Here is a 144179-nt window from a genome sequence, read left to right on the forward strand (position 1 = left end):
TGTGGCATGTTTGAGATGATGTTAATACATGTGTGCCATGTTTTAATCTGCATATTGATTGGACAAACCAAACTAGCAAGGATAGCATTGAAGATGATTTTGTGGTGTGCATCAGGGATTGTTTTTTAGAGCAGTACGTTGTGGAACGTACTCGGGAACTGGCTATTTTAGATTTAGTTTTGTGTAATGAAGAAGGATTAATAAGGGATCTTGTGGTTAAGGATTCCCAAGAAGGTACTGACCACAATATGATAGAATTCCAGATACATTTGAGGGTGAACGCAATAGGCCCATAACCAGTTTCTTCAACGTAAATAAGGGTAATTAGAATGCTTTGAGGGAGGAGTCGTCTAAGATGAACTGGGTAAACAAGCTAAGATACAGGTCAGTGGATGAGCAGTGACAGATATTCAAACAGCTGGTCCAAAATGCTCAGCTGGAGTTCATCCCAATCAAAAAGAGAGATTCCACGAGAAAGAGGCAAAATCCATGGTTAACACAGGAGGTCAAGGATAATGTTAAATTGAAAAGCAGGATATACAGAGTGGCAAGGGATAGTGGGAGACCAGGGGACTGGGAAAATTTTAGGATCCAGCAGCAATAGATTAAAAAGCTCACGAAAAGGGAGAAAATAAATTTTGAGAGAAAACCTGCATGCAGCATACAAACAAACACTAGAGTTTAGAAACATAGAAACATAGAAAACTACAGCACAAAACAGGCCCTTCGGCCCCACAAGTTGTGCCGAACATATCCCTACCTTCTAGACTTATCTAAAACCCTCCATCCTATTAAACTCCATGTACTCATCCAGGAGTCTCTTAAAAGACCCTATTGAGTTTGCCTCCACCACCACTGACGGCAGCCAATTCCACTCGCCCATCACCCTCTGTGTGAAAAACGTACCCCTAACATCTCCCCTGTACCTACTCCCCAGCACCTTAAACCTGTGTCCTCTCGTAGGTCTCCTCTCATCCTACGTCTCTCCAAGGAGAAAAGACCGAGCTCCCTCAGCCTATCCTCATAAGGCATGCTACTCAATCCAGGCAACATCCTTGTAAATCGCCTCTGCACCCTTTCAATCTTTTCCACATCCTTTCTGTAATGAGGCGACCAGAACTGAGCACAGTACTCCAAGTTGGGTCTGACGAGGGTCTTATATACAAAGAACAAAGAACAAAGTACAGCACAGGAAACAGGCCCTTCGGCCCTCCAAGCCTGTGCCGCTCCTTGGTCCAACTAGACCAATCGTTTGTATCCCTCCATTCCCAGGCTGCTCATGTGACTATCCAGGTAAATCTTAAACGATGTCAGCGTGCCTGCCTCCACCACCCTACTTGGCAGCGCATTCCAGGCCCCCACCACCCTCTGTGTAAAAAATGTCCCTCTGATGTCTGAGTTATACTTCGCCCCTCTCAGCTTGAGCCCGTGACCCCTCGTGATCGTCACCTCCGACCTGGGAAAAAGCTTCCCACTGTTCACCCTATCTATACCCTTCATAATCTTGTATACCTCTATTAGATCTCCCCTCATTCTCCGTCTTTCCAAGGAGAACAACCCCAGTCTACCCAATCTCTCCTCATAGCTAAGACCCTCCATACCAGGCAACATCCTGGTAAACCTTCTCTGCACTCTCTCCAATGCCTCCACGTCCTTCTGGTAGTGCGGCGACCAGAACTGGACGCAGTACTCCAAATGTGGCCTAACCAGCGTTCTATACAGCTGCATCATCAGACTCCAGCTTTTATACTCTATACCCCGTCCTATAAAGGCAAGCATACCATATGCCTTCTTCACCACCTTCTCCACCTGTGTTGCCACCTTCAAGGATTTGTGGACTTGCACACCTAGGTCCCTCTGTGTTTCTATACTCCTGATGACTCTGCCATTTATTGTATAACTCCTCTCTACATTATTTCTTCCAAAATGCATCACTTCGCATTTATCCGGATTAAACTCCATCTGCCACCTCTCCGCCCAATTTTCCAGCCTATCTATATCCTGCTGTATTGCCCGACAATGCTCTTCGCTATCCGCAATTCCAGCCATCTTCGTGTCATCCGCAAACTTGCTGATTACACCAGTTACACCTTCTTCCAAATCATTTATATATATCACAAATAGCAGAGGTCCCAGTACAGAGCCCTGCGGAACACCACTGGTCACAGACCTCCAGCCGGAAAAAGACCCTTCGACCACTACCCTCTGTCTCCTATGGCCAAGCCAGTTCTCCACCCATCTAGCCACTTCTCCTTGTATCCCATGAGCCTTAACCTTCTTAACCAACCTGCCATGTGGGACTTTGTCAAATGCCTTACTGAAATCCATATAGCTGCATCCTAAACTCAATCCCTCGATTGATAAAGGCCAGCACACCATACGCCTTCTTAACCACCTCCTCTACCTGCGGGGCCAATTTTAGAGTCCTATGGATCCGGACCCCAAGGTCCTTCTGATCCTCTACTGTACTAAGAGTCTTTCCCTTTATATTGTACTCCTTCATCTATGGATATATAAATAGGAAGCAGCCTAGGTAAATGTGGGACCTCTACTGAATGAGGCGGGTGAATTGATAACAGCAAACAAAGAATTGTTGGATATGCTCAATAAACTTTTGCGTTACTCTTCACTGTGGAAGACATTGCAATCATCCCGAAGATATCAGATGGGCTGATTTCAAAAAACATGTTAGAACTTACATAAATCCCAATCACAAGGATAGAGTATTAGAGAAACTCAAGAGAAACTCAAGGGGCTAAAGGTGGACAAGTCACCAGGAACCAATGAACTGCACACTAGGGCTTTAATGGAAGTGGCTGCAGAGATAGTGGACCCATTGGTTGAAATTTTTCATAATTCGCTAAATTCCAGGAGTGTATCAGAAAATTGGGAAACATCCAATGTGACATCCTTGTTCAGAAAGGGAGAAAGGCTGAAGGTAGAGAAATATAGGTCAGTAGGTTTAACATCTATCATTGGCAAGTCGCTGATCATTTAGGAAAGCTGAATATAATTAAACCTCGTCAATATGGTTTTATGAAAGGTAAATCATGTTTGACAAATTTGTTCGAATTCTTTGAGGATGTAACAGAGAGAGTAGGTAGCAAGGAATGAACTAAAAAAGGGCTTAGGAGAGCAAGGAGGGGGCATGAGAAGTCCTTGGCGTGTCGGATCAAGGAAAACCCCAAGGCTTTTTACTCTTATGTGAGAAATAAAAGAATGACCAGGGTGAGGTTAGGTCCGGTCAAGGATAGTAGTGGGAACTTGTGCATGGAGTCAGAAGAGATAAGAGAGGCGATGAATGAATACTTTTCTTCAGTGTTCACCAAGGAGAGGGACCATGTTTTTGAGGATGAGAATGGGATACAGGCTGATAGGAAGGTGTATCAGCAATTTTGAAAAACCTGAGGGTCGATAAGTCCCCTGGGCCAGATGGGATATATCCTAGGATTCTTTGGGAGGCAAGGGATGAGATTGCAGAGCCTTTGGCTTTGATCTTTGGGTCTTCACTGTCCACGCGGATAGTGCCAGAGGACTGGAGAGTGGCGAATGTTGTTCCTCTGTTCAAGAAAGGAAATAGAAATGACCCTGGTAATTATAGACCAGTTAGTCTTACTTCGGTGGTCGGTAAGTTAATGGAAAAGGTCGTGAGGGTTAGGATTTATGACCATTTGGAAAGATGCAGCTTAAACCGTGATAGTCAGCGCGGATTTGTGAAGGGTAAGTCTTGCCTCACAAATTTGATTGAATTCTTTAAGGAGGTAACTAAGTGTGTAAATGAAGGTAGAACAGTTGATGCCATATACATGGATTTTAATAAGGCGTTTGATAAGGTTCCCCATGGTAGGCTCATGAAGAAAGTAAGGAGGTATGGGATGGAGGGAAATTTGGCCGATTGGATAAGTAATTGGCTATCTCATAGAAGACAGAGGATGGTGGTGGATGGAAAATTTTCTGGAGACTAGTTACCAGCAGTGTACCACAGGGATCAGTGCTGGGTCCTCTGCTATTTGTGATTTTTATCAATGATTTGGAGGAGGGGGCTGAAGGGTGGGTCAGTAAATTTGCTGATGACACCAAGATTGGTGAAGTAGTGGATGAGGTGGAGGGCTGTTGTAGGCTGCAAAGAGACATTGATAGGATGCAGAGCTGGGCCGAAAAATGGCAGATGGAGTTTAACACTGATAAGTGCGAGGTGATTCATTTTGGTAGGACAAATTTAAATGTGGATTACAGGGTCAACGGCAGGGTTCTGAGGAATGTGGAGGAACAGAGAGATCTTGGGGTTCATATCCACAGATCTCTGAAGGTTGCCACTCAAGTGGATAGAGCCGTGAAGAAGGTCTATAGTGTGTTAGCGTTTATTAACAGGGGTTTGAGTTTAAGAGCCGTGGGGTTATGCTGCAACTGTACAGTACCTTGGTGAGACCACATTTGGAATATTGTGTGCAGTTCTGATCACCTCACTATAAGAAGGATGTGGAAGCATTGGAGAGAGTGCAGAGGAGATTTACCAGGATGCTGCCTGATTTGGAGGGTAGGTCTTATGAGGAAAGGTTGAGGGAGCTAGGGCTTTTCTCTTTAGAGCGGAGGAGGATGAGAGGCGACTTAATAGAGGTTTATAAGATGATAAAGGGGATAGATAGAGTGGACGTTCAGAGACTATTTCCTTGGGTGAATGTAGCTGTTACTAGGGGGCATAAAGGTGACACGAAGGTGAGTGGGAAAGCGAATTGCGTGGAGGACGCGGAAAGTCTGCAGAGAGATTTGGATAGGCTGAGCGAGTGGGCGAGGATCTGGCAGATGGAATATAACTTTAGCAAATGTGAAGTTATCCACTTTGGAAGAAATAATAGTAAATTGGAATATTATTTAAATGGAGAAAAATTACATCGTGCGACTGTGCAGAGGGACCTGGGGGTCCTAGTGCACGAATGGCAAAAACTCAGTCTGCAGGTGCAGCAGGTGATCAAGAAGGCGAATGGAATGTTGGCCTTTATCGCAAGGGGGATAGAATATAAAAGCAGGGAGGTCTTGCTGCAACTGTACAAGGCACTGGTGAGGCCGCAACTGGAGTACTGTGTGCAGTTTTGGTCCCCTTATTTGCGAAAGGATATATTGGCCTTGGAGGGAGTGCAGAGAAGGTTCACCAGGTTGATACCGGAGATGAGGGGTGTAGCTTATGAGGAGAGATTAAACAGATTGGGTCTGTACTCGTTGGAGTTTAGAAGGATGAGGGGTGGATCTTATAGAGACATATAAGATAATGAAGGGGCTGGATAGGGTAGAGGTGGAGAGATTCTTTCCACTTAGAAGGGAAACCAGAACTAGAGGGCACAGCCTCAAAATAAGGGGGGGCCGGTTCAGAACAGAGTTGAGGGGGAACTTCTTCTCTCAGAGGGTAGTGAATCTCTGGAATTCTCTGCCCATTGAAGTGGTGGAGGCTTCCTCATAGAAATCATAGAAAATCATAGAAACCCTACAGTGCAGAAGGAGGCCGTTCGGCCCATCGAGTCTGCACCGACCACAATCCCACCCAGGCCCTACCCCCACATATTTTACCCGCTAATCCCTCTAACCTACGCATCCCAGGACTCTAAGGGGCAATTTTTTTAACCTGGCCAATCAACCTAACCCGCACATCTTTGGACTGTGGGAGGAAACCAGAGCACCCGGAGGAAACCCACGCAGACACGAGGAGAATGTGCAAACTCCACACAGACAGTGACCCGAGCATCGAACCCGGGACCCTGGAGCTGTGAAGCAGCAGTGCTAACCACTGTGCTACCGTGCCGCCCTCGTTGAATATGTTTAAATCACGGGTAGATAGTTTTCTGATCGATAAGGGAATTAAGGGATATGGGGAGCAGGCGGGTAAGTGGAACTGATTCGCTTCAGATCAGCCATGATCTTGTTGAATGGCGGGGCAGGCTCGAAGGGCCAGATGGCCTACTCTTGCTCCTATTTCTTATGTTCTTATGTTCTTATAACTATAAGGTTCATGGTGGGAGATATAGGAGGGATGTCCGAGGTAGGTTCTTTACTCTGAGAGTGTTTGGAGTGTGGAATGGACTGCCTGCTGTGATAGTGAAGTCAGACACTTTAGGAAATTTCAAGCGGTTATTGGATAGGCACATGGAGCAGACCAGATTGATAGGGAGTGGGATAGCTTGATCTTGGTTTCGGACAAAGTTCGGCACAACATTGAGGGCCGAAGGGCCTGTACTGTGCTGTACTGTTCTATGTTCTATGTTTTAGAGAATAGATAGAGGGAACCCTGTGGATGTCATGTATTTAGATTTCCAAAGGGCATTTGACAAGGTGTCGCATAAAAGGCTGGTGCACAAAGTGAAAGCCCATGGAATTGGAGGAAGTGTGTTAGCATGGATTGAAAACTGGCTGTCACATAGAGAGAGTTGGAATAAATGGGTCCTTTTCAGAGTGGAAAGATGTGACGAGTGGAGTACCGCAAGGATCAGTTCTTGGCCCGCATTTGTTCACTATTTACATTAATGACCTGGAGGAAGGAACAGAATGTAAGGTTTCCAAATTTGCCAATGATACAAAGGTAGGTGGAAGGGCATGTAGTGATATTGGGAAATAGATTTGGGTGACTGGGCGAAAATCTAGTACATGGAGTTTAATGTGAGGAAGTGTGAGGTCATGCAGTTTGAGTCATAGAGATATAGCATGGAAACAGGCCCTTCAGCCCAACTCGTCCATGCTGACTGTGTTTCCCAAACCAAACTAGTCCCATTTGCCTGTGTTTGGCCCCATATCCCTCTAAACCTTTCCTATCCAAGTACCTGTCCAAATGTCTTTTAAATGTTGTAATTGTACCTGCCTCTACCACCTCTTCAGGCAGATCATTCCATATACGCAGTCCCTCAGGTCCCTTTTAAATCTTTCCCCTCTCCTTAAACCTATGCCCTCTAGTTTTGGACTCCCCTACCCTGGGGAAAAGACCTTGGCTATTCACCTTCTCTATACCCCTCATAGAAATCATAGAAATCATAGAAACCCTACAGTACAGAAAGAGGCCATTCGGCCCATCGAGTCTGCACCGACCACAATCCCACCCAGGCCCTACCCCCATATCTACCCACTAATCCCTCCAACCTACGCATCTCAGGACACTAAGGGCAATTTTTTTTAGCATGGCCAATCAACCTAACCCGCACATCTTTGGACAGTGGGAGGAAACCGGAGCACCCGGAGGAAACCCACACAGACACGAGGAGAATGTGCAAACTCCACACAGACAGTGACCCAAGCCGGGAATCGAACCCAGGTCCCTGGAGCTGTGAAGCAGCAGCGCTAATCACTGTGCTACCGTGCCGCCCGAAAGAGCAAACCACAGAAGCCATGATTTCATGATTTTATAAACCTCAAAAGGTCATTTCTTTGGTATTTACTGGAATGTCAGCCTGGGTTATTATGCTCAAGCCTCTGGAGTGAGACTTAAAGCCATAACTTTCCTTCACAGCGGCACAAAGCAGCCTGCCTTTGTTTTGGAGTTGACTCTGAGTGTATGAAGAACACAAACTCAACATTGGAGAAAATCGCTGGTGCAAATCTGTGCCCAACCCTTTGTGGTGGACAATTCACTGAAACGTGAAGACTTGTGCAATAAGCATTAAAAAACTGCAACTCTGCAGGTGAAGAGTCAGTTTGGTAGGAAGAATCAGATTATTATCTAAATGGAGAGACTGCAGGTGAGTGAAGTACAGAGGGATCTAGGTGTTCTAGTGCATGAATCACAAAAAGCTAGCAAACATGTCCAACAAGTAGTTAAGAAGTCAAATGGCATTTTGGCCTTTATTGCAAAGGGGTTGGAATTTAAAAATAAGGAGGTTTTGTTGTAATTGTACAGGGTGTTGGTGAGGCCTCACATGGATTACTGCGTACAGCTTTGGCCCCCTTACCTTACAAAGGATATAGTAATATTGGAGGCAGTCCAGAGGAGATACACCAGGCTAATTCGTGGGATGGAGAGGGTTGTCCTATCAACCTTTAGTTAATTCAGACTTTGGGGGATAAGGGATGAAGCGAAGAATTCAGTGACTAACCCTGAACAGGGCAGGCCCAATAGCTCAGGGAGTGACTCGTGTGAAAGGATCCTTAGCTAGGCCTTATGCTCCTTCATTTACGAATCATTTACAAATTCAAGCAATCCAACGCTTAATTTAATCACCTGAAAAAGCAGGACCCCATAAATTTGAATCAGGCTGTCCCATTGCAAATCTCTTACACAGCAGTTTACACCCATTTCATAGTCAATAAAGAGGCCCAATTTCTCCCCCACCTCCCTCAAGTTTCCCCATCCCCTGAAGACTCCCAGCCCTCCTCACTGAATCCTAGCAGGCACTGACCAGCTTTGCCCCAACGCCCTATTGTCAATAATAAACTTTGTCTTGTCACGAGAATATGGTCCCTTACTTTTGAAAACATGGGCCAGGATTCTCCCAAAAAAACCAAGTGCCCAAAGGATGGGAAAACTGAAGCATTTATCACCCAATTTTGGGCACACTTAGCTGAGCTAAACACCAGCACTCTGTGTCTGGAGTGCCTCGGAGAGATTCACGCTGAAAACTGGTGGGCGGGGCCTCATCCCACTGGAGAGTCTGACAGTATAGCGCTGAGCGGTCCACTGTGCATGCACCTCTCTGTCAATGTGGAGATCGGCGCATGCGCACCGCCTTCACCATCCCCCCCATCAGCCTCCCCATTTCTTTTTGTAGGCCCCCCCACCCCCACCCTCTGATCGTCGGCCTGCCCGACCGTCCCCATGAGCACTGGCCTACCTGACCCCGCCTCCCATTCACTGGCCTACCCGACCTCCTCTCCCACCCCTGGGCCCCAATCGCCAGCCCCCCATGGCCAGCCCTGATCGTCTCCTCACTCCCTCCCCCACCAACCCCATTGAAAAGTGGCAGTGGGTCCCCCTGACCACTACCGATCACCCCCCTGTAGGCCCCACCCCACAATAGGCCCGCCTCCTTTGGCCCCACTCCTTGGCAGTGCCCAGTATGCACTGCCAGGCTGGCACTGCCCAAGGAGCAGGAGCAGGCCATTTGGTCCTTTGAGCCTGCTCCGCCACTCATTACAATCATGGCCGATCATCCAATTCAATAGTCTAATCCTGCTTTTTCCCCATAACCTTTGATCCCATTTGTCCCAAGTTCTATATCCAGCCGCCTCTTGAATACATTCAATGTTTGGCATCATCTACTTCCTGTGCTAATGAATTCCACAGGCTCACCACTCTTTGGATGAAGAAATGTCTCCTCACCTCCGTCCTAAATGGTCTACCCTGAATCCTCAGTGGTTCTGGACTCCCCCACCATTGGGAATATGTTCCCTGCACCTACCTTGTCTAGTCCTGTGAGAATTTTATAAGTCTCTATGAGATCCCCCCTCATTCACCTGAACTCCAGCGAAAACAATCCTAACCTAGTCAATCTCTCCTCATACATCAGTCCCGCCATCCCCGGAATCAGCCTGGTAAACCTTCGCTGCACTCCCTCGAGAGCAAGAACATCCCAGCGGGCTATGTTTTTTAACTTTCAATTGACTAGAAATTTTGCAATTTGAACTGAGACAGGACAAATTACTTAAAAATACAAGGTCATATTCCAAGATGAAGATTTTTTTAATTCATTCGTGCAACATGTGCATCGTTGGCTGGCCAGCATTTATTGCCCATCCCTAATTGCCCTTAGAAGCCAGTTGAGAGTCAACAACAATGTTCTGGCTCTGGAGTCACATGTAGGCCAGACCAGGTAAGGACAACAAGTTTCCTATCCTAAAGGGCATTAGTGAACCAGATAGGTTTTTTCAACAATTGACAATGGTTTATGGTCATCATTTTTTTATTGAATTCAAGTTCCACCACCTGCTGTGTCAGGGTTCGAAACGGGTGCCCGAAGTATTAGTTGAGTTTCTGGATTAATAGTCTAGCGATAATACCACTAGGCCATCACTGCCCCCATTCCCCCGAAGATGAGAAGCAAACAAGTTACCTTCAGGGGAGTGTGAAGGGAGAGACATTTCCTATTATCCAGACAACCATCGAAGCTCATAACTGTCTAAGGAAGATATATTAAAAATGTAAAGTACTAGATATCGAAACAATGGCTGCCACAGACAGACCCACCCAAAACCATGTTGGAAATACACAATGGGTGAAGATTTTCAAGGCAAGTCTGCTCAACCACTTGAGAAGGAATGTAAATGATACAGGCGGTGTCAAGAAAGTCTTCAGCAGAGGTAACAGGCTAAAAGCTGCTCTCTCCCTCTCTTGGGTATCACCCAATTTGAGTAGCAAACTCCAACAGAAACCAAGCAGCAAACCGAGATGTTGTAATAATTGCAACTTCTTTTACATCTAATCACAACCAGGTAACCTAAATCCACTGCATATTTAAAACCTACGCCTCAGGGGCAATCTAAACACTTAGCTGTATATTATTTAATATTGTTTATTGAACCTGTGTGTGTGTCTGTATCTGTGTGTGGGTGTGCATGTGCGTGTATGTATGTGTGTACATGTGTGTGTGTGTACATGTGTGTGTCTGTGTATCCGGGTACGCATGTGCATATTTGTGCATGTGCCTGTGTGTGCACTTGTGTGTATGTATGTGTGTACATGTGTGTGTGTGAACATGTGTGTGGGTGTGCACGTGTGTGTGTATGTGTTTGCATGTATGTGAGTGTGTATGTGCGTGCATGTGTGTGTGTGAGTATGTGTGAACATGTGTGTGAGTGTATATGTGTACGTGTGTGTGTGCATGTGTTTTGGTTTGTGTGTATGTGCCTTTTTTTAATTCATTAGCAGGATGTGGGCATCACTGGCTGGGCCAGCATTTATTGCCCATCCCTAATTGTCCTTGAAGGTGATGGTGAGCCACCTTCCTGAACTATTGCAGGCCGTGTGGTGTAGGTACACCCATAGTGCTGTTACAAAGGGAATTCCAGGATTTTGACTCAGTGACAGTGAAGGAACAGCGATATATTTCACAGTCAGAATGGTGAAGCACTTGGAGTTACTTCTAGGTGGTGGTGTTCCCATGTGTTTGCCTTTGAGGTGGTAGTGTTTATGGGTTAGGAAGGTGCTGTCTAAGGAGCCTTGATGCAATATGTGTGTGTGTATGTCTGTGTGTTTATTTGAGTGTGTGTGTATGTATGTGTTTGAGTGTGTGTGTGCTTGTATGTGTTACCAAGTGTGTGTGTCTATGAATATGTGTGTGTATGAGTTTGTGTGTGTGTGTGTGTATATGAGTGTGTGTGAATGAGTGAGTGTGAGGTTGTATGGGTGTGTGTGTAAGAGTGTGTGACTGAGTGAGTGAGTGCGTGTGTGTGTGAGTGAGTGTGTGTATGTGAGTGAGTGAGTATGAGATTGTGTATGTGTGAGTGCGTATGTGTGATTGTGTGTGAGTGAATTAGTGAATGAGTGAGTGTGTGAGTGAATGTGTGTGTGTGTGTGTATGTGTTTGTGTTTGAGTGCTTGTGTGTGAGTGAATGTGTATGTATGTGATTGTGTGTGTGTGATTGTGTGAGTGCTTGTGTGTACATGAGTGAGTGAATGTGTGTGTGATTGTGTGTGCGTGATTGTGTGTGTGTGTGTATATGTGTGTTTGTGTGTGTGTGTGTATCTGTGTTTTTTGTGTGTGTGTGTGTGTGTATCTGTGTGTTTTTGTGTGTGTGTATCTGTGTGTGAGCCCAAATGACTGCATGAGGGCCGAATGCTTGACATTGTGTTTATATTTTTTCCTCGGTTAGTGGATAATAAATTTGCTCTTTCTTTGACTCAAAAAATCTTGTTTGACTGGCTCCGTATTACTCACAGCTTAAGCAGTAAAATACATTCTGATTTGGAAAAGGCGTATCTCTGTGAAAAAGAAACTCACTGAGGAGGTTGAATAGAAGGAGCCAGTTAACCACTTCTCACCAGGTCATAACATTTCATGTACAGCAACAAACAGTAGGGCCAGAACTCTCCAGCCGTTCACTCCGACGGGATCTTCTGGTCCTGCCGATGGCGTACCCCTGCCATGAGTTTCACCGCGGCGAGGAGTGCATTCAACCGGGAATGCACCCCTCACATGGGATCAGCACTGACAATGTGAGACCAGAAGATCCCAATGGCGGGCTACCTCCCCTTCTGTGAAACAGTAGTGGGTTGTGTGGAAAGTCTCACCCTCTGGCTCATTCTCATCTCCTGCTGTCCTGTCTGCACTTAACGTTTAACAAATGTTTTCTTTCACCTCTGCAAATCTGTGTTTTATTTCTCAGTCTCTTTGCCAAACCACAGTGCAATCTGTGCCCAAGTTCACAACTAATTGAGCTGGGCTTGGAAAGTACCCTCAGAATTTAGACTGGAATTCTCCATTGCGGCCCTCCAGAACATTCCGCCAAGGTCAAGGCTCTGCGATATTGTCAAAGTGATGGAACTGCAATGGCAGAGAAAGGTCATGTCATCTTTGGCTGAGGGAGATTGCCTGAGTGTAATATAAACCTATCTCTTCCCCTGAGTTAAAAGCTTTCCATATTAATCTAAATAGGAAAAGACAAGCAAGACCGCTTAGTATAAGTTTGTAAAGTGTTATTTTTGATGAGTGTCATGTTTTGATTGTATATATTTCATTCTGGACTGATAGCTATGGGAATAAAACTCTGAAAGTTGATGTTGAATTGCTGGTGACGGGGGAGGGGGGGGTGGAGTCTATTGCCAAGATGATCCGTCATCAGCAGAGACAGAGGCAAAAGTAGGTCATTGGGATTTTGAGATGTTTTTCTTCTGGGATGGAAGCAGAAGAGAATCATAAGGAGCATTGACATGGGACAATGGACCACAAACATGCTATTAATCTGGGCCATCAAACCTGTTCCTGTGGAAACTTATCATAATTGACTTCTGGATCAATTTATTTACATTGCATGTGCTCATAATTAGAATATAGGTCAAAGGAGACTGGTGCTGATGGCCTGGCAGAATGAGGCACAGCCTGGGAAATTCAGTTGCTGCCATGTTGCTATTCTCCACATGTGCAACACCATCCCACTGCTTCTTCCACAGTTCAAGCAAGGAATTTCCCCGCCCTTGTTAATCCTTTAGAAGACAATAGGAAAATGCAAAGTGCTGTCAATAAGATGGAAGAATTTGAGCTGATGAAGGCAGAACCTGCTGCTGCTAATATGGTGCAGCCAGATCGGGTGGTGATGTTACACAAATGCCCACAAACCCATTCATGCCTGTGTGCCTTGGACTTAAGCAGCGGAGACTATATCAGGGGAATGGCTAGGGTGTGAGTGTAATAGTTTTATTGGTCATCACTCCTCGCTACATAAAATCAATCCTCAACCTCACAGTCCTTGCAAAATATTGCCCAATTTCTAACCTCCCTTTCCTCTCCATATTTTCACAGTAACTTCATTAATGTAAGCCTATTTATGACACTAATAAGTAAACTTAAAAATATTGTCACCTCGCCAAATCCATGCCCATCATTCCTCCATCGCGCTCCTTGTCTGACATTTCTATCTGTCCCTGCCTGAGTACCGAAGCGATTCAAATCTCTGACACAAATGACATCCTGTATCACTGTGACAAAGGGAAATTTTTCCTCCTCATCCTTCCCCACCTGCCTCTGGCCTTTGACATGTTTGACCCCACACTATCCTCCTCCAACAACCCCTCTGTTGTCTAGCTGCTGCAGTTGCTCTCACCTGGTTCAATTCTGATCTATTGAATTGTAGCCAGTGAATTACCTGCAATGACTTCTCTTCCTGTTCCCAATTATTACCTCTCATTCCGCCAAGCATCAGTCTCATTTAACAGGGTTTGCAGGTTGCTTTAAAAGCTGATCATATGATTTGATGGTGATGTCATTAGGGTGTTTGCACAGGTTGCTGTTTTACTTTCAGTTTGTACCTGTGTGTCTGTGCAGAGAGCATCTCTTTCAATAAAACCTATTGTGTGTTGCTTTGAATCTACGTGTGCAAACCACGTTCCTTCCTTTTTGTTAAAACTCACAACCCCGAACATAGTTAGGACATTCCATGATCCTTTGCCCCTCCTATTTCCCGTCTACACGCAATTTCCTCATCATCCAAAAACAGTGTCAGTTTCACCATGCTGAGTTTCTCCAGCATTTTCTGCTTTGATTTCAGTTTCAGCATGTTGGCTGATTACAGCCAGCTCTGCCTTGCCATCACTCTCGCCACATCCTCTTAAGTTATGGGATAGCCAGTACTGGATGAGCAGAAATCTCCTCCAATTAAATATTGGGAAGATTTGAGACCATTGTCCCTGGTCTGTTTTTAAACTCCATTCCCTAGTTACCCTTGTTTAAACTCCATTCCCTAGTTACCTATTCCATCCCCCTCCCTGGCAACAGTCTGACATTAAACTTGACCGTTTGCAATCTTTCTGTCATATTTGACCCCAGAATGAGTTCCTCACCATAGATCTATGCCACCTCTGTTAAAACAACGTTATTGTTGAAATTTCTTTTTCTGTTTGAAACGCTATTTCAGAAATGGCAGTATTGGGAAACACCCAAGTGTATTTTACCCTCAATCAGTCAAACGGTCTGGAGCCAAAACAGAGATTAATTACAGAGTGAAGATTTTAACCAATTCAGGACCGATCCCAGCCACCGCTCCTGGCTTCACTGCTTTGATGATGCGGGTGAGCTGGGTTCAATGGCTCAGCTATGAAGGGAGACCCAATGTAAACCTCAGTGTAGCTGGACTAGTCTTTTTGTTTAAAGTGAGACAGATTTGATAGCAGAAACCCAGCCAGATGCCAAAGTCAAATTAAATCTAATGACAAAAGCTTGGAATGCTGATTATCATTGAACACTTTTCCAGGAATGATGACGTGAGCTGGGAAACAAAAACACAGAAATGCTGTACAGCTTCTTTTAAGAAACTTTAATAGTAGCATGATCACAGAATTAAAGAATTTGGAGGGTCAGGAAGAGATCATTCAATCTACCGACCCTTCTAGAAAAATCTGTCCCAGTCCTGTAGCCCAGCATATTCCCCCATCTATTCAGAATCTTCTTTTCAATCCTTTGAGACTCCTTTCTGCATTATAAATGCTAACAACCGATTGGAAAAAGCAAGGAGGAGGACAGAGTTGCGATTATATAGTGCCCAGAGACAAGAGATTGTCTCCCTGTATCCTCTGGGAGATCAGTTACATTTCATTAAAATGTATGAGACTAAATTCAAAGAGTTTAATTTGTTATAAATGGACTAAATATAAAGAGTCCCTTCTCTCAAGCACCCTGTAAATAAATTCCTGATCAGCTCTGAGAATCATGACACTTATTTCAAAATTCCTGATGTTCAAAGTGTGGGATGTGATGTAGGGGAATTTCAGTGAAACCATTTGGGAATCTATCACACAATCACAGAATTGTTATGGTGCAGAAGGAGGCCATTCGGCCCATTGTGTCTGCACCAACTCGGTAAATGAGCATCATGACTTAGTGCCACTCCCCTGCCTTTTTCCCGTAACCCTGTACATTGTTTCTATTCAAATAATCATCTAATGTCCTCTTGAATGCCTCGATTAACCTGCCTCCATCACACTTCCAGGCAGAGCATTCCAGACCCAAACCACTCGCTGTGTGAAAATGTTTTTTCCCACATCACATTTGCTCCTTTTGCAAATCATTTTAAATCTGTGCCCTCTCATTCTTGATCCTTTTACAAGCAGAAGCAGTTTCTCCCGATCTACTCTGTCCAGCCCCCTCATGACTGTGAACATCTCTATCAGATCTTCTCTTAACCTTCTTCTCTCCAAGGAGAACAGTCCCAACCTCTCCAATCTATCCTCATAACTGAAGTTTCTCATCCTGGAAACATTCTTATAAACTTCTTCTGCTCTCTCGTCAATGCGTTCTCATCCTTACTATACTGTGGAGCTCAAAACTGTGCACAATATTCCAGCTGAGGTCTAACTAGTGTCTTGTGTAAGTTCAGCATAACCTCCTTGCTCTTGTATTCTATGCCCCTGTTAACAAAGCCCAGAATCCTATATGTTTTATTCACTGCTCTCTCCACCTGTCCTTCCACCTCCAATGCATTTATACCTGCTCCTGCACCCTCTTAAGAATTTTACCCCTTATTTTATATAGCTCTCCATGTTCTTCCTACCAAAATGCATCACCTCACACTTCTCTGCATTAAACTTCATTTGCCACCTATCTACCCACTCCACCAACTTGTTTATGTCCATTTGAAGTTCTAACACTGTCTTCCTCGACTGCTCAGGGAGACGAGAGATGAAATTGCTGGGCCTCTGACGGAAATCTTTGTCGCTTCTTTGGACACGGGTGAGGTCCCTGAGGATTGGAGGATAGCGAATGTGGTCCCGTTGTTTAAGAAGGGTAGCAGGGATAACCCAGGAAATTATAGGCCGGTGAGCTTGACGTCCGTGGTAGGGAAGTTGTTGGAGAGGATTCTTAGAGACAGGATGTATGTGCATTTAGAATGGAACAATCTCATTAGTGACAGACAGCATGGTTTTGTAAGAGGGAGGTCGTGCCTTACAAATTTGGTGGAGTTTTTTGAGGAAGTGACAAAAACGGTTGATGAAGGGAGGGCCGTGGATGTCGTCTATATGGATTTCAGTAAGGCATTTGACAAAGTCCCACATGGCAGGTTGGTTAAGAAGGTTAAGGCTCATGGGATACAAGGAGAAGTGGCTAGATGGGTGGAGAACTGGCTTGGCCATAGGAGACAGAGGGTAGTGGTCAAAGGGTCTTTTTCCGGCTGGAGGTCTGTGACTAGTGGTGTTCCGCAGGGCTCTGTACTGGGACCTCTGCTATTTGTGATATATATAAATGATTTGGAAGAAGGTGTAACTGGTGTAATCAGCAAGTTTGCGGATAACACGAAGATGGCTGGACTTGCGGATAGCGAAGAGCATTATCGGGCAATACAGCAGGATATAGATAGGCTGGAAAATTGGGTGGAGAGGTGGCAGATGGAGTTTAATCCGGATAAATGCGAAGTGATGCATTTTGGAAGAAATAATGTAGGGAGGAGTTATATAATAAATGGCAGAGTCATCAGGAGTATAGAAACACAGAGGGACCTAGGTGTGCAAGTCCACAAATCCTTGAAGGTGGCAACACAGGTGGAGAAGGTGGTGAAGAAGGCATATGGTATGCTTGCCTTTATAGGACGGGGTATAGAGTATAAAAGCTGGAGTCTGATGATGCAGCTGTATAGAACGCTGGTTAGGCCACATTTGGAGTACTGCGTCCAGTTCTGGTCGCCGCACTACCAGAAGGACGTGGAGGCGTTAGAGAGAGTGCAGAGAAGGTTTACCAGGATGTTGCCTGGTATGGAGGGTCTTAGCTATGAGGAGAGATTGGGTAGACTGGGGTTGTTCTCCTTGGAAAGACGGAGAATGAGGGGAGATCTAATAGAGGTGTACAAGATTATGAAGGGTATAGATAGGGTGAACAGTGGGAAGCTTTTTCCCAGGTCAGAGGTGACGATCACGAGGGGTCATGGGCTCAAGGTGAGAGGGGCAAAGTATTACTCAGATATCAGAGGGACGTTTTTTACACAGAGGGTGGTGGGGGCCTGGAATGCGCTGCCAAGTAGGGTGGTGGAGGCAGGCACGCTGACATCGTTTAAGACTTACCTGGATAGTCACATGAGCAGCCTAGGAACGGAGGGATACAAACGATTGGTCTAGTTGGACCAAGGAGCGGCACAGGCTTGGAGGGCCGAAGGGCCTGTTTCCTGTGCTGTACTGTTCTTTGTTCTCTTTGTTCTTTGTTCCTCAAAGTTTACAATACTTCTAAATTTTCTGTCACAGAGGTTTACAGCATGGAAACAGGTCCTTCGGCCCAATTTGTCCCTGCCGCCCTTTTTTAAACCCTGAAGCTCGTCCCAATTGCTCACATTTGGCCCATTTTACCCATGCAACTGTCTAAACGCTTTTTAAAAGACAAAATTGTACCCGCCTCCACTACTACCTCTGGCAGCTTGTTCCAGACACTCACCACCCTCAGTGTGAAAAAATTGGCCCTCTGGACACTTTTGTATCTCTCCCCTCTCACCTTAAACCTATGCCCTCTAGTTTTAGACTCCCCTATCTTTGGGAAAATATATTGACTATCTAACTGATCTGTGCCCCTCATTATTTTATAGACCTCTATAAGATCACCCCTCAGCCTTCTATGCTGCAGAGAAAAAAGTCCCAGTCTATCCAGCCTCTCCTTATAACTCAATCCATCAAGTCCCAGTAGCATCCTCGTAAATCTTTGCTGCACTCTTTCTACTTGAATAATATCCTTTCTATAATAGGGTGACCAGAACTGTACACAGTATTCCAAGTCTGGCCTTACCAATGTCTTGTACAAGTTTAACAAGACGTCTCAATTCCTGTATTCAATGTTATGACCAATGAAACCAAGCATGCTGAATGCCTTCTTCACCACTCTGTCCAACTGTGACTCCACTTTCAAGGAGCTATGAACATGTACCCCTAGATCTCTTTGTTATGTAATTCTCCCCAACACCCTACCATTAACTGAGTAAGTCCTGCCCTGGTTCAATCTACCAAAATGCGTCACCTTGCATTTATCTAAATTAAACTCCATCTGCCATTCGTCAGCCCACTGGCCCAATTGATCAAGGTTCTTGTTGCAATCCGAGATAATTTTCTTCACTGTCCACTATGCCACCAATCTTGGTGTCATCTGCAAACTTACTGCATAACCATGCCTCCTATATTCTCATCCAAATCATTAATATAAATGACAAATAACAGTGGACCCAGCACCGATCCCTGAGGCACACCGCTGGTCACAGGCTTCCAGTTTGAAAAACAACCCTCTACAACCACCCTCTGTCTTCTGTTATCCAGCCAATTTTGTATCCATTTAGATACCTCACCCTGGATCCCATGAGATTTGACTTATGCAACAACCTACCATGCGGTACCTTGTCAAAGGCCTTGCTAAAGTCCATGGAGACAACATCAACTGCACTGCCCTCATCTACCTTCTTGGTCACCCCTTCAAAAAACTCAATCAAATTTGTGAGACATGATTTTCCACTCACAAAGCCATGCTGACTGTCCCTAATCAGTCCTTGCTTCTTTAAATGCCTGTAGTTCCTGGCTCTCAAAATACCTTCCAACAACTTAACCGCCACAGATGTGAGGCTCACTGGCCTGTAGTTCCCAGGCTTTTCCCTGCAGCCCTTTTTAAACAAAGGCACAACATTTGCCACCCTCCAATCTTCAGGCACCTCACCCGTGACTATCGATGATTCAAATATCTCTGCTAGGGGACCCACAATTTCCTCCCTAGCCTCCCACAATGCCCTGGGATACACTTCATCAGTTCCTGGGGATTTATCTACCTTGATGCACTTTAAGACTTCCAGCACCTCTTTCTCTGTAATATGTACACTCCTCAAGGCATCACTATTTATTTCCCCAAGTTCCCTAACATCCATGCTTTTCTCAACAGTGAATACTGATGAGAAATATTCATTTAGGATCTCACCCATCTCTTGTGGATCCACACATAGATGACCTTGTTGATCCTTAAGAGGCCCTACTGTCTCCCTTGTTACTCTTTTGCCCTTTATGTATTTCTAGAAGCTCTTTGGATTCTCATTTGCCTTATCTGCCAAAACAATCTTGTGTCCCCTTTTTGCCCTTCTGATTTCTCTCTTAACTCTACTCCTACAGCATCTGTGAAAACATCTATACCCTGGAACATTGAGCAGTCATCTGCAAACTTTGGAATTGTCCACTTCACACCAAGATTTAGATCGCTAATATATATCTGGTAAAGCAAAGGTCCCAATACCGACCCCCTGGGAAACATCAATATTACTGTCCTTATGTCACTCGATCCGGTAGCATTATTATTTACCTTGTCTTTTCCACCACTCCTACGTCTGTTGTTATGACATCTGGCTCTTTATCTGACATTCCCAATTAACACTGAATGCAATTCCATTTCAGAAACACATTTCAAATGGAATTTTAACTCAATCTGATCAAAGGACATTTCTATTTTCCGAGGTAACCGTTATACTTTCTACATTTTTATAAGATATGAAATGTATCTTTAACTGAAAAATAATCGGTTAAGAGCTAACTCAAAAAGTTGAAAAAACACCTTCGAAACCAGAGGACTTTCAGCTTCTTTCAAACTGTCATACAAAACAATGTTTGAAAACTATCTTTCCTTAGCAAACAATTGATCAAATTTGGGAAATTGAAGAAAATGGCCAGATTGAAACAATCCGAAGTCCAAACAGAATGGAAATGAGTGAGCTTGTTTCAACTCAAAATGCTAGAAATACTCAGCAAGTCTGGCAACACCTGTGGAGAGAGAAATAGAGCTAAGGTTTCAGGTCGATAACCTTCCTCCTTTCTGATCCTGCAGTGGGACACTTCACACTGAGAGGGGAGAGTGCTACCGACTAACCCCTTCTGCTGCTTCGACCTAGACAGTAGTATTCTCGGCCTTTTGGCTAAGATCAAGTGTATGGACGGCAGCCCATGGTCGGCCGCACTTGGTTGAGGTCATTAGGTTACGCTGAGGCTTCATATGTTTCATATGAAGCAATTTTTTAAAGCGGCATCTCGGCCTTTTGGCTAAGATGCAAATGAGCTCAAGTCTTGGAGGAGGAACCTCCCCCTTCTCCAATCAGCTTGGCTCATGTAGATCAGGCCCAGGACAGGGTGGTTTGGTCGCTCGCCCTGTCTTGTCAGCCTGGATCTGAAAAGTCTCAACTTGTTGAGACTCTGAATTGGGTTGATTTGATTGAATTGGAAAAGTATTTAAAAAAAGAGTGCGTCTTATTAAACTGCCCTTTGACCGCATTCCATTTTCGCACAGGCTCAGTGACTGGGGGAATCAGGAGTTCATCTCCCGGCTGTGTCTGTTCTGGTTTCTGTTTTAACTGATAATAGTTTTCCGCTCTATTCTAAATCATTAAATTTAAAAATAAAGCCTTACCATCTCTCAGCCTTACCATCTCTCTCTAAATGTTTCACATCCAATGAATAACTTCCAAGTATAATTGTTGTTTTAACGTTGATAGTGATTTCTGCAAAACAAGAATGCACTTGCAGCCAGTGAGGTGACCAGCCAGCAGCTTTGTATTGATTGAGGGTGGAATATTGGCCAGGATTAACTCCTGACGCGTTTCATTTCCCACCATGGGAAATCAGATGGTTTTACACATCAGGCTAAGATGTATAATCACTTCGGTCAATAGCCACTCCAGGGGTAGGTAGGATACAGTTATATGAAATAAAAACAGAGCAATGGATAAGCTCAGCTGGTCTGTGGAGAGATAAACAGAGTTAATGTTTTGACTCCAATATGAAACTCTCCACAGATATTGCCAGATCTACTGAGTATTTCCAACATTTTCTGTTCCTGTTTCTGATTTCCAGCACCGACAGTATTTTCTTTTGATTATAATTATATGTAAAAATGGTTAACAATAAAGCAGAAACTAACAAACACATCCTTCATTTGCTCAAGTTATGACTTGTAGAGTATCCTACGTTAGGAATTGCAATTCCCCTTCAAAAAATACACTTCCCTAGAACTGTGAACCATGTGATATTTTTAACAGGATTGTTGTATAATACAGATATTCATCGTGAACAGGCATCTTAATCACAGTCCTCCTGTTTTCAGACGAGGAACCTGCAGTCATACCCTTTTCACATCCCAAATCTTACAGAAAGGTTTGAATCTCCTGCCCCAGATCCTAACTTGCACCAAGTCCTATGCACTCTGGTTCACTATGGTTGCTGTTCCACTGAAACCTCCATTTTCAAACTGTCAAGCTTCTCCATGGCTTCATCCCTTTCTCTCTCTGTAACCTACTCCAGCTCCCATCTTTCACATCTCTGCATTCCTCTACAGCTAGCCCGTGTACAACCCCAATTCAGCTGCCAAAATCCTAAACTATGGTATTCCCCCTCCCCTCCTCCCCCACCTCTCAGGTAGCCCCCCTCACATACACACACACACCTCTTTGCCTGTTCCCCACCCACACACCTCAACACACACACACTTCTTCGCAGCCCCCTCTCCCGCGCATTGCCTCTTGAAGCAACCTCTGGTAACCTGAGCTAAAAGCTGTTGTTTTCGGCTCTGTCTCAATATTGGGTCTGATTACAGGATCTCTCTGAAGCGCTTTGGTTACAAAGTGAATGGCGCTACTTTACCGCGAGTTGTGTAATTTTAGTGGGAGTATTTGTATTGAAGCAGTTCCCAGACAGACAGAGTCGCTGCTGTGGGAGAGTCTCCCTCAGGAACAATTCCAGTTGAATTTCCACCTCTCAACTGGAGCTGTCCTTGCAGCAAAAAACATTCCATCATTTCATCTAACTCCAAGAAAGGTGAAGTTAATTTAACTCCTTGTTGGACCCACGGATCTAAGGAACCAGTCAGAGGCGACTCCAAATACTCAACTTTGTTTTAAAACCTTAAGAAGATCATTCTTCCAATGAATTGCTGGAGTTTTCTCTCCCTCGGCAGCTGAAAGCCACACCGATCCTGATGGGCCGAATGTCTAAGATTCGGTTCTTGTCAAAGAAGTTGTTTGTGTCAAACATTTGTTTAAATACATTTACCAGTTTATTAGGTTCAATCAGAAAAAAGCCGCTGGTTAAAGTTAGATTCCCTCAAAGATAATGATCCAAAATACACTGAATGATTTTACAATGAACGGATATTGGATAGAAATGTGAAGGTCAGGATTGTACACTTCCATTCTGTATCCATTGGAGAATTTCACATAATGAGCAAAGCGATGATGGTGAGAGTTCGGCTGATAAATAAATAGTCACATTTCACTAAGTGGAATTTCAATAGTAGCTGATTCTAACTGAATCAACGCAGGTAACCTCACAATGCGCTTAGGATCTGGAATAATCTAAAAGCGGGTGCAGTTTATGTTAGGATATAATCAAAAATTGGAGGGTGGTATGTAATTTCTGTTAAAATGCAATTGTTGTAAGAGTGATGCATCATTTTACTGAGCACATTCCTATAGTTGTAAAAGTAACTGAAGAGGGTCTAACAGTGAAGCGGGGCAGTGATAAATAAATTCTTTATCTGAGAGTCTGAAGCATTTTCCTTCTGTCTGTACACTCCCGTGTATTTATCGGGATATTCTCCAGTTGCCAGTCACATGTTGTTCCTGCAGTTCAACCGCAGGGATGTTTTGGACAGCTCTGTATTCATGGTGGACAATGGGAAGTGTTCACTGTCTTGCTGCCTGCCCCACTGACAGTGCACCATGATGGCACGCAGCTCTTTCTTGAAGTTATTGTTCAGGAAGCCGTAGATGATGGGGTTGATGCAAGTGGAAGTCATTCCTGTCAGATGGCAGAGGGAAAAGATGAGGTTGTGGTGGCAGTGCATCACTGCTTCCAGATTCCAGTCTGCAATTGCGTTAAATACATGCAGCGGTAACCAACAGACAGCAAACCCCAGCACCAGGAACCCCAGCATCAGGGTTATCCTCCTGCTGTTTGTCAGTTTGCGGTTATCTTCACAGGCTCTGTCCGAGAGCTCCCTCCTCATCCTCAGCCTCCTGTATATCCTGCAGTAACATACTGCTATAAAGGCCAGGGGTGCACAGTACTGGAAAGCCAGGAGCCATGTGGTGTAGACCAGTTTCTCCTGCCTGGATGGCCAGAACTCTGTGCAAATGGCTTCGTTAAACAGCGGCGCAATGGGGACAGGAAAGTCTCGGAAAGGTTCGTCTGTTAAAACATAAAAGATCAGAAAGGGCAAGGAAATGGAACAGGCCAGAGTCCAGATGAGCAGCACTGTCAGATAGGCTTGCGGTACACTCGGTTTCCAACCAGTGGGGTTTATAATGAGCTGATGTCTTTCTAAAGCAATCATCACCAGGGATAAAATAGACACAGTCACTGACATACACTGGATAAAGGGGACCATCTTACACAAGACTTCACCAAAAACCCAATAGTCCATCAGAGTGTAAACTATTGTAAAAGGGAGACAGAATAGACAGATGATTATGTCGGAGAAGGACAGGTTAGCGATGAGGATGTTGGTCACATTCCGCTTCTCCTGCCTGCTTATCACACAAATTAAACTAATGTTTCCCAGTAACCCAACCGCCAGCACGGTACAGTAAGAAGTCACCAGGAAGATAGTGAGGGTCGCTGAGTTGGGACAGGGATTTCCAAAGTCAGGAATGATCCAGCCTGAAGTATTGAAGGGGATGGAGTGGTTTGGAGATTGCAGAATGGGATGATATTCCATGACAGGGAGACTTGTCCACAGATATCTCACTGGCAGCTTGGGAGGCTGGAGAACCTGTCTATCATTCTGAAACTGCCACAAAGTGATGAGAAGCTGGCCTGTAGACAGCAGGGCCGGTAAAACAAATCTGTGGGAGGCAAAATCAACATGGATGCCAGTTAATTTGCAGTTCAGATGTATTCCGTGAGAGACCCTTAACCTCCATCCATACTCTGACACTACTCCCGAATCATTGCATACAGTGCATTCCAAGGCAGTGGTAAACCGAATTGTTTAAAAAAAACCTTTGTTAGAACATGGTTACTTGTTTACCACTTATCTTAATTGCTCCAGGTAATAACAAAACTACGGTGCTAGTCACTAACCTGATAACACAGCAGCATCCGATTGTAGATAAGATCCCACCTTTCGTAAGTGTCTCCTAGCCACACACACAAAATCACAATCACACACATACAGAAAATCACACACGCATACACACACAAAATCACACATACAATCACATACACAGAAAATCACACACAGAATCTCACAAAATCACGCACACAAATACACACATAATCACACACTCTCACATACACACTCAAGCCTTCGTCACCTTACCTGGTCCAGTTTAGGATTGGGAAGTCACAATATTCCACTCCTGTTGACAGAAGCTACTCTGTGTAGAGGACGTGTTGTCTTAGAAAGGACTGTCTCTGCATGAGGCGCTGTTTAAATAGTCTTCAATCAATAGGCTCGCTTTGATGTGTGGGAAGAACCCCAACGCGATCAGTCGCTAAACACCACCGCCCTCTCCTGGGGTAGGAAGTTAGAAAATGATTTCAACCTGATTGGAGAATCGGTCATTCCGCAAACAGAATCCTCCCCACAAGTTACTAGCTCCATTCTGCTGAATTGAATCGTTTGCGGGTTCTTCATTCTTTCCAAATGCCGACAAAAAACTTCTGTAACTGAGTATAAACTGTTTGGTATCTTCACCCAGTCGATTTTCCCCTTTGGGGAATGGAGGTGGAATGTGTTGGAACCGTGTGAGGAAACGCTTCTTCTTTCTGGAGTGGGACTTACACCTGGAGTCTGCTTCACAGGCAGTGATGTTCCAGGCTGAATCAAAGTGCAAGTGTGCATTTTGCAGACTCTGTGGAAACCTATTGAGACGAATTGGTCTATTTGATTTCTTAAATATGAAGGTTTCTTCTGCCTACGACCTGGAATATTGTGTGCAGATTTTCTCCCTACCTAAGAAAGGATGTACTTGCCCTAGAAGGAGTGCAGTGGAAGTTCACTAGGCTGATACCAGGGTTGGTGATGGGTAGTCCTGTCAGTTTACGCCGACGACGTGCTCCTCATGCTCACGGACCCGGCTGACCTGCGGAGGATGCGAGAATGCCAGGCGGTGTACTCCGCCGCGTCCTCTGCCAGGATCAACTGGGCCAAGTGCTCTGGACTTCTTGTCGGTCCTTGGGAGACGGACCCCCTTCCGGAGGAGCTCAGGCCTTTCACCTGGAGCAGGACCAACCTCCTCTACTTAGGGGCCCATCTCTGCCCAGCCGAGGAATCCTGGCCGGCGAACTGGCGGGAGCTGGAGGCCAAAGTCTCCGCCCGCCTGAATCGCTGGACAGGACTGCTCCGAGTGCTGTCCTATGGGGCACAAGTTCTCGTCATAAACCAGCTGGTCGCCTCCATGCTGTGGTACCGGCTGGTCCCTTTGACCCCCTCCCCCTGGCTTTGTCGCCAATATCCAGAGAACCCTCCTGCGGTTCTTTTGGGACAATCAACTGCACTGGGTCCATGCTGCAGTTCTGCATCTCCCGCTTGGGGAGGGCGGACGAGATCTGGTGTGCCTCCGCACTCAGATAGCGACCTTCCACCTCCGGGCCCTGCAGAGGTACCTTAATGTTGAGCCTCCTCCACGATGGTGTGCCATGGCGACGTATTTCTTCCGCCAGTGGCATGGCCTGAATTATGACATGCAGCTCCTGCATATCAATCTGGGGTGCATTTCGACCTCCCTGCAGGAGTTGCCCATCTTTTACCAGGACCTCCTCACTGTCTAGAACGCAGTCACCTCGCGACGCAGCTCTCCCCCGTCAGAAGCATCTCTCGTGCGAGAGCCGCTGCTCAGGAATCTGCTCCTCCAGCCGTATGACGTCAGGTGGCTGGCGGAGAGGGGGACTGTGGATGCCGGGGTGACCAGGATCGGGGACATGCTGGATGGCGGAGGAGCGGGCTGGATGAGTCCCCGCGTGCTGGCTGAGCGTGCGGGGGTGTCCGTCCGGCGCGCGGCCAAAGCCATCCAAGACCTTAGGACAGTCGTGCTCGGCCCCGAAAGTGCACGAGATCTCGAGGCAGCGCATGCGTGCAGTGGGATCCTGCCCGAGCATTCCCCTGCTCGGACGGAATTCCACATTGGCCCAAAGCCTCAACCTCCTCCTCGGGTCAGGTGCCGCACAGCATGAGCTGCCTCGCGGAAATGTCCTCCGTGCCTTTCTCTACCGCGCGGAGGCGTTTCTTGTACGGGCTGCTGCTGCACACCTTCCACTACTGCGTCCTCGCCTGTCGCCCGGATACTCCTTGGGGGGCCTTGTTGCCGTCGGGCGGCGGAGGTCCCCAGTGGAGGTCCCTCTACGGATGGATCTCCCCCAATTACATCGGGGACCTGGGGTGGAGGGTGATGCATGCAGCAGTTCCGCACAATCGTAGGATTCACTGGTTCATGGGCTCCGAAGATTGCCCCTTCTGTGGCCTTGTGGAGTCTGTGGACCATGTCTATGTTTTGTGTCTTAGGTTCACTCCCTTTTTGTTTTCCTCAAAAACCTTTTATTGATGTTCTGTTTGCACTTCAGTCCCACGCTCCTGATCTAGACACCTGGTGCGGAGAGGGACGGGTTGGGATGGCGACCTCCTCGTGAACCTGCTCCTGGGCCTGGCGAAACGTGCCATTTACAGGTCCAGGCAACAGGCGATCGAGGGAGCCGTCCATCCTGACTGTCTGCCCCTCTACCGCGGCTATGTTCGCAGCCAGGTGTCCCTGGAGAGGGAGCATGCAGTGTCCATGGGTACGGTTGATGCCTTCCACGCCCGTTGGGCACCGCAGGGGTTGGGGTGCGTTATCGACCCTAATAATCACATTATGATTTGATGTTTTTAAGTTTCCTTTGTATTTTGATTTCTGTTCGGGCTGTTCCCCCTCCTTTTGGGGAGCTGCCCCTTTTACTTTGTCCTGATTTAATTTGAGTTTGTTTATTTGGTTTGACCTTAAAAGAGGCCAGGGTTGGTGAGACTGTCCTTTGAAGAGAGTTGGTTCGACTGGGCCGGTATTCATTAGAGTTTGGAAGGATGAGAAGGGATCTGATTGAAATGTATAAAGTTCTAACAGACCAGATGCAGGGAAGATGTTTTCCCTGGTTGGAGAATCTAGTAAGAACTCTCACAACACCAGGTTTCAGAGTCTCAGACTCCTTCATCAGGTGAGTGAGCCTGAAACTTCGAAAGCTAGCGCCAAATAAACCTGTTGGACTTTAACCTGGTGTTGTGAGACTTCTTACTGTGCTTCCCCAGTCCAACGCTGGCATCTCCACATCATGGAGAATCTAGAACCAGGGGACACAGGCTCAGGATACAGGGTAGACCATTTGGGACTGAGATGAGGAAATATTTCTTCACTTTTGTGTGATTTTTTGGTGAACCTGTGGAATCCTCTACCACAGAAGGCCGTGGAGGCAAAATCACTGAATATATTCGAAATATATATATATTTGTTTTAGATTTTAATGGCATTAAGGGATGGGGAGAAAATAGGAATATAGCATTCAGATTGAGGATCAGGAGCAGGCTCAAAGGGCCGAATGGCCTACTCCTGGTTTCTATATTGTGAAAAACTGTAAACTTGCTTTTAAAGTTGTTGTTAAAGGCTTTTATCCAACGGTGAATTATTGATGGATGATTAGTCAACTCAGCCTCTAGGTATTTATTAACCAAGAACAGTATATTGTAGATGCAGGAAATCTGCAATAAAAATAGAAAATGTTGGAAATGGTCAGGCAACAAGAAGTGTCGTGGGTTTCCTCTGGGTGCTCCAGTTTCCTCCCACCGTCCAAAGATGTGCAGGTTCGGTGGATTGGCCACCTTAGTGTCAGGATTAGTGGGGTAAATACATAGGGTTGCAGGGTTAGGAATCTTATTTGCCAGTACATAATAATGAAATTGTTCTACATAAGATGTCCCGTTCTCGGGTTCTTCCCCGAATGAGTCAATAGTAATAAACTTTCCCACCAATTTGTTCTGGGTTACTGTGATCTGCACAGTAACTGTTTCCAGGAGCTTCCCTTGATAACAAATGGTCTGGTTTTATTTTTCAGTGAGCCAATGTAACAAGCTCGAGATGCGATGCAAGGAAGGTCTATTTGTCATCATCTCCATGTCTTAAACTATGCACATGGCAAGCTCCGCATCCAGACCTCCTCACATTAACTCAATTTTACTTTCTGGTAGGGGATTTTCTTTCTGTTCCACTACCATACCGGTCTGATGCAAAGTGTGATGTTTTCTTTTCCTTGTTGCCAATTTTCTTTTTATCCTGTTGTATATATATTGCACTTGAGGATAAAATAAAGTGGAGGTACAGCACGTGCTCGTTGCATTCAACAAGGTAGGATTAGAGAAGTTGTACAAAGGCTTAGTCTAGACTAAAAACCCATTAAGCAGCCAATGATGTCATAAACTAAACATATGACCAGACTTAGTGCCAGCACAACAATTTTTTAAAATTCATTCATGGGATGTGGGCATTGCTGTGGATCTGGAATCACACGTAAGCCAAACCAGTTAAGGATGGCAGATTACCTTCCCCAAAGGAAATTATTGAACCACATGGGTTTTTACAACAATCGACAACAGTTTCATGGTCATTAGAGTTTTAATTCCAGATTTTTATTAAATTCAAATTTCACCATCTACCATGGAATATTTGAACCCGGGTCCCCAGAGCATTACCCTAGTTCTCTGTATTACTAGTTCAGCGACAATACCACTACCTCCGCCGGTCATATCTATCTAAATATACAACTGTAGATTAGTAAGTGCAGATGTACAAATGGAGTTAGTTACTGTAAGCTTACAAGTGCAGCAAGAATTAGAAAGGCTAATGAAATGTTAGCCTTTTTTGCAAGAGCATTTGAATATGGGAGTGAAGATGGCTTGGTTAGACTGAACCTGGAATACTGTGTGCAGTTTTTATCACTTTACCTTGGGGAGGATAATATTGCCATAAACAGGTCCTTTGAGTTGAGGATTGGAGGTGATCTCATTGAAACCTACGAACTACTTAAAGGAATAGACAGGGTAGATAGATGCAAGTAAAATGTTTCCTTTACATGGAGAGTCTAGAACCATGGGGCACAATTTCAAAATAAGGATGAAGCAACTTAAAACTAATGAAGAGAATTTTTAAATAAAGGAGGCTGGTAGATCTTTGGAATTCTCTATCTCAGGGCTGTGGAAGCTCAGTCATTGAATGTGTTTAAAGTAGAGATTGACAGATTTCTAAATACCAATGAAATAAAGGCATATTAAGTATGGGTAAAGGCATTGAAGTGGATGATCAGCCATGATTGTATTGAATGGTGGAGCAGGCTCAATGGGCTGAATGATTTGATTTATTGTCACATGTATTAGCATACAGTGAAAAACATTGTTTCTTGCGTGCTATACAGACAAAGCACACCGTACATAGAGAAGGAAACGAGAGAATGCAGAATGTAGTGTTAGGCATAGCTAGGGTGTAGAGAAAGATCAACTTAATGCAAGGTAAGTCCATTCAAAGGTCTGACAGCAGCAGGGAAGAAGCTGTTTTTGAGTCGATTGGTACGTGACCTCAAATTTTTGTATCTTTTTCCCCACAGGAAGTGGAAGAGAGAATGTCCGAGGTGCATGAGGTCCTTAATTATGCTGGCTGCTTTGCCGAGGCAGCGGGAAGTGTAGACAGTCAATGGATGGGAAGCTGGTTTGCGTGATGGATTGGGCTACATTCACCTTTTGTAGATCCTTGCGGTCTTGGGCAGAGCAGGAGCCATACAAAGCTGTGATACAACCAGAAAGAATGCTTTCTATGGTGCATCTGTAAAAGTTGGAGAGAGTCGTAGCTGACAGACCAAATTTCCTTGGTCTTGTGAGAAAGTAGAGTTGGTGAACTTTAACTATAGTGTCAGGTTGTTGGTGATCTGGACACCTAAAAACTTGAAGCTCTCGACCCTTTCTACTTCGTCCCCGTTGATGTAGACAGGGGCATGTTCTCCTTTATGCTTCCTGAAGTCGATGATAATCTCCTTAGTTTTGCTGACATTGAGGGATTGTTGCCGCATCAGTTCACCAGATTCTCCATCTCATTCCTGTACTGTCTCATCATTGTTTGAGATCCGACCCACTATGGTGGTGTTGTCAGCAAACCTGAAAATTGAATTGGAGGGGAATTTGGCTGCAGTCAAACGTGTATAAAGGAGTATAGTTGGGGACTGAGAACACAGACCTGGTGTTGAGCATGATCGTGGAGGACGTGTTGTTGCCTATCCTTACTGAGTTAGGAAGTTCAGGATCCAGTTGCAGAGAGAGGTGCCTACACCTTTATTCCTATAAGGGGATCAAGGATGGATTTCGGGGGAGAATGGGAGAGGAAAGAGGTGGGAGATAGTAAATCAGATAACATGTGTGAAAAGTTTTTTCTCTCTATTAGATCATCAAAGACCAGTTGATCAGATTTAGAAAGATTAAGATACACAAGGGAACTGGGCTAGCAAAAGACTGCTGTCATGTGATTGCTGTCAATAATAAAGGAAAAGATCACTCAGCAGATATTCTATTAAATGCCAATGAGAAGAGTGATACATTACAAGTACGCTAGTCCAAGTATTATGTAAACATAACTGACGTTCAATGAACTCTTTGTAGGTCACCAGGAAGGCATGCCTTCGGACTAAGTTTCTTCAACGCAAACAACTCAACTTTACAGGAGATGGGCATTGTAGGTGCAAAGGTAACTTGTTCCCTCTTTAAAAATATTTATATTTTTGATATACTAAATGTCACAGGATGCCAACCAATAGTGCAAAATAATTTTAGAATACCGATTGCTTCTGAACAGCACCTTAAATTTTGCTAGCACATTCCTAGATCAAATAGTAATACTGAATGGCCTCAGGTTGGTGTTTAGATAAAGCAATGAGACAGTCTACCCTTGAAGGGATAAGCCACCTTCTCAACAAACTAACACGTTATACCTTAATGTATAATAAATATTGTATCATCCAATTTATCCGTAATGCCTCTGGCATTTAGCTCTAAAGCCTCCAACCCAACTACAGGCTGCACATTCCTTGTAGCCCAAGTACAAATCCAATATGCTATGCTCGCTCAAACCCTGGCTGTTTCTCTTACATATGTATAGTTCACTGGTTTGCACATAACCTGGCTCTACCTAACTGCAGTTCTCATCCCCAAGCTGCAAATACTGACTGCTATCCTGGATATTGGGCCAGTTGGGTTCAGGTGCTAGTATTCACATCAAATCTGAAGATAATAGACCAGAGTCCTAATTTAGAACCAACACAGTCCAGATTGACATTTTAGCGCAGTTCTGCATCAACAAGCTGGTCTTTCAACTGTGATGTTAAACTGAGTTTGGACGAAGAACTCATGATTCTAATCCTGAAGCAGCATGACTTTCTCCCAGTGTCCTTTCTAGCTTCGTGAACAATCACTACCAACACAGATTTATTGATCATTCATCTCATTTATTGGGAGGCAGTGGTGTAATGGTTATGTCACCAGAGCCCCAGGCTGTGGAGACAGGCTCAAATCTCACCACTAGCTGAATTTTAAATTCAATCAACACCTCTGGAATTGAAAGCTAGTCTCAGTTATGGTGGCCATAAAATCATCTGTTGATGTAAAAACGCATCTAGTTCACGAATGTCCTTTAGAGAAGGAAATCTGCCATCCTTACCCTGTCTGGCCTACATGCAACTCCAGATCCACAGCAACTTGATTGGCTTTTAACTGCTTTCTGAAATGGGCAAGCAAACCACTCAGTTCAAGAGCAATTAGGGGATAGGGAACAAATGCCGGTCTTTCCAACTACATCCACATCCCATGAAGGAATTTTAAAAATCTATTGTTATTTTGCTGTGTACATATTGAGCATTGCATACCTGTACATAATAGTTGCAGTGGAAAGCTTTGCAATGTCCCCACAAGCACTATATAAATGGAACAATTATAAAGATAAAGCAACAGACTTTGGAACATGTATGACAACCACACAGGACAGAAGGGAGGTAGTTTGAAAGAAGTCTACAGAAGGAAGAGTGCTCAATCGATAAAACAGTTCAATATTTGTGGGGAACAGGAAGAGAGGGATTAAGAATGGAAGCAAAGCAGAAAAACAAATGTGAGAAGTCAGTCACAAGACTTCAATTTCTGCCAAAACATTTAAACATGGAGAAGACCCATGACTGATGCACATTAATGTTCAAGGGTTAACAGAACAGCCTCCAAACTCAGCACAAGGATCACACTAGTGTAATGTATCGGCAATGTGGAAAACAAAACAAGGGCAGCATGGTCAATTTGAAAATTTTATTTCTAATAAAAACAACTTTTATTTTTTACAGTTTATACATCAGCATTCGACACGTCAGGGACAGAGGTGAGGGGAAGGTCCATGTCCCTGGACTTGACGATGCTGAAGCATCCTGGTCCTCCAGCATTTTACAAGCAGGAATCAGTCTCCTATTTGTAGTGCTAGGCATGTGTTGACAGAAAGTCTCAACTAAACAGTAACTAAAGCTGCAGTATTCAGATCCAACAAACTTTATCCTGATATTTGCTTGAAGCCCTGATTTAATCCCTGTGCAATTATCCAAACCCAGATGGCTTTAAAGAAAAAGCAGCATTAATCTTGCTGAAAGAAAGTGAACTCTCAAGGCTTGCATTTCTTAGCTTGCGACAGGTTTAATACATCATAATTATCACTATCCCTTCATTCTACTTATTTCACATGAACTGCTGCCACCAATGGCACTAGAGAAGAAAATCCACTTTGAAACTGTTCCCGGGGACCAGATTTTCATGATCCTAAGAGAAGTTATTGGAAGGAGCTCCAAGTGCCAACCCTCATCCCATGGCCCTAGGTTCAACAGAAGTGGCGACACATTGCAATCGGAAATCAAGGTGCAGAGAGCAGTGCTGAGAGATTTCCACTTCAACTGTACTCCTGCATTCTAACAAAACACAAATAGTGCCTGGGTGAGCAACAGGCTCTATCCTGTGGAAATGAGGAAGTTAATGACAACCCTTAACCTCACATGCTAACGATTGACCCATTTTATTGGGGGGGGAGGCGAGAGTGGGAGAAGCCGTGTCCAGTGTTACCAGTCTGGTGCCAATTTAAAAATGGTGAAGGAAGACCATGAGAATTTAAAACACGCAGTGGGTCACTGCCAGACTTCTCAGATATGCTCCTCCTGCAGGATGTGGGAGCTCAGGGAGAATTCCGTTGTCCCTGATGACCACACTTGTGGGAAGTGCACCCTGCTGCAGTTCCTGGGAGACCAAGTTAGACAGCTGGAACCAGATGCACTCAGAATCATCAGGGATACCATACTGTTGGGGGTATGGGATGACCATTCAGGTGAAAGCAGCACTCACCAGATCTGTGGCACTATGACTGGCTCTGGGGCACAGCAGGAAAGAGTAAAGGTAAACAGGACCCAGTGAAAGGAGACCCGATTGTTAGGGGGACAGACAGAAGATTCTGTGGCCGCAAATGGGAATCCAGAATGGTGTTGCCTCCCGGGTGCCAGGGTCAAGGATATCTCGGAGTGGCTGCAGAACATTCGAGGGGGAGGATGAGCAGCCAGAAGTCAGTGTGCACGTTGGCACAAATGACGTAAATAGAAATAGGGGTGAGGTCCCGACGAGTAATTATGGAGAGCCAGAAAAAAGGTTAAGAAAAAAGGACCTCGAGGGTGCTAGCTCGTGAGGGTAAGGACTAGGAGAGTATGGCAGATGAATGCGTGGCTAAGGAATTGGTGCAGGGATTCAGATTCTTAGATATTTGGGATCTCTTCTGGTGCAGAGGTGACCTGTTTAAGAGGGATGCGTTGCATCTGAACAGGAGGGGGAACCAATATCCAACGATTTGGATGAGAATGTACAAGGCATGATCAGTAGGTTTGAGGATGACACTAAAATAGGTGGTATTGTAGACAGTGAGGAAGGTGATCAAAAATTGTAGCAGGATCTTGATCAGGGAAGCAGATTGAGAAATGCAAATGGAGTTCAATACAGATAAGTGTGAGATGTTGCATTTTGGAAAGTCAAATCAAGATAGGACCTTAGGGAGTATCGTGTTACAGAGGGACCTTGGAGTTCAGGTGCATGGTTCTCTAAAGGTGGAGTCACAAAGAGATAGGGCAGTGAAGGCAGCTTTTGGCATCCTTGCCTTTAGTCAGGGCATTGAGTATACAAGTTGAGAAGTTATGTTGCAGTTGCACAGGACATTGGAGAGGCTGCACCTGGAGTAGTGTGTTCAGTTTTGGTTGCCTTGCTATAGGAAAAATGTTATTAACAGGAGAGAGTACAGAAGATATTTACAAGGATGCTGCCAGGACTCAAGGGACTGAATTACAGGGAGAGATTGGACAGGCTAGGGCTTTTCTTTGGAGTGTAGGAGACTGAAGGTTGTTCTTATAGAGATGTATAAGATCTTGAGAGACATGGATAGGGTGAATGCACTCCAGGGAATCGAGAACTAGAGGAATGAGCTGCTGGAGGAAGTGGTTGAGGCAGGGACATTGACAACATTTAAAAAGGCATACATGGATAGGAAAGGTTTACAGGGATATGGGTCAAATGGGATTAGTTTAGATGGGCATTTTAGTCAGCATGGACCAGTTTGGGCCAAAGGGCCTGTCTCCGTGCCGTAGATTCTATGATTGGCATTAATTAGTAAGGCACATTTGCATCCTGTCAAACTGCACACTGTCAACTTCCTATTTCTCTTGAACAGGGCCTCTGTGCCGAGACCATAAAATGTGCAAATATCAGAGGATAAGAGCGCAACAAACATGTAAACTAGAATTATATGGAACGAAGAAGCCAAACAAAAAAAAAATGCTATCTGTATTTGTCCATTCCACCTGTCCAGTGGTTAAAGATTTGAAATTAAGCTCAATTATTCAGATTCAGGCAGCAATAAGTCTCAAACTGAAAAAAAAATCTACATTTGTCATCTATTGTGCAAAATAAAACTTTTTTTAAAAAGTCCCACTCTTAAAAACCTTTTAACAGCAGGTTGGCTTGTTAGATCAATAACCTTAAGAGTGCAGACTGATCCTAAATCTGCACTCCAGGAGTGACTTTCACTCAAAACTATGACTCTTCCCTACAGGGGAGAGCAGGACAGGGAATGGCAGCTAAGACCCGAACAAAAAGATGTCTCCAGCCATCTCTCAGCCCTCACAGTTGGATTCCTGCATCTGTGTCATCATTATCAAGTATGCTGAAAATTTTGTCTGTCTGGTTTTTCATTCCTGAGGTACTCTTCTTCATTTGTTCTGTAAGAAACAAACCAAATACAGATTACAAACTGGCAATGGTTTCTACAAACTGATGACATGTCTCAAAAACAATTCTGTCTAAACTACCTTTCAGCAGCTCTCCAGTGCATGTGCAAATCAATCCTTGCTGAGAGGAACATGGGAGTGTTCATCTTTTTTTCCCCAGCACAATGGGGAGGGAGTGGTTATCCTAACCACAAGTAGAACCATAGAATTCCTATAGTGCAGGGGCCATTCAGCCCATCGAGTCTGCACCAACTCTGAAAGAACATTTTACCCAAGCACACCTCATCCCTAAAACCCTGTGCATTTAGCATGGCCAATCTACCTAACCTACACATTTTAGGACTATGGGAGGAAACCAGAGCACCCAGAGGAAACCCACGCAGACACGGGGAGAACATGTAAACTCCACACAGACAGACACCGTAGGCAGGAATTGAACCCAGCTCCCTGGTGCTGTGAGGCAGCAGTGTTAGCCACTGTGTCACCATGAGTACTGTCCTTCTCTCCAACTCCAATGCCTTTGAACAGCTCTTCCAGTAAACCTTTTCCACAATCCATTCTGAATCCCCTCAATCAGGTTTATAACTCAGCTCTACCACAATACTGGAACAGCCCTCGAAGTCACAAGTAACAGCTTATGTGGCTCTGACTACAATAAACTATCCCTCCTCAGCCTTTACAACCCTCTTGAAGCACCTGGAGATGTTTTACTGTATTAAAAAAGGTGCCATACAAGTTTTTTATTCGAAGCCTTTCACAGCGGTCTGTTCCAACCTCCTCCATATAAGAGCTAATAACTCCAGCTCACTAGCACCTCCCTTGGGGCTTCCACTGTTTCTAATTTCTCCAACTAAATATTGAGAAAACTGAAACCAATATCTTTGGTCCCACCAAGCTTCAAAGTCCTAACCACTGACTCCACCCTTCTCCATGGAATATGTCCACTTACAACCTTTTGTATTTGACCCCAAGATGAGCTTCTGACTGCATACCCACACCATGACTAAAACTGCCTAACCCCAACCCTGGGCAAGATTCTCTGATCTCTTCCATTCCTGCCCCACTGCCAGTGAGAATGGAAAATTTGACATTCATCCAAAACTCCGGTCAATGCAATGGTACCAGAGAATCCCAGCCATGGATGAGGTCAGAGGGTTTTGGTGGCCGCCTCGGCTGATCTGCTGAAATCTTCAATGCTTTAGTTACCTCTAGACCCCACTATCCCAATGCTCTCCTAGGCAGACTCTCATTTTGCACCTTACATAAAACTTGTGCTTATCCAAAATCTCTACTGCCTGTACCACAATTTGCACCATATCCTGTTCACACTCTCTGACCGAAACTGACTGAGTCTGGCACGTTTCAATTTTACATTTTTAATCTTGATTATCAAATCCCTCTATCATCTCTCTATCATCCCTTTCCTAACCACCTCCCAATCCTACAAATCTTTGAGGTCTCTGCGCTCCTCCGATTCAGGCATCTTTCCTATTCCCGATTTTAGTCAATCCACTTGCAGCAGTGCTTTCAGCTGCCTGGGTCATAATGTTCTGGATGTGAATCTTTGGAATTTTCAACTCCAGAGGCCAACAGCTACTCAGTCACTGAGTTTGTTCAAGGTTAAAACCGAGACAAGGAGGATTGGGTAGCAGTGAGCAGAGGTCTAAAGTCAGCCATCATACCACTGAACGCTGGAGCAAGGGAGAGAGGTCATACAGCTGACTCCTGCTCCTATTCATCTTTATTTAAATCTTTCTGCCTATCATCCTTTAAGATGCTCTTTTACATCTAACACTTGGGCTAAATTTTTGGTCATCTGTACTGATAGCTCCTGTGTCTTGGTACCAAACCTTGAAAGACATTTGTCAAGCACCAGGGGTTTTTCTCCAAAACTGCAATGTTGAATGTTATATTCCAGATCAGTATCTGTAGAAGCAGAAACTAATTTTCAGACTAACGGTGCTCAATAGAAACATGGGCAAGTGTTTTGAACTTACTGCTGAGGTCACTGCGATCCAATAGGGTCTGAAGGTCAGTATCACTTATCACTTTCTCAGTGGAGCCCTTCACCACTCTGTTGGAAAGATTAACAGAACATTTCAAACAAATGATGTTTGACAATTAGCTGATCGCCTGCACTCAGTCAACAAATTAATTAGGATCAATGAGTCAATTAATCACTACAATAATTAACACAGATTCCATCAGATGAGTCTGGGGCAACCATTTCTTCTTCCAGTTAGTAAGATCTTTACCCTCTGTCTTGTACAAAATCAGTGTGTTCAAACTGCAAATATTGATGAATTATACAAGGGAATAAATATCCAGTCCAAACTCATCCAGTATAGACAACACTAGAACCCAGCTAAAAGCTGAGAAATGTTTAGTGTCAATAGAGAAGGAAGCACCACTCCATACCCTGGCACAGTGCCTCACTCCAACACAAGACTGGAGTAGGCACCTGCTCATGCATTGGGCCTCAATAAGCAATTTGGTTAGTGTGAATCCGATGAGAAAAACCCTTGGGCTTCCACAACCTTTAAGGTCCTGTCCAAGATTAAGTTAGGGCAGAAAGTAGACTGTAACGATTCTGGAATTAATACAAAAGCCAAATACTGTGGATGCTGAAAATCTGAATTAGAAACAGAAAATGACAGACACACTCAGCAGCTCAGGCAATATCCATGGAGACAGAAACAGAATTAATGTTTCATGTCTGTGATTACAGACTGTCAGTCCTGTTTTTCTCTCCAGTTGCTGCCAGACCTGCTTAACATTACCAGGCTTCTGGAATCAAGATAGTATGAATATAGGGAAGCAGATGAGTGCATGGGCTAATATAATACAGCATCAGAAGAGGAAAGTTCAGAGGAACAATTCTAAACACAGCATAGAACTTTGAGACAATATAGAAAGCTAGACTCCAAATTGTAAAGAAATGCACAAAAAGGTGAAACAGTTTCTATTTCTCATCTACTTTACCTTTCATGATCCCGGGACTTCAGCAACTCCATCAGCTCTGTAGAATCTAGACAGCTCTTAGACTGATTCAAGCCTGACTTGCCCCCTTTGAACTTATCTGAACAGGAATTGAGAAAGAGACACTTGACCATTCTGAATGAGGCACATTAAGAGTACATGGTTTTAAGGGTTTAACAGTGCAGTAATTCTGCTCCAACTGGTACTCTGAACCCAGAGTAAAGTTTTTTTCCTATTTCTCATGATGGTGCTGCAGGGGAAATCTGAAATCTTAGCATTTCACATACCTGGCAGACATACTGATGCTGGGTGTAAAATTCAGCCAGATTTAACATGCTTCAGCCCCAATTCCACCGCAGCATCCCAGCCCTGACGGAGATAATCCATTGATACCAAATCAGGGACAGTTATAGAGTAAGCCAATTTACACTAGAATGTGGATTCAGAGTACCAAACCTCAATGAGTGCCTTACACACAGGGGACAATTTCATTTCATCAGCCTGGCTTGGGTCTCAGCCAAGTTAACAGAAGCTTAGGTCAGCATCCAACCCATTGTGCCACCAAGTTTCTGTGAAGCTCACCTTGTCAACAACGCGGGCAATGGGTACCTAAAACAGATAGCTTGACCCAAAATAAAACCAGCTGCTGCACAGCTAAATGAAAATCACATTCACTGAGAACAGAGTAAAGGCGAGTTGTCAAAGTTCACTTTACCATTCCAACCAGGAAAATGTTGTATTCAAACACTAACTTTTATGTATAACCATCTTTTCGAGTCGCCGTTTTGCTGTCGCTTTCTCCACAATCTTCTCATCGATAGTATTAGCAGTTACTAGGCGATATACCACAACCGGCTTGGTCTGCCCAATCCGATGACAACGATCCTGAGCCTGAAGATCTGCCTGAGGATTCTGAGGGGATATAAAGTTTCAGTATTCATTCACTCTCCGTCATCGAATGAACAGACTTAAAATGATACTGGCCTCCTATTAACACTGACACTCAATGTTAATGTCTCTGCTAACTTTGCTACAGTACACCCAAGTGGGTTGCCTAAAAGATGCAGAAATTATAGAAACTAGAAGCAGCAGTAGGCCAATCAGCCCGACGAGCCTGCTCCGCCATTCATTTTGATCATGGCTGATCAAATTCAATATCCTGATCCCATTTCCCCCCATATCCCTGATCCCTTTAGTCCCAAGAGTTATATCTAATTTCTCCTTGAAATCACACCACATTTTGGCCTCAACTACATTCTGTGGTAGTGAATTCCACATATTCATCACCTTCTGGGTGAAGACATTTCTCCTCACTTCAGTTCAAAAAGGTTTACCCCTTAACCTCAAACTATGACCCCTTGTTCTGGACTCCCCCATCATCGGAAACATTCTTTCTGAATCTACCCTGTCTAACCCTGTTAGAATTTTTAAAGTTTCTATGAGATCCCCTCTCACTCTAAAATTCAATGAATATAATCTTAACTAACTTAGCCTCTCCTTGTATGACAGACCTGCCACCCCAGGAATCAACCTGGCATTCCTTCGCTGTACTCCCTCTATAGCAAAGACATCCTTCCTCAGATAAGAAGGATATTCCAGGTGTAGCCTCACCAACGCCCAATACAATTGCAGCAAAACATCCCTATCCTCAAATCCTCTCGCTATGAAGGCCAACATACCATTTGCCGACTTTACCTGCACGCTTACTTTCAGTGACTGATGCACGAGGACGCCAAAGTCCCGTTGAGTATCCGCCTCTCTCTCAATTTACACCAATTCAAGTAATAATTTGGTCTTCCTATTATTGCTACCAAAGTGGATAACCTCAGTTACCCACATTATACATCAACATTTAATGTGAAAGGCAGCTGGTGGTCCTCAGATGGTCACTTTAAACCACCTAGACAATGATTTTACTCACCTTCATTATGTGATATTTGGACAAATTAAAGAAAACAGCAACCCCCCACCACACACACATGGCTGCAACTGAAGAGGTGGTGATGCTTAGAGAACTGTCGTTTAATATTTACATAAAAAAATTAAATTTTATGTCAGGAGAAGGTATGTCACTCAGCTCCCATTCCAAACAAATTGCAATAACAATGCAGCATGCAAATGGATTTTATGCAGCATGTTACAGATCACTAAAACTGTTCTCAGCACCAAGAGACCTGTGTCACTCCAAACAACTCAATGCGCCCTCTTTGCAATGTAAATGCCTCAGCGAACTGCCACCAATATCTAGCATGAATGATGCAGCAGTGCTGAAAACCCACATTCCAAATGATAATACAAACTGCACTTTACTGATCAGTTACAGCAGATTCTACCTAGTGCATTAGAACAAGCCCCAGCGGGACTGGTGCTTACCCAGTCACTGTCGTATATAATGACAGTGTCTGCTGCCGTCAGGTTAATGCCCAAACCCCCAGCTCGAGTGCTCAGTAAAAAGATGAAGACGTCGGGGTCATTGGTGAAACTGTTAATCTGCCAAAAGAACCAAAGGCACAGAGATTATAAACATAACTTTCCAGTGAGAAGCATGGTGCTCCAACCCACTGCTCAATTAAAACTCACTAGTGATATTTTCAGGCTACTGCACATGGCAAGAACAAGGAAAGACAATCCAGTATGTTCTCGCGGTGTTTCTAGCACTTTGTGACAAATTTTGAATTGGGGACAGCATCAGTATGGCATTATTTTATTGCCCATCCGGAGGACAAGAGCCTAATTAAAACACTTAATCTCTTTGATAACATTTTTTGGTATTATAAGTAATTTTTGGGTATGCACTCTTTTGCTGGCACTTTTGTTTTAAAAACACAGAAAGCCAAGATTTTTTAAAAATTCATTCACAGGATGTGGACTTTGCTGACTGGCCAGTATTCATTGCCCATCCCTAATTGCCCTTGAGAAGGTGGTGATGAGCTGCCTTCTTGAAGCACTGCAGTCCCAGGTGTAGGTACACCTACATTGCTGTTAGGGAGGGAGCTCCATAATTTTGACCCAGTGACATAAAACAGTTTTCAGCTTAAAGCCAGGCAGAAGAGTAGATATTTCAAGTGCTGCCCCATAGGAAGAACGTACATTTTCCTCACGCATTGTATAAGACATGGAACCATCCAGTCGGCTGTATTTATAGTCCCTCAGGTAGCAATAGTCCATTAGGATGTCCAACATTGATGTCATTTGGGAAAATATCAGCACCTGTCAAAACAATCAAAGTCAACCAGTAAAATGCAGAATTGAAACAGTAATAGGGAAGTTAAGCTGTTAATGAGGCACTAGCATCTCACAGCAGTAGGAGTAATAGATAGGAAAAGTGGGCATGGATGTTTGTGGAACATATCCATCTTCTACCATCCTGAGTGCTATTGTATTTCGAATGGGAAATGCAGCAAAGTGACAAGTAGATTGGTGCCTGACAGAATATGCTGACACTGCAGACCATCTTAAATGTCTCTATTTCTATGTTCATTTGGTTTTGGAAGAAGCAGATTTGATTGAAGCTCAACCGAAACCTAGCCAAAGGTGACGGCGAATACCAGGCAGCCTTGTGGCTTAATGTTTTGCTTCTTTCAACAATTTGACATGGAGATGGGGTCTAGAGTCTGGATTGATAAATCCCATCAGACATTAAAGATTTGGGTCCAGACATATTGAGAACTAACAAAGGGACAAGTCATTTTTAATATCGAAGAGGTGCAGATGACATTTTGGAAGGCACATTAGGGATATCAGGCTTTTGTCTGATATACAATAAACTTGAATAATTGCTAATTAATTTGCTGTTGTAATTTATGATTCAGCCAGTAACGATGCAGCACTTGGTAACGGAGCTTCCTAAATCTGCAACACCACAGAAGTAGAAACAAAGAAGGAGCACAAAAAAAGTGAGTTTCTTGGACGAGTGCATTGGTTACTCTGCATTACTACACTCTCTCCAGTTACCACTTCTGTCATTTTAAATAATCCTGTTCTGTCGGTTATAGTCTACATTACAATCTGAAGCAAACTGTTTGTTCCTCCATTTTCCAAAACCTAGACAAGAATGAAAAGGCTAAACAAGGCAACAAAAGTTCCTCTTCCACTCCTGCAGTTATATTACAAGATTCTGGGCATTCAGGCGAGCAAGAGTTTGTTTATAGGAGTGCCTTCAACACGATTGAGAGAAACAAGAATCTGACCAAAGGCCAAAATCAAAACAGGAATATCCCCAGAGAAGCCCCCTCCTTAAAAAAAGACAAAACGTGCATAGGCATCATATGAAGACAAAGAATATTGAGTATAATTTTCACAAATCAAAGTAGGATATAATTGACTCAATGGGAGTAAAGGTAGGCTTAATTTTCAAACCCTGCCATTTTAATTTTATGGCTATAATACTCCTAAACTGTCAAAATCAAGTCACAGGGTTGACATTTATAATCAAGGAGCAACAGTTTGCAAAACTACTTTAAAAACAGTACAGAGCTGTGTTGCGTGGCATTTCAAAATAGGCCACATATTAAAAGTCATTAGGGCCTAAACATAAATTTGTAAATCTTTCCTTGTAGCTCTTGGATCTCTTCAATTACACAATGGAGTAGGCCAGTCTACCCCTTAAGCATTTTCTGCAAATCTGAACTCCACTTTCGTGCTTGTTCCACATGTCCTTTGATTCAATGAGACACCCACAACCTTAACTATACTCAGAGCATCCATAACTCTTTGAAATAGACAATTCCAAGATTCACAACCCTTTGAGTGAAAAAAACATCTTCATCTCAGTTCTAAATGATCAGCCCCTTATTCTGTGTCTATGTTCTCTGTTCCTCTGCCAAGGGAAACTATCTCTTGATGTCTACCCTGCTAAACCCCTTCAGAATCTTATATGCTTCAATGAAATCACCATTCATGCTTCTAAACTTCTAAAGCCCAACTTAATCAGCCTCTCATCACACAAGAACACTAATTCCAGGAACCAATGTGGTGAACCTTTGCTGTACTAGTTCCAAGTACATACTTCCTTACATATGGAGATCAAAACTGCCCACAGTACTCCAGGTGTGGTCTCAGCAAAACACTTTACACTTGGTGTAATGCCTTTTCTTCAATGCTTCAAATGCACCTTTTACCATTAACCCAAGCTGAGATGTTTTTACACACCCATAACACTCCAGATGGGCACAGGTAAGTACATTGGTCATGGGGCCCAAGACTACAATTCTTACAGCAAAGTCCAGCACTGGCTGATTTCACCAGTAATAATCTGTCTGATCTCCATAGCCTGTAGATGAGCTGGAGTGTGCTTCTGTTCCAAATTCACTCAGTTGATTATATTGCAAGCAGCAGTAGCAGTCAATGTCTTCAGTGTAATTTGCATTTACCCAATAGGGATGTCCTAGAACTAGTGTGCTGCACAAAATTTAAAAGCACAATTAATGATGTCCTAAGATAAATTTGGGGTAAATATTAACACACATACACATACTTGCGTCTTATAGACTCACTGAGCTTGTACACTACCCAAGAACTAGCTGAAAGAAGCAAATTCCAGAAAATCACTGCAATTTCAATCCAAGCCCTTGCCAAAAGTAGCCTTCTTGAGGCAAGGCTCACTGGACTGATTTGCAATAGGTCACATTTCAACAAGCATTCAGCTTCATTATCCCACCAGGAACTGGGAGTAACTTGCGATCTTTGAGGTTGTTTTGGTTAACTTTGGTCCTAAGCATTGTGATTTCAGGCATTTCCCATTTGTCTTTGAGTGAAGTAACATTGTTCAAAGAATGAGCAATTTGAGTCTATGCAGGAAGAGATATGGACAACTCACCTTGTGTCCTCTTCTGCTGAGTTCTGGCAGCATTCGGTCTAAAATGAGAACTTTTCCTGAACTTTTCACCAACTGTTCATCTATCTACAGGACAAAGATTGAAAGTGTACAGTGATACATGCCTAAAGAATGCAAAAAAACCCCAAATTTACAGTGATTTTGGAATTAAACAATTGTTCAGTTAATAAAGTTAGTCATAAAATTGATTGTTGGTTTATAAATAGGTTTATAAAGTAAAAGAGAAAATACTAAATATATACAGATCACTGGATGGGCCCAATTAAAATATCATGCCCAATTTCTCGGCTCTGACTGTAGGAAGGATCTTCTTGCCATGGTGAGGGTTGAGCCACGTAACACCCAGAATGGAAAAGGTAGAAACCAGAGAAAAAGGAGCTGCTTTTAACTAGAACATAGAAAGTCAAGGAGATTTCAGAGATGTTGAAGTTTATGTAAGATAAGAGGGGAAAGATTTTCCACTAGCTAGTGAGTTACTAAAAAGTACAAAGTTTAAAATCATTGCAAAAGGAGGAAGGAAGAGATTAGAAGAGGTTTGTTGGGGCATGGATTGTCCTACTAGAAACAATGGGAAGAAATAACCCATTGAAAGGACTTTTTTAAAAAAATATTTAAGGGTATGGATACAAGGGCAGGGGATTGGGAGAGTACACATGGTTCAGTTTTACACCCAAAACATTTTCACCAAGGAAATTCTGAATACAATAATAAAAGTTATTGGGAAACTGGTGAATTGCAAAAAGTTGGCCTTCCAAACTTGTTAAGAACAAATAATTTTCTGTTCTCTTACTAAAACTAGGTACCATGATGCAGCACATTGCAGCTCTGAGGGTAGGCTGCATATCCTACACTCTGCTGACCTTGGATATGTGTACACATCTCTGCGTCAAAGAAAATTAGTATTCCTTGCTGCATGGATGATACTCTTTTATACTTCCTCTCCAGCAGAGTATGCTAGCAAGGACAACAGGGCACTTGCAGATAACACCACAATAGACCCCTGTCAAATGGATTTAATGAAGCAAGGGCTGACCTGGGTCACGCACCAAAGCAAGTTCACAACTGCCTTCTGGGTAGAATTATTATTCCACTATCACACTGACAAGAGCCACCACAATAAACATTGGTGTTATAATTTTAACAGAAAATTAATTAAGGAGTTAAAAGCCTGGTATACTGTGTGAGCTTCATAAAAATGGTATATGTGAACTGTATATCCGAGTTATCATTTGGTTTAAAACAAGGCTCCCTTCATCCATTTGCAGTGTTCAAAATGAAAACTGATTCATGAGGTTCAGTTTCTGCCACCCTGATTTTCTACAGCAGAAAAACCTCAAAATGAATTGACATTATCCACCAGACTATGAATTCTATAGACTATGAAGGCTCTATGTTTAATTTCCAACTGGAGCTGAATTAGTTGATCTCAGGATGGGCAGTAATATGGGCACAATTGCCCAGAGGGCCCTTGGGCTAACATGGAATATCTCTCCTACTTCGTTAATTACATAGAAAGGTGAGGAGAGCTTGGCCATTCTATTCCAACAGTCAAAATGAATATAGCTGAGGAGGACACTGGGTTGCAGGGGAGTAGAATAGACAGTATTACAGTTGATAAGGAGGATGTGCAGGATATTCTGGAGGGTCTGAAAATAGATAAATCCCCTGGTCCGGATGGGATTTATCCAAGGATTCTCTGGGAGGCAAGAGAAGTGATTGCAGAGCCTCTGGCTCTGATCTTCAGGTCGTCGTTGGCCTCTGGTATAGTACCAGAAGATTGGAGGTTAGCGAATGTGGTCCCATTGTTTAAGAAGGGGAACAGAGACTTCCCCGGGAATTATAGACCGGTGAGTCTCACTTCTGTTGTCGGCAAGATGTTGGAAAAAATTATAAGGGATAGGATTTATAGTTATTTGGAGAGTAATGAATTGATAGGTGATAGTCAGCATGGTTTTGTGGCAGGTAGGTCGTGCCTTACTAACCTTATTGAGTTTTTTGAGAAAGTGACCAAGGAGGTGGATGGGGGCAAGGCAGTGGACGTGGTATATATGGATTTTAGTAAGGCGTTTGATAAGGTTCACCATGGTAGGCTTCTGCAGAAAATGCAGATGTATGGGATTGGGGGTGATCTAGGAAATTGGATCAGGAATTGGCTAGCGGATAGGAAACAGAGGGTGGTGGTTGATAGTAAATATTCATCATGGAGTGCGGTTACAAGTGGTGTACCTCAGGGATCTGTTTTGGGGCCACTGCTGTTTGTAATATTTATTAATGATCTGGATGAGGGTATAGTTGGGTGGATTAGCAAATTTGCTGATGACACCAAAGTCGGTGGTGTGGTAGACAGTGAGGAAGGGTGTCGTAGTTTGCAGGAAGACTTAGACAGGTTGCAAAGTTGGGCCGAGAGGTGGCGGATGGAGTTTAATGCGGAGAAGTGTGAGGTAATTCACTTTGGTAGGAATAACAGATGTGTTGAGTATAGGGCTAACGGGAGGACTTTGAATAGTGTGGAGGAGCAGAGGGATCTAGGTGTATGTGTGCATAGATCCCTGAAAGTTGGGAATCAAGTAGATAAGGTTGTTAAGAAGGCATATGGTGTCTTGGCGTTTATTGGTAGGGGGATTGAATTTAGGAGTCGTAGCGTTATGTTGCAGCTGTACACAACTCTGGTGCGGCCGCACTTGGAGTACTGTGTGCAGTTCTGGTCCCCACATTACAGGAAGGATGTGGAGGCTTTGGAGAGGGTGCAGAGGAGGTTTACCAGGATGTTGCCTGGTATGGAGGGGAGATCCTATGAGGAGAGGCTGAGGGATTTGGGATTGTTTTCGCTGGAAAGGCGGCGGCTAAGAGGGGATCTTATTGGAACATATAAGATGATTAGAGGTTTAGATAGGGTGGATAGTGATAGCCTTTTTCCTCTGATGGAGAAATCCAGCACGAGGGGGCATGGCTTTAAATTGAGGGGGGGTAGTTATAGAACCGATGTCAGGGGTAGGTTCTTTACCCAGAGGGTGGTGAGGGATTGGAATGCCCTGCCAGCATCAGTTGTAAATGCGCCTAGTTTGGGGGCGTTTAAGAGATCCGTAGATAGGTTCATGGACGAAAAGAAATTGGTTTAGGTTGGAGGGTCACAGTTTTTTTTTTTTTAACTGGTCGGTGCAACATCGTGGGCCGAAGGGCCTGTTCTGCGCTGTAATGTTCTATGTTCTAAAACAGCCTGAATTATACACTAACATAGATCACCCATGCCAGAAGCAGAAGGGAATTTTGGTTCAAAATGGAATACTAAATGCTGTGAGTCCACTGAGGATGATAAGGAAATCAAACGGTTTTCACCTTAAACTCCTGGGTTTTGGGGTCCAGTGGGTATTCAATTAAGTATGGGTGGTTACAACATTTCCTGAGTAGCATCAACACATTCTGCAATTTCAGGTGGACTTCCTTATCTTGTGGGATATACACATCCAACACAGGCCTGTGAGAGAATATAAGAGACAGCAAGTTACATTCAGGACAACCAACTAAGAAATAACTTGTTACTCTGTCAGCCCTGCTTCAGTGATGTCCATCACCAATTCAAACCCTACTCCAGAAACTGCAGCACAACAATCCAGGACTGGCACCCCAGTGCAGTACTCAGGGAATATTACATCACCGCAGGTGCTATCTTTCAGACGATGTTTAGTCTCAGCAGGATATAAAACATGTCATGGCACCATCTTCCAAAAGTAGCAAAGCTCCCCATTGGTCAATATTTATCCAGTACTGAACATTAATCTGGGCTTTTTCTTTCAGCATTGGTAGTGGGATCTTGCTGTGTAAAAAATGGTTGCTTCCCTTCATTATAAACAGTGAACAACTCAATTGGCTGGGAAGCAGAGGCCATATAAAGCTAAGGTAATACAACTGCTTAAGGTTCAAGTGGTCATTACAAAAATCATAGCAATTCAGCTTCAAATGGAGCTTTCACTGAAAGGAAGACAGTGTTTCCTCCAAGGTCACTGCAAACCAATGTGCCAGTGGCGTAAACATTTGACAGTAATGCATGATGCTACATACATTACAGTATAATATGATGTGACAATTATCCAGTGGTTCAGAGAGTATCACAAGCTGTAACGTTTCAGCTTAATGGCCTTTCTGATACAAGGTCATTGATCTGAAATATTAACTCAGTTTCTCTCTGCAGAGGCTGCCAGACCAGATAGTTCCAAGCAGATTTTGTTTATATTGCAGATTTCCATCATTCACAGTACTTGGCTCTTATACCACAGGCTGTGGTATTAAACCACTTAGGTTTTGCAGAATGAACATCATGAACGGTTTAGCTTATTCATCTAGGGCACCCAAGACCAAATTACTCATTACTGGACAGATGGGAGGATAACCAGTCAATGCTCCCCATCTTGGTCACTGCCCAGCAAGTGGGTTTGTTATGCCCATCTAGAATTCTACCCCAGTCCCCACAGCCACTTATCAAATAGACTTTTGTTGAAAACCATGAAGCCAACTTGTTTTTTATCAGCTTCCCTATAGGACTTTAGAGAACCAGATAGGTTTTTGCAACAAATAATGCTTTCATAGTAATCTAGACTTTTATTGAATTCAAATTTCACCCTCTGCCTCAGTGGGATTCAAACCGGGCTCCCCAGATCATTACCCTGGGTCTCTGGATTAATAGTCCAGCAACAATACCCTCCCCCCCCCCAACCACATGGAGACTTTCTACCAGCCAATAATCCAGTTTCTCCACTTGCTGCTCCTGAATGCCGAGACTCACTGGGGTGTGGTTCAGTGGGTGCTAGCAGCTTCCATGCTGGCTGCTGTTCTCCACTGAATATCAGCAAGATAACCGTGCGATGAAAACCCTCACCCCCATTTTCTAACAGAGATCAGTAAAACGTGAACCAGGGACCGCATTCCAAATTGTGCCACGAGAGATCAACATCTGAAGAGGGTACTCAATCGAGCGCTTGTTACCTCAATGTTATTACAATTATGCAGCTCCTCCAAGGCTGTGTGTGCCTGGTTGATGCATTAACTACAATGCTGGGGGAAAAAAATAAATCATTCTTTTAAGAGCTTCCATTTCACTGAAGAGGTCGTGGAATTGTCACTAAACTAGCAATTCAGAGTCTCCGATCTGGGGACTTGGGTTTGAATCCCACCTTGGAAAGTGCCGGAATTTGAACTAAATTTAAAAGAAAAAAAATCAGGAATTAAAAAATTAAATGATGCCCATGAGACCAGTGTCAATTCTCACAAAATCCCATCTGGTTCACTAATGTCCTTGGGGAGGAAAATCTGCCATCATGACCTGGTCTGGCTTAAGCTGACTCCAGACCCACAGCAACAAGTCTGATACTGAAATGGCCAGGAAACTTCTTGTATCAAATCACTAAAAATTCTGAAAGAATGAAACGGAACAGACCACCTGAAATTGACCATTAGAGATGACATCAGCAAACCCAGCCCCATCGGCCCCGAAAAGTCCTCCTTACTAACATCTGGGGGCTTGTGCCAAAATTGGGAGCGCTGTCTCACAGACTAGTCAAGCAACAGCCTGACATAGAGCATACCCTGGAATGATGGTGGTAGTGTCTGGGATTCTGAGTGCGACTGTGTTGCCAGCAGGACAGACCCAGCAGAGGTGGTGGCACAATGATATACAGCTGGGAGGGAGTTGTACTGAAAGAACAAAGAGAACAGAGAAAAGTACAGCACAGGAACAGACCCTTCGGTCCTCCAAGTCTGTGCCGATCACGATGCCCTAACTAAACTAAAAAAAAAACACCTGCCCTTACTCGGTCCATATCCCTCTATTCCTTTCCTATTCATGTACCCATCCAGATACCTCTGAAATGTTGCTAATGTGCCTGCTTCCACCACCTCCTCTGGCAGCTTGTTCCAGGTACCCACCGCTCTGAAAAACTTCCCCCTCTCATCTCCCTTAAACTTTCCCCCTCACCTTAAACCTGTGCCTCCTTATAATTGACACTTCCACCCTAGGAAAAAGCCTGACTATCCATCCTGTTTATGCCTCTTATAATTTTGTAGACCTCCATCAGGTTTCCCTTCAGCCTCCATCTTTCCAGTGAAAACAACCCTAGTTTATTCAACCTCTCGTCATAGTCAATACCCGAGACCAGGCAACATCCCGGTGAACCTTCTTTGCACTCTCTCCAAAGCTTCCACACCTTCCGATGGTGACCAGAACTGCATGTCATTCTCCAAATGCAGCCTAACCAAGGTTTTATATAGCTGTGATATGATTTCCCAACTCTTGTACTCAATGACCTCACTGATGGAGGCAAGCATGCCATATGCTTTCTTAATCACCTTGGCCACCTGTGTTGCCACTTTTAGGGAACTGTGGACCTGCAAGCCCAGATCCCTCTGAATGTTAATGTTCCTAAAGCTTCTGCATTTACAGTCTAACTCACCTCAATTTGATCCTCCAAAATGTGTCACCTCATCACTATATCCAGAAAGTCCTGAACATTTACTATGAGACTTCATGGGATCCAGAGTCACAGGTCAAACATGGGCAAGGAAACCTACTGATAACCATGTTCCACCCCCTACCCCTCAGCTGATGAATCAATACTCCATGCTGAAGACCACTTGGAAGCACTTGAGGGTGGCATGGGTACAGAATGTATTCTGGATGGGGTCTTCAATGCCCATCACCAAGAGTGGTTCAGTAGTCCCACCAGAGACCGAGCTGGCCGGGTCCTAAAGGATGTAGCTGTTTGACTGGAACACCAGCTAGTGGTGAGGGAACCAACAAGAGGGATAAAACATACTTGACACCATCCTCACCAACCTGCCTGTCACTGATGCATCGGTCCATAATAGTACTGGTAGGAGTGACCACCACACAGTCCTTATGGAGACAGAGTACCAAAGGCTTGTGACCCAGAGTGTGTCATGCCCCTAGCCAAGCTCTTCCAATAGTTACAGCTCTGACATCTACCCAGTAATGTAGAAAGTTGCCCAGATATGTCCTGTACACAAAAAGCAGGACAAATCCAACCCAGCCATTTACCACCTGTAGGCGTGAATTCTGATAGGCTAATAAACTTTAAAAACCATTAAGTATTAAGGTACTGTCAGAACTACCTACACTAAGCTCAATGACTTCACAGATATGATTTTAACACAGACTCACTCACGAGCTGACAATGGGGCAGTTTACATAAATATGAAATGAAGGGATTTAAATAAGTGATTGTGATATTTTGAATGTATTAATGTACTTTTTAAGAACCATCATACACTTTAGCCAAAGGCAAATCCTGTAAAGCAAGTGGTAAAGTCCATTAGATCAAGACCATATTCGAGAGAATTCTGTAGCCTTGAGAATGAAAATCATCATCCAATGGTAGGAGCAATTAGAACACCTAATCAGACTTCATGAAGAGTTTATTCACTGTCCAGGAAAGATGGGAGCATGCCCAGATGGGGAGTCATGAGGTCATCTGATTTAACAGTGAACTACATGGGAACATACACTTTAACCTTTGCAGCCAGTGTCTAGGGTAACCAGGCAACGAGGAAGTTAGTTTAAGCCAAGGGAGGAGGAGGCATCAGTGTTTAATTAACTAATGAAATACCATGATGACGGAAGGAGAGATGCAATTGACTAGAGTGCATGACAGGTATATTGAAAATGATTGATTTAAAGTTAATGGAAGGCAGGAGTAATTGATAAGAAAAACCTACAATTGAACTGTATACATCAGAACTCAGCAGAGGGGTCTGGCTGATCTCTCTCTAGAGAGACTCCGACCATTTGATCGATTTCTCCTAGCAGCTGCTGGTCAAAATTAGTTTCTTTAAGTTGTGACACTGGCTTCATGAGTCTTGTATTGTTCATAGTTTTAGCAATACCGGGCACCTCGTAAAAACCCCGACACCTCCCCATCTGTCTACTCTCGATCATTAGTAAAGTGAGGAAGAGGTCATCAACAGTGCTATTAAGCAGCACTTACTCAGCAATAACCTGCTCACTGATGCTCAGTTTGGGTCCCGCAGGGGTCACTATTCCTGACCTCATTACTGCTTTGGTTCAAACATAGATCTGAACTCCAGAAACAAGTGACTGTCCTTGACATAAAGATTACATTTGACTGAGTGTGGCATCAAGGAGCCCTAGCAAAACTGAGTCAATGGGAAAACTCTGATGGTTAGAATTATAACAAGGACAAAGGAAGATGATTGTGGTTGTTGGGAGGTCATCTCAACAGGAAATCCTCAGGGTAGTGTCCTTGGCCCAACCATCTTCAGCCGTTTCATCAATAACCTTCCTTCCATCATAAGGCATGAAGTAAAGGCATTCACTGATGATTGCAATGTTCAACATCATTCACAACTTCTCAGAGAATGAAGCAGGATATGTCCAAATGCAGTAAGACCTGGATGATATCCAGGCTTGAGTTAACAAATGGAAAGTAACATTCATGCCAGACAAGTGCCAGGCAATTAACATCTCCAACAAGAGAGAAGCTAACCATCACCCCTTGACGTTCAATGGCATTACCATCACTGAATCAGAATCCTGCATTTTCAACATCCTGGGGGTTACCATTGACCAGAAACTGAACTGGACTAGCCAAATAAATACTGTGGCTACAAGAGCAAGTTGGAGGCTGGGAATCAATCTTGTGGTGAGTAACTCACCTCCTGACTCCCCAAAGCCCATCACCTTCTGCAAGGCACAAGTCAAGAGTGTGATGGAATGCTCTCCACTTGCCTGGATGGGTGCAGCTACAAAACTATACCATCCTGGGCAAAGCAGTCTGCTTGATTGCAATGCCATTGACAAATATTCACTCCCTCCACTACTGACATATTGTAGCAGCCATGTGTACCATCTACAAGATGTATTGCAGTAACTCACCAAAGGCTCCTTAGTTAGCACCTTCCAAACCCATGACTACTACATCTAGAAGGACAAGGGCAGCAGACACATGGGACACCACCATCTGGAAGCTTCTCTACAAATCAAACAAACCATTTTGACTTGGAAATATATTGACTTTTATTCACTGCTGCGGGGTCAAAATCCTGCAAATGCAAGGCACTGTGGTTGTACCGATGGCAAGTTCAAGGTGACAGCGCACCACCACCTTATCAAGGGAAACCCAGTTCCAACTAGAGATCAAAATAATTCCAACTTTACCACTGCAAGTTACTAGACAATGACAGGATCAAGAACTTATCTCCTTTCACTAGACAAGCAATACAAAACACAATTCTGCTACCATCCCCTACCAACACTTCCACTGAAATCACTTACCCAGCATAAGATAGGAATCAAAATTGGTACTGCTGTGGTCTTATATTACGCCATAGTACATTTATCCACCAAAACACAAACAACCAGATTAGGAAAGACATCACCAGATCCATTGGTGAACCTAAAATGACATTGATAAAGGGCTCACTATATCAGAAAACAAAATAAAAATTAACATTTGTAGAAAAAAAATCCATGAAATGTGAAAGAACGGTGTTGCTGAGCTACAAAATCTTGTTTGAAGAACGCACACTACTTTCAAAATGGAGTCCAATCGATTCATTCAAATTCTCAGTAACTCCACCACTGGATTACAGAGAAATTCAAATGGGATGGACTTTCTCTGCACTGGCTGCTGCCCTCAAAGACACAGGGCCCTATTTTACCAAAAATTCACACCCGTTTTCAGGCGCGAAATCACAGTAAAGTCGAGCGTCGCGATCTGCACCCGAATCTGAACAGATCGCGGCTTTACCGACACCCGATTCGGGCACGGGTCCAGTCCGCATGCATTAGCATGCATTTAAATCGACTTAATGAACCGCGCGCCCAACTCTACCGCCAAATCCCACTTTACCGTCTTCTGGTCCGTTCCAGATCCGCGCTGTAAGCGACCTGCAGAATAAAAATCCGAAGCGGATTTCTATTCTGCAGGGGAACCTCCAAAGCCCAAACTGCTCGACCATCCTTCGCAGACACCCCCCCCCCCCCGGCTAACCACCCCGGCCGACCACACCCCCCCAATCGCAGGAACTAAAAACCTGACAGTTAAAAATTTGGGGAAATATTTCAAAATATGGATGGGGACATATATTTTGAAATATTTTCCCAAATTTTTGACTGTCAGGTTTTTAGTTCCTGCGATTATAATTTTGACATTATCTTCCTAAGGGAATTCCTCTAATTCTGTGCAATGTTCAGATGAAAACAAGATGAAAGAAGGGATCCAAGGCTGCTCCAGAGGCAGATTAGCTGCACCCAACGATGCCCATGCAAATCACATTCATAAGTAGGGGCACATCTGCTATGGAATGTGAGAGAAGAGTTGCCAATACAAACTTCTTTTCACTATGGTTGATTTCCCAGATTTAGTAATCTCCTTGAATCTTATTTCCAATCAAGTTCCACCACGGGGACAATTCTTCCAAGTTCACCACATGACTCTGAACATTTCAGCACCTGGCTCATGGCTACAGGGACATCAACAATCCAGTTACAGATCACAACTGTATTATACAGGTCACTAATTGCTCACTAAGACACTGTAGTTTAATTACCTTTCCCATAGATAATTAGGCAGCACAAAGAAGATGCTACATTATTTTCAGTTTGCAAGATTCTCCCAAGTCCATCCTCCCCCGCCCCTCTGCTGTTTTTTACTTTTGCGCCCAGGCGCGCTGCTTCAGATTTTTTTTCGAACTGCGCATGCGCAGTTCAGAGCTCCAATCGTTCTGGCAGCGCTAAGCCCCGCCCACTGTGCGGAACAGACCAGAGCCAGCAAAAAGCGCATGGACACGCTGCAAAGAGGATTCCGGGCTCGGATCTCTATTACGGCTGGATCCAGCCCTTAGACTCCAAATGGTAAAATAGGGCCCACAGACATTCTTGGTACAGACAGCTCCCCAGGCCTGATCAGTCACACCAGTGGGTTTCCAGCCATCTCCTTTATCCTTTTTCAGCTTCTTCTTGGCCTCCTGAAGGACATTGAGGTTTATTAGTCAAACAAGGCGGACACAGTCAAGATAACTGCTCCTCAACCTCCAATCACAGGTTCCCTCCTTCCTGCTCCTCCAATCCATTTATGGAGGAGCAATCAGAGGAAGGACAGAACCTTTGATTGGAGGATCTGGAACAACGAGCATGGGAGAGAAGGAATCAGTGACTGGATGAGCAGCTACTCAGATTCTGTCTCTCCCACACTCACTGCTCCTCAAAAATCAACTCTGCATTATTTTCCGGCTTTCAACAAATTGTCTACAACTGCAACTGTCCAGTCTAGTTTGGACCATGGAGCCATAATATAAATTAATATGTAAGAGGGCACCCATTTTTGAAGTCTTTTGGGGGCTAACGGTTGAGGGCAAATTTGCCCACTGCCTGTCTATTTTAAAGCCTACATCCAACAACTAGCTCTGAAAACACTGCTCATTTTGACAGCTCTAACAAATTGCAGCACAGCAGCTGAGACTATAACATTTTTAAATAATCAACAGCATTGTAAATTTTTAAAACCCCACAGCATTCTAAATAATCAGTTCAATGTTAATGGAAGCCTTTAAAAAAAATACCAATAGTTGGATCCTCACCGAAAACTAATCAGTTCTTCTTTAGATTACATCCTGTGTAGCGAGTTTCATTGAAATCCCATTTATGGAATGGCTGTTGCTGGCTAAATCAGAATGTATTGCCCATCCATCCATTTGGTTTTAAGATTATGGGCGAGATTCTCTGTTCTCCCCCTCAGTACTTTTCTCGGCAGCATGCCGTTCACTGGCAGCGGCACCTTCTGGGTGTCAATGTGAATTCTTATTGAAGCCACCCCACGCTGCCAGGAAACTTGCAGCAAGGGGTGTGCCACTAGGGGGACCAGAGAACCCCACTGGCGTAAACAGCTGGAGAATTCTTGCCTAGATTATTTACAGACAAACAAGGGTGAAAACATCACCTCTGTCCACCATAGTGGCAGAGGTGACAAACAGTCAGATACATCTTACTGTGTGCCCTGACAGCTCAGCACCATGTTAGGCAGCATTTGTAGCCACTCTGATATTGACCATTCTAAACTCTAATCCCTTGACCAAACATAACTAAAGGCCACATACTGATCAAGAGAAACAGAGTTTGTTTCATGCCTCTATAATATATTGCAAACTTAAACTCTTTATAACCAAATAATTTATCATAAAGGTAAAATTATGCAAAGCAGGATCCCACAGAAAACAAATGAATAACCAGTTAAATCATTTTTCTGGTGGCACTTAAAGGCTAAATGTTGACCAAGACACAATGACAACAGATCCAGATCACATTTACCCAAACCACCATCTCCACCACCAGAGAATGGCACTTCTAACGGTGCAGAGTTCCATCAGGCCTGCATTGAAGTGTCAACCTATATTAGTGTTGATGTCCCGGAGTGGGGACTGACCCCACAACCTTTTAACTCAGAAGAAAGAATGCAGACAATCAATTCATGATGTCATCAGTAAGTATCAAGTGGTGATGTTCAGAGCCCATCAGGGCAACCCACACTCCATCACCAACCTCTGCTCATGGGCATTCTGCTGTATCACAGCAATCATCTTCTCCAAATCATCATATTCAGTATAATTCACCAGTCTCCTGCTTCGACGTTTTGGTCGACCAGTAGGGGTCAGCTGTGGTTTCTCCTGCTGGGGCTATGAGAGGAGAATAAATAATTGCAGCAAACTTAAAACCTCACAGAAATTAAACATCTCACCACATTGTTTTATAATGCACCCATACCTCCTGTCCCAGCAGTTTTGTAATGGTCTTGTTGACTATAGCTGTGTAGAAGGACTCCTGTTTTTCGCTCAGAGGTGCATAAACCACAATCTCTCGCTTTGGAGGAATATCCACCGTGACATCAGATTTCAATCTCCTCAGCAGGAATGGAGTTAGGATCTGCAACATCAATAATATTCCATCTAGAATTTGATAACCATGAGTGCACAGACTTCAAGCTGCTGGATAACAGCTGTCACTCAAAGTTTGCCATTTATGGAGATCCCAGGGATATTTGGTGAGCTTCTCTGCTCAGTGGAGCACTCATAGGTCAGTCACCCATGGGTCTGGACTGGCCACAAACTCCACATGAAACAATGACTACACGCAAATCTCCCAGGGCACTGCTAACAGCAAGTCTCAGACAGGAATATTACACCATGTAAAACACATGAACAAACAAACACCTACATTCAGTAAACACTGGGTGAATTCAGTTCCAGTGTTGCATTGAAAAATTAAAATAAAACTCCACTTTTTCACACTTCCTGGTTGCAAACGTCAGTCTGGTTCCTCTTAAATTTCAACAACAAGCCCTGGACACTGAACAAATTTAAATTACATTGATCTGCATTGTAATAGAACATTGAGGTACTCCAAAGTCAAAAGAGGTGAATGAGTGAACAGCCAGCCAGAACGGTCAACATTTTGAGGCAGGGAGTAGTATGATACAGTTCACAATCAGCATTCTGCAGGGTTTACCAAGGCACCAGTAAAAGGCTCATCAGCCAATGAGAAACACTGGGAGCAAAGGTAAAACAAGAACACTGACAGCACAGAAGATTTGAGGGGATTTTTCTTTATTCCTTCATAATATATGGGTGTCACTGGCACAGCCAGAATTTGTTGCCCATCCTTAATTGCCCTTGAACCGAGTGCTAGGGCTTGCTAGGACAATTTCAGAGGGCAGTTAAGTGTCAACCACTGTGGGTTTAGAGTCACATGTGGCCAGACCAATAAGTATGGCAGACTTATTAGTGAACCAAAAGGTTTTTAATGACAATTGACCAGTTTCATGGTCAGCATTACTGAGACTAGCTTCATATTCCAGATTTCATTAATTGATTTTAAATTCCACCAACTGTCATGGTAGATTTGAACCCATTTCCACAGAGCATTACCCTAGTCTCTGGATTACTCGCCCATTGACAATACACTATACCATCATCTTCCAATGAGGGACAAAGGGAGGCTGAAGAGATTTACAAATTAGGGCAAGATTTCTAGAATTTAGTGTCAGGAGACAGGAAGCCAGCGAAGGCAGAGACCGATGGATGGAGAAAGCCTCATGTTGACAGGACGTGGGTGGCACAGTTCAAGCAAGACAAGTTGAGAGTTCCTTTACAGAGTTTGAAGGAGCAATGAATAGAGTTTCTGAGAAGATTAATCTCAATGTATCGAAAGGATAGAAGTTTCTCTATTATAACTGTCACCTGTAATCTGGTTTTATGGATGCAGCAATCCTGCATTTGTTCACAGTGCTCTGCATTATCTTCCCTGGAAACTCCTACCTCTTTTCTCAACTCCTTTTGTTAACTTCTAGTCTTTACTAGCTCCAACTCCCTGGTTTTAACACTACCCCACAAGTTATTCAGAGCTTTTAAAATCCGGTTTAGTGCTCCATCTGTGCAGTCCCATTTTGTTTTCCTGTGCTGTACTGTTCTTTGTTCAGTAACTATCCCAATTTTTATCATTTGAGACATTTCACACCCACCTCCTACCTTTAAATTTGTCTTTTTGTGTTTGCTGTTCTGTTGCTTTCTTGGTTTAACATTTAATGAAATCATCATTTTTGCTTAATACTAACTGGCCATATTATAAATTGCTTTGAACCCATTTTGGTCCATTATTGCTCCCAACTGTAAATCAGCCACTTTCAGCAGAAGATTTTTCTGTGTTCATGTGTGGGGTAGCAGATGCACCAGCTTTAGCTGAGACACTTGGCACAATCTCACTGTATTTGCCAACTCTATACCAACATGAAGAATTTTGACCACTTGTTCCCAATTAGAAACCAACAGAGGGAGGATGTTTTGTCAGCAAGAGGCCTGATAAGAGAGGGGCAGAGTTCAGGTACAAGGCACAGCTGGGAGAACAGAAGAAAGGAGAAGAGAACCAGATTGCAAGCATCAAAAATCGTGGGTATAAACTGTATACAGCTCCTAGAGGCTGCTGGAACCTAGTTGGGTTAGTAAATGTGCTGCTGAGGAAGAGTTTAGAGAATTTAGAATCAGGCATTAGAATCAGACGATTAAGGCAGAAGTTGTTTGCCTAGTTACAATACATTTAGAAATGATAAATGTGACTGCTGCAATTAAGCACGACTGAAAAACAAAATGTTCCCTTGCACTGCTCACAGTAAGTCAAGAGGTGGTATTGTATAACAAAGGGAATACTATAACAAAAAGAATACTAGGGCTAAGTAACACCATTTCAGGTAAATTTAGTGACAGGATAACCACAATTCACCTTTAATTGCACTGTATTTTTTACTTCTTCATTTTGATAGTCAGATTCTGCAAACGTGCAATTTCCCAAGGATTAGTAGCAGTAAGGGAAGGCAAACTGTAAACCCGCTGTCAACCTATATGCCTGCAAACACCTCTCTCACCAATCTATCCTGGCACTGCAGGACCTAAACCATCAAGAGTTAGTATGTGCCATCGTACACATTCCACATTATGACTTTTAGTGTTCCAATGGAACCGTGGCTCCTTCAGGCTCTAAACTTAAACACATTTGACAGTGTAGCAGGAGATACTGAAACCCCCGCTTTGAGACTATTAAAACAAAGCAGATTAACTTAAAATAGGGACTACAGTGTGCTATAAATAAAGGTATCACAATGTACCTCACTTATATGCTACGAAGGTATTGTCTGTATAAGCACATAGATAACCATTTTTGAACAAGTATAGATTGAAACTGTATTTTTATATTTTATTGTAAGCTTTGGTCAACAAGCAATTTACCCCTTGGCATAATGAGAAACATTAGACTGCATTCTTTTGGAATAAATATAGAGCATATACCTAAACGGAGGCAGGTCAGGCAGCTATATTACCATGGTTTTTGAAATGAAAAGAAGAATTCAGCTTCTAGCTGGAATGAATAGCTGCAAAGCAGCCTCCACTGATAATGGGGCTCGGAAACAGACAAAGAAGATGACTCCCTTACTGTTCTCAGGACTGCAGGTGTTAGGAGCAACCCTGGAACCTACTGGATTTGTGTAGGTGAAGCTACTAGGCAACCTGGGGAAAGAGTCTATGGATTCAGTTGACCGATGAATTCCTAATTCTGCTGGAAGGTAAAGTGCTGTTGGCCGAAGTAATAAAGTGTATTAATGTAATTGGATCATCCAGTTTGGATGACAGGTAGGGCGGGAAGATCAAATCTTCAGAAATGTATAACTGTTGTGCTCATATGATGTAATGCCAGAGAGAGGTTACAATCCTCTGACCATCTCTCTCTCAATACCTGTTGGTTAAATAAAACGTCTTTAACGGCATACTGTCTTTCGCAAGTCTTTGTGTTTGCTGTGACGGACTGAATACAAGACTCCCCAGGGGCATACCTTGAGAAATTCCCCTTAGATAGGAATTCGCCCATTATAGTTGTTCTTTTTGTTTAACTTGTTAGAAACTGAAGCAAGTTGAAATCTGTTATCTCAACCTGCTGATTGCTTTAGGCTTGTAGTATCAGGCATACCTCCAACTCTCAATCAGACCGACAAGAAAGCTAGAAATATTAAAGATTTTCTGAGCAATATGATTGCTTCAGCTCCTTTGTGTTCTGTAAAACAGAAAGGTAATTTTGTTGTCTCTGCTTGCTAGAAGCTACATATATTCACGTGAATCCTTCTTGATTCAGGGTTTGATTTATTTATATGCACTGGTTGCATTTAGTTATCAGGTTGTGACTTGCTGAATACGAAAATGAATTAATAATTGAGAAGCCTGGCATGGGAAGTGAGATATGTAGCAGGAAATGCACTGTAAATATTTACAGCAAGCAGATTCCCAGTGCCAATACTCTGAGTTGATGAACATGCTGTTCCATAAAATGCATGTCGAGCCATATGGCGTGTAATGGATTATTAGATTTAATGATTTTCCAGTGACTGAAAAAAGGTCACACTCACAGTTCTATTATGGGACTTATCTATAAGGTTGGAACTAAAGAATGAGAGTAGAAATAGACCGTTGTGGTTTTCCATTTTGTTCTCACCAGGACTAACACAAGAATGCCAAAGTTCACAGCAGGAAATAAATGCATACTGCTTGAGAAAAGGATTCCATTCTTCATGTCAACACTTGGAGGAAGCACAGAGGGTGGCAGAATATTGAAAATTCCCCCACCCAGAGTACATTTTGCACCCTTGCCACCCTCAGTGCTTCCTCCAAGTGTTGCTCAATATGGAGGAATACTCATTCATCAGCCAAAGGAGGATGGTACATGACCAGTAAGATATTTCCTTGCCCATGTTTAGCCTAAAGCCATGAGACATCATGGGATCCGGAGCTGATTTTAAGGACTCCCAGGGCAACTCCCTCCTAACTGTATACCACTGTGCTGCCATCTCTGCTGGGTCTGTCCTGCCGGTGAGACAGGACATATCTAGGGATGGTGTCTGGGGTGTTGTCTGTAAAGTATGAATCTGTGAGAATGACGACGTCAGGCTGAGTGACCAGTCTGAGACAGCTGTCCCAATTCTGGCACTAGCCCCCAGACGTTAGTGAGGAGCACTTTATAGGTCGATATGGTACTTTATAGGGCGGCACGGTAGCACAGTGGTTAGCACTGCTGCTTCACAGCTCCAGGGTCCCGGGTTCGATTCCTGGCTCGGGTCACTGTCTGTGTGGAGTTTGCACATTCTCCTCGTGTCTGCGTGGGTTTCCTCCGGGTGCTCCGGTTTCCTCCCACAGTCCAAAGATGTGTGGGTTAGGTTGATTGGCCAGGTTAAAAATTGTCCCTGAGATGTGTAGTTAGAGGAATTAGCGGGTAAATATGTGGGGGTAGGGCTTGGGTGGGATTGTGGTCGGTGCAGACTCGATGGGCTGAATGGCCTCCTTCTGCACTGTAGGGTTTCTATGATAGAGTTATTTGTTTTGCTGTTGTCCAAGTCGATGCTAGGTGGTCCATCTGGTTTCATTTCTTTTGTTGAGACTTTGAAGTGATTGATACAACTGAGTGGCTTGCTAGGCCATTTCAGGGGGCAGTTGAGTCAACCACATTGCTGTGGCTCTGGATTCACATGTAGGCCGGACCACATAAAGACAGCAGATTTCCTTCCCTAAAAAAGGACATTAGGGAACCAGATGGGTTTTTCCAACAATTGGCAATGGTTTCACAGTCATCAGTAGACTCTTAATTCCAGCTATTCTTTATTGAATTCAAATTCCACCATCTGCCATGGTGGGATTCGAACACAGGCCCCCAGAACATTAGCTGAGTTTCTGGATTAATAGTCTAGCGGTAATAACATTAGGCCATCGCCTCCCCCTGTACACACTCCAGGAATTCATCTCCAACAGCATTAGTGTTAATTAGATTCACCCATTCTATATGAAGTCACCTATTATTACTCTATTTCCCCATGTTACCTGCAGTTCCAGTGTCCTGATTTATACCATGCCAATAGTTTGATAGCCTACAAACAACTCTTACCAATGTTTGCTGCCCCTTGCTGTTTCCTAGCACTACCCAAGCTGATTTTATATCTTGGTCCTTCAATCTAACACCTCTCATTAATGTTCCGATTTCATCCCTTACTAACAGCGCTATCCCAGCTCCTTCTTTTTGCTTAACCTTCCTAAATGACAAATTTTCTTGGTCACCCTATAACTACATTTTCATAACAGCAATTAAATCACTTACCTTTATTTATGTTTTCAAACCATGTTGCAAATGCTGCGTGCATTTAGATAGAGTGCTCTTTGTCTTTTTAAATAATATTCTCAATCTGATCCTATTTATATTTGTCTTCACTTTGCCTTCTAATCTTGCTTACTACTGTCATACTGTCACTGCCAAACCAAGCAGTGTTCAAATGAAGTGGCTTTTAGAAAGGAGATATAATTAAATCTCCATTTTAAGATGGACCCTGGGTTTCTTTTCGTAACTAGCTTAACTTGATATTTACATTTAAACTTGGAAGAATTTACAAACAGAAGTTTCACTGATTGAGCGGCTGTAAATGCAAATGGAGATACTACAGTAAATTTGCACTATTAGTACCCATCCTGGATGCAAACACAGGAACTCAGTTCTATACTTTTCTGTATAAGTCTGGAAATACATTTGGCAGAAAGGAAGCTTGCGCAAATATAAAATACTAATATAGACAGACCCAAAGATGGTTAAAATATCCATAGATTGAAAGATTATTTTGCAGACTGGCAAGCAAAATGTGCTTGATAAAATATAAAAAGTACCTCATTCAGCGTATGAAAAGGTATTGGAAAGATGAAAAAGTGAATAAAACAGCTTCAAATTAGAAAAATAGTCCTGAACATGAAGACTTGGAGGCAGGAGAATAAAATACAAATATTAAAAGACAATCTTCAGAATCAGAACTGGAGTATTTAAGAGAACATTTCCATAATTAAACAAGTCTACCTGGTGAAGCATGTGCAGAATGTTTTGTTCTTGTTCACTGGCAACTAGATCTTCAACATTTTCCGTTATGTTTGTAACATCAAACCAGGATTCAAAACTAGGAAACAAAGATTGCATTTATTACAAAACAGGTCCACCAAAACAGGCATTGATTGCCTTTTTGTTATATATTCAGGTTCAGCATCACAAGCTGTTCCCACAAGTTGGTCTTACAACCTGGAATGTACCCTTTGACTGCCTGATCACTAGGCAAAATAATAGCAAGACGCAGAGATCACAGTACTGAACCATTACATCTAAGTAAAAAGTGTACCAATGCATCAAGTCTCAACTCTATCTTCCTCTCTTCAAGATACTTGAATAAATTTTCAGAAGGCCAACAATCAGAGTAAACCAACAGATGGGCTATTTTGTTGAGAGGAAGGAACAGCAAATTGATACATACAAGGATGCCATTCACCATCTCTCTAGACACAGACTTGTGCAGTGAAACTTGTAGTTGTTTCAAACTAGCCGAGCTGGTCTGGTGACTCAGACCAAAGGGGGCGATTCTCTGGACCGCTAGCCCCAAGCGGTTTCACAATGGTCCTTTGAATCGGGCGAAAGGACCAAATCGGGATTCTCACTGGAATCAAACCAGATGCAACTCTTAGCCCACTCCACCGCCCCAATCAGATTCTCGCCCAGAGCTGGCAAGAACCTGATCATCACTCATTTTAATTACCAGGCTTGAGGCTGCCACCCTGTATGCTCCCATACCCACTGTGCCGCTTCAAAAGGGCGTCCCAATCTCAGTGGAGCCACGCTCACCGGCTTGTTTCATGTTGGGATTCTTTTGCCACCAGCCTCCCATCCATTGACTCTGTCGACACTTCCCGCTGCCTCGGAAAAGCAGCCAGCATAATTAAAGGACCCCACGCACCCTAGACATTCTCTCTTCCACCTTCTTCCATCAGGAGAAAGATACAAAAGTCTGAGGACGCATACCAACCAACACAAGAACAGTTTCTTACCTCCTGCTATCAGACTTTTGAATGGACCCATCTTGCATTAAGTTGATCTTTCTCCACATCCTAGCTATAAAACTACATTCTGCACTTTCTAGTTTCTTAGAAATCTTAGAAACCCGACAGTACAGAAAGAGGCCATTCGGCCCATTGAGTCTGCACCGACCACAATCCCACCCAGGCCCTACCCCCATATCCCTACATATTTACCCACTAATCCCTCTAACCTACGCATCCCAGGACACTAAGGGCAATTTTAGCATGGCCAATCAACCTAACCCGCACATCTTTTGGACTGTGGGAGGAAACCAGAGCACCGGGAGGAAACCCACGCAGACATGAGGAGAATGTGCAAACTCCACACAGACAGTGACCCAAGCCAGGAATTGAACCCAGGTCCCTGGAGCTGTGAAGCAGCAGTGCTAACCACTGTGCTACCGTGCCGCTACAGTTCCTTTTCTATGAACTGTATGCTTTGTCTATTGCATGCAAGAAACAACACTTTTTACTGTATACTAATACATGTGACAATAATAAATCAAATCAAAATCCCACCTGGTTAGCACTGCCAGCACCAGCGATAAATTCTCCAATTTTCCCACTGGTGGCAGCACTTAGCTTCTCATCGGGAGAATCACAGCAAAAATCTTAAACAGATTTATTGCGGATAGAGAAGCTAACTTAAAATGCAGACCACCTGCTGGGGAAAAACACATTTTGATGACATGCTGAAACGTAAGGTTATCATTCCTTCAGGTTCCCCAAGGTATTTGATAATGATAGTGCAATGCAATGTCAAATCTAGGCCAATAAATCCAGTTGACACCCAAAGTTCCCTCCTGTGCCTTCTTTGCTTGGCATCTAGCAAGTTACCTCAGCCAAGCTGAGTTCATAACTTTCCCTCTTGAGATAGCTGTGTAATTCTCGTATTTAACCCTCAGATACTCTTGCTACAGGTTAAAAATTAACGAAAAGCTACTTTCACATCTTTGAAGTTATATTAATCCCAGAGATTTATCTTTGTTCACTTGTTTTATGGAGAGATTGAGCAGTTTAGGCCTATATTCACTGGAGTTTAGATGAATGAGAGGAGATCTAATTGAAGTATGTAAGATGCTAAATGGGAGTGGCAGGGTAAACCCAGAGCAGATGTTGGACATTGTAGAATGAGAGGCCACAGTTTTAGACTAACGGGTGGCAGGCTTAAAACAGAAATGAGGAGGAATTACTTCAGTCAAAAGGGTCGCGAATCTGTGGAATTCTCTACCCCAGAGTGCAGTGGACACTACAACAAATTTGAGATGATAGATAGGTTTTTAATTAGTAGGGGGAGGAGAGTGAGCAGGGAGGTGGAGAAGGCCGAGATTAGGTCAGCCATGATCATATTGAATGGCAGAGCAGACTCGAGGAACTGAATTACCTACTCCTCGCTCTTATCAAAATGAAAGTTTATTGCAGAATCTAATTTTAAAAAATCTAACACCACATTTTACTGAGGGCCACCTGAAGACATTTGGCACAAAAGGGTCAATCAGCACCAAACTCCCTCTTGGGATCAGTATGTACATCAGCAGGATACTGCATATGAGGAACAGAGTACAAACGACACCTTACTTGTATTATGTGATTATAATGACCCTGACTTTCACTTTTGTATTGTTTCTCAGTTAACCCCTCCTTCCAGAAAAAAAAACTTCTTAAAATCATGACTGCTTCACTGCAAGGACATTGCTCCCAGACTGCTTCACTGCAGTGCATTTGCTATCTTCCAATATAACGAAAGCTTCACCAACTTTGGAAGTTTAAAACCAATGCATCAACTATCTCAGTCACTTCTTTCAAGACCTTAGGGTGAAGTCCATCCAGACCCAAGGATTTGTCAGCCTGCAGACAGAACAATTTGCTCAAACCACTTCCCTGGTGATTGTAATGTGAACTCAGTTTGCAGGGTGGACAAACAGGAACAGGCCACTGCCAACATTTATGCTCTATACAACCCACCGCCCAATGACCTTAGGTCACAGCGCGGCAAGGTCACAGCTCCATTCATATTCTTAACGCACCAAATGTCGCAATCAAAAGATTAATAGAAGGTTCCTTTACCATAAATCTGTTATGCTGAAAAGGAATATGAACTGGAATTAAACAAGTCCTCCTCAAGGTTAACGAATCCCTTCACTGCAGGAGGCCATTCAGCCCATCGAGTCTGCATCAACTCTCCAAAAGAGCATCTTTCCCAGGCCTCCCCCATCCCCAAACATTTACTGTGGTCAATCACCTACCGACAAATCTTTTGACACTAAGGGGTCAATTCACCTAACCAGCTCGTCTTTGGACTGCGGGAGGAAACCAGAGCACCCAGAAGAAACCCACGCAGACACAGGGAGAATGTGAAAAGTCCATACAGACAGTGACCCAAGGACAGAATTGAACCCGGGTCCCTAGTGCTCTGGTCACTCCAGTAGCTTTTCTTCCAAAGCTGAAGCAGGGAAATGAGTGCCAACAGGCTATGTAACTGCAGAGGGAATCGCAGCTCATGTCAATGCCCTCAATACTTGACACTAGTCACCTGATAGAGTTCAGGCAGCAAAGTACTAGCTGATCTTTCTTTCTTAGTCCAAAGGTACAGATGTTCCTTTGGCAAATCTGGCCAGGAACAGTTAACTCAGCACATTTAACATGAAGCCTTCTCTTACAGTAGGAGGTGCCTTTGAGAGAAAACGCCAGTTAAATTCAACAGTGCAGCACCGAGTCCATTCACATTAGCTACCTTTTCAAGTCGTCAAATACATCGGGCAGTAGAAAGTTGAGCAGTGACCAGAGTTCAGCTAGGTTATTCTGGAGGGGGGTTCCGGTCAACAGCAGCTTGTTGTCAGTATTGAACCTTTTCAACTCCTGAATCAAGCGGCAATTCAAGTTCTTGATTCTGTGGCCTTCATCCACGATGAGGTAGTTCCAGTGACAATTCTGTTTTATTTTGAGAAAAATAAAAATGAAGCGGTCATATAAATTTTTCAATTACAGCTAATAGAGAGACAGTGGAATTTAAACCAGAGCCACTACCCCGTTCCCTTTTTCCACAAGCACTAATGCTTACAGCTCCATAGCAACCAGATTTCATCCAATGACTGCTCATGAGCAAGCTTAAGACTCCATGTTAGCTGGATTGGGACATTACGATCCGGGAGAATTTGCTGCTGAGTCAGCTGGGCAGGAACAGCAATGGAATAAGGTAAGCATTCTCTTTCAGGATCTGTTCATGGGAAAATTAATATTGTGGAACAGCCCAGATTTAAAATTACTGAGTGCCCTCAAGTCAAAAGCATTAAAATAATAAAATGCTTTTCCCAGTGACATTGATCGAGAGACAGGAAAGCAGAAGAGAAGTGCTATAACATTACAAACCTCAGCAAAACTTGAAACAAACAAAAACATTAGCATTGCTGAAAAAAGACACATGGTTTGAATTTAACGAAAGTATGACCGTCAACTGATCCCTGGTGCATTTTCCATGGCAACGCCTCTACGCGAGTCCACTTGCCAACCAATCAGCACCTTGTTCCCTTAGATTTGGTATTTTTGCGATTCTGTCCTGAATAGTGCAAGAAAAAGTTTCAACAGCACATCTCTTTTTCCCAGCAATATTCAGTAGCCCAACTATTTATCTAAACACACGAACAAACTAACGATACTCCATCGAAGCCAATAAGTATAACTGATGAGTAAGTTCTGCTGCAATTAAACCAAGGTGTAAGCATTCGTTCCAACATTGCTAAAAATAGTGAGAGCTAACCAATCAAATCTCTGAATTCCTTTCCAAAAGCTGAGATTTCCATCAAAGGCGATGATGTGACAGATCAGCTTATAAACAGGGAACTCCATGAACTTGACAAAGATTACACAGGACCCATAACCATTTGACAGAGGCGAGGCCACATTGGATTTGGTACTGGGTAATGAACCAGGCCAGGTGTTAGATTTGGAGGTAGGTGAACACTTTGGTGATAGTGACCACAATTTGGTTACGTTTACTTTAGCGATGGAAAGGGTTAGGTATATACCTAAGTTAGGGTTAGGGTTAGTGTGGCTTTTGCTACCAAATAAACCTGTTGGACTTTAACCTGGTGTTGTTAAACTTCTTACTGTGTTTACCCCAGTCCAACGCCGGCATCTCCACATCAGGTATATACGGCAGGGCAAGTGTTATAGCTGGGGGAAAGGAAATTATGATGCGATTAGGCGAGATTTAGGATGCATAGGATGGGGAAGAAATCTGCAGGGGATGGGCACAATTGAAATGTGGAGCTTGTTCAAGGAACAGCTACTGCGTGTCCTTGATAAATATGTACCTGTCAGGCAGGGAGGAAGTGGTCGAGTGAGGGAACCGTGGTTTACTAAAGAAGTTGAATCTCTTGTGAAGAGGAAGAAGGAGACTTATGTAAAGATGAGACATGAGGGCTCAGTTAGGGCGCTTGAGAGTTACAAGTTAGCCAGGAAGGACCTGAAGAGAGAGCTAAGAAGAGCCATGAGGGGACATGAGAAGTCTTTGGCAGGTAGGATCAAGGAAAACCCTAAAGCTTTCTATAGGTACGTCAGGAATAAAAGAATGACTAGGGTAAGATTAGGGCCAGTCAACGACAGTAGTGGGAAGTTGTGCGTGGAGTCCGAAGAGATAGGAGAGGTGCTAAATGAATATTTTTCGTCAGTATTCACACAGGAAAAAGACAATGTTGTCGAAGAGAATACTGAGATACAGGCTATTAGACTAGACGGGATTGAGGTTCATAAGGAGGAGGTGTTAGCAATTCTGGAAAGTGTGAAAATAGATAAGTCCCCTGGGCCGGATGGGATTTATCCTAGGATTCTCTGGGAAGCTAGGGAGGAGATTGCAGAGCCTTTGGCTTTGATCTTTATGTCGTCATTGTCTACAGGAATAGTGCCAGATGACTGGAGGATAGCAAACGTTGTCCCCTTGTTCAAGAAGGGGAGTAGAGACAACCCTGGTAATTATAGACCAGTGAGCCTTACTTCTGTTGTGGGCAAAGGTTTGGAAAGATTTATAATCATCTAGAAAGGGACAATTTGATTAGGGATAGTCAATACGGTTTTGTGAAAGGTAGGTCGTGCATCACAAACCTTATTGAGTTCTTTGAGAAGGTGACCAAAGAGGTGGATGAGGTGTATATGGATTTCAGTAAAGCGTTTGATAAGGTTCCCCATGGTAGGCTATTGCAGAAAATACGGAGGCATGGGATTGAGGGTGATTTTGCGGTTTGGATCAGAAATTGGCTAGCTGTCAGAAGACAGGGTGGTGGTTGATGGGAAATGTTCATCCTGGAGTTCAGTTACTAGTGGTGTACCACAAGGATCTGTTTTGGGGCCACTGCTGTTTGTCATTTTTATAAATGACCTGGATGAGGGCATAGAAGGCTAGGTTAGTAAATTTGCGGATGACACTAAAGTCGGTGGAGTTGTGGACAGTGCGGAAGGATGTTGCAGGTTACAGAGGGACATAGATAAGCTGCAGAGCTGGGCTGAGAGGTGGCAAATGGAGTTTAATGCGGAAAAGTGAGGTGATTCACTTTGGAAGGAGTAACAAGAATACAGAGTACTGGGCTAATGGTAAGAACAAAGAACAATACAGCACAGGAACAGGCCCTTCGGCCCTCCAAGCCCGTGCCGCTCCCTGGTCCAAACTAGACCATTCTTTTGTATCCCTCCATTCCCACTCTGTTCATATGGCCATCTAGATAAGTCTTAAACGTTCCCAGTGTGTCCGCCTCCACCACCTTGCCTGGCAGCGCATTCCAGGCCCCCACCACCCTGTGTAAAATATGTCCTTCTGATATCTGTGTTAAACCTCCCCCCCTTAACCTTGAACCTATGACCCCTCGTGAACGTCACCACCGACCTGGGGAAAAGCTTCCCACCGTTCACCCTATCTATGCCTTTCATAATTTTATACACCTCTATCAAGTCTCCCCTCATCCTCCGTCTTTCCAGGGAGAACAACCCCAGTTTACCCAATCTCTCCTCATAACTAAGCCCCTCCATACCAGGCAACATCCTGGTAAACCTCCTCTGTACTCTCTCCAAAGCCTCCACGTCCTTCTGGTAGTGTGGCGACCAGAACTGGGCGCAGTATTCCAAATGCGGTCGAACCAACGTTCTATACATCTGCAACATCAGACCCCAACTTTTATACTCTATGCCCCGTCCTATAAAGGCAAGCGGCAAGCATGCCATATGCCTTCTTCACCACCTTCAAGGATCTGTGGACTTGCACACCCAGGTCCCTCTGCGTATCTACACCCTTTATGGTTCTGCCATTTATCGTATAGCTCCTCCCTACATTATTTCTACCAAAATGCATCAGTTCGCATTGAACTCCATCTGCCATTTCTTTGCCCAAATTTCCAGCCTATCTATATCCTTCTGTAGCTTCTGACAATGCTTCTCACTATCTGCAAGTCCAGCCAATGTTGTGTCCTCCGCAAACTTACTGATCACCCCAGTTACACCTTCTTCCAGATCGTTTATATAAATCACAAACAGCAGAGGTCCCAATACAGAGCCCTACAGAACACCACTAGTCACAGGCCTCCAGCCGGAAAAAGACCCTTCCACTACCACCCTCTGTCTTCTGTGACCAAGCCAGTTCTCCACCCATCTAGCCACCTCCCCCTTTATCCCATGAGATCCAACCTTTTTCACCAGCCTACCATGAGGGACTTTGTCAAACGCTTTCCTAAAGTCCATATAGACGACATCCACAGCCCTTCCCTCGTCAACCATTCTGGTCACTTCTTCAAAAATCTCCACCAGGTTAGTGAGGCATGACCTCCCTCTCTCAAAACCATGCTGACTATCGTTAATGAGTTTAAGTAAGATACTTGGTAGTGTGGATGAGCAGAGAGATCTCGGTGTCCATGTGCATAGATCCCTGAAAGTTGGCACCCAGGTTGATAGGGTTGTTAGAAGGCGTACAGTGTGTTAGCTTTTATTGGTAGAGGGATTGAGATTCGGAGCTATGATGTCATGTTGCAGCTGTACAAAACTCTGGTGCGGCCGCACTTGGAGTATTGCGTATAGTTCTGGTCGCCGCATTTAGGAAGGATGTGGAAGCATTGGAAAGGGTGCAGAGGAAATTTACCAGGATGTTGCCTGGTATGGTGGGAAGGTCTTATGAGGAAAGGCTGAGTGACTTGAGGCTGTTTTTGTTAGAGAGAAGAAGGTTAAGAGGTGACTTAATAGAGGCATACAAGATGATCAGAGGATTAGATAGGGTGGACAGTGAGAGCCTTTTTCCTCGGATGGTGATGGCTAGCACGAGGGGACATAGCTTTAAATTGAGGGGTGATAGATATAGGACAGATGTCAGAGGTAGGTTCTTTACTCAGAGAGTAGTAAGGGCATGGAATGCCCTGCCTGCAACAGTAGTGGACTCGTCAACATTAAGGGCATTTAAAGGGTCATTGGATAAACATATGGATGATATTGGAATAGTGTAGGTTAGATGGGCATTAGATTGGTTTCACAGGTCAACGCAACATTGAGGGCCGAAGGGCCTGTACTGCACTATAATGTTCTATTTGACCTGAATGCTACCAGATCCCATCCATTGACTTCCCGCTGCCTTGGCAAAGCAGCCAGCATAATTAAAGTCCCCCACGCACCCCGGACATTCTCTCTTCCACCTTCTTCTGTCGTGAAAAAGGTGCAAAAGTCTGAGATCACGTACCAACCGACTCAAGAACAGCTTCTTCCCTGCTGCTGTCAGACTTTTGAATGGACTTACCTCGCATTAAGTTGATCTTTCTCTACACCCTAGCTATGACTGTAACACTACATTCTGAACTCTCTCGTTTCCTTCTCTATGAACGGGATATTTTGTCTGTATAGCACACAAGAAACAATACTTTTCACTATGTTAATACATGTGACAATAATAAATCAAAAATCCAACCGAAGTTTAAAGAAGGAAGGTATTCTGCTCATTCACCTGGAAGTGTTTTCTGTCCCTCATGGCTATTTCGTATGAAGTGATGACAACTGGCAAGATGTGTAGAGAGCCCTGCCGTTTGTGAACTTTACGCAGGCTTCGTAAACGATCTTTTTGGTTTCCGTGATAAAGCAGCACTGGGATCTGTGATACAGAAGTATACCCATTAAAGCACACTGTGAAAAATCACACCAACACTAAGGTGTATAGTAGAGATTGGTTCCTGCCTATCTCACCTCTGGCGTGAATCGCTTGAACTCCGAAACCCAATTCGGTAGAGTAGACAGAGGGCCACAGACGAAGAAAGGTCCAGGGACTCCTCGATCCACCATCATGGCTATCATGGCAATACACTGGACGGTCTTTCCCAGGCCCATCTCATCCGCTAGAATCCCATTTATACCATTTTCCCACAGCATCTGAGACAGAAAAATAATCACATTAGGACCCCTAAAAGATGCCCACAACAACCCATCTTGAATTTATTGCTGTGTGCCTTTAGTGGATAGTAACAATCCTCTCTCTGCCCGCACCTCCTTGCAAGGACAAAATCAGGCTCATCTTCTGTAGCTAATCTATCGACTGGGACTCGATCAGGCTTTGTGGTAGCAGAGGCCTCCCAGCACCTGTGGAATGTCATCTTCAGCAGAGAATGGAGAGGTAGAAACTCAAATGCTGTAAATTTCATATCTGCCCACAATATTCTTTTGGGCTCAACAGCTCCCATCAATCCCACAAGCAGATTCTGTGGCTCAATAGTCAGCCCCCAGGTAAATATCTAAATGACCTTACATTACAATTACACTGAAATTTTAGGCAAGGTGCCATGTGTATTGCCTCAGTCATAGACGTTTACAGCATGGAAACAGGCCCTTTGGCCCAACTTGTCCATGCAGCCCAGTTTTTAACCATTAAGCTAGTCCCAATTTCCTGTGTTTGGCCCATATCCCTCTGACAGCAGAGTGAATTTCAAAGTTAGCATTGAACCTATAAACTGAGATGCAATGTAGAGCTTTAAGGAAAATTTAATCATCTTGCTGAACCTCACATTTGGAAATAGAACAAAATCCCTTTGATATATGACCTCAAACCAACAATATTTCTTTTAGACAAAAAGTGGTTCTGACACTTTATCTACAGTCCTGGACATTTAAGTGCAGGTGGCTAGAGGAAAGGACAAAACAAAAGATAATGGCCTATGATTCGTTCTCTCTCATCCAAGTCTCGGATTGTTCAAGCTGACCAACTTCAATGGGAAACCTTGTTGATTTTTGTGGGAACCACAGGAACTGCTAAGCTAAATCCCCCGTTGGTCACTGAAAAGAAAATCCTATCATTAAAAAGCACATATTTTCTAAGAGGTGTTCAGTAACTGTCTTCATCTCAAATTGATCTGATAGAAAAACCAGATGAGACTTGAACCGTACCCTAGATAGCTTGTCTCTTTCTAACAGAATCCTAGATCACTGGTTTCTTAGTGAATGTAACTTCAAACAAACAGCAGCAGAATTTACAATTAAACTAAATTTTATCCAAGTTAAATAACTTAAAGGTGTAGAATCTTGACAGCAACAAAGGACACTGCTGGATAAGGATTCCTACGAAATGTTAGTGCTCTGTGTGGCTAGTTCTTTCAACACAATCATTAAATGTCTGCACAGCCAAGCAGTATTAAAACAGAACAAGGCCTACAGGCCATGTGACCATGCACAATTGCAGCATCGCTGCTGCCTGATCTGGCTTTCAAAACTGCTCCCGTACTCCCAACAAGATGAAAAGCATTGTAAACTCACCCGCAGCCATTCCATACCCTCGACTTGGTACCACCTCATCACTCCACCCGTGAAGAGTTTGGGCTGTTGATATGGAACTGGTTGACTGTTCACCTGCCTCACAGGGTCCAGGAGATGCTGAGAGTTGTGACGTACAGTCTGGGCCAGCCTGTCTTTGATGTCAGAATTTGAATCTTGGTTCTTCTCAATATCTTCGGCCTCAAGCTTTATAGGTGGTGTAGCAGCATTCTTTATTGAAAATTATAAAACAAAGTCATTACAGAAACTACATATTAGATCTCAGTTAACATCGCACTTGGAGTATTGCGTACAGTTCTGGTCGCCGTATTATAGGAAAGATGTGGAGGTGTTGGAAAGGGTGCAGAGGAGATTTACCAGGATGTTGCCTGGTATGGTGGGAAAACCGTATGAGGAAAGGCTGAGGGGCTTGAGGTTGTTTTCGTTAGAGAGAAGAAGGTTAAGAGGTGACTTAATAGAGGCTTACAAGATGATCAGAGGATTAGATAGGGTGGATAGTGAGAGCCTTTTTCCTCGGATGGTGATGGCTAACACGAGGGGACATAGCTTTAAATTGAGGGGTGAGAGTTATAGGACAGATGTTAGAGGTAGGTTCTTTACTCAGAGAGTAGTAAGGGCATGGAATGCCCTGCCTGCAGCGGTAGTGGACTCGTCAACATTAAGAGCATTCAAATGGTTATTGGATAAACATATGGATGATACTGGAATGGTGTAGGTTAGATGGGCTTTAGATTGGTTTCACTGGTCGGCGCAACATCGAGGGCCGAAGGGCCTGTACTGCGCTGTAATGTCCTATGTTCTATGAAACAATATAGTGATCAAGTGAATGTCTACTTCCTCTGTTAGTTATGATGAATTATTTTCACAAAGGGCCAAGTCTCAAAATTGAATGAGCATGGTTTACCGCACAAGTCACTTCACTTGGCACCAATTTAAGCAAACAATTCAATTTGGAAACCACAGGAATGTGATTTGAAACAGATTCAGAGATATTGTACAGCACACTCTTGATCAGGTACTACTGCTGGGTTACTAAAGGGTTCCCTCTGTCTCCAACAGTGTTATATCATACCTGATAATGTGACAGAAAGTGTTCAATTCAATTCAAGCACCAACATTCCTTACTTTGTACCAAAGATACAACACAAAATGTGTAAAATAAACTTTTGTTGATGGCTAGGGATGAAAGATGGCCATGGAGATGAAGAAAACCAAATAAGCATGTTCTACCCTCAAACTATTTTCAGCTGAAGAATTGCAAAAAAAAAAAATCAATATTCTTGTCAACCACTGAGTTCCATTACTTCACTTCTCTTCAAGTCATTGCCTTTTGTTTGGGAATGCTCACAGAGGGCCCTCTGGTATCTTCCTCAAGTGAACAATCTTCACATGCAAGCTCAGGAAATGGCTATTCAACTGTGATGCACAAAGGGGACCACCTCCTGCTCGAATCCCATCTTCTCCATGGTTTCAATATTCAAAAGGTGGTAAAAATCCTTAAATAGGAATCAGGGACAGCTGCTTTGATGTGCAGAACAAAAGGAACACAAAGCTAGCCTCCAAAAATACTGGGAACGATCCTCCCAGCACACTGAGCTGCTCTAGCAGCACAGCAGGCCGGGAGACTTAAGAAGAGGCCGTTTCCAATGCTATCAGCTCCGCGCCAGAAATCAGCGCGGAGCTGCATAAATTTTAATGTAATCTACATACAATTAATGGGCCCAGGACTGAAGTCAGTGGGCCCACTAGCACCTCTTTCCCCCCCCCCAACCAGGAGTGTTGCACAACCACTGTTTACAACAATTCCCCACTAATTGATGGTAGGGGAGGGGGGCATAGAGGCCCTCCCAGGAGGTTGGAGTAAGGGATGCCCCCTGGACATTGCCAGCGTGGCCCCCTGGCACTTTCCACTGGGCATCAGGCTTTGCCAAGGAGGTGGGGGAAAAAAATCAGCAGGGATGGGAATCCCGCTGCCACTGCATTGGAATCAGTGATGGATGGAGGTCAGCAAATCGGGAGGCCAGCAGTGTGGGGCTACTGTGCGCGCCGATCTCCGCGCTGACAGATAGGCGCATGCGCAGTGACCTGCTCAGCACTATGCTGCCGGTGGGATTCTCCAGTGGGAATAGGCCCCGCCCACTGAATTTCAGCCTAATTCACACGAGGGCACGAGAGTGGGAGATTCATTTTGAAAATCCCGCTATAAAAACCAGCGGAACTTACTCGTTTTTACACACATATGGCACAGATTTTTTTGTGAGAATTCCACCCAGTGTATATTTACTAGAATTTATGGCCAGTTGGGTTGAGAAACATGGGCTCCAAGTGCTATAGAGACATAACATCTACCCTACCCAGATCTAGAACTGTTTTACCTCCTGGTTTGCAACACTACAGAGTATTAATGACTTACCTCGTCTGTTTTAGCCTTTTTCACTCTTGACAAAATGTCCTATAAAAAAAAAAGAAAGTAAATCAGCAGGGATTTGCAACAAGGCTCAACAAATGCATTTTAAACTACTAACAACATAGATTTACGACAGAAAGAGAATGCAAGAGACAGAATAATCAGTGGAGGGATTAAGATACAAATGTGATAATAAGATGTAAAAACCTTATTGAATTACCCAAAATAGGCAGTATATTTCATATGGAATAAGCAGTATTTGATGGTATGGGCAAACAGCAAGACCAACTGACAAATTTAGGTGGCTTTCCGTGGTAAATGTTGACAGTATACACAGGGACTGTACGTGAATTTTACAAAAATATACAAGACGCACAAGACTGGTTAAGCACTTGATATTAGCAGCCAGCTTGACAGGGAGTTGTCTAGTGAATAGAGACAGCAGAGGTAAATGGAAGTTTTAGCATAGATGAGATATGGCTAGTTTATGAGATGTGGGAGTCACTGGCACTTACGGTCACCCATACTGTTGTGTCCAGGGACGCACGTTGGGATTTCTCATTTTCTATTGATAGGATGTTTTCTGGATCGGAGGACAAGCTGATTGATATTTTGCTGCTAAAGCTCGAATTGGGAAGCAGTGCAAAGGTGAAGAGTTCAGGAGGATACAGACAGATTGGCACAGTGGCAAGTACAGGTTAGTTCAAAAAAAAAATGAAGTACTATATTTTGGGAAACTAGAACTCCAGGAAGATTTGAAAAACTAGTCTTTATTGACTAGAATAAGATAAGTGAAGGAGATGACAGTTCTAAGAAGTTTCAAAATCAGGAATCATCAGACAAAAGATTAAACTGAACTTAATCTCTCTCCACAAATGCTGCCTGACCTGTTTTCTACACCTTCAAAAAATGTTGATAAAGAAACCCGGTAACAGTGGAATAAAAGCAATGGCAGACATTTCACTATACAAGAGATGCGCAAGATCAAGTCGTGGAGGCGGAATCCTAACAGAATCACAATGGGCAGAGCCACATAATTAAAGACATTACAGCTTCATTCAATACAAATACCAGGAACAAGAGATTATTTATCACCTAAAGGAACAGACATGTTACCTCCTTATTGATGTAATCAGAAAGATTGTACGTTTCTCCTTCTCTTCCCCTTTTCTTCTTCACTGCTAAACATTTTAAAATCAGAAAGCAAATACAGGTTGGATCTTTGAACGATGTACATGCCCCACAATGCATAAAAACATTACAGAACTTGAGCAATTGAAGATTTCATACACTCAGCTAAATACCGCAACACTGAAGATGGCACTGCATATGGAGCCTTCAAAGTCATGCTGCTAAAGATGGAAAACATGTTCAGAACCTTGGTCCGGCCACATATGGAATATTGAGCAGTGTTTATAATTGTATTATAAAAAAGATGCACAGAAGAAGTTGCAAACATGTTAACAGAACTGTAGTCATTCCCAGAAGGAAAGTGAAAAGTTGGGTCTCTTTTCCTCTGACAAAAGGGGTGACCTAAAGGTCTTTAAAATTATGAAAGTTGTACATACAGTAAATAGTGTTTCTGCTTGTGGGGAAAAGCAAAACTCAGGTCATCAATGCATGATGAGTACCAAAAACCAACATAGGAAATTCAGAGGAAAACCTCTTTTTCCAGAGAGTGTTGACAATGTGGAACACTCACCCACAGGGAGTAGTTGAAGGAAATAGTATAGACACATCTAACGACAAGATAAACACAAGAGAAGGGAATTGAGGGTTGTGCTGACACAGGTGAAAGAATGAAAGGAAGCTCAAGTGGAACATAAACACAAACATGGTCTATTTTTGCACTGATTGCACAAGTCTATGTTGGTTACAGGGTCAAGGGAGATGGAGTAAATAGAAACCTAGCTCCATCTTCAAACAGAAAATGGGAGATGATGTTTATATTTGTACAGGCAAAACCCGTTGTTGTTGACCTTCTCTTGGTACCTCATAAAAAAAGAATATGGGGATAAGGTGGAGAGGTGGATTTGAGTCCAGGGAGAGATCAGCCATGATCTGATCGAATGCCTACTTCTGCTCCTAATCTCGATGTTTCTATGTGAGCTCTTATTACTAATGGACATTGTAGGAGATGAAAAGGGTCTTCAGTGAGATTTCAATTGATCGTCATTCAGGTTATCAACCTGCATACTGTCAGTGTTTCCTCATCAGACTGGCAAAAACCCACATTTCCGAATGTAATGCAATTTCCTAACCAGTTCTAGAATAAATGCCAAGAAATGGTGCAGCTATCCCATCTAGGAATATTCTGTGATCTGGACATAAACTCAGCAAACTGCACCATTACATCTAGGCAAAAAAAAAATTCAATGATTGCAAAAGTCTGCATTTGTGGCTGGACCATTGGTTTTAAATATTGTGCCAAATGAGTTGGTGAAGTGTTAATCCAACCATGGAGATACAAATCTGCATACTACCGAAGACATCTTGGGGCTTAGTTAATCTTGCTAAACTATTAAAGCAACAATTCTGCTCAAGTTTTCTGTGCAAGCTAGTCAGATCTGAAACCATAACACTGAAGGATATGATAAATTTAACAGGACTTCTTTTCTTAATGATACTACCAATTGAAAAAGCATTACTTTATTTAAATCAAAGGCACTGAAAAGTACCTAATTTAATTAAATACACCAATAGTATTTTGATGCCACAAGAGCCTTGACTGAAACTGTCAACATATTTCTATTTATTCTAACTGGAAGATGTTGAATGAATACAAGTACCCAACTGGATTGCTTGATTCAAAGTGGATTAAAGTGCTTTTCAATAGTCAGGTTGTGATAGGTGCTATCAAAATGTAAGCTCATTTTTTGATAGGAGCACAGAACTCCTGATACACGTGATATAAAGTGTCTTACTCTGCTCCCAAGGGGAGATTTGTTAAAACTGCAATGATGAACAAACACATACCTGTTTCAGTTTCTTGTACTGAGCAGTTGTCCCCCTTCACCTGGGCACATACAAAATAAGAATCAAATTTGTTGCTTCACCTTCTTAAAACACAACGGTTCTTAAAAAGCCACCAGTTTAATACGGATCCCATACAATACTTAAAAAAGAGACAGACATCCCAAACCTCGCAACATTTGAAAGAGTTCCATTCTCATTATGCAGAACTCCAGGAACATGACTTGTGGTTGAGAGTTTAAATACCCAAGGAACAAATTATAATTGGGAAATTTGGCAGGAGAAAGTCAGTCAAAGAAATTAGGTAATTACTGGGGAGGCCACTGAAGCAGAATAAAGGAATCCACAGGAACAATGAAAATTGACTTCTAGAGGAAAACAGGAGTGAGGAATTGAGGAAGAAGGCAGAGTTGATTAATGGAATAAATGGGTGTTGAATAAAGAAAGCTTAAGAACAGAAAAGAGCTATGGTATAATATAAACACAGTACAGCAGAGAAAAAAAAAGTCAGACTTGGCCCAGTGATTGCAATCTCACAGAAGTTAGAAGGTCATAGTTTCAAATCCAATCTAGTGCAGGACTAAAGGAGTGCTACACTGTCAAAGCTGTTTTTCCCCAGGTGAGACATTAAATCAAGGTCCCATCTTCCTCCTCAGGTGAATGCTGAAATCCTCTTGCAGTACAGTGGGCGGCACGGTAGCACTGCTGCTTCACAGCTCCAGTAACCTGGGTTCGATTCCCGGCTTGGGTCACTGTCTGTGTGGAGTTTGCACATTCTCCTCGTGTCTGTGTGGGTTTCCTCTGGGTGTTCCGGTTTCCTCCCACAGTCCAAAGATGTGCGGGTTAGGTTGATTGGCCATGCTAAAATTGCCCCTTAGTGTCCTGAGATGCGTAGGTTAGAGGGATTAGTGGGTAAATATGTAGGGATATGGGGGCAGGGCCTGGGTGGGATTGTGGTCGGTGCAGACTTGATGGGCCAAATGTAGGGTTTCTATAATACTCAGTTCTTCAAGTCTCTTGGCCAACATGTAATCCTCAATCAAGATAACTCAAATACATTAATGGTCATTTATCATGCGGTTGTTTTCAAACCTGTAAGTTAATCAATGTTATGCGCAAATTGGCTGCTGTGTTTTCCTACATTAAAACGGTGACTAGCACTTGGTGCTTTTCAGTAGTCAGGTTGTGATAGGTGTTATCAAAATGCAAGATCATTCTTTATGTTCGGAGAACCCATACCATGATGCTCCGCTCCCAAGGAGAGATTTGTTTCTGCAGGGATTTAAGAAGAAGGAATGTGTTGTCACAGGCAGTACCTGCCAGAGTTCATTAGATCTGGTCAGTGAAGAGTAGATAAACATCTGATGCAGGTAGCTAAATGGCCTGTTCCCAAAACATTCCTGATTCTATTTTACACTCCTTCACTTTAACATAATTGTTGATTTCATAGACCTTAATAATTCCCCAAATACAGCTGTCTAGTCATTACCATTTGAGCAGTTACCAGCAGCATTTTCTTTTTTTCAAGTTTTGTTTTTCTGTGCTGTTCCTGTTAGAAATAAATACATTATTTTCTTAGTAATCCAGTGTGACAAAGAAGGTATTTTAGCTTATCAGCGTATAACTTTTTTAAAAACTAAAATTAGAGCCAAATCCACCCTTCCTTCCAGCGTGATATTTCAGCAAGTGACTCTAGAAAGAGATTTATATTTTATTCTCCCCTTCCCCTCCTGAAACCAATTTCATGCTCACACAAGCAGTTATCCATTAACTCACCTCAAATGGCTACGTTTTTATGTGCAAGTCTTTCGCTGTGGGGTAGAAATGAACAGAACCTGGTTTTGTTTCTGTCAGACAGCCATACCGACACACTTTCCAGCAAGGATCAAGCGTTCCAACCAATTACAGCCTTGTCTGTTCCAAAGATACAGAACCAACTGCAGTCTCATCATCTAACGCAGCAGAGAATGGCTTTAATGGCTGTGTTATTGTCTTTATCTCAAAACTTAAAAGAGCAGCAAGATTATTGCTGCATCATTCAGACTGACTGAACAAGCCATCAAAAAAACGTAGAGTCCCGAACCTTCAAACTGAAGCAGCAAATTCTTCCAACTGAAGCAGCAAATTCTTCCAAGTTTCAAACTGAAGGCGAAAGCAGTTAAATGGTAGAACTTCATCGAATCTCAGAATTCCCACAGTGCAGGAGGAAGCCATTTGGCCCATCAAGTCTGCATCAACAACAATCCCACCCAGGCCCTACCCCATGTATTTCCCCTGCTAATCCCCCTGACACTAAGGGACAATTTGGCATGGCCAAACATCCTAACCCACACATCTTTGGACTGTGGGAGGAAACCGGAGCACCCGGAGGAAACCCACGCAGACATGGGGAGAACATGCAGACTCCACACAGACAGTGACCCGAGGCCAGAATTGAACCCAGGTCCCTGGCACTGAGGCAGCAGTGCGAACCACTGCCACCTTGCCGATTTGGTAGAAATGTTGAATTCAATTCAGAAGATAGCAAGGAACAAGAACAGCCCACATGGCCCATTAATCATGCCTCACTGACGGCCCGTGCACACCCTAACCTATTGGACATTTCATTTCCTTCCAGTCCATATACACTCCCCTCTATCATGAACACCACCATCCACCCATTTAAATCTCCTACAGCAGAAAGTTCTGAATCTGTCCAAACTTTCAAAAAATAAAAATCAGGAAATGCTGGAAATACATAGCAGACCTGCCATATAACAGAAAGAGGCTAACAATTCGGATGGGATCCTTCGGTCAGTGTTTTTGATTTCCAGCCATCATTTTCTTTAAAGATATCCATTCAACTTTTATTTTTCATTATTCATCCCTGGCTGACCTGATCAAGACAGCATCCTCCCCCCCCACCATATATGTAACCAAATAAGTACACAGAAATTACCTCCAGCTGTTGTTGTTCCATTTTTGTCAGTAAGAACTTTGAGTAAATGTTACTCTTCTCTAGTAGGTGCTGCAATCGCTTATAACGCATTTCATGAGAGTCTTTTTCCCAGAACATTTTGGCCTAGAAAAATAAGTCATGAAGAAATTTCAACCAATAATCACAATACAACTATTCATTTCGACTTTCAACCTCACTTACTGAGAACATCAATTTAACCACAAGAGTCTTTCACAATTAAGTGTGTGTCAGGCACAAATCACCCCCAGTACAACCAAAAGTTATCCAACGGAATAAATTGCAATCCTTTCACTGCAAAGCTGTTCTAATTTGGTGCTTGAATAGGCTACTTGGACTATTGATCCTATTTTACCATTCAATTACCATTGAATAGCTGTTCAATTTTTAGCTTTAACTCCTTTCCTGTTTGCCCCCACCCCCAGCCCACAACTCCCCTGAAAAAAAGATCAAAAATCTGAATAGTCAAGTTAAATAATGACCACTGCTGTGAAAAATAATTAATTTCAGACGAAAATAAAATTCCTTATCATCTGATTTAAATGGAGGCCCCTTATTTCTGAACTGTCCCCTAGTTTTAATTCCCAATCGTCTCAGCAAACACCCCGTCAAGCCCTAGATTGTAGCACTTCCCAGTGACAGATGTTAGTTTGCCTATAAAATTCTTGCTTTGTTTCCCTTTCTTGAAGAGGTGTTAAATTTGTGGTTTTCCAATTCACTGAGACCGTTCCAGAATTGAGGAAATTGTGGAAGATTACAACCAATGAATTCATTATCTCCACAGCCAATTCTTTTAAGACTCGAGGATACAGGGCATCAGGTCTAAGGGCATGTCAGCCTTTGGTCCTGTTAGCTTAAGTAACTTATTTACTGATCGTAATTGTTCCAAGTTCCTCCCTCCCCTTTCCTGCTTGATTTTCTATTAATGGGTATGCTTGTGGGTTCTGCTGCGAGGACATATACAAAATATCTGTTCAAAGTCTCAGTTTCCCATTATTAATTCCCCAGTCTCACCCTCTAAGGGACCAACACTCACTTTAGCTACTCTCTTTACATATACCTTGAATCTTTCACCTGTGCTTTTATATTTCTTCTTAGCTTTCACTAATTTCTCCCTCATGTTTTTAGTCAGCTTTTGCTGGTTTCTACAATTTTTCCAATCTTCATAGAATCCCCACAGCACAGGAGGCCACTCGGTCCATCGAGCCTGTACCGACCACAATCCCACTCAAGCCCCCATCTCCACAACCCCACTCATTCAGCCTGCTAATCCCCCTGCCTTAAGGGGCAATTTAGCATGTCCAATCAACCTAACCCACACATCTTTGGAATGTGGGAGGAAACCCACGCAGACACAGGCATAACGTACAAACTCCACACAGACAGTGACCTGAGGCTGGAATTGAACCCAGGTCCCTGGTGCTGTGAGGCAGCAATGCTAACCACTATGCTGCCTATGGTGCCTCTTACGACCCTTGACTAATTTATGCTGCATTGCACACTAACTTCCTTAGCCACAGACGGTGCATCCTTTCCGTAGTCTTTCTTTCTCAATGGGTGCGGCCTGTACCTGTCTTGAAAAAGACACCTGCCTATTCATAGCAGCTTCAGAAGACTGTTGGTCTTGGCCAATAATCCTCCCTTAACCAACACTAACCAATTGATTACCTACTCATCCATTTACTATTGTAGGACTGCCCACCTACAGCAAATGAAATTTGAAATGAGTTATTGAACATCCTGAGAATGTTACGGGGCATTAGAATAATATAGCAAATTTGCAACACAGGAGGCCATTCAGCCCATTTATTATTGAAAAGGACAAAAGTGCAACATTTCAGGGAGAAGGCGGAGGGAGCAGCACTATGTAAATCGTTCTTATGGAGAGCTAGCACAGAAATGATGAGTTGAATGGTCCTATCTGTGCTACAGCAATTCTGCTCTAATTCCACATTCAATCTGTATCTTTTATAAAATGCATTGAGGGTTTTGACATCTACTACATTTCAGGCAAGAGTTCTAAACCACCACTATTTTCACAACATATTTCTCAGCTTCCCTCTAATCTTTCTCGTAATTACTTAAAACCCATGCCATTGGTTACTGACAGTTCTGCCAAGTGTAATAGTTAATTCCTATCCATCATCTAAGCCTCTCAATTGTACACGTATAATTTAAACTCTCAATTTCCTCAGTACCAAAAACTTCAACCTAACCAAAAGCAAAATCCTGCAGGTGCTGGGAAACAGAAAATGCTAGAAGTATTCTGCAGCAGGGAAAGAGTTAACATTTCAGGCCGATGACTAAAGGAAAACATCCCATATATCATGTTAACTACTTTCCAGTTAGCTTCAGGGATCTGTATACCAGGCACCCCAAGGTCCTCTTGTTCTTCTACATTTCTCAGTATCTTACCATATATTGTGAATTCCCTTACTTTCTTTGCCCTCTCCAAATACATTACCTCATTTCTCTGGATTGAATTCTACTTGCCACTTTTCTGCCCACTCCATTGATATCTCCCTGCAGTCCACAGGACAATTACTGCATCTTTTGAAAATTTCATCATGCCATCTATATTGAAGTCTAAATCATCAATGTAAACGATCAAAATAGGAGAACCTCACAGAGCACTGCCAAACTCCAGTCTTTTAGCTAGAAACCATCAGTCTACCATTTCTGCCAAGAGCCAATTTTGGATCCAACTTGCCACTTGCATCCTATGAATATTTACCTTTTTTGACCAATCTGTCATGTAGAATTACCCCAGCTCTTGTTGTGTAACTTTTTCTTTAGCATATTTAATATGACAAAAATCGTACATTATAAAAAGCAAAATATGACACTGGGCCAGAGACATATTAGGTTAGATAACCAAAGGGCTAGATCTAGAGCAGTGGCTTAGAGGAAGAGAATTTCGATCCAGCGAAAGTGAAGCAATGACGATAGAGCTCCAAGTCAGGATGATGTGACTTGAAGGAGAACGTGCAGGTGACAGTGTTGCCTTGTGTCTACCATCCTGTCCTGGATGGTAAGAGCGAATGCTGATGGTGGTGGATGGCCTGCTATGTCCTGGATGGTGTCAAGCTTCTTGAGTGCTGTTGGAGCTGCACCCATCCAGGTAAGTGGAGTATTCATCACACTCCTGACTTGTCCCTGTAGATGGTGGACAGGCTTTGGGGAGTCAACATGCAGTTACTGCAAAATTCCCAGCTTTTTACTTGCTCTTGGAGCCACGGTATTTATATAGCTGGTCCAGTTCAGTTTCAGATCAGTGACAACCAAGGATGTTGGCAGCAAGGGACTTAGCAACGCAATTCCCAATCAATGATGCCTCGGCAAAGCAGCCAGCATAATTAAGGACCCCACGCACCCCGGACATTCTCTTCCACCTTCTTCCATCGGGAAAAAGATATAAAAGTCTGAGGTCACGTACCAACTGACTCAAGAATAGCTTCTTCCCTGCTGCTGTCAGACGTTTGAATGGATTTATCTTGCATTAAGTTGATCTTTCTCTACACCCTAACTATGACTGTAACACTACATTTTGCACTCTCATTTCCTTCTCTATGAAAGGTATGTTTTGTCTGTATAGCGTGCAAGAAATAATACTTTTCACTATGTTAACACATGTGACAATAAATCAAATCAAACTCAGGTCTCTGGCGCTGAGGCTGCAGTGCTAACCACTGTGCTACCCGTCAGCATGGTTTTGTCAAGGGGAGATCACGTCTAACAAATTTGATTAAATTTTGAGGAGGTGACTAGACGTGTAGATGAGGGCAATGCAGTTGATGTGGTTCACATCAGTGGAGCTTTTGACAAGGTTCCACGTGGGAGACTAATGAAGAAGCTAACAGCCCATGGGATCTAGGGCTTAGTTGCAGGAGGCAGAGAATGTATGATCAGTAAGTTCACAGATGACACAAAAAAATGGTGGTGTGTATATAGCGATGAGGAAAGCCTTAGATTACAGGGAGCTATAGACTGGCTGGTCAGATGGGAAGAACAGCGGCAAATGGGATTTAACCCTGAAAAAAATGTCAGGTGATGCGTATTGGGACAACTAACAGGGAAGGGAACACACAAAGAACAGTAAGATGCTAGGAAGTACAGAGGATCAGAGGGGCCTTGGGCTGCATGTCCGGAGATTCCTGAAGGCAGAGGAACACGTAGATAAGGTGGTTAAAAAGGCATAAGTGATGTTGCCCTTATTAGCCAACGCATAGAATACAAGCACAGGGAGGTTATGATAGGCTGTATAAAACGTCTGTCAGACCACAAATAGAGTAGTGTGTGCAGTTTTGGAACATCAGCCTTCTCTTTTGCACTGACTGGGTTCTGCCATCATTGAGGATGGGGATGTTCATGAAGCATTCTCTCCAGTTAGCTTTCTAATTTTCTACCACCTTTCAGAGCCGATAGGGGCAAAACAACAGGTTTAAATCTGATTCGTTGGTTGCAGGATTGCTTAGCTCTATCGCATCCTGTTTCATATTTAGCACGTACGCAGTCCTGTTATAACTTCAATAGGCTGGTAGCTCTTTTCTCTATGCCTAGTGCTGCTCCTACTCATCGAACCAGGCTTGGCAGCAATGAGACTGAGGGATATGCTGGGCCACAAGATCTGTTGCTGATATCTAGAGAGCCTCAATGATGCCCAGATCAGTTTTGCATCTCTCTCATTCAGCAATGGCAGTGCCACATAACACAATGGAATGTGTTCACAGTGCAAGGACAAGATTTCATACCTACAAAGACTGAGATGGTCACTCCTACCAACACTATCATGGACACGTGCATCTATGACAGGTAGATTGGTGAAAATGGAGTATGTTTTCCCTCGTATTTCCACACTGCCAGTCTGGAAGATATGTCCTTCAGGACTTGGTCAGCTTTGTCAGTAGTAATGCTACCCAAACCATTCTTGGTGATGGACATTGAAGATCTTCATCCAGAGTACCTTCTGTATCCTTGTTACCCTCAGTGCTTCTCCCAATTGGTGTTCAAGGAGTATGGATTCATCAGCTGAAGGAGGGCGGAATTCTTTGTCTGAATTTGACTTGATGCAATGAGGCTTTTGGTAGAAGCTGGGTTTTGGATGGGATGAAAACTGAATTGCATACAAGGCCATCCAAGGAAGTATCAACCAACGGTGTGGATCAGGAATTGCATAGGCCAGACTTGAAAGGACAACAGAATTCCTTACCTGAAGGACATTAGTTAGTCTTCCATGTTTATCTAATAATTTTCTTTGTTCCATTTCAAACTTTGATTCTATGATCATGTTCCCACTTCCCCATCAAGCTAGTTTAAACCTTTCGCAACAGCACAACCAAACCTACCCTTCCCCAAAGTATGGGAGTCTAAAACTAGAGGGCATAGGTTTAAGGTGAGAGGGGAGAGTTACAAAAGTGTCCAGAGGGGCAATTTTTTCACACAGAGGGTGGTGAGTGTCTGGAACAAGCTGCCAGAGGTAGTAGTAGAGGCGGGTACAATTTTGTCTTTTAAAAAGCATTTAGATAGTTACATGGGTATTTGTCAAGGGCAGGTCGTGCCTTACGAGCCTGGTTGAGTTCTTTGAAAATGTGACCAAACACATTGACGAAGGAAGAGCGGTGGATGTGGTCTATATGGACTTCAGCAAGGCGTTCGATAAGGTCCCCCATGCAAGACTTCTTGAGAAAGTGAGAGGGCATGGGATCCAAGGGGCTGTTGCCTTGCTTGCCTGCAGAAGGCAGAGAGTGGCTGTGGAGGGGTCTTTCTCTGCATGGAGGTCAGTGACCAGTGGAGTGCCCCAGGGATCTGTTCTGGGACCCTTGCTGTTTGTCATTTTCATAAATGACCTGGATGAGGAAGTGGAGGGATGGGTTGGTAAGTTTGCTGACGACACCAAGGTAGGTGGTGTTGTGGATAGTTTGGAGGGATGTCAGAAGTTGCAGCGAGACATAGATAGAATGCAAGACTGGGCAGAGAAGTGGCAGATGGACTTCAACCCGGATAAGTGTGTAGTGATCCATTTTGGCAGATCCAATGGGATGAAGCAGCAGTATAATATGAAGGGTACCATTCTTAGCAGTGTAGAGGATCAGAAGGACCTTGGGGTCCGGGTCCATAGGACTCTTAAATCGGCCTCGCAGGTGGAGGATGCGGTCAAGAAGGCGTACGGCGTACTAGCCTTCATTAATCGAGGGATTGAGTTTAGGAGTCGGGAGATAATGCTGCAGCTTTATAGGACCCTGGTTAGACCCCACTTGGAGTACTGCGCGCAGTTCTGGTCACCTCATTACAGGAAAGATGTTGAAGCCATTGAAAGGGTGCAGAGGAGATTTACAAGGATGTTGCCTGGATTGGGGGGCATGCCTTATGAGGATAGGTTAAGGGAGCTTGGTCTCTTCTCCCTGGAGAGACGAAGGATGAGAGGTGACCTGATAGAGGTTTACAAGATGTTGAGAGGTCTGAATAGGGTAGACTCTCAGAGGCTATTTCCAAGGGCTGAAATGGTTGCTACGAGAGGACACAGGTTTAAGGTGCTGGGGGGTAGGTACAGAGGAGATGTCAGGGGTAAGTTTTTCACTCAGAGGGTGGTGGGTGAGTGGAATCGGCTGACGTCGGTGGTGGTGGAGGCAAACTCGTTGGGGTCTTTTAAGAGACTTCTGGATGAGTACATGGGATTTAATGGGATTGAGGGCTATAGATAGGCCTAGAGGTAGGGATATGATCAGCGCAACTTGTGGGCCGAAGGGCCTGTTTGTGCTGTGGCTTTCTATGTTCTATGGGTACGATGGGTATAGAGGGATATGGGCCAAATGCGAGCAATTGGGATTAGTTTACGGGTTTTAAAAAAAAGGGCGGCATGGACAAGTTGGGCCAAAGGGCCTGTTTCCATGCTGTAAACCTCTAATGACTCTATTCCACAATATCCTGGCCCTGTTGAAATACAACTTCTTACTGTTGAAATACAACATCTCTGGTTTACACAAGTTCAATTTCTCCCAAATCTGAACCTAATGTACCAGGAATCAAAAGTGCTCCCTTTTACGCTCTCCAGTCATATACAACTGCTTTATCTCCAACTTCTATACAAACTAGCATGTGGCACTGGGAGGAATCAGATTACTATCTTTGCAACCCTGCTTTTTAATTGGTTTCCCAGCTAAAAAGCAAGATTTGCCATGCCTCAAAACAATTTATATAATTACTTCATAAACTCCTTCCAGTAAAGAAAAATATTCCAACCTCCCTTCTCATTCCTAACTTCCCTGCTTTCATTTCTATGCCTCAAATGGCAAACTTCACTGAGTCTTTTTCAAAGGAAATAAGTCCAACTTCCTTTCTATTTCTGTATAGCTTCTACTCCTCACACCCTGAACCGTTAGTTTATTTCAGCCTTCATCCCACCCCCATGTATACACAAAGATCAGAAATTATTTATAAGACAAGATGAAGTTAGGTTGAACACAAACCAGCATAGATCTGTTTTTGCTGAAGAGGCCAGTGCTGTAAGGTTCTATATAGCATAGCTGCAGCAGCTCCTACTCTGAACTGCACTGTAATTTAACAGAGAGCCTTACCTCTTTCATCAGCTTTCTCTCCTCCACCTGCCCTTCTTTCTCCAGCTGCCTTTCCTCTTCTAACATGCTGGCTGTTATGATCTCATTCCCCTCATGCTCAGCCATCTCATTATTTCTAGACTCTGAAGGAAAAAAAAACAGGCCAGTTGTTCAAATGGTTACAAATAATCTCTTGATTGTTCGATAAATTCATTGTCAAATGAGCACCCAAGTCATACATAAAAGATCCCAAGCTGGGCTGAACTGACTTGAGATACTGTATTAGGGTTATACTCACCCTGGAGTAGGAGGGGGAAAATCTCATCATGATCAGTCGTCGTCAATCCTCCATCAGGGAACAAGTCATTGCTTAGCCATGACATCCACAGCTTGCCAATACTTGATTTGCACATTAAGATTAACCACTTGCCTGAAATACTGGTAAGTTGCCGATGCCAAGAGCCATTACCTCACAGCAGTGCCACAACTTTGTTGTTGGCCTATACCATCTGAACAGGCAAAACACAGCCAACCAGTTTCCACCAGGCCTGGCAGTAGACACTACCTGGAGCACTCAAACACAAACTGCTGGAAAATCTCAGCAGATCTGCCAGCATCTGTGGACAGACAATATATGATGTGGAGATGCCGGCGTTGGACTGGGGTAAACACAGCAAGAAGTTTAACAACACCAGGTTAAAGTCCAACAGGTTTATTTGGTAGCAAAAGCCACAAGCTTTCGGAGCTCTTAGCCCCTTCTTCAGGTGAGTGGGAATTCTGTTCACAAACAGGGCATATAAAGACACAAACTCAATTTACAGAATAATGGTTGGAATGCGAATACTTACAGCTAACCAAGTCTTAAAGGTACAAACAATGTGAGTGCAGAGAGCATTAAGACAAGTTAAAGAGATGCATATTGTCTCCAGGTAGGACAGCCAGTGAGACTCTGCAAGCCCAGGCAAGCTGTGGGGATTACAGATAGTGTGACATGAACCCAATATCCCGGTTGAGGCCGTCCTCATGTGTGCGGAACTTGGCTATCAGTTTCTGCTCAGCGATTCTGCGCCGTCATGTGTCGTGAAGACCACCTTGGAGAACGCTTACCCGAATATCAGAGGCCGAATGCCCGTGACCGCTGAAGTGCTCCCCAACAGGAAGAGAACAGTCTTGCCTGGTGATTGTCGAGCGGTGTTCATTCATCTGTTGTCGCAACGTCTGCATGGTTTCCCCAATGTACCATGCCTCGGGACATTCTTTCCTGCAGCGTATCAGGTAGACAACGTTGGCCGAGTTGCAAGAGTATGTACCGTGTACCTGGTGATGGTGTTCTCACGTGAGATGATGGCATCTGTGTCGATGATCCGGCACGTCTTGCAGAGATTGCTGTGGCAGGGTTGTGTGGTGTCGTGGTCACTGTCCTCCTGAAGGCTGGGTAGTTTGCTGCGGACAATGGTCTGTTTGACAACGCTGTGACAACGGATGAATGAACACTGCTCGACAATCACCAGGCAGGACTGTTCTCTTCCTGTTGGGGAGCACTTCAGCAGTCACAGGCATTCGGCCTCTGATATTCGGGTAAGCGTTCTCCAAGGTGGCCTTCACGACACACGACGACGCAGAGTCGCTGAGCAGAAACTGATAGCTAAGTTCCGCACACATGAGGACGGCCTCAACTGGGATATTGGGTTCATGTCACACTATCTGTAATCCCCACAGCCTGCCTGGACTTGCAGAGTCTCACTGGCTGTCCTGTCTGGAGACAATACACATCTCTTTAACCTGTCTTAATGCTCTCTCCATTCACATTGTTTGTACCTTTTAGACTTGATTAGCTGTAAGTATTCGCATTCCAACCATTATTCTGTAAATTGAGTTTGTGTCTTTATATGCCCTGTTTGTGAACAGAATTCCCACTCACCTGAAGGAGGAGCTTAAGACTCCGAAAGCTTGTGGCTTTTGCTACCAAATAAACCTGTTGGACTTTAACCTGGTGTTGTTAAACTTCTGACAGAGAATACAGCCAATGTTGAGAGTCAGGATGACCCTTCAGAGCTGAAGACAACGAAAACAGGACGAGATTTATTCTGAGGGGTGCGTGCACTGTAATTGATAGGAAACCAAAAGAGAAAATGCTGGAAAATCTCAGCAGGTCTTGCAGCATCTGTAAGGAGAGAAAAGAGCTGACGTTGAGTCCAGATGACCCTTTGTCAAAACGTCAGCTCTTTTCTCTCCTTACAGATGCTGCCAGACCTGCTGAGATTTTCCAGCATTTTCTCTTTTGATTTCAGATTCCAGCACCCATAGTAATTTGCTTTTAACCAGTGTAATTGATAGGGATGGCATAGACAAAAAGACAAAAGGTAATGGTGATGATGAAGGCTAGAAACGGCGCTAAACACATCCATTAAGAGATTGGAATGTGTAAATGACAGAACAGAGATGCAGAGTGAAGGAATGTGGCAGATGGCCCCAGTGAGGTGGGGAGGATGAAACAAGTTGGAAAGTGAGATTTTCGAAATGGAAAAATAAAAAGAAATTAAAGCAATCAAAATTCATGATGAAAAGAAGAAATGAAATAAAAGGGAATGGAGTGGAGGTGGAGGAGTGAGTTCATGCCATTCCTATCAATTACAGCACCCCCTCCTCCACAGTATAAATCTCATATTTTCCTTGCCTTCAGTCTGAAAGGTCATCCAGATTCAGAACATTGGCTCTATTCTCTCTCCACAAATGCTGACCTGCTGAGATTTTCTGTTTTGTTTCAGATTCCAGCATCCTCAGTATTTTGCCTTTATCTGGAGCACTCAATTTGCTCCATTACACAGTGCCTTATCTGATAGTTAACAGCACACAGCTGGCCCCAACAATATTGCAGTACTGGCCCTTAGGATTTCTGTGGGGAAGAGAGGGAGTCAGTTATTGCAAAAGTCAGCCCAAGCATTTGCATGTCTGCAGTAAAAAGAAAGGCACTGTTTTGGACAGGAAATTAGTATTTGTACTCAACCATCATACTTAACAGCCATTATCAGTTACTTCTCAGCAAACCATAGCATGGAGAGCCTGCCATTACTTTTTCCCCTATTCAATGACTGCAGTACAGCGTGTGCACACGACTGTAAAAAAGAGCAGGAAATACTCAGCAGATCTGACAGCACCTCTGGAAAGAGAATCAGAATAAACGTTCCAGCTCAAGGAGCTCTCTTCAGCGCTGAAGGAAAGTAGAAACATGTTTTGAGCAACAATGGAGCAGCAGCACAAGGAGAGATTGACTAATACAAAATTTCATGGTACAAGAAACAATTGGAGCAGTAAATGGTTGCAGTAAAGAAAAAGCTCTCTCCAGAGTGGGTGTGAATGGTAGAATAATGAACAGCATCATGCAATCTGATCTAGGGATACTCAAAGCTAACAGGGGTAACACAGTGATTAGCACTACTGCCTCACAGCACCAGGGGCCTGGGTTCAATTCCCAGCTTGGGTCACTGTCTGTGCGGAGTCGGAGTCTGCACGCTTTTCCCGTGTCTGTATGGGTTTCCTCCGGGTGTTCCAGTTTCCTCCCAGTCTGAAAGGCATGCTAGTTAAGTGCATTGGCCATGCTAAATTCTCCCTCGGTGGGCCCAGATGCTGGAGTGTAGCAACTAGGGGATTTTCACAGTAACTTCATTGCAGTGTGATTGTAAACTGACTTGTGACACTAATAAACTTTAAGGAGTGCACTCACACCCTTCAGTTGGATCAGCCAAAAAGTCTAACAATGTCAGAGCTCTGTAGAAGGATCATTTGGATCAAAAATATTAACTGTTTCTTTCCACAGGTGTTGTCAGTCCTGAGTTTATCCAACATTTCCTGTTTTAATTTCAGATTTCCATCATCTGCAGTACCTTGCTTTTATTTTAATCAGAATTTAAATGTAACTCATTTATACTAGGAATTTATTGTAATAGCAGTAAAGAGACAAACAGAACTCTGGACACCAGGCAGACATGCACAAATAACCATTATAACAGCTGTTACATAATGCCAGTGAAATGTTTAAAAATCAACAATATGCAACATTTGTAATCAACTCCCCATCTAATGCAACATAAATGACAATTTTAAAAAATTAAAACAAAAATGTTTATATCCACAAAGAACTTGTATCTAAAAGTAAACAAACAAAAGGACTTCAGAGGAACAATCAGACAATATTTAACACCAAGTCACATTAGGACAGATGCCAAAAGCTTGATCAGAAAGGTAGTTCTTAAATGAGCATCACAAAGGAAAGATAGAGGGGTTATGGGGGGAAATGTCAGTGCTAAAGGTAAAAGACATGGTCAATAGGAATGAACAATAGACCAGAATTGGCAAATCAGGCATTGAGAGCATTTTGAGATAAGTAAGGATCAGAAAACAACAATAGCAATACTAAAGCTGAGCTGTTGTTGGTCAGTCATGTTACAAAGATGCAAGCAAGTAGACTACTTTGAATGGACAAGTTCAGCACCACTTCTGCTCAACAGCAAACTGGAGGCTTAAACAAGCAACTAGTGACACTTGGGTCAGAAGTGACAATATGATGGTCCCTTAATATTGAGAACTTCAGGGCACATCTGCCAGTCATAAAATAAATTGCATTAATGAAGATTTACATGACATGGTTGGGATCTTTGGATATCACATCAAATTACAGACACAGCAGAAGTAGCCAAAGAGCTGCCAGTGGCATTTCTGGCAGAATTACCCCAAATAAGAGATGTCTCCATTCAACAGCAAAGATTAAATTTACACACTAGCTAAAAATGCTACAGATGGGAGTGAAGATTGAATGTTACCTCTGACAGAGCCTGTGTCCAATAGCTGCTGCTCCACACTGGAGTTCACTTGACAACAGGAGTTGTTTCTTTGACCTTTGAAAACACTAAAAACAAGAATGTTCAATCAGAAAAGTAGAAACAGAAACTAAAGCTGGGGGGGGTCAGGCCGGAGGGGGGAGAGAGAGAGAGGGGGGGGGGGGGAGAGAGGGGGGGGGGGGGAGAGAGGGGGGGGGGGGGGGGGAGAGAGGGGGGGGGGGGGGAGAGAGGGGGGGGGGGGAGAGGGGGGGGGGGGGGGGGAGAGGGGGGGGGGGGGGGGGGAAGAGGTGGGTTCAGGGTGAGTTCTAAGCGCCCATGCTGCGCACTGTGCCGCCGGGCCGGCCTCCCGCACTCACCCGTTCATGGCGCCGGCTGGAGAGTCTCAATGGACGGATTGTGAGAATGGCGGAGCCGCTCACTGGGCAGAGAGCGTGGATCGCCTTCCTGAGCCGGGAGCTCTGGGTTGTTTACCTCTCGCGCTGCCGCTCGCGCTCTCTCTCTCTGCGCCGGTTTCGCAGCCGCGGTTTTCGCGCCCTTTCTGGGTGTGGAGGGTGAGTCAATGTGGGGAGGGGAAGCGGTTGACAGTCGGCTCACTATTCTGACACTCCCGTCTCAGTTCCTGCTATTTATTATACACAGTATTGATACAAAAGTTATATTATTCAGAGGAGATTATTTACCTCTCCATCTGTGGGGTTTTCCGTCTTTATAATTTAATTTATTCCGTCCCTCCCCCCCCCGTTCATTTGGATGGAATGGAAAACCCAATCGGGCTGCGCGCGGGAAGTGAAGGAGCGCGCGCCGGGGAGGGAGCGCGCATGGTTGGAGCATGCGCAATGAGATCATACTCCACATTCTCACCACCTTGAGTGAAAAAAATTGCCTTTCTGGACCTTTTTGTATCTCTTCCCTCTGACCTTAAACCTGTGCCCTCTAGTTTTAGACTTCCCTAATTTCGGGAAAAGATGTTGACTGTCTAGCTGATCTATGCCCTTCATTATTTTATAGAGCCCTATAAGTTCACCTCTAAGCCTCCTACACTCCAGGGAAAAAAAGTCCCAGTCTATCAAGCCTCTCCTTATAATTCAAACCATCAAGTCCCGGGAGCATCCTAGTAAATCTTTTCTGCATTCCTCCTAGTTTAATAATATCCTTTATATAATAGGGTGACCAGAACTGTACACAGTATTCCAAGTCTGGCCTTACCAATGCCTTGTACAACTTCAACAAGACATCGCAACTCCTGTGTTCAATGTTCTGACCAATGAAGCGAAGCATGCCGAATGCCTTCTTCACCACTCTGTTCACCTGTGACTCCACTTTCAAGGAGCTATGAACCTGTACTCCTAGATCCCTTAGTTCTATAACTCTCCCCAACACCCTACCTAATGAGTAACTCCTGCCCTGGTTCGATTTACCAAAATGCATCACCTCGCATTTATCTAAATTAAACTCCATCTGCCATTCATCGGCCCACTGCCCAATTGATCAGGATCCCGTTGAAATCCTAGATAACCTTCACTGTCCACTGTGCCACCAATCTTAGTGTCATCTGCAAACTTATTAACCATGCCTCCCCGTGTCTGCGTGGGTTTCTTCCGGGTGCTCTGGTTTTTTCCCACAGTCTAAAGATGTGCGGGTTAGGTGAATTAGCCATACTAAATTTCCCCTTAGTGTCCAGAGATTGTAGGTTAGGTGGATTAGCCATGGTATATGCTCAGTGTTACAGTGATACGGCAGGGGGATGGGCCTGGATAAGATGCTCTTTTGGAGAGACAGTGCAGACACAATGGGCCAAATGGCCTCCTGCATTGTAGGGATTTTATAGTTCCATGGAGATAGACAGATTTTTAATCAATAAGGGAATCAAGTGTTATGGAGATATGACAGGAAAGTGTAGTTGAGGATTTTATTAAATCAGTCATGATCTCATTGGATGGTGGAGCAGACCCATTGGGCTGTATGGCTTACTTCTGCTTCTACGCCTTATGGTCTTATAGCCTTATGGCTTTGAACCCCGAGTGAATGTTATATTTAAAATTTATTTATTAGTCACAAGTAGGCTTACCTTCACACTGCAATGAAGTTACTGTGAAAATCCCCGAGTCGCCACGCTCCGATGCCTGTTCGGGTACACTGAGGGAGAATTTAGCATGGCCAATCCACCTGGCTAGCACATCTTTGGGAGGAAACCGGAGCACCCGGAAGAAACCCATGCAGACACAGGGAGAATGTGCAAACTCCACACAGTGACCCAAGCCGGGAATCAAATCAGAGTCCCTGACGCTGTGAGGCAGCAATGCTAACCACTGTGTCACTGTGCCACCCGTGCCTTTGAATGCTATGTCTTAAACACCAGAGCTCTGGTTGAAAGTGAAACCACTGATCAGTATGTGATAGCTGGAACACAAGTTGTGAATTCAGACAGCTAAAGGATGATCTTAATCATAGAATCCCTACAGTCCATAAGGAGGCCATTTGGCCCATCGAGTCTGCACTGACCACACTCCCAACCAGGCCCGTAACCTGTCCCCGTAGCCCCAAGTATTTACCCTGCTAACCCCCTGGCACTAAGTGTCAATTTATCATGGCCAATCCATCTAGCCTGCACATCTTTGGGGTGTGGGAGGAAACTGGAGGAAACCCACTGTAAGATTAGGTGAATCCACCTTTTAATGGACATTACTACAATATGTGGCATATGGACAAAACTGGTTGAAATACAGGCAAACTTAAAATTCTGTGTTTCAAAACACATGGACTTAAGAACATAAGAACATAAGAAATAGGAGCAGGAGTAGGCCATCTAGCCCCTCGAGCCTGTCCCACCATTCAATAAGATCATGGCTGATCTGATAGTGGTTTAGTTCCACTCCCCATAACCCTTAATTCCCTTATTGATCAGAAATCTATCTACCTGGGACTTAAACATATTTAACGAGGTAGCCTCCACTACTTCAATGGGCAGAGAATTCCAGAGATTCACTACCCTCTGAGAGAAGAAGTTCCTCCTCAACTCTATCCTAAACTGACTTCCCCCTTATTTTGAGGCTGTGTCCTCTAGTTCTTGTTTCCTATCTATGTGGAAAGAATCTCTCTGCCTCTACCCTGTCGAGCCCCTTCATTATCTTATATGTCTCTATAAGATCTCCCCTCAGCCTTCTAAACTCCAATGAGTACAGGCCCAATCTACTCAATCTCTCCTCATAAGCTAACCCCCTCATCTCCGGTATCAACCTGGTGAACCTTCTCTGTACTCCCTCCAAGGCGAATACATCCTTCCGCAAATAAGGGGACCAAAATTGCACGCAGTACTCCAGTTGCGGCCTCACCAGTACCTTGTACAATTGCAGCAAGACCCCCCTGCTTTTATACTCCATCCCCTTCGCGATAAAGGCCAACATTCCATTTGCCTTCTTGATCACCTGCTGCACCTGCAAACTGAGTTTTTGCGATTCATGCACAAGGACCCCCAGGTCCCTCTGCACAGTAGCATGTTGTAATTTTTCACCATTTAAATAATAGTCCATTTTACTATTATTCCTTCCAAAGTGGATAACCTCACACTTGTCAATGTTATACTCCATCTGCCAGATCCTCGCCCACTCACTTAGCCTATCCAAATCTCTCTGCAGACTTTCTGCATCCTCCACGCAATTCGCTATCCCACTCATCTTTGTATCATCCGCAAACTTTGTTACCCTACACTCAGCCCTCTCCTCCAGATCGTCTATGTATATGGTAAACAGTTGAGGCCCCAGCACCGATCCCTGCGGCACGCCACTAGTCACCAACTGCCAACCGGCAAAGCACCCATTTATTCCGACTCTCTGCTTCCTGTTAGATATGATGTGGAGATGCCGGCGTTGGACTGGGGTAAACACAGTAAGAAGTTTAACAACACCAGGTTAAAGTCCAACAGGTTTATTTGGTAGCAAAAGCCACACAAGCTTTCGGAACTCTAAGCCCCTTCTTCAGGTGAGTGGCCCAAATGCAATGGAAAACAGGAAGATCTCAAGTTCCAGGTTATAAATGGGAATGCAACAACCACTCATCTCAGCCGAGGCAAGTCGAAAGCTTGGGCTGGTAACCTTGAATGTGCCAACAGAGAGTGGGTAACAAAAGGCCCCAGAGGATGGACAGCATAAGACCCCAGACGGAAAACAATAGAAAATCCCAGGGAGAAGGAAACACAAGATTCCAGAGTGACAAGGACCATACTGAAGTAAACCACAATTTGTTTGCTGACCATGTCAGTGTAATGAAATGTATGAGCCATAGGTAAATTAAGTAGTTCTACAGGAAATTGTTCACATCAGAGCTGAACCGGGAGAGTTGAAGCGCAAGATTCCAACTGAGTATATACCTTTGAACACGCATCAAACTGAAGTCTTCAATGAACCAAGCAAGATCTGAACAAACAAATTTCAGAGATGACACAAAGGTACTGAGAGAGAATAATGACTCACTATTCCACAACTGGCAAAACAAAGTGGAAGTTGAACAAACTCAATCAGATGTACAGCCAGGCAAAACAACAGACAGAAAAGGCACACAAAGAAGATGCAATCCTGAAAGATTCCTTGAAGAATCAATATGTAGCTATGGAAAAATATGAGGAGCCAGCCAGGGTACAAACCCTCAAAACTCTCAACAGGAGGCCAGCCTACATGGAAACTTGGGACAGGTGTTGAGACTGTGCGCAGTGGAAGTGAACAACCAAATATAGAGGCGGGACCGCAAGCCTAAACACAGAATTAGTGAAACTGTTTCTTCACAGCAATTGATCAGCAATTGAGTAAGAAAAAAGGGATCTCAACAGCTGTGAATACAAATTTACCCAGCAATCCCAGAGGTCCAAGTGCCTCCAATAACTGCAATGGAACAACAACTGTTACCACAGCAACAAGTAGCAAGGGAACAATGCTCTCCGTGGAGGGGACATCCTCCAACTCCCAGCACCCCCTGACCCCTAACTATCTCCAAATCCTACCCACTTACCTGTACACTTACCTTCCCCTGGTTTGTCAAACGCCTTTAAACTTGGCTGGACCTTTAAGTTTACCTGATTTATGGCAGCTGGTACTGTACAAAAGGGGACGTAGCTTACTTACTGGCAACTGTGCCGCCCCTGACTGTAGACTGCACTACTCAGGTCTTGCCCAGCCTGAGTCTGAATGTTGGGCAAGATAGGATTGCCTGGCTTTCCAGGTAGGTAATTTTGAGCAGACTGGCAAAGCAACTTAATTGCCACTCCACTGGAAGTCATGGCCCCTTATCGACCAAGATCTTTCATAGACTACCAATTTACTAGAAATTTAGTATGAATTCCCAATCAAATGCTTTGCAAAGCCACATGTGGATTTTGCATGAATAATGTTATGTAAAGCTGTTGTTTTAATCTTGTGATTGTCCTGATGAGTCAAGATGAAAAGCTTCACCAAAATGTCTTTGTTCAGCAATATTCCTGATTGTGCTGAGAATTATACCGAAAACTAATTTAAGATTATCCTATTGGGCATACAGTGTGACTCACTTACACATGTCATGGTAGAATTCACCCTGCAGTTTGAGAGGGCAAAGCTGAATCAGATGTAACGTTCTTTACAGCTGAGTAAAAATAACTACAGAGGCAATGAGGGAGGTACTTGTCAGTGTTGATTGGGTGAGAAACCTAGCAGGAAAGACAATGGTGAAACGGCAATGGCAGGAGTTTCTGGGAGTAATGCGGGAGATACAGCAGAATTTCATCGCAAGGAAGAAAAAGCACACAAAGGGGAGGACGAGGCATCCATGGCTGATGAGGGAAGTCAGGGACAGCATAAAAGCAAAAGAAAAAACATACAATGTGGCGAAGATTAATGGGAAGTCAGGGGATTGGGAAGCTTTTAAAAACGAACAGAGGACAACTAAAAAAGAAATAAATAAGGGAGAGAAGATGAAATATGAGGGTAAGCTAGCCAGTAATATAAAAGAAGATTGCAAGAGTTTTTTTTATATAGAAAGGGAAAGAGAGGGGCAAGAGTGGACATTAGACCACTGAAAAATGACATTGAGGAAGTAGTAATTGGGAACAAAGAAATGGCAGAGGAACTGAATAGGTACTTTGCGTCAGTCTTCATAGAATCATAGAATCATCATAGAAACCCTACAGTGCAGAAGGAGGCCATTCGGCCCATCGAGTCTGCACCGACCACAATCCCACCCAGGCCCTACCCCCACATATTTACCCGCTAATCCCTCTAACCTACGCATCCCAGGACTCTAAGGGGCAATTTATAACCTGGCCAATCAACCTAACCTGCACATCTTTGGACTGTGGGAGGAAACCGGAGCACCCGGAGGAAACCCACGCAGACACGAGGAGAATGTGCAAACTCCACACAGACAGTGACCTGAGCCGGGAATCGAACCCGGGACCCTGGAGCTGTGAATCAGCAGTGCTAACCACTGTGCTACCGTGCCGCCCCGTACCGCTCATGGTGGAAGACACCAGTAACATACCAAAATTTCAAGAGAGTCAGGGGGCTGAGGTGAGTATGGTGGCCTATTACTAAGGAAAAGGTGCGAGGGAAGCTGAAAGGTCTGAAGATGGATAATTTACCTGGACCAGATGGAATTCACCCCAGAGTTCTGAAGGAGATAGCTGAAGAGATTGTGGAGACATTAGTAGTGATCTTTCGGGAATCACTGGAGTCAGGGAAGGTCCCAGAGGACTGGAAAATCGTTAATGTAACACTCCTGTTTAAGAAGGGAGGGAGGCAAAAGACAGGAAATTACGGGCCAGTTAGCCTGACCTCGGTCATTGGTAAGATTTTAGAGTCCATTATTAAGGATGAAATTTCAGAGTACTTGGAAATGCATGGTAAAATAGATCAGCATGATTTCTTCAAGGGGAGGTCATGCTGTTAGAATTGTTTGAGGAGGTAACGAGCAGGTTAGACAAAGGAGAGTGAACGTTATCAACGTTATCTATCCAGAAGGTCTTTGACAAGATGCCACACAGTAGGCTGCTGATTAAGATAAGAGCCCATGGCCCAAGGCAAGGTACTAACATGGATAGAAGATTGGCTGACAGGTAGAAGGCAGAGAGTGGGGATAAAGGTGTTCTTTTCAGGATGGCAGCCAGTGACTAGTCGAGTTCCGCAGGGGTCAGTGTTGGGACTATAACTTTTCACTTTCTAGAGCAATGATCTAAATGAAGGAACTGAGGACATTGTGGCTAAATTTGCAGATGATACAAAGATAGGTGGAGGGACGGGTAATATTAAGGAGGCAGGGAGGCTGCAAAAGGACTTGGACAGGTTAGGAGAGTGGGCAAAGAAGTGGCAGATGGAATACAACCTCGGAAAGTGTGAGTTTATGCACTTTGGTGGGAAGAATAGAGGCATGGACTCTTGTCTAAATGGGGAGGGAATTCAGAAATTGGAAGCGCATAGGAACTTGGGAGTCCTAGTTCAGGATTCTTTTAAGGTTAGCTTGCAGGTTGAATTGGCAGTTGCCCTCGAAGGTCGCACACCTCCATGTGGAATGTGGCTTTGCAAAGAAGGTCTGCAGAAAGATGCAGTAGTTTTCGTCAAAGTTCATCCCGAGCAGCTCCGTGATGCTGGACTCTGTGCTCTACGAGACACGAGCAGTTCTGTAATCTATGGGACGTGGGCAGCTCTGTACTCTACGGCGTGTGAGCAACTCTGTGACGCAGAACTCTGTACTCTATGGAACGTGAGCAGCTCTGTGATGCAGAACGCTGTACAGGATGCGAACAGCTCTGTGACACAGGACTCTGTATTCTATGGGATGTGAGCAGCTCTGTGACGCAGGACTCTGATCATCAACTTGGTGAAAGACGCTCTTTGGCCTCGATTAAGGGAATCTGCAATGTTATTGCGGACGTTGGCTTCTTCTTAATCACTGTTAATCTCTCTCCAGACCTACCTTTGCCGACCTTAATCACTGTTTATGGAAGAATTCTTTCCTAAATCTGGTCCTGAATTTACTATCCAAAACTTGTTGATCTTCCAGTGCAAAGAATTGTCCTCGACCGAGTATTGTAGACTGGCACATTCCAAAATCCAAGACTACATGCTGAGGGACACACTCGAGCTTGGGACATTCACCGATAGTCCTATCACTTGATACTCCTGATGACCCTTCCACTTTTTGCCTCTGATACCCCTTCTGTTAGAGGGACTGGAGTGATTTCAGGGAACAGAGGAAGTTGCAATGATATTTGTGCTTTGTCCTAATCTCACTCAAGTTACAGCACTTGATTAAGGGAATCTGCAATGTTATTGCAACCATTGGCTTCTTCTTAATCACTGTTAATCTCTCTCCAGACCTACCTTTCTGTACCTTGATCACTGTTTGTGGAAGAATTCTTCCCTAAATCTAGTCCTGAATTTAAAGTTGAAGTTTATTTATTAGTCACAAGTAAGGCTTACTTTAACACTGCAATGAAGTTACTGTGAAATTCCCTTATTCGCCACAGTCCAGTGCCTGTTCGGGTCAATGCACCTAATCAGCACATCTTTCAGACTGTGGGAGGAAACCAGAGCACCCGGAGGAAACCCACGCAGACACGGGAAGAATGTGCAAACTCACACAGACAGTGACCCAAGCCGGGAGTCGACCCAGGTCTTTGGCGCTGTGAGGCAGCAGTGCTAACCACTGCACCGCCCCTTTTTACCATCCATTAATCTGTACTTTCTGTAATTGTGGCTGAACTTTGAAGTGCTCTGCATTAACCAATTCTTTTCCTTTTCCTGTCTTATATCCCTCCTTTTGTGTTTACAGATCCTAAGTGTTACTGACTTTTCCTCTCAACTCAGGCCTCTGATCCAAAGGAGTGGATATTGCCGAGGATGTTGGGACTCTCAAATGGGAACAAATGGAAGTCCCAAAGCCAGACCTGCCAGCAGGAAGGGCGGTGAGAGATCTGCCTCATAATTTTCTGCTTCTGCATTGACCATCAAGGGGCTCCCCAACCCAGCCATGACCCGGGAAAGGGCCTTGGTGGCAGGATTGTATTAGGGAGCCGTCCCTATGTGGCTTCTCCCTATTCCCCTCGCTCCTCATCCCCTCCCCATCTCCAAGCCCCCTAATTCAAGGTTGGTAAAATTAAGCACAAGGTGTCAGCCAAGGGATAAGCCTCCTGGCCCATCTCAGCACCACACCCCGAGATTGAGTTTGTGTCCAAACCTGAGCCCAGTCCTCAATGGGAACTCCGTCCTGCTGCTGTTTTCTTGTAGCTCTGAGAAATAACATGACTGAGTTTCACGCAGTCTGATTAGAATGAAGGGAATGGGCTCTTACCATATAATCTCAACAGTGCAGAAGGAAGCCATTCAGCCCATCGAGTTTACACTGACTCTCTGAAAGAGTTCCCACCGAGGCCCTACCCTGTAACAATGCACATTTCCCATGACTAATCCACCAGGCAGGGTGGATTGCTAATCAGAGAGGGTCTGGTGGACTAAAGTGCACTTGTTTCAATGCCAGAAATGTAAGAGGTAAGGCAGATGAACTTAGAGCTTGGATTAGTACTAGGAACTATGAAGTTGTTGCCATTACAGAGACTTGGGTTGAGGGAAGGACAGGATTGGCAGCTTAACATTCCAAGTTAAAGATTTTTCAGGCGGGATAGAGGGGGATGTAAAAGTGGTGGGGGAGTTACACTATTGGTTAAGGAGAATATCACAGCTGTACTGCGGGAGGACACCTCGGAGGGCTCATACAGTGAGGCAATATGGGTAGAGCTCAGGAATAGGAAAGTTGTAGTCACAATGTTGGGGGTTTACTATAGGCCACCCAACTGCCAGTGGGAGATTGAGGAATAGATGTGTAGGCAGATTTTGGCAAGGTGTAAAAGTAACAGGGTTGTGGTGGGAGATTTTAATTTCCCCTATATTGACTGGGACTCACTTAGTGGGTAGAATTGTATGAACTAAAGAATAGCATGATGGGAAAATTGGTACAATATGAAGTTATACGAACTAAGGAATAGCTGATGCACTATCAATCGAGTCAAGACTAGTTGTGAGCAAGACAAATAGGCTTTTATTAGAAATGGAGCCATCCCTGTCGGAGATCTGGTCTGTACTGAAGGCTAGGGGGAGGAGCCACCGCCTTTATACCCGGACCAGGGGGAGGAGTCTTGGGCGGAACCGACAGGGATGTGCCACATACACAGGTAATAATAAATACTAACTAACAGTGGTTAACCACCACAGATAACAGATAACAGTGGTTTACCACATTCACCCCCTGTTTAAAAAAGAGTCCGTCGGGGGTGAGGCAGAGTGAACAATATTTACAGCTTTAGTCTATCCGGGGGCTTGCTCTGCCGCTGCGATCTCCGTAGTGCCGGTTCCGATGTAGTTTCAGGTCACGGTGTCGTTTCAAGCGCCGGAACGTTGCTGTCATCCGTAGTCTCGTCCGCCCGTCGGGTGCGTGGTGACGACTCCTGGGGCTCAGGCGAGCTGTATACAGGGGCAAGAGGAGTGAATAGTGGTTCTGATGTGGTAGGGACAAAGTCAGGGGTTGGGGGTGAGGGGTTGGGGGCTATAGAGGTCCCTGAGTCACCTGCGGGCGCTAGGGCACGGATAGATACCGTGTCCTCCCACCCATTGGTGTACAGCACGTAGGCGTACTTGGGGGTGGCGTGGAGGAGTTGTACCCTTTCGACCAGGGGGTCAGACTTACGGGTCCTGGCATGCTTCTGAAGCAGGACAGGGCACGGGCATGCCAGCCACGACGGTAGTGAAGTCCCTGAGGAAGACTTCCTGGGGAACATGAACATCCGTTCGTGAGGGGTGGCATTGGTTGCCGTGCATAGGAGGGACCTAATGGAGTGTAGTGCCTCCGGTAGGACCTCTTGCCAGCGGGTGACTGGAAGGCCTTTAGACAATAGTGCTAGTAAAATGGTCTTCCAGACAGTGGCGTTCTCTCTCTCCACCTGTCCGTTACCCCGGGGGTTGTAGCTAGTAGTCCTACTTGAGGCTATGACTTTGGAGAGCAGGTACCGTTGCAGGTCATCACCCATGAAGGAGGATCCCCGGTCGCTATGGATATAGCTGGGGTAACCAAACAGAGCGAAGAGGCTGCGCAGGGCCCTAATAACTGTGGCCGAGGACATATATGGGCAGGGAATCGCAAAGGGGAAACGTGAGTACTCGTCAATGACATTGAGGAAGTATATGTTGCGATCAGATGAGGGGAAGGGGCCTTTGAAGTTAATGCTTAGGCGTTCAAAGGGGCGGGTGGCTTTTATGAGGTGTGCCCTGTCTGGTCGGTAGAAGTGCGGCTTACATTCCGCGCAGACCTGGCAATTCCGAGTTATGGACCTGACATCCTCAACGGAGGAGGGCAAGTTTCGGGCTCTAATGAAGTGAAAAAACCTGGTGACCCCCAGGTGGCAGAGGTCTTTGTGGAGAGCCTGTAACCGGTCCACCTGCGCACTGGCGCATGTTCCACGGGACAGGGTGTCAGGTGGCTCATTGAGCTTCCCGGGCCGATACAAGATATCGTAATTGTAGGTGGAGAGTTCGATCCTCCACCGTAATATCTTGTCGTTCTTGATCTTGCCCCGCTGCGTATTGTTGAACATGAAGGCAACGGATCGTTGGTCCGTGAGTAGGGTGAACCGTTTACCAGCTAAATAGTGGCGCCAATGCCGTACAGCTTCCACTATGGCTTGGGCCTCCTTTTCGACAGAGGAGTGTCGAGTTTCGGGGCCTTGGAGGGTATGTGAAAAGAAGGCCACGGGTCTGCCCGCCTGGTTAAGGGTGGCAGCTAGGGCGAAATCAGACACATCGCTCTCCACCTGGAACAGGATGGGTTTGTCTATAGCGTGCATCGTGGCCTTCGCGATGTCAGCTTTGATGCGGTTGAAGGCCAGACGGGCCTCTGCCGTCAGGGGAAAAAGGGTGGATTTTATAAGCGGACGGGCTTTATCCGCATAGTTGGGGACCCACTGTGCATAGTACGAGAAGAAACCCAGGCATCTTCTCAGTGCTTTGAGGCTAGTGGGGAGGGGAAGTTCCAGGAGGGGACGCATACGAATGGGGCCGATGACCCCATTCTCCACTACGTACCCGAGGACGGCGAGGCGGTGTGTACTGAATACACACTTCTCCTTATTGTAAGTCAGGTTAAGCCGTGTGCAGGAATCTGTGGAGGTTGACATCGTGGTCCTGCTGGTCATGGCCGCAGATGGTGACATTATCCAGGTACGGGAAGTGGCCCGCAGCCCGTTCTGGTCTAACATTCGGTCCATTTCGCGCTGGAAGACCGAGACCCCATTGGTGATGCCAAAAGGGACCCTAAGGAAGTGGTAAAGGCGACCATCCACCTTGAATGCCGTATATTGGCGGCCCTCCGGGCGGATAGGGAGCTGGTGGTACGCCGACTTCAAGTCAATGGTGGAGAATACCCGATATTGTGCAATCTGATTGACCATGTCAGATATGCGGGGAAGCGGGTACACATCCAGCTGCGTGTATCGGTTAATGGTCTGACTGTAGTCAATGACCATTCTGTGTTTCTCCCCGGACTTAACGACTACCACTTGTGCTCTCCAGGGGCTGGTACTAGCTTCGATGATCCCTTCCCTGAGGAGCCGCTGGACTTTGGACCTGATAAAGGCCCTGTCTCCAGCACTATACCGCCTGATCTTGGTGGCGATGGGCTTGCAGTCGGGAGTGAGATTCGCAAACAAGGAGGGAGGGGCGATCTTAAGGGTCGAGAGACTGCAGGTGGTGCGCGGTGGGCAATTTAGACGCTGCTGATTGCAGACGGAGAGCGGGGGAAAAGGCCCATTATACTGTATAGTGACACTCTTCAGATGGGTCATGAAATCTAGCCCCAGGAGCACGGAAGCGCAGAGGTGTGGCAGCAGAAGGAGCCTGAAGTTATCGTATACTGTGCCCCGCACCGTCAGGGTCACCACGCAGCAGCCGAGGACATTTACAGAGCGGGATTGCGATGCCATGGAGATCGTCTGCTTGACGGGCCGCAGGGAAAAGGCGTATCGGCGCAGCATATCAGGGTGAATGAAGCTCTCCATACTCCCGCTGTCAAACAAACAATGCTCCCTGTGCCCGTTTACCTCAATGTCCATCATGGACTTGGCGAGACGATGAGGCTTCGTCTGGTCCAGGGTCACCGATGCCACCGTTGAATCCTGCAGATAGCCATTGGGGGCTGATGAGGTAGGAGATGGTGGCCCCTGCTGGTCACTGCGGCCGTTGTCGTCCAAGATGGCAGCCCCCGCAGGTCGGCGGCAGCCGTTGACGTCATCCAAAATGGCGGCCCCCGCGGGTCGCACGCAGCCGGAGTCGTCCAAGATGGCGGCCCCGCGGGCCGCACACGGTTGGGGTCGTCCAAGATGGCAGCCCCCGCGGGTCACACGTGGCGCTTGTGGATTTGGAGGTAGACTTACGGCAGACTTTAGCATAGTGCCCCTTCTTCCCACACGCGGAGCAGAACGACTCCCTCGCCGGGCAGCGTTGTCGGGAGTGCTTACCCAGGCCGCAGAAATAGCATTTCGGGCCTCCAGAGGCCGCAGCAGTGGTCAGGTCACCGGTGAGGCGTGGGGCGGTGTAGGTCTGTGGTCCTCCCGGTAGCAACGGCTGCGGTGTCCATGATGCGCCCACGTGGTCAGGTGAGTAGGATTTGAGGTATTGGGAGGTCACCTCCAAGGATTCAGCCAGTTGCAACGTTTTCTTTAAGTCCAGCGCACCCTGTTCCAGCAGCCGTTGCCGGATATAAGGAGTTCCGATGCCCGTGACAAAGGCATCCCGGATTAAGTCGTCTGTATATTGGGTGGCAGTCACAGACCTACAGTTACAGTCCCGGGCAAGCAGACGCAACGCGCGCAGGAACTGGTCGACTGATTCACCTGGCTGCCGTCTGCGCGTAGCGAGGAGGTATCTTGCATAGACTTCATTAGGCCGTTTATTAGACAGGCCTTTTAACAGTTCGATAGCAGTCGTATAATTTTCCGCGTCTCGGATCGTAGCGTATACTACGTCGCTTACCCGGCCGCGGAGCACCCGTAGTTTGTCAGCATCTGTACTGATGGCAGTGGAGGCTTCGATGTAATCCTCGAAGCATTGCAGCCAGTGGTCAAACGTGTGAGAGGCTCCAGCAGCTTGCGGGTCCAGATTCAGCCTTTTGGGTTTCAGTAGCTGCTCCATTCTTCAAAATAAACTTGCTAATAAAATTGATGCACTGTCAATCGAGCCGAGACTAGTTGTGAGCAAGACAAATAGGCTTTTATTAGCAAGAATTTGGAGCCATCCCTGTCGGAGATCTGGTCTGAACTGAGAGCAAGGGGGAGGAGCCACCGCCTTTATACCCAGACTAGGAGGAGGAGACTTGGGCAGAACCAACAGGAATGTGCCACATATACAGGTACTGAGAAATACTAACTAACAGTGTTAACCACTACAGATAACAGATAACAGTGGTTTACCACAATAGCATGATGGGAAAATTGGTACAATATAAGAAAGACTGACTCCGCATAACTTAAAACATGACCGACCTCCGTGTAAACCTGATGAGGCAGCAGTGCTGGTGAGAGATTAATTGAATTGTTTATTTATTTAATTAGTCAGCTAAGTGTGTGTTTTTTTTTGGCCTTTACTTTTGCAGTAGAATTTTAAGTTTAAAGTGAAAACTGGAAGTGGGCTGCTAAGGAGTTTGGGAAGGGTTTTTTAAGCGCGTGAAGTATAAAAGGTAGGCTGCAGTATACAGCGGGCAGCGTCGGGAGCGGGCAGTGGAGTGAGTGGGAAGCAGAGTGTGAGCTATAAGGGCTTTGGCTCACAGGGCTTCGGCGAAGGCGAGGAAGGTTGTTTGTTTTTCTTCTGTTACACCCCCTTTTTTGTTTTATCTCCCAAAAACTAAAAAGGACATGGCTGGTATGAGTGGAAGGCCAGTATACTGCATTCGGTGTGGGATGTGGGAGTTCCTGGAGACAACTTGCCTCCCGGAAGTCCATATCTGTGCCAGATGTGTGGAACTGCAACTCCTGAAGGATCGTGTAAGGGAGCTGGAGCTGAGGCTCGATGAACTCAGTTTAGTTAGGGAAAATGAGAGATTAATAGATAGAAGTTATAGTCAGGTAGTGACACCAGGGTCTCGGAAGGAAGACACGTGGGTCACAGTTAGGAGGGGTAATAGTCAGAAGGGTGATGTGCCAGAAAGTACCCCAGTGGCAGTCTCCCATAAAAGAAAGGGATGGGCAACAGATGGGAGAAGGGAAGGGAGTGAGCAGTCTGTGGAGGGATCCCCTGTGGTTGTCCCCCTCCAAAATAGGTATATTGTTTTGGATTCTGTGGAGGGGGATGACCCTCCAGGGGTAAGCCACGAGGACCAGATCGCCTCCACGGAGACAGGCTCAGGGGTCCGGAAGGGAAAGAAGGGTTTTAGGAGAGCGATAGTTGTGGGGGACGCAATGGTTAGAGGCACGGACAGGCGGTTCTGTGGGAGTGAACGAGAATCCAGGATGGTAGTCTGCCTCCCTGGTGCCGGGGTACTGGATGTCTCCGAGAGGGTAGGAAGCATATTTAAAAAGGAAGGTAGTCAAACGGATGTGATTGTACACATTGGTGAAAATGATGTAGGTAGGAAGAGCAGGGGGGTCATACGAGAGAAATTCAGGGAGTTGGGTGCTAGGCTAAAAAGTAAGGTCTCCAGGGTAGCAATCTCTGGACTGCTCCCGGTGTCTAGTGCAAGTGAGGCTCGGAACAGGGAGATTCTACAGTTGAACGCGTGGCTAAAGGACTGGTGCAAGAGGGAGGGTTTTAAATTCATAGATAACTGGGAAATCTTCAAGTCAGGATGGCAACTGTACAGAAAGGATGGGTTTCACCTTAACTGGAAGGGAGCAAATATCCTGGCTGGGAGTTTTGCTCGAGTGTTTCGGCAGGATTTAAACTAGTGTGGCAAGGGGGTGGGGAACAAAACAGTAGGTCAGTAAATACTGAGGCTGGGGTTGAGCTGGGGGCCAGGGCAAGGCTAGCTAAGAAGAGAGCACTCTGGAGGAGGATGACCTGAGTGGGCCTGGAGGTCTGGAGTGCATCTGCTTCAATGCGAGGAGCGTAACGGGTAAAACAGACGAACTTAGGGCCTTAATGCTTATGTGGAATTTGGATGTAGTTGCGGTGACGGAAACTTGGTTAAAAGGACAGGACTGGCAGCTGAATATTCCGGGGTATCAGTGTTTTAGGCAAGACAGAGGAGGGGCTAAAAAAGGTGGGGGAGTAGCGATATTAGTTAAGGAGCATATTACCGCGGTGCAGAGGGTAGACAACTTAGAGGGGTCATGTACTGAGTCGCTGTGGGTGGAACTCAGAAACAGGAAGGGTGCAGTCACTATGCTGGGGGTGTACTACAGACCACCCAACAGCCCACGGGAAGTGGAGGAAAGGATATGTCAGGAGATTCTGGATAGGTGCAGAAAAAATAGGGTTGTTGTAGTGGGGGACTTTAATTTCCCTGGCACAGACTGGAAAGTGCTTAGAGCTGGGGGTCCGGACAGGGAGGAATTTGTAAAATGCGTACTGGAAGGTTCTTTGGAACAGTATGTAGATAGCCCGACTAGAGAGGGGGCTATACTGGACCTAGTTCTGGGAAATGAGCCCGGTCAGGTCGTCAAAGTTTCGGTAGGGGAACATGTGGCAAATAGTGACCACAACTCTGTTAACTTTAGGATAGTAATGGACAAGGATGAGTGCTGTCCTACGGGCAGGGTGCTAAATTGGGGGAAGGCTGACTATAGCCGGATTAGGCAGAAATTGGTGGATGTTGATTGGGAGAGGATGTTCGAGGGTAAGTCCGCGTCTGGCATGTGGGAGTCTTTTGAGGAACTATTGATAAGGCTGCAGGATAGGCATGTGCCTGTAAAAAGGAAAGGTAGGATTCGAGAGCCGTGGATAACCAGGGAAATTGAGGATCTGATTAAAATGAAAAGGGAGGCGTACGTTAAGTCCAGGCAACTGAAAACAGATGGAGCTCTGGAGGAATACAGAGAGAGTAGGAAAGATCTCAAACGGGGAGTTAGAAGGGCAAAAAGAGGTCACGAAATGTTCTTGGCAGGCAGGATTAAGGAGAATCCTAAGGCAATCTATTCATACGTTAGGAACAAAAGAGTTGTCAGGGAGAAAATTGGACCTCTCAGGGACAAAGGAGGGGAATTATGCTTAGAACCCAAGGGAATAGGGGAGATCCTAAATGAATACTTTGCATCGGTATTCACGAAGGAGAGGGGCGTGTTAACCGGGAGTGTCTCGGAGGGAGGTGTTGACCCATTAGAGAAAATCTCCATTACAAGAGAGGAAGTGTTAGGTTTTTTAGGGAACATTAAAACTGACAAAGCCCCAGGGCCTGATGGCATCTATCCTCGACTGCTCAGGGAGATGAGAGATGAAATTGCTGGGCCTCTGACGGAAATCTTTGTCGCTTCTTTGGACACGGGTGAGGTCCCTGAGGATTGGTAGGTAGCACAGTGGTTAGCACTGCTGCTTCACAGCTCCAGGGTCCCGGGTTCGATTCCCGGCTCGGGTCACTGTCTGTGTGGAGTTTGCACATTCTCCTCGTGTCTGCGTGGGTTTCCTCCGGGTGCTCCGGTTTCCTCCCACAGTCCAAAGATGTGCGTGTGAGGTTGATTGGCCAGGTTAAAAATTGCCCCTTAGAGTCCTGGGATGTGTAGGTTAGAGGGATTAGCGGGTAAATATGTGGGGGTAGGTCCTGGGTGGGATTGTGGTCGGTGCAGACTCGATGGGCCGAATGGCCTCCTTCTGCACTGTAGGGTTTCTATGATTCTATGATTCTATGTTTGGAGGATAGCGAATGTGGTCCCGTTGTTTAAGAAGGGTAGCAGGGATAACCCGGGAAATTATAGGCCGGTGAGCTTGACGTCCGTGGTAGGGAAGTTGTTGGAGAGGATTCTTAGAGACAGGATGTATGTGCATTTAGAACGGAACAATCTCATTAGTGACAGACAGCATGGTTTTGTAAGAGGGAGGTCGTGCCTTACAAATTTGGTGGAGTTTTTTGAGGAAGTGACAAAAACGGTTGATGAAGGAAGGGCCGTGGATGTCGTCTATATGGATTTCAGTAAGGCATTTGACAAAGTCCCACATGGCAGGTTGGTTAAGAAGGTTAAGGCTCATGGGATACAAGGAGAAGTGGCTAGATGGGTGGAGAACTGGCTTGGCCATAGGAGACAGAGGGTAGTGGTCGAAGGGTCTTTTTCCGGCTGGAGGTCTGTGACCAGTGGTGTTCCGCAGGGCTCTGTACTGGGACCTCTGCTATTTGTGATATATATAAATGATTTGGAAGAAGGTGTAACTGGTGTAATCAGCAAGTTTGCGGATGACACGAAGATGGCTGGACTTGCGGATAGCGAAGAGCATTGTCGGGCAATACAGCAGGATATAGATAGGCTGGAAAATTGGGCGGAGAGGTGGCAGATGGAGTTTAATCCGGATAAATGCGAAGTGATGCATTTTGGAAGAAAGAATGTAGGGAGGAGTTATACAATAAATGGCAGAGTCATCAGGAGTATAGAAACACAGAGGGACCTAGGTGTGCAAGTCCACAAATCCTTGAAGGTGGCAACACAGGTGGAGAAGGTGGTGAAGAAGGCATATGGTATGCTTGCCTTTATAGGACGGGGTATAGAGTATAAAAGCTGGAGTCTGATGATGCAGCTGTATAGAACGCTGGTTAGGCCACATTTGGAGTACTGCGTCCAGTTCTGGTCGCCGCACTACCAGAAGGACGTGGAGGCGTTAGAGAGAGTGCAGAGAAGGTTTACCAGGATGTTGCCTGGTATGGAGGGTCTTAGCTATGAGGAGAGATTGGGTAGACTGGGGTTGTTCTCCTTGGAAAGACGGAGAATGAGGGGATATCTAATAGAGGTGTACAAGATTATGAAGGGTATAGATAGGGTGAACAGTGGGAAGCTTTTTCCCAGGTCGGAGGTGACGATCACGAGAGGTCACGGGCTCAAGCTGAGAGGGGCGAAGTATAACTCAGATATCAGAGGGATGTTTTTTACACAGAGGGTGGTGGGGGCCTGGAATGCGCTGCCAAGTAGGGTGGTGGAGGCAGGCACGCTGACATCGTTTAAGACTTACCGGGATAGTCACATGAGCAGCCTGGGAATGGAGGGATACAAACGATTGGTCTAGTTGGACCAAGGAGCGGCACAGGCTTGGAGGGCCGAAGGGCCTGTTTCCTGTGCTGTACTGTTCTTTGTTCTTTGTTGTTCTTTGATAAAGCTGACTTCGTATCACTTATGACGTGAATGAGATCAGAGAAGGTCAAGCTATTCCAATTTCCTGACCTCTATGGCCCGATAAGATTGATTCCTCATAGCCGAAGACTATAGGAGTAAATAAAACAAGATAAGGTCAGAGATGACCGAAATCACCGACCTTCGTCTGTTACATCAATGGGCAAGATAAGGGTATGAATGATGCGACAAAAGGTTCTAGGAGGTCAACAGGTTATAACATGATTAATGGTATTGCCTTTGATTCTATTAATGATCAAATCCCTGATTTAGTGGGCGGCACGTTAGCACAGTGGTTAGCACTGCTGCTTCACAGCTCCAGGGACCTGGGTTCGATTCCCGGCTTGGGTCACTGTCTGTGTGGAGTTTGCACATTCTCCTCGTGTCTGCGTGGGTTTCCTCCGGGTGCTCTGGTTTCCTCCCACAGTCCAAAGATGTGCGGGTTAGGTTGATTGACTATGCAAAAATTGCCCCTTAGTGTCCTGAGATGCGTAAATTAGAGGGATTAGTGGGTAATTATGTAGGGATAAGGGGGTAGGGCAGGGGTGGGATTGTGGTCGGTGCAGACTCGATGGGCCAAATGGCCTCTTTCTGCACTGTAGGGCTTCTATGATTCTGGTCATGCTAACTGATAATGATTATGAATAAATACTGAACTGTTTCTTTCTGTAAAGGCGGACTTGGGGAGGAATTAGCAAGTTGTAATAACTGCTCTCTGAACCCAAGTTGCAGCCAAAACTGCATGCAGTCTTTTCGTAAATAAAGGTTGTTATTTTGTCTGAACTAACTTTGTTGAGTTTTTCTATCACAGTCAAGAAGCAGGAAAGTTTCCACTTCAACAAGTGCTAGGGGCAAGGATGGGGCAGAGTTTGTAAGGAGCACCCAAAGGGCTTCCTGAAACAGTATGTAGATAGTCCAACTAGGGAAGGGGCCGTACTGGACCTGGTATTGGGGAATGAGCCCAGCCCAGTGGTCAATGTTTCAGTAGGGGAGCAGTTCGGGAACAGTGACCACAATTCAGTAAGCTTTAAGGTACTGATGGATAAAGATAAGTGTAGTCCTCAAGTTAAGGTGCTAAATTGGGGGAAGGCTAATTACAACAATATTAGGCAGAAACTGAAGAATGTAAATTGGGAGCAGATGTTTGAGGGCGAATCAACATCTGGCATGTGGGAGGCTGTCAAGTATAAGCTGATAGGGATTCAGGACCGGCACATTCCTGTAAGGATGAAGGATAAGTATGGCAAGTTTTGGGAACCTTGGATAACGAGAGATATTGTGAGCCTAGTCAAAGAGAAAAAGGAAGCATTTGTCAAGGCTAGGAGGCTGGGAACAGGTGAAGCAAGTGTGGAATACAAGGAAAGTAGAAAGAAACTTAAGCAAGGAGTAAGAAGGGCTAAAAGAGGTCATGAAAAGTTAGTGGCTAGCAGGAATAAGGAAAATCCCAAGGCTTTTTATACATCTATAAAGAGCAAGAGGGTAGCCAGGGAGAGGGTTGGCCCACTCAAGGACAAGGGAGGGAATCTATGCGTGGAGCCAGAGGAAATGGGCGAGGTATTAAATGAGTACTTTGCGTCAGTATTCACCAAAGAGAAGGACTTGGTGGATGATGAGTCTGGGAAAGGATGTGAAGATAGTTTGAGTCATGTTGAGATCAAAAAGGAGGAGGTATTCGGGTTCTTGAGAAACATTAAGGTAGACGAGTCCCCAGGGCCTGCTGGGATATACCCCAGAATACTGAGAGAGGCAAGGGAGGAAATTGCTGGGGCCTCGAGAGAAATCTTTGTATCCTCACTGGCTACAGGGGAGGTCACAGTAAGAAGTTTAACAACACCAGGTTAAAGTCCAACAGGTTTATTTGGTAGCAAAAGCCACACAAGCTTTCGGAGCTCCAAGCCCCTTCTTCAGATGAGTGGGAATTCTGTTCACAAACAGGGTATATAAAGACACAGACTCAATTTACATGAATAATGGTTGGAATGCAAATACTTACAGCTAATCAAGTCTTTAAGATACAAACAACGTGAGTGGAGAGAGCATCAAGACAGGCTAAAAAGATGTGTATTGTCTCCAGACAAGACAGCCAGTGAAACTCTGCAGGTCCAGGCAAGCTGTGGGGGTTACAAATAGTGTGACATGAACCCAATATCCCGGTTGAGGCTGTCCTCGTGTGTGCGGAACTTGGCTATCAGTTTCTGCTCAGCGACTCTGCGCCGTCGTGTGTCGTGAAGGCCGCCTTGGAGAACGCTTACCCGAATATCAGAGGCCGAATGCCCGTGACTGCTGAAGTGCTCCCCAACAGGAAGAGAACAGTCTTGCCTGTTGATTGTCGAGCGGTGTTCATTCATCCGTTGTCGCAGCGTCTGCATAGTTTCCCCAATGTACCATACCTTGGGACATCCTTTCCTGCAGCAAACATACAGGGGAGGTCCCAGAGGATTGGAGAATAGCCAATGTTGTTCCTTTGTTTAAGAATAATCCAGGTAATTACAGGCCGGTGAGCCTTACATCAGTGGGAGGGAAATTATTGGAGAAGATTCTTCGAGACAGGATTTATTCCACTTGGAAATAAGTGGACGTATTAGTGGACGTATTAGTGAGAGGCAGCATGGTTTTGTGAAGGGGAGGTTGTGTCTCACAAACTTGATCGAGTTATTTGAGGAAGTGACGAAGATGACTGATGAGGGTAGGGCAGTCAATGTTCTCTACATGGACTTCAGTGAGGCCTTTGACAAGGTTCCTCATGGCAGACTGGTGCAGAAGGTGAAGTCGCATGGGATCAGAGGTGAGCTGGCAAGGTGGATACAGAACTGGCTTGGTCATAGAAGACAGAGAGTAGCAGTGGAAGGGTGCATTTCTGAACGGAGGGCTGTGAGGGGATCAGTGCTGGGACCTTTGCTGTTTGTAATATATATAAATGATTTGAAGGAAAATGTAACTGGATTGATTAGTAAGTTTGCAGCCGACACAAAGGTTGGTGGATTTGCGGATAGCGATGAGGACCATCAGAGGATGCAGCAGGATATAGATCAGTTGGAGACTTGGGCGGAGAGATGGCAGATGGAGTTTAAGATGTGGAGATGCGGCGTTGGACTGGGGTAAACACAGTAAGAGTTTTAACAACACCAGGTTAAAGTCCAATAGGTTTATTTGGTAGCAAATGCCATTAGCTTTCGGAGCGCTGCTCCTTCGTCAGACGGAGTCTCCATCTGATGAAGGAGCAGTGCTCCGAAAGCTAATGGCATTTGCTACCAAATAAACCTGTTGGACTTTAACCTGGTGTTGTTAAAACTCTTACAGATGGAGTTTAATCCGGACAAATGTGAGATAATGCATTTTGGAAGGTCTAATACAGATAGGAAATATACAGTAAATGGCAGAACCCTTAAGAGTATTGATAGGCAAAGGGATCTGGGTGTACAGGTACACTTGTCACTGAAAGTGGCAATGCAGGTGGAGAAGACATACAACATGCTTGCCTTCATCGGCCGGGGCATTGAGTTTAAAAATTGGCAAGTCATGTTGCAGCTTTATAGAACCTTAGTTAGGCTGCACTTGGAATATAGTGTTCAATTCTGGTCGCCACACTTCCAGAAGGATGTGAAGGCTTTGGAGAGGGTACAGAAAAGATTTACCAGGATGTTGCCTGGTATGGAGGGCATTAGCTATGAGGAGAGGTTGGAAAAATTTGGTTTGTTCTCACTGGAACGACGGAGATTGAGGGGCAATCTGATAGAAGTCTACAAGATTATGAGGGGCATGGACAGAGTGGACAGTCAGAAGCTTTTTCCCAAGGTGGAAGAGTCAATTACTAGGGGGCACAGGTTTAAGGTGCGAGGGGCAAGGTTTAAAGGAGATGTACGAGGCAGGTTTTTTACACAGAGAGTGGTGGGTGCCTGGAACTCGTTGCCGGGGGAGGTAGTGGAAGCGGATACGGTAGTGACTTTTAAGGGACGTCTTGACAAGTACATGAATAGGATGGGAATAGAGGGATATGGTCCCCGGAAGGGTAGGGGGTTTTAGTTAAGTCAGGGAGCATGGTTGGTGCAGGCTTGGAGGGCCGAAGGGCCTGTTCCTGTGCTGTAATTTTCTTTGTTCTTTGTTAATCTCCTCATCTTTGGACACTAAAATTGCCCCTTAGTGTCCTGAGATGTGTAGGTTAGAGGGATTAGCGGGTAAATGTGTAGGGATATGGGGGTAGGGCCTGGGTGGGATTGTGGTCGTTGCAGACTCGATGGGCCGAATGGCCTGTTTCTGCACTGTAGGGTTTCTATGATTTCTATGACTAGGGAGCAATTTAGCATGGCCAATCCATCTAACCTGAGATGGACTGTGTTTGTATCTCCAAAGAAATTTCATTCCTTTGGAGATACAAACTCCTCTTGTTTCCATTATTTTCTTGCGATTAGCACTTGTCCACTCCCATCCGACTTTATCATTCTTTTTATGTTTTCACAGGATGTGGATGTCTCCTACTAGCCAACATTTTTATTGGCCATCCCCAATTGTCCTTGAGAAGGTGTGGTGAGCCACCTTCTAGACTGCTGCAGTCCATGAGGTATCGGTACACCCACAGTGCTGGTAGAGAGGGAGCTCCCAGACTTTGACCCAACGAAAGTGAAGGAATGGCCAATATATTTCTGTTGTGGGGTAATCAAGGTGACCAGTACTGTCAAGAAATCTCAGACAATACAAGACTCACGAAGCCAGTGTTTCTGAATCAAAGACGTAAATTTATTAAACCAGCAGCTGCCAGGAGATCATCAAAGGGTTAAGCAGCTCTGGCATAGAGCAAAAAAACCTCTCCGATAAATCTGACATTTACAATTCAAAACAGATCAACTATAGGTTTTCTTATCAATCATTCCCGCCTTACATTAGTTTAAAATCAATCACCTTTAGTATAAACGGATCAATAATAATCCCTGTCATGCACCTCAGCAAATTGCATTCCACCATCCAGCATAATGATATCTCATTCATCCACTGAATCCGGATTTTGGCGAAAGTCACTTCCCTATTGCCAGGTTACCCCAGACGCTAACTACAGGGGTGAAAGTGAACATTCTCACCAGATCATTGCCAAACTGGATAGACACATGATCCCGCGTCCAGGCACATTTCCATTCTAAGTCTAGACAATGAATACATCTATTCATAAATTTGCAATATGTATTCCCACATAAGAAACTTTCTGATATGAATTTTGCTAACTTTAGGGTTCCCAGGACTTTGGATCTGAACCACTTGCCTTTACCATCATATCTTGCAGTAACCTACTTTCGGCTGAAGTGAACAATGTTTCATAAAATACTTAAAATACATTTAAAATATCAGCATATATGTTTTAAATCATAACTACTTGTTTAATTCTCTTACTGCATCCACATGTGTGTAAACTATTCTCTTGTTAGCTTATAATCTTGTTTTAAGAATCATTTAACTCTTTGCTCGTAATTCTGTCAGTGCCTTAAGGTTTATTGTCTAAAAACCTTATTAACTGGCTGAAAGTTTCCCACAGCAATTTCCAAGTCAGGATTCACTCATCTAAGCAAGTGGAGAGTATTTCAGCACACTCCAGGCTTGTGCCTTGTCGATGGTGGACAGGCTTTGGGGAGTCAGGAGGTGAGTTACTTGCCATAAGATGCCCAGCCTCTGACCTGCTCTTGTAGCCACAGTATTTATATGGCTAGTCCAGTTCAGTTTCTGGTCAATGGTAATGCCCAGGATGTTGATAGTGGGAGTTCAGCAATGACAATTTATTCTTTTTTTTATTCATTCATGGGACATGGCTGGCCGGCCAGCATTTATTGCCCATTCCTAGTTGCCCTTGAGAAAGTGGTGATGAGCTGCCTTCTTGAATCGCTGCAGTCCATGTTCTGTGGGTTGACCCACAATGCCGTTAGGGAGGAAATTCCTGGACTTTGACCCAGCGACTGCAAAGGAACAGCGATATGTTTCCAAGTCAACTTGGTGAGTGGTTTGGAGGGGAATACGAAGTGTTTCCATTTATCTGCCCTTCTAGATGGAAGTGGTCGTGGGTTTGGAAGGTGCTGTCTAAGGATCTTTGGTGAATTGCTGCATTGCATCTTGTAGATAGTACACACTGCTGCTACTGAGCGTCGGTGGTGGAGGGAGTGGATGTTTGTCAATGTGGTGCCAATCAAGCTGACTGCTTTGTCCTGGATGGTGTCAAGCTTCTCGAGTGTTGTTGGAGCTGCACACATCCAGGCAAGTAGGGAGTTTTCCATCACACTCCTGACTTGTGTCTTGTAGATGGTAGATAGGCTTTGGAAAGTCCGGAGGTGAGTTACTCTCTGCAGTATTCCTAGTCTCTGACCTGTTCTTGTAGCCGCTATGTTTATATGGTGAGTCCAGTTGAGTTTCTAGTCAATGGTAACCCCAAGAATGTTGACAGTGGGGGATTCAGTGATGGTTACACCATTGAATGTGAACAGGCGGTGGTTAGAGTGTCTCTTATTGGTGATGGTCATTGCCTGGCATTTGTGTGGCAGGAATGTTACTTGACCCTGCTCAGCCCAAGCCTGGGTGTTGCACAGGTCTTGCTGCACACGGCACAGACTGCTTCAATATTTCCTTGTGGTTACAGTTGAAATGTTGCAAATATTGGAATTTCCCACCTTTGACCTCTTTAATTTTTAAATTTCAGCTCATCTTTAAACATGGGCTGTGCTACAGATGTCGTGCATTTCCTGACAGCACATTTTCAGGACTGTACGAGAGACAAGAGAACGTCAGGAAAGCAGTAGGACATGTACAGTCACATTCATCAACATCCATGCCATCCACACCGCTTGCTGTGTTGTTCCATTGTGGAAATTCTGGAGATAATAAGAACATAAGAACTAGGAGCAGGAGTAGGCCATCTGGCCCCTCGAGCCTGCTCCGCCATTCAATAAGATCATGGCTGATCTTTTTGTGGACTCAGCTCCACTTACCCACCCGCTCACCTTAACCCTTAAATCCTTTACCATTCAAACATTTATCTATCCTTGCCTTAAAAACATTCAATGAGGTAGCCTCAACTGCTTCACTGGGCAGGGAATTCCACAGATTCACAATCTTTTGTGTGAAGACGTTCCTCCTCAACTCAGTCCTAAATCTGCTTCCCCTTATTTTGAGGCCCTGCCCCCTAGTTCTAGTTTCACCTGCCAGTGGAAACAACTTCCATGATTCTATCTTATCTATTCCCTTCATAATAGAAACATAGAAAAACTACAGCACAAACAGGCCCTTCAGCCCCACAAGTTGTGCAGAACATATCCCTACCTTCGAGGCCTACCTATAACCCTCCATCCTATTAAGTCCCATGTACTCATCCAGGAGTCTCTTAAAAGTCCCTATTGAGTTTGCCTCCACCACCACTGACGGCAGCCGATTCCACTCACCCACCATCTTGTGTGTGAAAAACGTCCCCCTAACATTTCCCCTGTACCTACCCCCCAGCACCTTAAACCCTGTGTCCTCTCGTAGCAGACATTTCCACCCTGGGAAAAAGCCTGAGAGTCCACCCGATCTATGCCTCTCAACATCTTGTATACCTCTATTAGGTCTCCTCTCATCCTACGTCTCTCCAAGGAGAAAAGACCGAGCTCCCTCAGCCTATCCTCATGAGGCATGCCACTCAATCCAGGCAACATCCTTGTAAATCGCCTCTGCACCCTTTCAATCTTTTCCACATCCTTCCTGTAATGAGGCGACCAGAACTGAGCACAGCACTCCAAGTGGGGTCTGACGAGGGTCTTATATAGCTGCATCATTATCCCCGGACTCCTAAACTCAATCCCTCGATTGATAAAGGCCAGCACACCATACACCTTCTTAACCACCTCCTCCACCTGCGGGGCCGATTTTAGAGTCCTATGGACCCGGACCCCAAGGTCCTTCTGATCCTCTACAGTACTAAGAGTCTTTCCCTTTATATTGTACTCCTTCATCCCATTTGACCTGCCAAAATGGACCACTATGCATTTATCTGGGTTGAAGTCCATCTGCCACTTCTCCGCCCAGTCTTGCATCCTATCTATGTCCCTCTGTAACTTCTGACATCCCTCCAGACTATCCACAACCCCACCAACCTTCGTGTCATCGGCAAACTTACCAACCCATCCCTCCACTTCCTCATCCAGGTCATTTATGAAAATGACAAACAGCAAGGGTCCCAGAACAGATCCCTGGGGCACACCACTGGTGACCGACCTCCATTTAGAAAAAGACCCATCTATACCCACTCTCTGCCTCCTTTGGGCAAGCCAGTTCTGGATCCACAGGGCAGCAGTACCTTGGATCCCATGCCCTCTCACTTTTTCGAGAAGCCTTGCATGGGGGACCTTATCGAACGCCTTGCTAAAATCCATATAAACCACATCTACTGCTTTCCCTTCGTCAATGTGTTTAGTCACATTTTCGAAGAACTCCACCAGGCTCGTAAGGCACGACCTGCCTTTGACAAAGCCGTGCTGAGTATTCTTGAGCATACTAAACCTCTCTAAATGCTCATAAATCCTGTCCCTCAGGATCTTCTCCATCAGCTTACCAACCACTGAGGGTAGACTCACCGGTCGGTAATTTCCTGGGCTATCCCTATTCCCCTTCTTGAAAATAGGAACCACACCCGCAATCCTCCAATCCTCCGGCACCTCTCCCATCTCCATCGACAATGCAAAGATCATCGCCAGAGGCTCTCCAATCTCTTCCCTCGTCTCCCACAGTAACCTGGGGTACATCCCATCCGGACCCGGCGACTTATCTATCTTGATGCCATTCAAAGATTCCAGCACAACCTCTTTCTTAAAGTCCACATACTCAATCTTTTCAGTCCACCGCAAGCCCGCAGTACATCCACCCAGGTCCTTTTCCTCTGTGAAAACCGAGGCAAAATACTCATTAAGCACCTCTGCCATTTCTACTGGTTCCGTACAGACTTTCCCGCCTTCACCTTTTATAGGCCCTATTCCTTCACGTCTCATCCTTTTGCTTTTCACATATTTATAGAACGCCTTAGGGTTCTCCTTAATCCTATCTGCCAAGGCCTTCTCGTGACCCCTTCTGGCTCTCCTAATTTCCTTCTTTAGTCCCTTCCTACAAGCCGTATACTCATCTAGATCCCTATCTTCGCCAAGCTCTCTGAACCTTTTGTACGCTTTCCTTTTCTTCGCGACTAGGTCCCGCACAGCTTTCATGCACCACGGTTCCTTTAATCTACCAACTCCTCCCTGTCTGCTCGGAACGTTGTCCTGTAGAACTCTAGACAGACATTCCTTGAAAAACTGCCACCTCTCTTCAGTACATTTCCCCGAGAATACCTCCTTCCAATTTACTCCTCTAATTAGCTGCCTTATGTCTTCATATTTCCCCTTACTCCATATAAACACTTTCCTAGCTTGCCTGATCCTCTCTTTTTCCAATGAAGCATAAAGGAGATAGAGTTATGATCGCTATATGTTATATGTTTCTATAATATCTCCCCTCATTCTTCTGAATTCCAATGAGTATAGCCCCAGTCTACTCAGTCTCTCCTCATAAGCCAACCCTCTCAACTCCGGAATCAACCTAGTGAATCTTCTCTACACCCCCTCCAGTGCCAGTATATCCTTTCTCAAGTAAGGAGGCCAAAACTGTACACAGTACTCCAGGTGTGGCCTCACCAGCACCTTATACAGCTGCAACATAATCTCACTGTTTTTAAACTCCATCCCTCTAGCAATGAAGGACAAAATTCCATTTGCCTTCTTAATTACCTGCTGTACCTGCAAACCAACTCCTTGAGATTCCTGCACAAGGACACCCAGGTCCCTCTGCACAGCAGCATGCTGCAATTTTTTACCATTTAAATAATAGTCCATTTTGCTGTTATTCCAACCAAAATGGATGACCTCACATTTACCAACATTGTACTTCATCTGCCAGACCCTCACCCACTCACTTAGATTATCTATATCCAACTGCAGACTTTCACACTCATCTTAGTGTCACCTGCGAATTTTGACACACTACACTTGGTCCCCAACTCCAAACTTTTTCACATCAAATCATCATTCAAAAAAGAGAGGGTGATGAAGGAAAGGATCAGAAAATGTAAAGCTTTGAGGAACTGGATTCTGAACAAAATGAGACTCCCCTGTCAATTCTGATAAACAGTAAGAAGTCTCACAACACCTTCTGATAAACACACACAAGGCCTGTTACAAAGGAATTGGAAAACAAACAGCACAAAGATAACTTTGCACTGTTTCATGTATAAGGTCAGCAGTCTTCATCAATGTGTTCTCAGTGAGAAGTATTTATTGAGCAGATCTTAAGAGGTCTCCCTCTAGAGGCAGCCTAATGGCATCGTCATATGACTATGGAAACCAAATGTGTCAGACTAGCTACATTTCCAAACACAAACATCTCCCTTTTCATATTATTATGATGCCACATCGTCAATCAATCTCCCTGTTGGCCTCATAGAATACAAGCTCCCCTGTTGGCAAGTGGCGGTTCACCCAATAAGAAAGGAGCAGCGGGGGTGGGGTATAAAAGCACTGTAAATAAAAGGGGGTGATGGGTGACGGAAGACTGGCCTCAGTAAGAGGCCAGATGGTGACGAGGAGCAAAGCAAACATTTTTCATCCCTCCAGATCATCTTTACTATCGAGACCCTCTGGTAAGTAGAATGCTCTTTTCATGACACTTGAAGCCTATGATGCAAACATAAAATATTGTTCTCAGTACACCGAGTGCAGGCATTACTTTGGATCTAAGGAAGGCCATTGAGATAGCTCTATTATTGGACAATGCAGAGAAAGGAGCTCAGGAACTACAGGGGACGTCAGATAGCAGGGTCCTCTGATTGGGGGAGGGGCCTCAGGCAACGTCTATCCCTCAACTGAGAGCAACGGGATCAGCAAAATATCTCAGAATCTCTTATAGTGGTGGAGCCCAAGTCGCATCACCAGGCAGTCAAGGAAGGGCAGGGCAGGGGCAGCCTTCAGACTCCTAGCCCTTAAGCCAGGTAAGTCAGGTGGTGCAGTGGTTAGCATTGTTGCCGCACAGCACCAGGGACCTGGGTTCGATTCCGGCCTTGGGTGACTGTGTGGAGTTTGCAAGTTCTCCCCGGGTCTTCATGGGTTTCCTCTGAGTGCTCCAGGTTCCTCCCACAGCCCAAAGGTGTGCATGTTAGGTGGATTTGATTTGATTTGATTGCATTTATTATTGTCACATGTATTAACATACATTAAAAAGTATTGTTTCTTGCACGCTATACAGACAAAACATACCGTTCATAGAGAAGGAAACGAGAGAGTGCAGAATGTAGTGTTACAGTCATAGTTAGGGTGTAGAGAAAGATAAACTTAATGCAAGGTAAGACCATTCAAAAGTCTGACAGCAGCAGAGAAGAAGCTGTTCTTGAGTCGGATGGTACGTGACCTCAGACTTTTGTATCTTTTTCCCAAAGGAAGAAGGTGGGAGTGCGTGGGGTCCTTAATTATGCTGGATGCTTTGCCGAGGCAGCAGGAAGTGTGGACAGAGGCAATGGATGGGAGGCTGGTTTGCGTGATGGATTGGGCAACATTCACGACCTTTTGTAGTTCCTTGTGGTCTTGGGCAGAGCAGGAGCCATACCAAGCTGTGATACAACCAGAAAGAATGCTTTCTATCGTGCATCTGTAAAAGTTGGTGAGAGTCGTAGCTGACATGCCAAATTTCCTTAGTCTTCTGAGAAAGTAGAGGCGTTGGTGGGCTTTCTTAACGATAGTGTCAGCATGGGGGGACCAGGACAGATTGTTGGTGATCTGGACACCTAAAAACCTGAAGCTCTCGACCCTTTCCACTTCGTCCCCATTGATATAGATAGGGGCATGTTCTCCTTTATGCTTCCTGAAGTCAATGACAATCTCCTTCGTTTTGTTGACATTGAGGGAGAGATTATTGTTGCCACATCAGGTCACCAGATTCTCAATCTCATTCCTGTACTCTGTCTTGTCATTGTTTGAGATCCGACCCACTATGGTGGTGTCGTCAGCAAACTTGAAAATCGAATTGGAGGGGAATTTGGCCACACAATCATTGGTGTGTAAGGAGTATAGTAGGGGGCTGAGAACTCAGCCTTGTGGGGCACCAGTGTTGAGGATGATCGTAGAGGAGGTGTTGTTGCCTATCCTTACTGATTGTGGTCTGTGAGTTAGGAAGTTCAGGATCCAGTCGCAGAGGGAGGTGCCAAGGCCCAGGCCACAGAATTTGGAGATGATTTTTGTGGGGATAATAGTTTTGAAGGCTAGGCTGTAGTCGATAAATAGGAGTCTGAGATGGGTGTCCTTGTGATCTAGGTGTTCCAGGGTTGAGTGCAGGGCCAGGGAAATGGCATCTGCTGTGGAACTGTTGCAGCGGTAGGCAAACTGTAGTGGATCCGGGTAGTCTGGGAGGCTGGAATTGATTCGTGCCATGACTAACCTTTCAAAGCACTTCATAATGATGGATGTCAGAGTCACCAGCCGATAGTCATTAAGGCACGCTGCTTGGTTTTTCTTAGGTACCGGGATGATGGTCATCTTCCTGAAGCAGATAGGGACCTCAGATTGTTGTAATTGGCCATGGTAAACTGCCCCTAAGTGTCCCAAGATGTGTAGGTTAGGTGGATTAGCCATGGTAATTGTATGGGATTACGGGGATGGGGATCCTCTTTTGGAGAGTTGGTGTAGACTCGTGGGGCTGAATGGCCTCTTTCTGCACTGCAGGGATTCTATGGTTCTAAGTCAGTCCAACCTTTTGGATTGGATTTCTAATAGAGGTTCTAAACTTGACATATACCCCACGCCTCACCTTGAAGACCGGTATGCAAGATTAATTGGGGATCACAGACCACAATCAGTAAGGATAGGCAACAACACTTCCTCCATGATCATCCTCAACATTGGTACCTGTAAGAGGAATTTTCTGAGGTGTTCCATTGGGGTTTCTTGTACTCAGCTGATCTCACTCAACCAAAACAAAGACGATGAAAGACAGCATGTATTCAAAAAACAAAAGAAAGTTTATTACTAATGCATGCGTTAGGAGAAAAGACAGTCAGTGAGTGCCAACTACCCTCTCTGGCATAACAATACAAACATGTGATTGATATATTCTTCTAAACACTTCAATTCCCTACTCTGCTTGTCATCCAAATTGGAGGGTCCAATTACAATATTACACAGTATTACCTTAGCCAATAAAGTTCCCCTTGTCAGCAGGAAAGGAGCTCATTAGTACCTTAAAATCCCTCACTTCTGGCTCAGAAACCTAACTACGTAAATCCAGTATGTTCAAGGCTATTGATAGAACATAGAACATAGAACAGTACAGCACAGAACAGGCTCTTCGGCCCACGATGTTGTGCCGAGCTTTATCTGAAACCAAGATCAAGCTATCCCACTCCCTATCATCCTGGTGTGCTCCATGTGCCTATCCAATAACCGCTTAAATGTTCCTAAAGTGTCTGACTCCACTATCACTGCAGGCAGTCCATTCCACACCCCAACCACTCTCTGCGTAAAGAACCTCCCTCTGATATCCTTCCTATATCTCCCACCATGAACCCTATAGTTATGCCCCCTTGTAATAGCTCCATCCACCCGAGGAAATAGTCTTTGAACGTTCACTCTATCTATCCCCTTCATCATTTTATAAACCTCTATTAAGTCTCCCCTCAGCCTCCTCCGCTCCAGAGAGAACAGCCCTAGCTCCCTCAACCTTTCCTCATAAGACCTACCCTCCAAACCAGGTAGCATCCTGGTAAATCTCCTCTGCACTCTTCCCAGTGCTTCCACATCCTTCTTATAGTGAGGTGACCAGAACGGCACACAATATTCCAAATGTGGTCTCACCAAGGTCCTGTACAGTTGCAGCATAACCCCACGGCTCTTAAACTCCAACCCCCTGTTAATAAAAGCTAACACACTATAGGCCTTCTTCACAGCTCTATCCACTTGAGTGGCAACCTTTAGAGATCTGTGGATATGGACCCCAAGATCTCTCTGTTCCTCCACAGTCTTCAGAACCCTACCTTTGACTCTGTAATCCACATTTAAATTAGTCCTACCAAAATGAATCACCTCACATTTATCAGGGTTAAACTCCATTTGCCATTTTTCAGCCCAGCTTTGCATCCTATCTATGTCTCTTTGCAGCCTACAACAGCCCTCCACCTCATCCACTACTCCACCAATCTTGGTGTCATCAGCAAATTTACTGATCCACCCTTCAGCTCCCTCCTCTAAGTCATTTATAAAAATCACAAAGAACAGAGAACCAAGCACTGATCCCTGTGGCACTCCGCTAGCAACCTGCCTCCAGTCCGAAAATTTTCCATCCATCACCACCCTCTGTCTTCGATCAGATAGCCAGTTACCTATCCAATCGGCCAACTTTCCCTCTATCCCACACCTCCTTACTTTCATCATAAGCCGACCATGGGGTACCTTATCAAATGCCTTACTAAAATCCATGTATATGACATCAACTGCCCTACCTTCATCAACACACTTAGTTACCTCCTCAAAAAATTCAATCAAATTTGTGAGGCACGACTTGCCCTTCACGAATCCGTGCTGACTATCCCGGATTAATCCGCATCTTTCTAAATGGTCGTAAATCTCATCCCTAAGGACCTTTTCCATCAATTTACCAACCACCGAAGTAAGACTAACTGGTCTATAATTACCAGGGTCATTTCTATTCCTTTTCTTAAATAGAGGAACAACATTCGCCACTCTCCAGTCCTCTGGCACCATCCTCATGGACAGTGAGGACCCAAAGATCAAAGCCAAAGGCTCTGCAATCTCATCCCTTGCCTCCCAAAGAATCCTAGGATACATTTCATCAAGCCCAGGGGACTTATCGACCTTCAGTTTATTCAAAACTGCCAGTACATCCTCCCTCCGAACAACTATTTCCTCCAGCCTATTAGCCTGTAACACCTTCTCTTCCTCAAAAACATGGCCCCTCTCCTTGGTGAACACTGAAGAAAAGTATTCATTCACCACCTCACCCATTTCTACTGACTCCATACACAAGTTCCCACTACTGTCCTTGACCGGCCCTAACCTCACCCTGGTCATTCTTTTATTCCTCACATAAGAGTAAAAAGCCTTGGGGTTTTCCTTGATCCGACCCGCCAAGGACTTCTCATGTCCTCTCCTAGCTCTCCTAAGCCCCTTTTTCAGCTCGTTCCTTGCTAACTTGTAACCCTCAATCGAGCCATCTGAACCTTGTTTCCTCATCCCTACATAAGCTTCCCTCTTCCTTTTCACAAGACATTCCACCTCTTTCGTGAACCATGGTTCCCCCACTCGGCCATTTCCTCCCTGCCTGACAGGGACATACCTATCAAGGACACCCAGTATTTGTTCCTTGAAAAAGTTCCACTTTTCATTACTTCCTTTCCCTGACAGTTTCTGTTCCCATCTTATGCCCCCTAATTCTTGCCTAATCGCATCATAATTACCTCTCCCCCAATTGTAAACCTTGCCCTGCCGTACGGCCCTATCCCTCTCCATTGCAATAACAAAAGACACCGAATTGTGGTCACTATCTCCAAAGTGCTCTCCCACAACCAAATCTAACACTTGGCCCGGTTCATTTCCCAGTACCAAATCCAATGTGGCCTCACCTCTTGTCGGCCTATCCACATATTGTGTCAGGAAACCCTCCTGCACACACTGCACAAAAACTGCCCCATCCGAACTATTTGACCTACAAAGGTTCCAATCAATATTTGGAAAGTTAAAGTCCCCCATGACAACTACCCTGTGACCCCCACACATATCCATAATCTGCTTAGCAATTTCTTCCTCCACATCTCTATTACTATTTGGGGGGCCTATAGTAAACTCCTAACAATGTGACCGCTCCTTTCCTATTTCTAACTTCAGCCCATATTACCTCAGTGTGCAGATCCCCCTCGAAGTGCCTTTCCGCAGCCGTTAGACTATCCTTGATTAACAATGCCACTCCTCCACCTCTTCCAGCTTCCCTACACTTACTGAAACATCTATACCCCGGAACGTCCAACAACCATTCCTGTCCTTGTTCTACCCACGTCTCCGTAATGGCCACAACATCGTAGTCCCAAGTACCAATCCACGCCCCAAGTTCATCTACTTTGTTCCGGATGCTCCTTGCATTGAAGTAGACACACTTCAACCCACCCTTGACCTTGATACCTTCCCCAATACCTCACCACCCTCAACACTGACTTCTGGACTGCAACTCCTTTTCCCACTCCCCTGACAAATTAGTTTAAACCCCCCTGAAGAGCCGTAGCAAATTTCCCTCCCAGGATATTGGTGCCCCTCTGGTTCAGGTGCACCCCGTCCTGTTTGTACAGGTCCCACCTTCCCCAGAATGTGTTCCAATTATCCACGTATCTGAAACCCTCCCTCCTACACCATCCCTGCAACCACATGTTTAACTGCATTCTCTCCCTGTTCCTCAACTCGCTATCACGTGGCACCGGTAACGCACCAGAGATGACCACATGTTTTAAAATGTGTAGATAACATCTACACATTTTAATTGTAAAAGAGTCAGTTCCCTTGCCTGAATCTGGCCCCTTCTTATCAGCCTAAGAGACGACACAAGCCTCGCTATCCAGGAGTGAATATACTCCCATTCATTCCAGACCCCTGATTAACTTGCAGCTACCTAACCCAGGCTGATAAGAAGAAACTGCTCTCTATGCTCCATTGTATCAAAGAATGTGACATGTCTGCTGCTGTCTACTTCCCAGCATGCTGAGCAAACAGATCATTGTTTGGCCAAGACTCTCAAACACATTTAAAACTACATTTTAGTTACAATACTTGTTTAAAAATTAATTACTATTGATTATATGTGATTAATTGACAATAAATTTGCATATATTGTATTCGGCATGCATTGAATCCTCATTCTATATATGAGGCACCTTTAATCTTCTCCTTAACCTGGTCTACTTATTATAGTAAATTTAAAACGAGGTGCTTTATATTAGGAGTTCTATACTACCCTCCATCAGTCCTCACTTTTGGCCCTTGGCTATAGCCCAAGATAAGGCCACTAAATAGAAGTGTCTCATTACTTGTTCCTGTGTCCTGAAGGACGACTGGTCCCTTCATATCCTTTCTTGCTCAACTTAACTGCCATCATTGGTGCTGTCCCTTCTGTGGACTTGGATAGCCTTGCACAGGCACATTTAACTATATTAATGAGTACCATCAATGCCAAGATCACCATGAAAAATACTGTAATTCCTTGTAGTGTTAATGTTCCCACAGCACCCAGCCATCCTGATAGCCATCCACCCAAGGTAAACAATGGCGCTTGTTTAAGTTTCTTCACCTCTTTTCTGATGTGAGCAGCCAGATCGGTTATGTTTTCTGAAATATCTGATATGTAGGTGCAACCTTATCTCCTGGTGTAGGCAATTTAGAAGTATTCTCTCCAGCCAGCCTAGTCCAATCTCTGTGCTGCTGTTGCGTGATTACCTGCTTTTTAAGAAAATGCGGACGGTCTATTAAATTCCTCATACAATGAAATACTGTGCCTTGGCTTATTTCTAATTCTCCCCCACCTGTATTTGCTTCCTCTAAGAGGTGCATTGCTCTCTCTGTCATCAGATCAAAAGGGGTTAATCCTCTTCCACCAGCAGAAGTGGCCCTTTGACACAGCAATATTGCAGATAAGGCCCACACCCAGTTGTTCCCTTCTTCTAAGATAGCTAAGATGGATAAACTGTTTTTCAGTGTTTGATTCATCCTGTCCACCATCCCTGAACTCTGGGGGTGATATGGTATGTGAAACCTCAGCTTTGTTTCCAACATTCGACTGACCTCTTTCAAAACCCTCCCTGTGAAGTGGGTTCCTTGATCAGAATCTAACTGAAGAGGCACTCTCCACCTGGGAATTATTTCATGTGCTAATATCAGAGCTACTATTGTAGCTGTGGCATCTTTACCTGGGAATGCTTCAACCCAACAAGTAACCTGGTCTACAATTATTAAACAGTACGTTTTTCCCTGTATCCATGGTAACGGCCCTGTAAAATCCAATTGTAAATTTTCCCACAATCCTTTGGGTCTGAGTTGGCTTCCCATTTTAATCTTGCAGGGATGCCCTGGCTCCACTAGAGTGCACTGCTGGCACCTGTGATAAAACTTCGCTACCTCTCGGAAGAAGCGATGACAGTATGGTTGAATTTAAAATACAGATGGAGCGTGAGAAGGTAAAATCCAATACCAATGTCTTGTGCTTAAACAAAGGAGACTACAATGGGATGAGGGAGGAGTTGGCTAAGGTAGACTGGGAGCAAAAACTTTATGGTGGGACAATTGAGGAACAGTGGAGGACTTTTAAAGCGATCTTTCACAGTGCTCAGCAGAAGTATATACCAGTGATAAGGAAGGACTGTAGAAAAAGAGATAATCAGCCATGGATATCTAAGGAAATAAAGGACAGTATCAAATTGAAAGAAAATGCATACAAAGTGGCAAAGATTAGTGGGAAACTAGAGGATTGGGAAATCTTTAAAGGTCAACAGAAAGCCACGAAAAAAGCTATAAAGGAAAGTAAGATGGATTATGAGAGTAAACTAGCTCAGAATATAAAAACAGATAGCAAAAGTTTCTACAAATACATAAAACTAAAATGAGTGGCTAAAGTAAACATTGGTCCTTTAGAGGACAAGAAGGAGGATGTAATAACTGGAAATGAGGGAGTGGCCGAGGCATTGAACAGGTATTTTGTGTCGGTCTTCACAGTGGAAGACACAAATAACATGCCAAAAATTGATGACAGGAAGGCTATGGCAGGTGAGGACATAGAAACTATCATTATCATGAAAGAGGTAGTGTTGGGCAAACTAATGGGGCTAAAGGTAAACAAAACTCTCCTGGCCCTGATGGAATGCATCCCAGGGTACTAAAAGAGATGGCGGAGAAATACCAAATGCACTAGTGGTAATTTACCAAAATTCGCTGGACTCTGGAGTGGTTCCTGCAGATTGGAAAACAGCAAATATGACGCCACTGTTTAAAAAAGGAGGTAGACAAAAGGCGGGTAACTGTAGGCCGGTTAGCTTAACTTCTGTAGTAGGGGAAATGCTTGAATCTATCATCAAGGAAGAAATAGCGAGACATCTGGATATAAATTGTCCCAATGGGAAGATGCAACATGGGTTCATGAAGGGCAGGTCATGTTTAACTAATTTGGTGGAATTCTTTCAGAATATTATGTGCGTGGTGGACAATGGGGAACCTGTGGATGTGGTGTATCTGGATTTCCATTTGACAAGGTGCCGCACCAAAGGCTCCTGCATAAGATAAAATTGCACGGTGTTACGGGTAATGTATTAGCATGGATAGAGGATTGGTTAACTAACAGAAAGCAAAGAGTGGGGTTAAATGGGTGTTTTTCTGGTTGGCGATCAGTGACTAGTGGTGTGCCTCAGGGATCAGTGTTGGGACTGCAATTGTTTACAATTTACGTAGATGATTTGCATTTGGGGACCAAGTGTAGTGTGTCAAAATTCGGCAGATGACACAAGATGAGTGGCAGAGCAAAGTGTGCAGAGGATGCTGAAAGTCTGCAAAGGGATATAGATAGTCTAAGTGAGTGGACAAGAGTCTGGCAGATGGAGTACAATGTTGGTAAATGTGAAGTCATCCATTTTGGTAGGAATAACGGCAATATGGAATATTATTTAAATGGTAAAAAATTGCAGCATGCTGCTGTGCAGAGGATTTGGGTGTCCTTGTGCATTTGATTTGATTTATTATTGTCACATGTATTAACATACATTAAAAAGTATTGTTTCTTCCGCTCTCTACAGACAAAACATACCGTTCATAGAGAAGGAAACGAGAGAGTGCAGAATGTAGTGTTACAGTCATAGTTAGGGCGTCGAGAAAGATAAACTTAATGCAAGGTAAGTCCATTCAAAAGTCTGACAGCAGCAGGGAAGAAGCTGTTCTTGAGTCGGTTGGTACGTGACCTCAGACTTTTGTATCTTTTTCCCGAAGGAAGAAGGTGGAAGAGAGAATGTCCGGGGTGCGTGGGGTCCTTAATTATGCTAGCTGCTTTGCCGAGGCAGCGGGAAGGATAGACAGAGTCGATGGACGGGAGGCTGGTTTGCGTGATGGATTGGGCTACATTTATGACCTTGTGTAGTTCCTTGCGGTCTTGGGCAGAGCAGGAGCCATACCAAGCTGTGATACAAATAGAAAGAATGTTTTCTATGGTGCATCTGTAAAAGTTGGTGAGAGGCGTAGCTGACATGCCAAATTTCCTTAGTCTTCTGAGAAAGTAGAGGCGTTGGTGGGGCTTTCTTAACGATAGTGTCAGCATGGGGGGACCAGGACAGGTTGTTGGTGATCTGGACACCTAAAAACTTGAAGCTCTCGACCCTTTCTACTTCGACCCCATTGACGTAGACAGGGGCCTGTTCTCCTTTACATTTCCTGAAGTCGATGACAATCTCCTTCGTTTTGTTGACATTGAAGGAGAGATTATTGTTGCCACACCAGTTCACCAGATTCTCTATCTCATTCCTGTACACATCATAGTTTGAGATCCAACCCACGACACGAATCACAAAAGGTTGGTTTGCAGATGCAGCAGGTAATTAAGAAGGCAAATGGAATTTTTCCTTCATTGCAAGAGGGATGGAGTTTAAAAACAGCGAGGCTATGTTGCAGCTGTATAAGGTGCTGGTGAGGCCACACCTGGAGTACTGTGTACAGTTTTGGTCTCCTTACTTGAGAAAGGATATACTGGCACTGGAGGGGGTGCAGAGGAGATTCACTAGGTTGATTCCGGAGTTGAGAGGGTTGGCTTATGAGGAGAGACTGAGTAGACTGGGGCTATACTCATTGGAATTCAGAAGAATGAGGGGAGATCTTATAGATTATGAAGGGAATAGATAAAATAGAAGCAGGGAAGTTGTTTCCACTGGCAGGTGAAACTAGAACTAGGAGGCATGGCCTCAAAATAAGGGGGAGCAGATTTAGGACTGAGTTGAGGAGGAACTTCTTCAACCAAAGGATTGTGAATCTGTGGAATTCCCTGCCCAGTGAAGCAGTTGAGGCTACCTCATTGAATGTTTTTAAGGCAAGGATAGATAAATTTTTGAATGGTAAAGGATTTAAGGGTTATGGTGAGCGGGTGGGTAAGTGGAGCTGAGTCCACAACAAGATCATCCATGATCTTATTGAATGGCGGAGCAGGCTCGAGGGGCCAGATGGCCTACTCCTGCTCCTAGTTCTTATGTTCTCTCGCCCCATCTCTTTCCACCACCAACATTTTTTCAATAAATCAAGCATTTTGCCTCTGCTTATGTGTGCCATTCTGTGATAAATCTTCAGCAGCGAGTGCTGTATCACTCGAGGGACTATTATTTTCCCCTCTCTCCTCCATATTCCATCATAACCCTTCCGTCCTCCATCTTTTTTCCACTGTTCCTTTTCCTCATCATCTGCTTGTTCCTGCACTTGTTTTACATCAATATCTGGGCTATCCTCATTGTTACTGCTGCTAACCCTACAGGCTGTGTCCTCTCCCAATCCTATTTTACCGCCTGGTTGGCAAAATGATTTCCATGCTGCACATTATTCTCAATTTTCCTGTGAGCTTGAACTTTTAATACCACTGCTCCGAAAGGAACGTGCGTTGCTTGGAGTAAGTTTCTGATTAAAGCCTCATGCTGTATGTGGCCCCCACTCGAAGTCACAAAACCATGCCTGCCCCAAGCTGCCATATAATCATGCACAACTCCAAAAGCGTAACAACTGTCAGTAAAAATGTTAACCCTTTTTCCTCTGTTCCACTCTAAAGCTGTAGTTAAAGTTATCAGCTCTGCTACTTGTGCTGAATCACTTCCCGGGATCTGCTCCCTGCATTCACTTCTTCCTCTTCAGCCACCACTGTCCACACTGTACGATGTTCTCCATTCACGTACTTTCTTGTACCATTTACACACAGATTAATGACCCTTTCTCCTGCAAGTGGCTCTTCTGCTAATCCTCCACTTGTTTCTTCATTTAATTTTGCAACACATTCATATTTTGAGCCCTGTACCGTCAATCCCCCAGCGGGGTTTTCCCTGACATCTCTGCTGATCAATACATGCTTATCTCCCAGTAAGAGAGTCGCAAGTTTTACATAACTTGTAACAGTAATTAAAAAGCCTTCAATACTTGTCTTACCTCTTTTCTGGTGAAAAGCCTTTGTACACAAATAACTTTCCTCTAGTCCTCTGGAATTTTTTCACTGAATTCTATAACATATTAACATCTTTGAAACAGAAATCAAATCTTTCCATTTGATCCCAGGCAGTAACTTATTTTTATTGCAAGTTCTTTATCTTAAATGATATCATTTTATTAAGGTAACTTGCTTTCAGCACATTTTCTTATGTCAGATTGTCCCAAACTCAGAAAACAATGTTGTGGGCTTTCAACTGCCCATTAGTGTCTATCTTATCTCTTCTTTCTTTTAAAAATTTTATTCCTTCATCCACAGCTAGCACCTAAACTGCGTTCTACTTCCTGGAATCCCTTCAAATGTCTTTCTGGGGCGGCACACAGTGACACAGTGGTTAGCACTGCAGCCTCACAGGCCAAGGACCTGGGTTCGATTCCTGGCTTGGGTCACTGTCTGTGCGGAGTCCGCATGTTCTCCCCGTGTCTGCGTGGGTTTCCTCCAGGTGCTCCGGTTTCCTCCCACAGTCCGAACGACGTGCTGGTTAGATGCATTGGCCATGCTAAATTCTCCCTCAGTGTGCCCGAACAGGGGCCGGAGTTGGCGACAAGGGGATTCTCACAGTAACTTCATTGCAGTGTTAATGTCAGTCTACTTGTGACACTAATAAATAAACTTTAAAAAACTCTTTTATCCAATGAATCCCACCTTTATAATTCTGTCCTCTTCTGTTTATTGTCAGCTCTTCGATAACGTATCTTTAATTACCCTGTTCACTTTCCTTTCTCATTTATTCCACTGAATTATTTCCCTCGTCTCTGATTATACAGCAATGTGGTTGACTCTCAACTGCCCTCTGAAATGGCCTCGCAAGCCACTCAGTTATAATAATCGCAACAAAGAAATGAAACCGGACGGACCACCTGGCATCGACCTCGGCATCGGAAAAGATAACAGCAAAACAAACAGCCCTGTTGACGCTGCAAAGTCCTTCTTACTAACATCTGGGGGCTAGTGCCAAAATTGGGAGAACTGTCTCATCAACTAGTCAAGCAACAGCCTGACATCGTCATTCTCACGGAATCATACTTTACAGATAACACCCCATTACCATCCCTGGATATGTCCTGTCCCACCGGCAGGTCAGACCCAGCAGAGATGGTGGCACAGTGGTATACAGTCAGGAGGGAGTTGCCCTGGGAGTCTTTAACATTGATTGCAGACCCCATGAAGTCTCATGGCTTCAGGTTAAACATGGGCAAGGAAACCTCTTACTGGTTACCACGTACCGTCCTCCTTCAGCTGATGAATCAGTGCTCCTCCATGTTGAACAACACTTGGAGGAAGCACTGAGGGTGGCAAGGGTGCAAAATGTACTCTGGGTAGGGGATTTCAATGTCCCCCACCAAGACTGGCTCGGCAGCAGCACTACTGATCGAGCTGGTCGGGTCCTAAAGGATATAACTGCTAGACTGGGTCAGGTATCAACCTGGTGAAGCTACCAAACAAGACCATGTGCATGCCAAACGGCAAAAACAGCAAGTGATAGACAGAGCTAAGTGATCCCACAACCAATGGATCAGATCTAAGCTCTGCAGTCCTTCCACATCCAGTTGAGAAAGGTGGTGGACAATTAAACAACTCACTGGAGGAGGAGGCTCCACAAATATCCCCATCCTCAATGATGGAGGAGTCCAGCACATCAGTGCAAAAGATAAGGCTGAAGTATTCACAGCAATCTTCAGCCAAAGTATCGAGTGGATGATCCATCTCGGCCTCCTCCAGTGATCCCCAGCATCTCAGATGCCAGTCTCCAGCCAATTCAATTCACTCCACAAGAAACAATTGGAGGCACTGGATACTGCAAAGGCAATGGGCCCTGATAACATTCCGGCAATAGTACTGAAGACTTGTGCTCCAGAACTTGCCGCTCCCCTAGCTAAGCTCTTCCAGTACAGTTACAACACTGACATCTACCCAACAATGTGGAATATTGCCCAGTTGGTGTGCTGGAGTACAATTCCACTGCTGTTGATGGCCCACAGCATCTAATGGATGCCCAGTCTTGAGTTGCAAGATCAATTCAAAGTCTGTGCCATTTAGCACGGTGATAGTGCCACACAACACGATGGAGGTTATTCTCAATGTGAAAGCTGGTCTTCATCTCCGTAATGACTGTGCGGTGGTCACTTACCGATACCGTCATGGACAGATGCATCTGCAGCCGGCAGTTTGGTAAGGATGAGATCAAATATGTTATTTCCTCTTGTTGGTTCCTTCAGCATCTACTGCAGACCCAGTCTAACAGTTATGTCTTTAAGGACCCGACCAGCTCGATCAGTAGTGCTGCTGCCGAGCCATTCTTGGTGGTGGACATTGAAATCCCCTATTGAAATCTCTATTTAAAAAATAGAGAAAATTACATGGTATTTGAGGTTCAGTGTCGTAAGCCCCTACAAGTTGAGGACTCTGGGTCTGTACTCGTTGGAGTTTAGAAGGATGAGGAGGGATCTTATTAAAACTTACAGGATACTGTGAGTCCTGGATAGAGTGGATGTGGAGAGGATATTCCCACTAGTAGGAACAACTAGAACCAGAGAACAAAGAACAAAAGAACAAAGAACGGTACAGCACAGGAAACAGGCCCTTTGGCCCTCCAAGCCTGTGCTGCTCATTGGTCCAACTAGACCATTCGTTTGTATCCCTCCATTCCCAGACTGCTCATGCGACTATCCAGGTAAGTCTTAAACGTGTCCGCCTCCACCACCCTACTTGGCAGCGCATTCCAGGCCCCCACCACCCTCTGTGTCAAAAACGTCCCTCTGATATCTGAGTTATACTTCGCCCCTCTCACCTTGAGCCCGTGACCCCTCGTGATCGTCACCTCCCACCTGGGAAAAAGCTTCCTACTGTTCACCCTATCTATACTCTTCATAATTTTGTACACCTCTATTAGGTCTCCCCACATTCTCCATCTTTCCAGGGAGAACAAGCCCAGTTTACCCAATCTCTTCTCATAACTAAGACCCTCCATACCAGGCAACATCCTGGTAAACCTTCTCTGCACTCTCTCTAAAGCCTCCACGTCCTTCTGGTAGTGCGGTGACCAGAACTGGACGCAGTACTCCAAATGTGGCCTAACCAGCGTTCTATACAGCTGCAACATCAGACTCCAGCTTTTATACTCTATACCCCGTCCTATAAAGGCAAGCATACCATATGCCTTCTTCACCACCTTCTCCACTTGTGCTGCCACCTTCAAGGACTTGTGGAATTGCACACCTAGGTCCCTCTGTGTTTCTATACTCTTTATGGCTCTGCCATTTATTGTATAACTCCCCCCTACATTAGTTCTTCCAAAATGCATCACTTCGCATTTATCTGGATTAAATTCCATTTGCCATTTCTCCGCCCAATTTTCCAGCCTATCTATATCCTGCTGTATTGTCTATGCACACACGGGCACAAACTCAGACTAAAGTGACGATCCTTTAAAACAGAAATGAAGAGGAATTTCTTCAGCCAGAGAGTGGTGAATCTGTGAGACTCTTTGCCGCAGAAGGCTGTGGAGGCTAGGTCATTGAGTGTCTTTAAGACAAAGATAAATAGGTTCCTGAATAATAAGGGGGTCGTGGTTATCGGGAAAAGGCAGGAGAATGGCGATGAGGAAAATACCAGCCATGATTGAATGGCGGAGCAGACTCGATGGGCCGAGTGGCCTAATTCTGCACCTATGTCTTATGGTCTTATAACAAGCTCAAGACTAAACAACAGGTAACAAGATTAATCATGGTGAAAATGGTTTTCTGGAATTTTCAGAGTATATTTTGCGCCCTTGCCACCCTCAGTGCTTCCTCCAAGTGTTGTTCAACATGGAGGAATACTGATTCATCAGCTGAAGGAAGATGTTACGTGGTAACCAGTAAAAGGTTTCCTTGCCCATGTTTAACCTGAAGCCATGAGACTTCATGGGGTCCGGAGTCGATGTACAGGAGAGTGCAGGAGGGCATGCCAGGAGCAGCACCAGGGCATACCTAAAAATGAGTGTCAACCTGGTGAAGTTACCAAACAGGACTACTTGCATACCAAATGGCAAAAACAGCAAGTGTTAGACAGAGCTAAGTGAGCCCACAACCAACGGATCAGATCTAAGCTCTGCAGTCCTTCCACATCCAGTCGAGAATGGTGGTGGACAATTAAACAACTCACTGGAGGAGGAGGCTCCACAAATATCCCCACCCTCAGAGATAGAACATAGAACATAGAACATTACAGCGCAGAACAGGCCCTTCGGCCCACGATGTTGCACCGACCAGTTAAAAAAAAACTGTGACCCTCCAACCTAAACCAATTTCTTTTCGTCCATGAACCTATCTACGGATCTCTTAAACGCCCCCAAACTAGGCGCATTTACTACTGATGCTGGCAGGGCATTCCAATCCCTCACCACCCTCTGGGTAAAGAACCTACCCCTGACATCGGTTCTATAACTACCCCCCCTCAATTTAAAGCCATGCCCCCTCGTGCTGGATTTCTCCATCAGAGGAAAAAGGCTATCACTATCCACCCTATCTAAACCTCTAATCATCTTATATGTTTCAATAAGATCCCCTCTTAGCCGCCGCCTTTCCAGCGAAAACAATCCCAAATCCCTCAGCCTCTCCTCATAGGATCTCCCCTCCATACCAGGCAACATCCTGGTAAACCTCCTCTGCACCCTCTCCAAAGCCTCCACATCCTTCCTGTAATGTGGGGACCAGAACTGCACACAGTACTCCAAGTGCGGCCGCACCAGAGTTGTGTACAGTTGCAACATAACGCTACGACTCCTAAATTCAATCCCCTACCAATAAACGCCAAGACACCATATGCCTTCTTAACAACCTTATCTACTTGATTCCCAACTTTCAGAGATGGAGGAGTCCAGCACATCAGTGCAAAAGATAAGGCACTCGCAACAATCTTCAGCCAAAGTGCCGAGTGGATGATTCATCTTGGCTTCCTCCAGTGGTCCCCAGTATCTCTGACGCCAGACTCCAGCCAATTCGATTCACTTCACATGATACCAAGAAACAGTTGGAGGACCTGGATACTGAAAAGGCAATGGGCCCTGATATCATTCTGACAATAGAGTCATAGAGTCATAGATGTTTACAGCATGGAAACAGGTCCTTCGGCCCAACTTGTCCATGCTGCCCTTTTCTTTAAACCCCTAAGCAAAACCCAATTGCCTGCATTTGGCCCATATCCCTCTATACACATCTTACCAATGCTTTTTAAAACACAAAATTGTACCCGCCTCCGCTACTACCTCTGGCAGCTTGTTCCAGACACTCACCACCCTCTGTGTGAAAAAATTGCCCCTCTGGACACTTTTGTATCTCTCCCCCTCTCATCTTAAACCTATGCCCTCTAGTTTTAGACTCCCCTACCTTGAGAAAAGATATTGACTATCTAGCCGATCTGTGCTCCTCATTATTTTATAGACCTCAAAAGATCACGCCTCAGCCTTCTACACTCCAGAGAAAAAAGTCCCAGTCTATCCAATCTCTCCTTATAACTCAAACCATCAAGTCTCGGTAGCATCCTAGTAAATCTTTTCTGCACTCTTTCTAGTTTAATAATATCCTTTCTATAATAGGGTGACCAGAATTGCACACAGTATTCCAAGTGTGGCCTTAACAATGTCTTGTACAACTTCAACAAGACATCCCAACTCCTGTATTCAATGTTCTGACCGATGAAACCAAGCATGCCGAATGCCTTCTTCACCACTCTGTCCACCTGTGACTCCACTTTCAAGGAGCTATGAACGTGTATCCCTAGATCTCTTTGTTCTGTAACTCTCCCCAATGCCCTACCATTAACTGAGTAAGTCCTGCCCTGGTTCAATCTACCAAAATGAATCACCTCGAATTTATCTAAATTAAACTCCATCTGCCATTCGTCAGCCCACTGGCCCAATTGATCAAGATCCCGTTGCAATTGGAGATAACTTTCTTCACTGTCCACTGTGCCACCAATCTTGGTGTCATCTGCAAACTTACTAACCATGCCTCCTATACTAGTACTGAAGACTTGTGCTCCAGAACTTGCCGCTCCCCTAGCCATGTTCTCCCAGTGCAGTTATGAAGACGGGAATGGGTTAATGAATTCTAATACTCAAAGTGCCAAAGTGAATTCTGTGCTATTTTGAGATTGTGTGAGAAACACTGTAGAACTCATGTTTACATTAGGGTGTTTTCATGCTCATGTATCCAAGAACAGATAAGAATAGTGGTACCCGGCTAATCTGTTCCGGAATATGGCTAACCCCGCCATTTTGTATTCTTTAATATGTACCGCCGTGTAACAGTAGAAGCCTACATGTAGGCCTTCTGTGATTGTATAATGATACATTCATATATATTCATCATAACCTGTACCAATATACATTATACAAGGACCTACGAACATATATAAATTGTTGTATGCCAATTAACTTGTTTGTGTGAGACTGTAACCTTGTACGTTAGTAAGATACCCCACCTGTGTTCAGAGAACAACAGTCACGGCCTTGGGATAACCGTGAAGAAACCGCCAAGGCAGCAAGGTTCACACGATGGAAGACAAGCCACAGCCTGGGAACCCGAGAGGCCTGGGAAACTGAACGTGACGGGGGGGGGCGTATAAATATATGTTTTTAACCTGTATTTGCTGAGAAGTCTGAGGCCATGTTAGGCATCGGACTGTCTCCCACAATTGTGCAAATAAACCACTATATTTTGACCGACGAATAGACTCAGAGGTATTTTTACCTACAACAAATGGTGCCGAAACCCAGGAAATCTGATTACGGGTCTGGTCGAATGGCCACGACAGGGACACCAGAATAGATTACTGAACTTGATGAAGTCGGTCAAAATATAGTGGGT

At 44.6% G+C, this 144179-nt stretch overlaps 2 protein-coding genes across 3 annotated transcripts; both read right to left on the minus strand.

Moving 5' to 3' along the window:
- Positions 1-22679: 22679 nt before the first annotated feature.
- LOC144500922 (neuropeptide Y receptor type 4-2-like) lies at positions 22680-24987 on the minus strand. Of its 2 annotated transcripts, none has more exons than XM_078224421.1 (2): positions 24924-24987; positions 22680-24447 (listed from the first exon to the last, which is right to left on the minus strand). In XM_078224421.1, exon 2 carries the CDS (start codon positions 24318-24320, stop codon positions 23211-23213), a length of 1110 nt encoding a protein of 369 aa, XP_078080547.1. In that variant the 5' UTR covers positions 24321-24447; positions 24924-24987; the 3' UTR covers positions 22680-23210. The 2 variants fall into 2 exon arrangements, with proteins under 2 accessions (XP_078080547.1, XP_078080548.1); XM_078224422.1 differs by having other exon boundaries at positions 22780-24447; positions 24919-24966.
- Positions 24988-32938: 7951 nt separating this feature from the next.
- On the minus strand, positions 32939-96244 carry hells (helicase, lymphoid specific). Its single transcript, XM_078223680.1, has 23 exons — positions 96104-96244; positions 95730-95815; positions 90931-91052; positions 83339-83461; positions 81890-81949; positions 80404-80443; positions 78544-78608; positions 77434-77472; positions 75003-75230; positions 73446-73628; positions 73210-73353; positions 67978-68174; positions 64201-64297; positions 57544-57702; positions 57322-57455; positions 48093-48231; positions 44739-44822; positions 42011-42130; positions 41294-41410; positions 39673-39832; positions 38924-39020; positions 37939-38015; positions 32939-35932 (listed from the first exon to the last, which is right to left on the minus strand). The coding sequence occupies exons 1-23, from the start codon at positions 96109-96111 to the stop codon at positions 35835-35837; spliced, it is 2577 nt and encodes an 858-aa protein (XP_078079806.1). The 5' UTR covers positions 96112-96244; the 3' UTR covers positions 32939-35834.
- Between the last annotated feature and the right edge of the window lie 47935 nt (positions 96245-144179).

This window comes from Mustelus asterias, chromosome 11 (genome assembly GCF_964213995.1).
Source record: "Mustelus asterias chromosome 11, sMusAst1.hap1.1, whole genome shotgun sequence".
Lineage (NCBI taxonomy): Eukaryota > Metazoa > Chordata > Chondrichthyes > Carcharhiniformes > Triakidae > Mustelus > Mustelus asterias.

Excerpts from the sequence above, each read along its gene's own strand:
- LOC144500922 (XM_078224421.1), bottom strand. The coding sequence starts at position 24,320 with ATGGAATATCATCCCATTCTGCAATCTCCAAACCACTCCATCCCCTTC.
- hells (XM_078223680.1), bottom strand. Across the intron at positions 73,629-75,002 it reads AGGGTATGGAATGGCTGCGG|ATGCTGTGGGAAAATGGTAT; the intron begins GTGAGTTTACAA and ends TTTCTGTCTCAG. Across the intron at positions 44,823-48,092 it reads CCAAAACCCAGGAGTTTAAG|ATAGATGAACAGTTGGTGAA; the intron begins GTGAAAACCGTT and ends TTTGTCCTGTAG.